Source organism: Anolis sagrei, chromosome 10 (assembly GCF_037176765.1).
Source record: "Anolis sagrei isolate rAnoSag1 chromosome 10, rAnoSag1.mat, whole genome shotgun sequence".
Taxonomy (NCBI): domain Eukaryota; kingdom Metazoa; phylum Chordata; class Lepidosauria; order Squamata; family Dactyloidae; genus Anolis; species Anolis sagrei.
The window spans coordinates 7675664-7819842 of record NC_090030.1 but is presented as its reverse complement, the minus strand read 5'-3'; the positions used below and the strand labels follow the sequence as shown (position 1 = coordinate 7819842).

Sequence of the window (144179 nt, the reverse complement as noted above, 5' to 3'; positions counted from 1 at the left end):
ACCCTCATATGTATTTTGTGGTTGATATTCCTTGGCTTTGGAAACTGGGCACCATTCAGTGTTCTTTTGTGTACAAGACAGAGATTTAGTTCAAGAATCATTCCACTGCTGGGATTTTTTACAAAGCTGTAGCCCATAAAATCCCCGGGTTATCTCCCTTGAGCATCAACACATACACACACCTTGGATATTACCTGGTGAGTATCTCAGCTAAGCTTGTTGAGATGCTCACCAGGAATCCATCTATTGGAAAGCTATAGTTAATACAGGAAAGAGAGATGAAAAGAAACCTTCATATTCAGCCAAATAGTTTGAAGCAAGGTGTCAGACTCCTGCTGAGGTGAGGGTCGAATTGGTTTTTACTTTCAACGCCACGGATAACATTCCATCGGCACACAGGTAATTTTGCAGTCTGACCCGTGTATCTGTCAAGATACCTAACTGAAAGCTACATCTTGAGAAAATAAAAATAATTCCCCCCATTGTCAAGCCGTCTTTCATTCTGGCTTTTTCTTAGCAAATCGTCCCCATCTCCACACAAGCGCACACATCTTTCCTTCTTTTTACCCATTACTTTCAGGTAGCTTCTTCTCCCCACTCGATATCCTTCGGCTTGTATTTTTTTCTGTGAGCTCAAAGGGAACCCTCTCCCGTCCCCACCATTGCCTTCAAATTGTAATGGGTGCAAAATGCCAGCTGGAATTGTATTTGTGTTTGACCCATGTCAGTGATATGTCAGGCATTTCTTGTCTCAAGGTGGAACATATTTCTTCGGTGGCAAGTAAATTCCTTTTCAGAAGGGAAATGTTAAAGGCAAAAACCAACAAATAGAAACATTCACCATGGAACATAAGAAGAGTAATGCTGGATCAGACCTAAGGCCTGCCACAGATGCAGGCAAAACGTCAGGAGAGAATGCTTCTAAAACAGGGGTCCTCAAACTAAGGCTCGGGGGCCGGATACGGCCCTCCCAGGTCATTTACCCGGTCCTCGCTCAGGGTCAACCTAAGTCTGAAATGACTTGAAAGTAGGCTTGGGCGGTTTCGTTCATTAATTTCGTAATTCGTTATTAATTCGTATTTAAATTAGCTTACGATCCAACATTGAGCCATGCAGGAATAGTGTGAGGAGTAATTAGGAATCGAAACAATTTTTCCAATTTTCGTAATTATTTCGTAATTATTTTCGTAATATAATATAATAATATATAATATATAATACAATATATTATAATAATATTATAATAATATAATATAATAATATATAATATAATATATATAATATAATATAATAATTTATAATATAATATTATAATAAAATGATATAATATATAATAATATAATATAATAATATTATAATAACATAATATAATAATATATAATAATTTATAATATAATAATATATAATATAATAATATTATAATAATATAATATAATAATATATAATATAATATATATAATATAATATATTATAATAATATAATATACTATAATATAATATAATATAATAATATATAATAATATATAATATAATAATATTAATATAATATAATATAATATAATATATAACAATATAATATAATATAATATAGTTGTTGTTTGTTTTCTCACACCAACAGTCAACAACAGAGGGAGAGGGAAGCTTCAGAAGTTCCCCCTGTCCCATTTGGAGGTTTTCTTAGCATATTGGGCAATTGTGTCCGTTATTAACGAATCAATTCGAAATTTACGAAATTTCGTAAATTTCGAAATTTTTTAAAGAAAAAATTCAGAATTCTTTAAAAAACGAAACGCAATGGACCCCCTAAAAACGAAACAAGTTTAGAAACAAATTTTTCCGTTGTTACCCAAGCCTACTTGAAAGCACACAACAACATCATCAACAATCTCATCAGCCAAAAGCAGGCCCACACTTCCCACTGAAATACTAATACGTTTATATTTCTTAAAATTGTTCATTTAATTATTGTATTGTTTTAAAGTGTCTTTTGCACTAGAAATAAGATATGTGCAGTCTGCACAGGAATTCCTTCATGGTTTTTTTTTTCAAATTATAATCTAGCCCTCCAACAGTTTGAGGGACTGTGATCTGGTCCTCTATTTAAAATGTTTGAGGACCCCTGTTCTAGAACATGGCCATACAGCCTGAAAAACCTACAACCCACAGACCTAAGACCTTTTTGTTCCAGTATTCTGTTCACACATTGGCCTATAGCTGTGTTTCTCAACTTTCCTAATGCCGCGACCCCTTAGTACAGTTTCTCATTTCGTGGTGACCCCCAACCATAAAATTATTTTTGTTGCTACTTCACAACACAGTGGCACAGTAGGTTAAACCGCTGAGCTGCTAAACTTGCTGACCAAAAGGTCGGTGGTTTGAATCCAGGGAGCGGCGTGAGCTTCCGCTGTCAGCCCCAGCTTCTGCTAACCTAGCAGTTCAAAAACATGCAAATGTGAGTAGATCAATAGGTACCGCTGCGACGGGAAGGTAAGGGTGCTCCATGCAGTCATGCTGGCCACATGACCTTGGAGGTGTCTACGGACAACACCAGCTCTTCGGCTTTGAAATGGAGATGAGCACCACACCCCAGAGTCAGACATGACTGGACTTAAGTCCTTTCTTCATCGTATAAGAATATACATATAAAGTGAGTCCATACTCATGCTGGCCACATGACCTTGGAGGTGTCTACGGACAACACCGGCTCTTCGGCTTTGAAATGGAGATGAGCACCACACCCCAGAGTCAGATATGACTGGACTTAAGTCCTTTCTTCATCGTATAAGAATATACATATAAAGTGAGTCCATATTCATGCTGGCCACATGAACTTGGAGGTGTCTACAGACAACACAAGCTCTTCGGCTTTGAAATGGAGATGAGCACCAACCCCCAGAGTCAGACACGGCTGGACTTAATGTCAAAGGAAAACCTTTACCATTACCTAACCCTAACCCTATAGCTAGGATAGAGTAGCTTTAAGTGTACTAAAGAAGCACAAGCTTATATGGTGATGGTGGTGATAAGAGAACAGAGTTGTGTGCTGTTGGAGATGAAGCTGCAAAGAGACTAAAGGATACCTGCCACAGATGCAGGCAAAACGTCAGGAGAGAATGCTTCTAGAACATGGCCATACAGCCCCAAAAACCTACAACAACCCGCAGACCTAAAGCCTTTTTGTTCCAGTATTCTGTTCACACATTGGCCTGTTGCAGTATTTCTCAACCTTCCCAATGCCGCAACCCCTTAAGACAGTTCCTCATATTGGGGTAACCTCCAACCATAACATTATTTTCATTGTTACTTCATAACTGTCATTTTCCTACTGTTATGAATCATATTGTAAATATCTGACATGCAGGATGTATTTTCATTCCCTGGACCAAATTTGGCACAAATACACACCCAAATTTGAATACTGGTGGGGGTGGGGTTAATTTTGTCATTTGGGAGTTGAAGTTGCTTGGATTTAAAGTTCACCTACAATAAAAGAGCATTCTGAACTCCACCAATGATGGATTTGAACCAAATTTGGTACACTGAACTCCCATGACCAACAGAAAATATTGGAAGGGTTTTGTGGGCATTGACCTTGAGTTTTGGAGTTGTAGTTGACCTACATCCAGAAAGTATGGTGGACTCAAACAATGATGGATCTGGACCAAACTTGGCATGAATACTAAATATGTCCAAATGTGAACAGTGTGGGGTTTGGGGAAAATAGATCTTAAAATTTGGGGGTTGTATTTGCTGGGATTTATAGTTCACCTACTATCAAAGAGCATTCTGAATTCCACCAATGATGGATTTGAACCAAATTTGGTACACAGAACACCAACAGAAAATACTGGAAGGGTCTGGTGGGCATTGACCTTGAGTTTTGGAGTTGTAGTTGATCTAAATCCAGCGAGTATGGTGGACTCAGACAATTACGGATCTGGACCAAACTTGGCACAAATACTCAATATGGTCAAATGTGAACGCTGGTGGAATTTGGAGAAAACAGACTTGACATTTGGGAGTTGTAGTTGCTGGGATTTATAGTTCACCTAAAATCAAAGAGCATTCTGAAGTCCAAACCACAGACCACTTATTACAATGCAACCTGAGCCCTGCCACATGCACAATGGAGGACCTTCTGAGAGCAACACTAGAGGCACTCCAAGTGGCCAGCTTCTGGTCAAGGGAAATCTAGTATAATGCCAAGTTTTTAACTTTACGGTTTTTTAAAATGCATTATATTTTCTTCTCAATTTTCTTCTGACAGGTTAAATAAATAAATATGGGATATGAAAGGACCAAGGCAGCCCATCCTCCGTTTGGATATCAGCCAGCATGCCATTGACATTTGGGAGATGTAGTTGCTGGGATTTATAGTTCACCTACAATCAAAGAGTATTCTGAACTCCACCAATTACATCAAGTAATAGCTTCCCAAGGATCGTAAATCTCAGTCTATTAAAAAAAATGTTGGTTTCCTTTCCTCTTAGTCCTTAAAAAGATGAATGGAAAGGCCAGACGGGAAGAATGGCACGTGACCTGGAGGAATCTCTTTTGCAATCCCTTGGTGAAAGAGTAGCTCGTTTAACACTAATACCTGAGATTTAAAGATCTGAAATTGAAAAGAGGTCACATAAGTGATGACAGATTTCTGGTAGAACAGTTTTGATAATTAATTCATCAGGATGGTGCCTGGTTGGATGTGACAGTGGGGTTGGAGAACGGGATTGAACGAAGTGGGATGTTGTAAAGGAGCAGCAGAATTACAATGCCGTGGAGGGCATTTAGGGCAGGAGGTCGTAGAAAATCTAATTAGGAAGCATCAGAAAGTGGTAATTTAACACAGAGAAGCCGTTTTCCACAGAAAAACACAATGGATTATTTAATCTATCTGTAATAGGAGTGTTAATTAGACATATTAAGATACCTTTGAGTCTGAAACAAAAAAATAATTGCTCAACCCAAAAGAAAGCTGTCCAGGAAACAAACAAATAGCCAGTGGCAAAGTCCGGTTGCTCATTCCAAAAAAGTAGATTCATTGAAGCAGAGGGAACCTGGTAGTGTTGTACATTCAGGGTAAACCTTGACTTGTTTCATGTCCCAGCTTTCATTGGGGGCCCCCGATCCATTTTGTGGGAGCCTCCTGAAATTGGGAGAGCAGATATCTGGGGTGCCGAAAGTTCGGTTTAATATTGACCCATTATATGGGGGTCTTCCCAGGCTCCCCATCCCATCATTTTAGACATTTAAGCTGTTTCTACTCTAGAGGAGAAGTGCTCAGCTGCAGGCCGGCACCTGCTTTAAGGAGGCTTCTTACCTGCTGTTTCTTGCTCTAGAGGAAGCACTCATGTGGAGGCACTAGAAGGCGCATGTGCTTTCTGGGTCTTCACACTAAACATGCTGTGCAGGTACAACTGCACCAGGAGCAGGCATGTAGCCAGGGGGGGGGGCTCGGGGGGCTTCAGCCCCCCCCCCCCCCGAAATTTTCATGGTGGTTCGCAAAAAGGCCTTACTGGTGCATTATTTAAACTGTTATGTTTATTCATATCATGATCTGATCACCATACTCAATATATTCCATATGCATGGGGGTATTGGGGTAATGATACAAAAGGTTTGCTAGGCTAGACCCTCTTTCACTCAGACTCAACCCCCCCCCCGAAACTCAGCCCCCCCCCCGAAACCCCCCCTGAAAAAAATTCAGCCCCCCTCCCCCCCCCCGAAACGAAATCCTGGCTACAGGCCTGACCAGGAGCTCCAATTTTGTTTGCTTTGCATTGAATGTTTGTTATAGTCCTAAGTTTCAGGGACTCTGCAGATAGGAGGCTTCTTTTGGCTGCAATCATAGGGCAACCCACCTGTCAATTATCGTTAGGTTCCCTGGTCCCGACCCTTTTTGAATTTTGGAGGGAATAGGAGCCTTTTTCAGTCAGTTCTCACAGAGAAGCCTTTCGCACAGGACATAAAACCAAGAGCTCCTGTAGAAAGCTTCATCTTCTACAGCTTGGCCGGGGTTATACAGCCCACAGCTTAGCCGAGGATCATACAGCCTTACAGCTCCTTTGCTGAGGGACTTCAGCCAGCCATCACTGAAACCTGAACTCCTTCTTTTCCCCTGGAAGTCTACAAAGCTCTGCTTGGTAAGGGTCGCTCGCGGAAGCCAGACACAGTTGGTACCGGGTGCAGGGGCTCCACGCCAACAGAGGCAAAGACAGACTGCCCAGATTAGAAGTTAAGGATTTTCCTATTAGTTAGTATACAGTTATGAAGATAGTGCCTGTACCCAGTGAACAAGATTGCAAGAGCCTATAGACTGTTAAGAAAGCCTTAAAGTACCTGTTTGTTTTCATTAATAAAGAACTTTGTTGAACCTTTAAGCAATCTAAAGACTCTGTTTTAAGGAAATCCAAAGGCCTTTAATCTGAGGCAGCCCCGGCGTCCCGTTGGGCACACAGAATTTATGTCCTGTCTGCAGTCTGATGGACAGGCCCAGCGTGCGACAGCACAGACCTCCTGCTTTATAATGTTGTTGTGAAGACACACAACAGTACAATAGAAATAGTTGACCTCCTGGCTGTTCTTGCAATACATTTATGTGTTACATAAGCTGTAGATCAAAATCTCACAATACCACCCCATAATATAAAACAATATTCCCATGGGCCAGATTCTGGCTCTGCTCCCAAATACATTTCTCTCCATCCACATCGTTCAAAGAGTTTACTTACTTATTACTTAGGCAATCCCTCATATTTCGAGGATGATGGTCTTCCAGATGTGGTGTCTTGGTGGTGGGTTTGTAGGTGGCAGTGGAGCCCTATTCTTGATCCGCATGTTCTCCTGCAGTGAGGACATCGGTTTCCAGGTAGTCCCAGACAGGGTTGGTTTGACACACCTTTCTCTTGGCACATTTCTCTCTTTCGCCCTCCATTTGTGCTTCTTCAAATTCTTCAGCACTGCTGGTCACAGCTGACCTCCACTTAGAGTCCTCAAGGTCTAGGGCTTCCCAGTTCTTGGTGTCTATGACAAAGTTTTTGAGGTTGTCTTTGAGCCCATATTTAAATCTTTTTTCCTGCCCTCCAACATTCTATTTTCTATTCTTCATAGCAGAGTAATTGCTTTAGGAGACAGTCATCGGTCATTCAGAAAATGTGGCCGGTCCAGCAGAGTTGATGGCGGAGGAGCATCACTTCAGTGCTGTTGGTCTTTTCTTCTTCTAGCATGCTGATATTTGTCTGCCTGTGTTCCTAAGAGATTTGGAACCTCGGAGCTTAAGATCATCTGGGGAGGTCCTTCTCTCAGCCTCGCCTTTGTCTCAAACACACTTGGCGGGGACGAGGGACAGGGCCTTCTCGGTGTTGGTCTCCCGCCTGTGGAATTTGATCCCCGGGGAAATTAGGTTATCGTCATCCTTCCTCACCTTTAGAAAAAAGGTTAAAATGTGGCTGTGGGACCAGGCCTTCGGGCAATCAGGTTAAGGGACAATTGATAATGTTGACTATGACATGGAAGAGGATTTGGATAAGTTAAGCGGAGTAATCATTAGTAGATGGCTAGCTAAACAGCCACCAGATGGGCAATAGCGAATCAGAGTGTAAGTATACTGTTTTAATCTTTATTTATTAATGTTCATGTTTAATTGTTATATTTGTTATTCTGTATTTTATGATGCGGCATTGAATTATTGCCAATTGTAAGCCGCCCTGAGTCCCCCCAGGGGTTGAGAAGGGCGGGGTAGAAATGTTCGAAATAAATCGATGGAATCATTCCAGGAGTTGCATGTGACGTCTTTAGATAGCCCACGTTTTGCAGGTATGTAGCAGGGTTGGGAGGACAATAGCTTTATAAACAAGCACCTTTGTCCCCCATTCTGTATCATTGCATTTCATTTTTTTCTGCCTTAGTGGAGTATTTTGCATTTGTCTCTGTTGAACTTTATTTTGTTAGTTTTGGCCAATCGTCTCTCTAGTCTGTGAAGATCGTTTTGAATTCTGCTCCTGTCTTCTGGAGTATTAGCTCTCCCTCCCAATTTGGTCCAGTCTGCAAACTTGATGATCATGCCTTCTAATCCATCATCTAACTCAGTAATAAAGATGTTGAACAGGACCAGACTCAAAACGGAACCCTGCTGATGGCACCCCACTCGTCACTTCTTTCCAGGATGAAGAGGAAGCATTTGAGGAGAATCACTCTCTGGGTTCGTTGACTTAACCAATTATAGATCCACCTAACCATAGTTTTGCCTGATTTGGACTAGTTTCCTTGCAAGAAGGTCATGGGGGACCTTGTCGAAAGAAAGCCTTCCTGAAATCCAGGTATGCTCCATCCACGGCCTTCCCTGCAGCTACCCAGCTTGTCACGCTAATATAAACCCTTGCTATGCATATGCAAAGCTGGGGTGAAAATTGCTGGAAGAAACATTAACAACCTCAGATATGCAGATGACACCACTCTGATGGCCGAAAGCGAGGAGGAGCTGAGGAGCCTTCTCATCAAGGTGAAAGAAGAAAGTGCAAAAGCCGGGTTGCAGCTAAACATCAAAAAAACCAAGATTATGGCAACAAGAATGATTGATAACTGGGAAATAGAGGGAGAAAATGTGGAGGCCGTGACAGACTTTGTATTTCTAGGTGCAAAGATGAGTGCAGATGCAGACTGTGGCCAGGAAATCAGAAGACGCTTACTTCTTGGGAGGAGAGCAATGTCCAGTCTCGATAAAATAGTAAAGAGGAGAGACATCACACTGGCAACAAAGATCCATTGCCTAGTCAAAGCTATGGTATTCCCTGTAGTAACCTACGGATGTGAGACCTGGACCTTAGGGAAGGCTGAGCGAAGGAAGCTAGATGCTTTTGAACTGTGGTGTTGGAGGAAAGTTCTGAGAGTGCCTTGGACTGCGAGAAGATCCAACCAGTCCATCCTCCAGGAAAGAAAGCCCGACTGCTCATTGGAGGAAAGGATAGTAGAAGCAAAGTTGAAGTACTTTGGCCACATCATGAGGAGAGAGCAAAGCCTAGAGAAGACAATTATGATGGGGAAAGTGGAAGGCAAAAGGAAGAGCGGCCGACCAAGGGCAAGATGGATGGATGGCATCCTTGAAGTGACTGGCTTGACCTTGAAGGAGCTGGGGGTGGTGACGGCTGACAGGGAGCTCTGGCGTGGGCTGGTCCATGAGGTCACAAAGAGTCGGAGATGACTGAACGAATGAATAACAACAATGCATAGCTACAGGATGTAATAAAACCAAGGCCTTTTGGATAGCGGATATGGTGGCTAAAACTCCATTGGGTTGTATGTCACCCTCCCCCCCTAAGCCCTTTTCCCCCAGACAACACTTTTCGTTTGACACAACTTGCTTAAACACACTGAAGTGTAAAGCAGGGCTTGTAATAGGAGCCCAACGCAGATAAATGACTGTTGCACTCCAAAGTGTGGTTCCAACTACACACCGCCTTCCATTATTTCTTCCTTGGAAAAGGAACATATGGGCCGCTCTCCTCTACAGGACATATTTTGCTCATTGTCAAAATGCAGCTACCTGTGGGAAGGAACACAGCAGCTGTTTGCTATTACATTGCACCGCGGTTTAGAGCCGGAAATGAAAAACACCCTCGGTGGAACACACTAAAGTGGTTCTTGCAGCCCACCGATGGCTCTTTAAAATGAAAGCTTAGCATCTAAAGAATCTGAACCTGTGATGTAATTCTGGAGAGTGTTAGAGAAACTGCATTTAACTTCTGTCTCGAAAGGAGAGGAGGGCAAAGCAGGAGAGAAGCATCAGACTAGTAGGAGTCTGAAGCACATTTCTGAAGTGTGGAAGAGTTCAGAATATGCCTGTCCTCCAGCTTTGAAATCACACTTATTTTGCGACAGAAACTCTCAACAGCAGGGATGAGCCTGCCCTATGGGATGTGCAAGTGATCACGATGAACGTTCCTTCTGCTTTGCTTTCTATTATGGTTTTGTATTATGGATGGCTGATTCGTTTTTCCAATATGCTATATTTATTTTGTGGTTCTACTCTATGCATTGGTTTTGAGATCTTAAAACAGTAGCGATGATTATGATTTAAATTATATAATAATAATAATAATAATAATAATAATAATAATAATATACTTTATTTATGTTCCACTTTATCTCCCAGAGGGGACTCAGAGCGGATTACAGAACATATATATGGCAAACATTCAATGCTGTTATACAATTATCAAGGACAGGCAATACATACACAAAGGTAAAGGCTTCCCATCTTTTTCCATCTCCAGCATCTGGAGGCTGTGCTCAATTCCGGCCACAAGGAGGTGCTGTCGCTTCATCTTCCATACCAAGAAGCTTTGTTGTCCGTAGACGTCCTCCCGATTGAATCATCTGCATTTGTCTAGCTTGCTGTTGACCTTTGCAGCCCGAAAGACAGTTGCACCTGTCAAGTAGGAAATTTAGGTACCACTTTAGCGGGGATGCTCATATGACTGATTTACGGCACCATAAAAATCTCCAGCAGTGTGCAAAAGAATGAGGAAGTACTTGGTGTCACAAGTGGACGGTGAAGTGACAGCTTCCCTGGTGGCCAGAATACCCTCATGAAGCTGGAATGTTAAATAGCCTCTGTGTGTCTGTCTATATATGTTGTATGTCTATGGCATTAAATATTTGCCATGTATATGTGCATTGTAACCTGCCCTGAGTCCTCTGCGGGGTGAGAAGGGTGGAATATAAATAAATAAATAAATAAATAGGTTTCATCTTCTTGCATTGAAGGGTATTGGACTGGATGGCCCTTGTGGTGTCTTCCAGCTCTATGATTCTATGAATTTCTCACCTTTATCTCCATCATGGAAGTGAACGCACAATAGGGATGATTTGTCATTGCTATCACTATATCTTTGTCCTTTCCCATCTTCTTTTCCAGTATCCTCCTTTTCAGCCAACGAAGGAGAAAAGGCAGAACAACCGAAGGCAGTGTTGTCATGGCACTGAACTTTATCACCTTCCTCCTGCCAGATGGCTCATCTACATTTCAAACCAGAGGCTCTTCTCTAAGTAGGCTTGCAGCTGTTGTTATTGCAAGCCTTCAAGTTGCTTCTGACTTATGGCAACCCTAAGGTGAACCTATCATGAGGTTCATCATATTGTCCAAAGGGGCCTCTTCCTCCTCTAAGGCTCAGAGAACGTGACTTGCTCCATGCCACTCAGTGAATTTTGACAGCCAAGTGACGATTTGGAACCCAACCTTCAGAATCTAATGCTCAAACAACTACATAATACCTGTAAATATTGGTGCTCTTGATTGCAGATTTGCCTTCTTCCCATGTCAATGCTGTCTGCATTAATTGCAGCAGCCCCTTTTCTGTGCTGAGATTGACAGTCCTAGATGCCCCAAATATGTTGTTGTTCATTCATTCAATCCCTTCCGACTCTTTGTGACCTCATGGACCAGCCCACGCCAGAGCTCCCTGTCAGCCGTGGCCACTCGCAGCTCCTTCAAAGTCAATCCAGTCACTTCAAGGATGCCATCCATCCATCTTGCCCTTGGTTGGCCCCGCTTCCTTTTTCCTTCCATTTTCCCCCAGCATCATTATCTTCTCTAAGCTCTCCTTTCTTCTCATGATGTGACCAAAATACGTCATCTTTGCTTCTAATAAAGCAGTCGGGCTTTATTTCTTGGAGTATGGACTGGTTGGATCTTCTCATGGTCCAAGGCACTCTCAGAACTTTTCCCCAACACCATTGCTTTTACTATGCAGATCTTCGTTGCCAGCGTGATGTCTCTACTCTTCACTATTTGATTAAGATTGGTCATTGCTCTCCTCCCAAGAAGAAAATGTCTTATGATTTCCTGGCTGCAGTCTGTGTCTGCAGTACTCTTCATACCTAGAAATACAAAGTCTGTCACTGCCTCCACATTTTCTCCCTCTATTTGCCAGTTATCAATCAGTCTGGTTGCTTTTGTGATGTTGAACTGCAACCCAACTTTTGCACTTTCTTCTTTCACCTTGATTAGAAGGCTCCTCAACTCCTCCTTGCTTTTGGCCATCAAAGTGGTATTATTTGCATATCTAAGTTTGTTAATATTTCTTCCAGCCATTTTAACCCCAGCCTTGGATTTGTCAAACCTACTCATCGCATGATGTGTTCTGCATACAAGTTGAATAGGTTGGGGGAGAGTAGTAAGCCCTGCTGCACGCCTTTCCCAATCTTGAACCAGTCTGTTGTTCTGTGGTCAGTTCTTACTGTTGCTACTTGGTCCTTATACAGAGTCCTCAGGAGAGAGAGACAAGGTGATTTGGTATGCCCAGACCACCACAATTTATTATGATCCACACAGTCAAAGGCTTTAGAATAGTCAATAACACAGAAATAGATGTTTTTCTGCAACTCCCTGCCTTTCTCCATTATCCAGCAGATATTGGCAATTTGGTATCTCATTCCTCTGCCTTTTCCAAACCCAGCTTGTACATCTGGCAAATCTTGCCCCAGATATAGATGGTCCAATTTTCAAAAGCTGCGAAAACTGTCATTACCAAACTCTGCATGCAAGATTCAAAAGTATTGCAAGCTGGAGACCAGAGGGTGGTCTTTCCAAATATTTGGAAAATAAAAAATTCTAGATGGAAATGAAAGTAAAAAAAAAAAGTCCGTAAGTATGAACATGTCTCTTCCTCTGCTCTTAGGTGCGATAGTGGTTGTTTTGTAGGTGGGGTATAAGTTAAATAAATAAAAGAGTGCTGAGCTGCAAAACAAAAAAAAGTTAATGAAATAATGCACTAAGATCAGCTGCAGATGAATTAAGAACAATTGCCTATCCTTTTGTACCATCAGCAACTTGTTGTCCAAACCAGACCATACATAAAAGAGAATCATACCTATTTATGAATTAATATGAACTGATAATTTGTCTCTTTAAACTATATACTCTTTAAACTACACTCTGACACTACATTTACAGCCATGGCATCCTTCTATGGGACCCTGGGATTTCTGGATTCATGAGATAGAGAACTCCAGAGCAGTAGTTTTCAACTTGTGGGTCCCCAGGTATTTTGACCTAGAACTCCCAGAAATCCAAACCAGTTTACCAGCTGTTAGGATTTCTGGGAGTTGAAGACCAAAACATCTGGGGACCCACAAGTTGAGAACCACTGCTTTAGTGCGTCACCAAACTAGGATTTAGCTCTCACAGTTAAAGAGGTACCACCTCTTTGGTATCTCTTTAACTTCCAGAGCAGTGTCCTATAGACTCCCTCTGTCCATGCCATTGCATGGTGCCTCAAGAATGGAATGTTGGTGGGCAGGAAAAAAAGATTTAAAGATGGACTCAAAGCCAACCTAAAAACTCTGGCATAGACACTGAGAACTGGGAAGCCCTGGCCCTTGAGCGCTCCAGCTGGAAGTCAGCTGTGACCAGCAGTGCTGCAGAATTTGAAGAGGCACAGATGGAGGGCGAAAGAGAGAAACGTGCCAAGTGAAAGGCACGTCAAGCCAACCCGTACCGGGACCACTTTCCACCGATGCCCTCACTTTGGGAGAACATGCAGATCAAGAATAGGGCTCCACGGTCACCTACAGACCCACTGCCAGCACACCAATCTTGGAACCATTTTCCTTAGTTGCATCCGTTCTTTTGTTACTTTATTACATTTGGGAGCATGTAACAAGAAGGCCTTTCCCAGTACGAAAATCAGCTCGACACAGAAACAAGCGGGAGCGGGTCCCAGCTCCTCCTCTGCTTTTCAGCATCAAAGTTTAATCTTTTTTTACGAATCCCTCAGCAAACGAAAAGTAAAACCTCATTCCCTGAGAACTACTCTAAGAGGTCATCACTCTTCCTTACCTAGAAGTAGGAAGGCTCCTTAAAATGCCTTGGAAAGAGTGTGTGCGGCTGGTGTGGTGCAGCCTGAGGGAGAAAGTGTGCATGCCTGCCTTGCCTTGCCTTGGAAAGTGTGTGTGTAGAGTGCAGGCTCAGAAAGTGTGTGTGCCTGCCAGTACCTACAACTAAACCCCTCCTCTAGAGTAAGAATAAGAAACACTATCTGCTTGTCTCCTTGCCTTGGAAAGAGAGTGGGTGTGTGGTTACAGGCCCAGAAAGCACACAAAGCTGCAGGCCCAGAAAGTGCACACACCTGCCCATACCTGCAGCTGAGTACCTCCTCTAGAGTAAGAAACACAACTTGCTTGTTTGCCTCCTTGCCATGGAAAAGAGAGTGCATGTATGCTGTTGCACGCTGGGCCTGTGCATAAGACTGTAGACAGGACATAAATTCTGTGTGCCCAACGGGACGCCGGGGCTGCCTCAGATTAAAGGCCTTTGGATTTCCTTAAAACACAGAGTCTTTAGATTGCTTAAAGGTTCAACAATGTTCTTTATTGATGAAAACAAACTGGTACTTTAAAGCTTTCTTAACAGTCTATTGGCTCTTGCAATCTTGTTCACTGGGAACAGGCACTATCTTCATGACTGTAACTAATGGGGAAATCCTTAACTTATAATCTGGGCAGTCTGTCTTTGCCTCTGTTGGCGTGGAGCCCCTGCACCCGGTACCAACTGCTTCTGGCTTTCGCGAGTGACCCTTACCTGGCAGAGCTTTGTAGACTTCCAGGGAAAAAGAACTCAGGTTTCTGTGATGGCTGACTGAAGTCCTTCAGCAAAAGAACTATAGGGCTGTATAACCCAGCCAAGCTGTGGGCTGTATATCTCCCCGGCCAAGCCATAGAACATGAAGCTTTCTACAGGAGCTCTTGGTATTATGTCCTGCATGGAAGGCTTCTCTTTGTGGACTGGCTCAAAATGGCTCCTATTCCCTACAAAACCCAAAAAAGGGGCGGGACCAGGGAACCTAATGATAATTGACAGGTGGCTTGCCCTATGATTGCAGCCAAAAGAAGCCACTATCTGCAGAGTCCCTGAAACTTAGGACTGCAAGAAACATTCAATGCAAAACAAACAAAATTGGAGCTTCTGGTACAGCTGTACCTGCACAAGGTCACTATTATGGCCTCTCATTAACACAGAGGGCAAATTGAGGCTGGAGAGAGAATTCTGGACATCTTGATTTGCAGCTCAAGATTTTTCACCGTCTCTCAGCAGAAAGACGATGTGGTGCGTTGAGTTGCTCTTTATTAAAAAAATGTACAAAACACCTTCAGGAAATGCAGTTTTTCAAACCGTATTCCTCAACATCTTGGCTGCTTCAGAGGTGCCAAAACGTCCTCGCAGCTTCTTCAATGAACAGATGCTTTTGTGCGAAATCAACAAGGAAGGCAAGGTTTTTCTCCACTGTTCTGCAAAGCAGTATTAGCACCATTAAATTCAGCTCATCAGCAGGAAGCTCGACACATTTTTCAAGGTGTGATGTCCAGGTTGTATGATCTTCTCTCTCTGTTTGTAACACTATCTGGATATGTTTCAACCTATATATCTGTGCTCTTCCAATACTTAAACATTGTTTTCTCATTCGTTTTGGGGAGTTCAGGTCGTATTTTGCCCTGGTATGTGGGAGGAAATTAATATCCCACTGTTCCTTTTTGGATTCAAGAATTGTGAAGTGTTATGAAGGAAGCTTAAGTGTTGGTAGGGCTCTCAAGAGCCATTTAGCCCAACTTCACTGCCATACAGGAATATACAACTCTTTGAAAATGCCCATATCTATCTCAGAAGCGGAGTGGGCAGATCCAAAGACAACCTGGCAAAATGGTACTACCTAAAAGAATCCTCCACCTTGTGTGACTGTGGAGCAGAACAGACAACTCCTCATCTGTATGCTTGTCCGCAATGTCCTGCCTTATGTACAGAGGAAGAAATGTTGGAGGCAGAGCAGTATTTTGGCGCCCGCCCCCCCAACCAATCACTGATATATATTTTCTGTTTGTCGAGGGAGTTCTGTGTGCCATATTTGGTTCAATTCCATCATTGGTGGAGTTCAGAATGCTCTTTGATTGTACGTGAACTATACATCCCAGTAACTACAACTCGCATATGTCAAGGTCCATTTCCCCCCAAGAGCGCCTCAAGAGCGCCCCTGGGCAAAATCAACTATACTGCAAATGCTTACTTTGCGTAATGGGTTGGGCCACGCATGGTTGGAGGCTACAGACAATGCATTAGACATTTTTATCAGTATTTTTACTAATTTATGCAATGCTTTTGAAACAAAATAAATAAATCTCTGTTTCAAACAGAGGTTCCCAACCTTTTTTTTTTTTTTTTTTGACCAGGAACAACTTTGACCAGGGATCTTACTTACCTACTTACTTGCTTACTTAGGCGATCCCTCGTTGGCTGAGTAGAATAGTCTTCCAGGACCAGTATTCTGGTGGGTTCATAGATGACTGTGAAGCCCTATTCTTGATCTGGGAATTGGTTTCCAGGTGGAAAGTGGTCCTGGTCGAGGTTGGCTTGATACGCCTTCCCCTTGGCACATTTCTCTCTTTCACCCTCCATTTGTGCCTCTTCAAATTCTGCAGCACTGATGGTCACAGCTGACCTCCAGCTGGAGAGCTCAAGGGCCAGGGCTTCCCAGTTCTCGGGCATTTGGACAATGTGGCCAGTCCAGCGGAGTTGATGGCGGAGGACCATCGCTTCAATGCTGGCGGTCTTTGCTCCTTTCAGCACACTGACGTTTGTCCGCCTGTCTTCCCAAGAGAAGATTACTCAAAAAGGTTACAAATCAATTTTTGGTCAACTTTAGATTCAGCTTGGTTATTTGGGGTGCCGATTCAGAACATTGCATTGGATAGACCACATCAGCTCTAGTTTCTGATACAGAACATATATCATACAGTAGTCGCCACTTGAAAACCATATTTAATAAGCTTTGGCACTGTAAAAGGGTTTTGTGAGACCAATCGCTCTTGTTGCAATACAAAACCTAAATGAACAAAAGGTGCAGCAGATTGACTGCAGAAGGATTCGGTTTCTGGTTGTTGTAGGTATTTCAGGCTACTTAGGCGATCCCTCATTGTCCGAGTAAGATTGTCCTCCAAGAGTGGTATCCAGGCAGTGGGTCAGTAGGCGAATGTAGAGCCCTATTCTTGAACTGCATGTTGTCCCGCAGTGAGGGCATCGGTTTCCAGGTGGAAGGCGGTCCTGGTCGGAGTTGGCTTGACACACCTTCCTCTTGGCACATTTCTACCTTTCGCCCTCAATTCATGCCTCTTCAAATTCCATAACACTGCTGGTCATAGCTGACCTCCAGCTAGAGCACTCAAGGGCCAGGATTTTCCAGTTCTCGGTGTCTATGCCACAGTTTTTAAGGTTGGCTTTGAGCCCATCTTTAAACCTCTTTTCCTGCCCACCAACATTTCATTTCCCATTTTTTAGTTTGGAGTCGAGCAACTGCTTTGGGAGACAGTGATCTTTGAGTATTTGGACAACATGGCCGGTCCAGCGGAGTTGATGGCGGAGGACCATCTCTTCAATGCTGGTGGTCTTTGCTTCTTCCAGCATGCTGACATTTGTCCGCCTGTCTTCCCAAGAGATTTGCCGGATTTTTCAGTATTCACACCATCACATATGTGAAACTTGCATTTGGAGATGTAACAAAGTTTGGTGAGGATTCTCCACCCAGTTATTAAGACTCTTTTGTTTGGTTTTCAAAGGGTTAGGAAAATTGTTGACGTCCGGGCATGCATATATTATAATGTAACCTTGCAACATTATAAATAGCTACAGGGAAATTTAGGCAAATACAATATAAGCGAGCTGATTAGGGTGATTGATGGCTGGCACATTCTATCTTATTCACATTTCTCCTTGTAAATCCCTGTTTGTTTCACAGCCAAGTGAAACGACAGCCAAGAAATCGTGAAGCCTTCTCCAGGGCATTGTTGTTTTCAATGTGGAGAGTGAGGGGCCCCGAGGCTCAGCTGGCTGGTGGGCGAGTAACCGGCTCTGGTTTAACCTTCCTTGTAGCAGAATGGAGAGGGGCCCTTGATCTCCGTTCCCTGTTCTTGTTCCAAATGCCTAACTGCATCTCCCCGGTTCAACCCAGTGTGGGAATTTTGGGCCGCGGTTTGCCAATTTTTCATATCAAAGGCTTCCCTGAGCCTGAATTTCTGCACAAACAGATCTCTCTGTAAGGCGCAGTTGCCATATTGACCTTGGAGCCGAACCACAGAATACAGTTTCCTTTGCAACCTTTTCAACCTGCACATGAGAAGAAGAAGCTGTCATTCCCATTACCCTGCTGTTAATAAACATAGGAACATTCCGTTGCAGGAATCATATATATTAATAGTTCCACATTTTTCTGAATAATAACAAGCTCCAAGAGAATGGCACTAAACATGGGTTTGGTGTAATCTGAGAACAAGCTCCTGGAGATGTACTGACATGCTGGGTTCATTGATAATGTGCAGCCTGATCATAGGCAAGGTGCAAAAGGTGAGTTACAACTTAAACATCCCAACATACAATCCTAGAATCATAGAGTTGGAAAAGACCTCGTCGACCATCCAGTCCAACCCCATTCTGCCAAGAAGCAGGACAATTGCATTCAAAGCACCCCCAACAGATGGCCATCAAGCCTCTCTTTCAAAGAGAGAACCTCCCCCACACTCCGGGGCAGAGAGTTCCACTTCTGAACGGCTCTCACAGTTAGAAAATTCTTCCTCATGTTCAGATGAAGAACAGGGAATGGAGATCAAGGGCCCCTCTCCATTCTCCTACAAGGAAGGTTAAACCAGAGCCGGTTACTCGCCCATTGCGTCCTAGTCTCCAGGGCAGCAGAAAACAAGTTTGCTCTCTCCTCCCTATGACTTCCCCTCACATCTTGATCCAGGGGGTTCCACTGCTGAACAGGTCTCTCACACAGTTAGGAAGTTCTTCCTCATGTTCAGGTGGAATCTCTTTTTTCCCCTGTGGTTTGAAGCCATTGCTCTATTGCATCTTAGGGCCCTTTCACACTGCCCTATATCCTAGAATATCAAGCTAGCAAATCCCACAATATCTGCTTTGAACTGGGTTATCTGTGTCCACGCTCAGATAATGTGGGATTTTCTGCCTTGATAATCTGGGATATAGGGCTGTGTGGAAGGGCCCCAAGTCTCCAGGGCAGCAGAAAACAAGCCTGCTCCCTTCTCCCTATGACTTCCCTTCACCTCTGGATACATGGCCCTCATGTCTCCTTTCTCTCAGCCTTCTCTTCTGCAGGCTAAACATGTCCAGCTTTTTAAGCCGATCCTCATAGGGCTTGTTCTCCAGACCCTTGATCATTTTAGTTGCGCTCCTCTGGACACATACCAGCTTAGCATCAACATCTCCCTTCAATTGTGGTGCCCAGAATTGGACACAGTGTGATTCCAGATATAGTGGTCTGACCAAGGCAGAATAGAGGGAGTGCATGACTTCCCTGGATCTAGACACTAGATACCTTTTGATACAAGCCAAAATCCCATTGGCTTTTAAAGCTGCCACATCACATTGTTGGCTCATGTTTACCTTCCTGTCCATGAGGACTCCAAGATCTTTTTCACACGTCCTGCTGTCGAGCCAGGCATCCTCCCTCATTCTGTCTCTTTGCATTTCCTTTTTTCTGCCTAAGAGGAGCATCTTGCTTTTGTCCCTGCTGAACTTCATTTTGTTAGTTTTGGCCAATCATCTCTCTCATCTGTTAGGATCGTTTTGAATTCTGCTCCTGATTTGTGGAGTATTGGTTCTCCCTCCTAATTTGGTGTCATCTGCAAACCTCATCATGCCTTCTAACGCTTCATCCAAGTCATTAATAAAGATAGTCAACAGGTAGTCAACATCCATCAGGTGTCTGAAGAGACAGACAACACCTATGATGAATGCAAACTTGGCTCTTTGCTTCTGTGATTTTTCTACATGTCTCTCTGATTATATCACATCACCTCCAGCTAAAGATGGGATGTGTTGTATTTTACCTTTTAGTCAAAAGAGTTCTTATCTTTCAGAGAATTGTGCACCATTTGTTTATTTACTTATTTACAGTATTTATATTATACCGTTCTCATCCCACAGGGGACTCAGGGCAGATCACAATGCACATATACATGGCAAATATTCAATGCCATAGACACACAACATATATAGACAGACACAGAGAGGCTATTTTCTTTCCAGCTTCATGAGGGTATTCTTCGAATTCTGGCCACCGGGGGAGCTGTCGCTTCACCATCCACTTGTGTTATGGATGGAGTACTTCCTCATTCTTTTGCATGCTGCTGGAGAGTTTTATGGTGTCATAAATTAGTTAAATTAGCTTCTCTGCATAAATGGTACCTAAATTTCCTACTCGACAGATGCAACTGTCTTTCAGGCTGCAAAGGTCAACAGCAAGCTAGACAAATGGTCAGGAGCTTACTCCGACCCAGGCTGGATTCGAACTCGATCAGTAGTGATTTTAATGCAGCTGACTCCTAACCAGCTGCACCACAACCTGGTCCCTATTACCTATTTATCATTTCCCTAGCAAAGAAGATACATGCTACCATTTGCAAAGCCATCCAGTCTCCAGACCCTTAATCCTCTGCTACCCTTATCTTCCAGTACTCTTACTCTGTTTTATTCCTGCCTCTGTTTTCTTTTCTTTCCATCTCTTTCCTGAGGAAAGACTCTGTGCTTTCATTTGGTCTAAATATAAAGGAATGTGTGCAATGTCAGCAAGAAAAACCAATGATTGTACAAAATGTTCTCCAGATCGTGGACTTCTGTACCATAAGAAATCTGTTAGTTGTTAAGAATTAGGACTTTGGGGGCATGTGGATCCACGGTGCGCCTTTGTAGCGAATACAATTAAGAGCCAAGCAATTCTATGCAGGGATTGAAGGGTGAGAGAAGAAGAAGAAAAAGAAAGCAAAAGGGTGAAGCTCTTTGAAGCAGATTGGTACATTATCTGAATGGTATTTTGCTCACCTTCAGCCACGGTGTCTCAGTTTATGTGCAGAGCAAATGCTTTAAATATTCCTTTCCTGCAACATCTGTGCTCACAACTGGAGGGTCCTTTTCCAACTGCCAACTGTAAAGCCCTGATAACACGAGAGTGTGCCTGGATCAGTGACCCAAAACAAAAGCAACGGTGGATATAAAAAGGGAAGAGCTGAGAGAAGGACAGTTAAGGATTAACCTAGAAGGATGATTTGCTTTCTGTGAAGGAAACAGACACTACACACACCTCTCTTGAGCTCTGAAACAATTGCTGGGGAACAAAATACATAGAATGAAGAATCCTGACCTGGAGACATTATAGCAAGTATAATTTGCTTGCTCCCATTAGGCATGGATAGAGTTGCGTTGGATAACTCGTTGCTCGTAATAATTTCATTAATTACCTTTTGGAAACAATATCAAAGCTTTTTTAAAAAAACAGAACTCCCTTTGCCCTTCCGAAGCCTTTTCTGCCATTTTTGTTACGACTCAGGAGGTGAGTCGGAAATGATTCAGCTTTTCCCTTCTTCTGGTCCCTGGCCTCGGCTCAAGCAACAAAAGCCAGTTTTAAACCAGAGAAGGAAGGAATTTCCTGGCCTCGGCTCAAGCCAGAGAAGCCAGTTTTAAACCAGAGAAGGAAGAAATTTCCTGGCCTCGGCTCAAGCCAGAGAAGCCAGTTTTAAAGCCAGAGAAGCCAGTTTAAAACAGAGAAGGAAGTAATTTCCTGGCCTCAGCTCATGCCAGAGAAGCCAGTTTTAAATTAGAGAAGGAAGGAATTTCTTGGCTTCGGCTCAAGCTAGAGAAGCCAGTTTTAAACCAGAGAAGGAAGGAATTTCCTGGCCTCAGCTCAAGCCAGAGAAGCCGGTTTTAAAGCCAGAGAGGCCAGTTTTAAACCAGAGAAGGAAGGATTTTCCTCCACTTGCTTTTCCCTGCTTCTGGAGTAAAACAAGCAAGGACCACCCATTGAAACAGGAAATAACACTTTCAAACTATTAACGAAAGGATTCGGAAGTCTCAGAAGTTTCAAAAAGTTTTGAATTTTTTTCCCGTGAAAATTGGAATTGACTTTAGAATCAAACCACCAGCACCCACTACATCTGAAATGAGTTTTGAACCATTTTTTTAATCAACCAAGCCTAGCTCCCATTTACATCTGCTTTTGGAACTTGGTGAAAATGCATGCATGTTTCATCTGAAGTTCTGGTGCTATCATTTAAGCAGATAATATTCTCATATGAGGAGAGACTCGTATTAAAGAACAAAATAATCTATTTAGGGAGAATGCAAACCATAGTCAACTGGGCTGTTATCACTAACATGTCTAATTGCTAGCTAACAGAAACATCTGGAGATGGGCATATGGCACCCAAATAATTGTTAATGTAATGTGTAAAAACAGTAAAATTGCAAACTCTGTGTAATAAGAAATTCAATGTGCAGATTTGATCAATGTGAATTTGATATATGTGTGGGAATGAATAGAAGAATGGAAGGATGTATGGATGGAGCCAATAATTTTGGAAACATCGCTAAAATATTAAGGCCTGAAATGACTAACTACCTGCTTGCAGGACTGTAATTAAAAGTTGCTAATGAGAACTGATCATGAGAAGAAAGGAAAGCTTTGAGAAGACAATGATGCTGGGGAAAATGGAAGGAAAAAGGAAGAGGGGCTGACCAAGGGCAAGATGGATGGATGGTATCCTTGAAGTGACTGGCTTGACCTTGAAGAAGCTGGGGGTGGTGATGGCCAACAGGGAGCTCTGGTGTGAGCTGGTCCATGAGGTCACAAAGAGTCCGAAACGACTGAACAAATGAACAAATGCTACAAACGAGAACCGAAAAGTAAACTCTGATAAGAATGGGACAGGGAAAAGAAAAATATTTACAACATTCCTTATATTAAGAAGGAAGTCAACACAAGGCTAATACCAATCAAGAAGAGTCAACATCTGGCCAGGAAACTGAGTTGGAGTCATATTCCAGGATGAACTATGTCCATCATTAATTTACAGCTTTGAGACTACATCAGCAGAATATTCCTATAAAAAGACTCAGTCTAATAATTCTCCAATTGTGATGGACCTGAGGAGTCTGGTTCACCCGCTTCCCTGCTCCATGGGAAGGACAGAGATGGTGAATTCGGAGAGTGTCAGATATGGTATGGGAAAGCATGATTCTATAAACTTTGGGGCTTCTTTCTCAAGGGAAGAAGAAGTCTTGAATTTTGTGCAGGTTCTACTCTATGGAAAACAGAGATCTGATCCTTGGCATTGTTCTTAGGGAAAGAAGTTTTGGAGTTATAGAAGTTTTGGAACTGTGCATTGGCAGGCTGCAGGAAACCACGGTCTGGCTTAACAGGTGCTTCTCCAAGGAGGGAGAAAAGGATATGGTAATAATATTTGGATGCATGTGATGGATGCGTGCACATGTTGTATGAATGTTGAATGAAAATGTAATTCCCCTTTGTCTGTCTGTTAGTCTAATGCAGTGGTTCTCAACCTTCTTAATACCGCTACCCCTTAATACAGTTCTTCGTGTTGTGGTGACCCCCAACCATAACATTATTTTCGTTGCTACTTCATAACTGTAACGTTGCTACTGTTATGAATCGAAATGTAAATATCTGCTATACAGGATGTATTTTCATTTACTGGACCAAATTTGGCAAAAATGCCCAATACGCCTGAATTTGAATACTGGCGGAGTTGGAGAGGGGGGTTGATTTTGTCATTTAGGAGTTGTAATGACTGGGATTTATAGTTAACCTACAATCAAAGAGCATTCCGAACTCCACAATGATGTAATTGAATGGAACTTGCACATAGAACTCCCATGACCAACAGAAAATACTGGAAGGGTTTGGTGGGCACTGACCTTGAGTTTTGGAGTTGTAGTTGATCTACATCCAGAGAGTATGGTGGACTCAAACAATGATGGATCTGGACCAAACTTGGCATGAATACTAAATATGTCCAAATGTGGTGGGATTTGGGGAAAATAGACCTTGAAATTTATGGGTTGTAGTTGCTGGGATTTATAGTTTACCTACAATCAAAGAGCATTCTGGATTCCACCAACGATGGATTTAAACCAAATTTGGTACACAGAACTTCCATTACCAACAGAAAATACTGGAATTGTTTGGTGGGCATTGACCTTGAGTTTTGGAGTTGTAGTTGACCTAAATCCAGAGAGCACTGCAGAACAATGATAGATCTGGATCAAACTATAGACTACTGCAATGCTCTCTACGTGGAGTTGCCTCTAAAGACTGCCCGGAAGGTTCAACTAGTTCAACGGGCGGCAGCCAGATTACTAACAGGAGCGGGGTACAGGGAGCATACTACTCCTCTTCTGCGTCAGCTCCATTGGCTGCCAATTAGCTTCTGAGCACAATTCAAAGTGCTGGTGCTGACCTATAAATCCCTAAACTGCTCCGGCCCAGTTTACCTGTCTGAACGGATTCTCCCCTATGAACCATCAAGGTTGTTAAGATCTTCTGGAGGGGCCCTGCTCTTGGTCCCACAACCCTCGCAATCGTGTTTGGTGGGGATGAGGGACAGGGCCTTCTCGGTGGTGGCCCCTTGGCTCTGGAACTCTCTCTAGTTGGAGATTAGATCTGCCCCTTCCCTCTTGACTTTCAGAAAGCTGGTAAAATCTTGGCTTTGGAATAAAGCATTTGCAGAATGATGATTGAGTCAATCACGGCTGACCACACTGGCAGATGGTGATGAATTTGTGATTTTACTCTGACGACCTGGCTTTTGTAATTGTATGATCTGTATTTTAATGTATTTTTGTATTAATGTATTATGATGCTATTATGTTTCTTCTATATGTGTATGAAATTTCTGCTGTTAGCCGGCCTGAGTCCCTCTTCGGAGGTCGTGAAGACCGGATTATAAAGCTCTAAATAATAAATAAATAAATAAATAAATAAACTTGGCACGAATACTCAATATGGCCAAATGTGAACTCTGGTGGAATTTAGGGGAAATAGACCTTGACATTTGGGAGTAGTAGGTCCTGGGATTTATAGTTTGCCTACAACCAGAGAGCATTCTGAACCCCACCAACAATAGAATTGGGCCAAACTTCCCACAGAGAACCCCCATGACCAAGAGCATGGTCTTTGGCGACCCCTCTGACAACCCCTCACACCCCCCCCCCCCCCAGGGGTCCTGACCCCAAGGTTGAGAAACACTGGTCTAATGTAACTGTAAGTTGTTGTACATCCAATGTAGTTGCATAGAATCTGTATGTCTGTATGTCCAATGTCATTCTTTGTCTAAATGTTTTTCTGTAATCTAATATACCCTCTCACACTGGAAACTGAAATAAAAAGAACCTATGCTTTAAGTTTATTGAAAAGTTATTCATGACACCTGTATTTATTAGTTTGTTTCCACATTTTGGAGAAGCTGGTGGAGCGGATGGCTCTTTGGATTAAAGGTGCTCTGCCTTTAGTGGTGCAAGTTCCTATTGCATCTGATCCCCCGGGCAACATATTGCCCAATTTCTATGATGAGGCACTCTGTGTAACCACATTCATCCTTACGATGCTGTTCATCTGAGCACAATTCCAATATCTGGAATAAAATAAGAGGATGAGAACTCGCCCAAGAAATGTATTTCAGGAGGAAGTATGACAAGAATCTGGTCTATCATACTGATTTGCATTTGCAATTTGCCATGAAAATGCCTCCAAGGATCCTATTACTGTATTAATTCACATCAGATGTGTAAACTCTTCAGAGATTCAATCAGAGCTCAAACTATATGCACGACTCTGTTGCACATGATACTCCATGCAATTGTAATGCCTTTTATATTGATTGACTCATATCTCTGTTCCTTGGAAACAGCGGCTAGCCTCAAAGAGCGGCAGCAGCCACTGGGATGTGATTCCTGCGCAATGAAATGCAGCTTATTCAGCAATCTTGGAATGATTAAGGTAATAAGGGTAATTTATTGCCTAAGTCAAAATAAACCACCACTTGCAAAGAGTAATAAGAATCTGTGGACTCAATGGATATTGAAGGACAGCAAACTACTGTGAAAGACACAAAAACATTTTAGAAAAACTTTAGTAGATTTTTCAGGCTGTATGGCCATGTTCTAGAAGCATTCTCTCCTGACGTTTTGCCTGCATCTGTGGCAAGCATCCTCAGAGGGTGTGAGGTTTGTTGGAAACTAGGAAAATTGTGTTTATATATCTGTGGAAGGTCCAGGGTGGGAGAAAGAACTCTTGTCTGTTGGAGCTAGGTGTGAATGTTTCAATTGGCCACCTTGATTAGCATTTGATGGCCTGGCAGTTTTTAGGTGTGGCTTGTTACTGCCTGGAATAATCCTTTGTTGAGATGCGATTAGATGTTCCTAATTCTTTCATGTCTGGAGTTCCTTTTTTTTTTTGAATGTTGTTCTTTATTTACTGTTATAATTTTTTTTAAATTTATGTTTTCATTTATTTATTATTTGAACTTATATGCCGCCACTCCCCTGGGGCTCGGAGCGGTTTACAAGAACGGCTAAAATTGAACACAATTTAAAACAATTTAAAAACAATCAGAGATCAAAGGCCCGTCGAAATAGGTATGTCTTACATGCCCTGTGGAAAGCTGATAAATCCCGCAAGGCACAGACTTCAGGTGGCAGAGTATTCCAGAGTGATGGTGCCACTGCTGTGAAGGCTCTGCGTCTGGTTGCTGTTAGACGCAAGATCTTGACACTGGGAATTTCCAGTAGATCTTGGTCCTCAGAAGGGAGGGATCTCTGGGGTTGGTAGGGGGTGAGGCGGTCCCTCAGGTACATCGGCCCCAGACCATGCAAGGCCTTAAAGGTGAGTACCATCACTTCGAAAGTGATCCGGTGCTCAATTGGTAACCAATGCAGCTGCAGTAAGATTGGTGTTATGTGGCATCTCATCGGAATTCCCGCAAGAAGCCGAGCAGCTGCGTTTTGTACCAGCTTGAGCTTCTGGATCACCGACAGAGGAAGGCCAATGTAGAGGGCATTACAGTTTTAGTGTTTTTTAATTACTGGTAGCCAGATTTTGCTCATTTTCACGGTTTCTTCCTTTCTGTTGAAATTGTCCACATTCTTGTGGATTTCAATGACTACTATGTCAGGCTACACAGAGAAGCGTATCTGGATTTCAGAAAAGACTTCAACAAGAACCTCCATGACCTTCTGGCAAGGAAACCAGGTAACTGTGGGCTACACAAAACTATGGTTAGGTGGATTTGTAATTAGTTAAGCGAATGAACCCAGAGGGTGATTCTCACCAAGGCTTCCTCTTCATCCTGGAAAGAAGCAACGAGTGGAGTGCCACAAGTAGGGTTCCGTCCCGGGCCCGTTCCTGTTCAGGATCTTTATTAATGACTTAGATGAAGAGTTAGAAGGCATGATTATCGAGTTTGCAGACAACACCAAATTGGGAGGGATAGCCCATCCTCCAAAAGACAGGAGCAGAATTTAAAACGATCTCAACAGATTTAGAGAGATGATTGGCCAAAACTAACAAAATGGAGGGACAAATGCAAGCTACTCCACTTAGGCAGAAAACAATGAAATACAAAAATACAGAATTGGGGACAATGCCTGGTTTGACAGCAGGATGTGTGAAGAAGATCTTGGAGTCCTCATGGACAAGTTAAGCATGAGCCAACAATGTCATGTGGAGGCTAAACAAGCCAATGGGATTTTGGCCTGTATAAATAGGAGTCTAGTGCCTAGATCCAGGGAAATCATGCTATCCCTCTATTCTGCCTTGCTCAGACCACAACTGGAATCACACTGTGTCCAGTTCTGGGCACTGCAATTCAAGGGAGATGTTGACTCTAAGCTGGAATGAGTCCAGAAGAGGGTGACAAAAATGATCAAGAGTCTGGAGAACAAGCCCTATGAGGAGTGGCTTCAAGAGCTGGGCATGTTTAGCTTGCAGAAGAGAAGGCTGAGATGACGGCCATGTATCAAAATGTGAGAGGAAGTCATAGGGAGGAGGGAGCAAGCTTGTTTTGTGCTGTCCTAGAGGCTAGGATGCGGAACAATGGCTTAAAATTGCAGGAAAGTAGATTCCACCTGAATATGAGGAAGAACTTCCTGACTGTGAGAGCTGTTCAGCAGTGGAACTTTCTGCCCCAGAGTGTGATGGAGGCTCCTTCTTTGGAGACTTTTAAGCAGAGGCTGGATGGCCATCTGTCAGGAGGGCACTGAATGTAATTTTCCTGCTTCATGGCAGAATGGGGTTGAATTGGATGGCCCACGAGGTCTATTCCAACTCCTGGATTCTAAGAGTAGCAGCATTGTATTCAATCACAAGGAGCCTGTTTTGGAGAGGATAAACTATAATTGAATGTTTAATTTTTTACATCATTATTTTTTGGGACAGAACACAAATGGGTGTATGTCCTTGTCCTCCTCCCTCTAAACATCAGAAAGTGTACTTAAATGTACTTGTAACTCTAGAGATGTTGTTAAGAGTGCATCTCCAAATATTCCTCACCAGCGTCTATTGCTGATGGTACTTATGCCACTCCTCCAAGTGCTATTATGCGATTTCCACTCACGCCTAAGCAAACTCATACCAATAATGTTTTGTTTATGAATCACATATGTATGTGTGTACGGCTGCATGACAAGACACAGTTGCGTTAGTGCGAGTTATCAGAATTTATCTTTATTCCATACATCTAGACATTTTTTTTAAAAAAAGGTTTGTAAACAGTTTTGAAAAACGTAACTTACAAAACGTGCAAATGCTATATTTCATTTATTGATTTAATGCACAATAATGTTCTGCAGTATTGGAAATGTATCTCTGTGTTAAAATAAGTAAGTTTTAAGATTGCCAAAAATTCCAGTGTTTACTATCCAAGTCTGGCTTCTTTTTTTTGCAGGGGAGGAAGGAGTCTTCCTTTTAAGTGCAATTTAGGAAAAGGTGCTATGACCTCCAAAACACATGTTTACTAGGCCATCAAATATACGATAAGGAGGAGGAATCACATTATCTTTTTCAAAAACCGTGCATTTTCAAGGAAAACAAAGAGCAAAAGATTCAATGACCCAACATAAAATTTAGAAAATAGTTTGTAGATTCTATAAATATTAGCACCCTGTATTTACAATATATTTTATCTCTCTTCCCTCCTTTGTTTAATTCAGATACATGTCCAATAAATTACACAAAATATTCCAAACATGGGTATAACACACATGGGTTGGGAAAAACTGAAATATCAGACCATGTTTAGGTCCTTTTTGGATTTGCTCATTGTGAGAATTTGGTTCATAAAATCTGCCCAACTGCAAAGTATCAGAAATGGGAAATGCTGGCGTTGTAATAATGCTGTGGTCATTATTGCCTTTGGGTCATTTGGGTCATTTCCAACTCAGGCTGACCCAAAGGCAAGCCCATTACAAGACTTCCTTGACAAGATATGCTCAGAAGAGGTGTGCCTTTGCCTTCCTTTGATACAATCCTTTCCAGTGGGTTTCCATCGTTGAGTGTAAATGAGAACCCTATTCTCTCAAGTTTTAGTCCAACACTCAAACCATTACACTATGCTGGTTCCCTTTCAATATATTAAGGTTAGATACACAGGTTCTCTGGAAACTGTTTTAATGGTTTGGTTTTTAAATTACTGATGGCATCTTATCCGCTTCAATGCATTGTGCCAAAAATCTACAAATTCAAAAACATGTTTTTTTCTATCAAATTGGGTAATGATTTTAGTAATGAGACGGTGTGGATCTATACTTTTATTGGTTTTATTTTATGTTAGCAAATATTATTTATGCTAAAAGTTTTAATTCTTCTTTGTTATTGTAGGCATCGAATTGTGCCGTTTGTAAACCGCACTGAGTCGCCCTCGGACTGAGAAAGGCTGTATATAAATATGGTTAATAAATAAATAATTATTATTATGTTACCATTTTGACTTTATGTGCTAGACATATTTTTAATCTAAACACAGGAGTTGGGAAAATAGATTAGATAGGTATATAGTAAAGATAAAGGTTTCCCCTTGTCATTAAGTCTAGTTGTGCCCGACTCTGGAGGGTGGTGCTTCTCTCCATTTCTAAGCCGAAGAGCTGGCATTGTCCTTAGACACCTCCAAGGTCATGTGGCCAGCAGGACTGCATGGAGAGCTACTACCTTCCCGCCGGAGCGGTACCTATTGATCTCTTCACAGTTGCATGTTTTCAGACTGCTAGGTTAACAGAAGCTGGGGCTAACAACAGGAGCTCACCCTGCTCCCTGGATTTGAACTGCCAACCTTTCGGTCAGCAAGTTCAGCAGTTCAGCGGTTTAACCTGCCATGCCACCAGGGAACTAGATAGGTATATACTTAACTGTTTATTTGGGACTAGGAATAAATTCCTACTGAGCGGGAGATAAAATGACTTTTAATTTACCACAGCTGTTGCGGTGTTTGAAAGAGTCATCAGTCATAGGGGAGGTAGGTCAACATTGAAGAACAAGCCCTAAACCATGCTCTAGGAAATTAGTGTGACAAATGTATGGAAATGAACGACTCTAGGGGTCTTGTCATACCACCCCAGGAGGAATATTTCATTTCCATGCATTTGAATTTATGTGGTCTCTCAAGTTGCCTGTTGACTTACGATAACCTCATTTCATACTGTTTTCTTATGCAAGGAAGACCTAAGAATTGATTTTTTCCCCCCAGTTCCTGCTTACAGCAGGTAACCGTTAAGGGTCTCTCACCCAAAACTAACCACAGCAGACAACACAACCTTAAATAAGGTGCTTTGTATCTAATACTGCTGTTGTGCAAATAGGCTGGCCACAACCTTTGTTGAAGTGGAATTACGAATCTCCTTTTCTTTAAGCCAGATTCAGAATTCCATTAAAGTACAACCAACTCAGTAGGTAACACAAGAATTTTTGGGCAACTGGTTTTAATATACATATATTACTTACTGCAAAAGGCATTAGATAAACAGTGGTTCAGAAAATGTCAGTAGACTGCATGCAGAACATTGTATACTTCCCATACTTGTGTGTGCGTGCCCTACAGCCAAATGCAATAACATCGTCTGCTGCATATTGGAGTGGTTGTGAAAACTCTGGCGAAGGAAATTGAACAAGTGATAGACAGCTTGTTCCTGGTTTACCTGAGTTTTGATCGAATATGAAATTTCCTCTCGCCTACCAAACCTTTTTGGCGCAGTGAATGCCTTACTAACATGCCTTCTGTAAACTTACTAGTGACTGTAAAGGTTGGAAGATATATATATATATTTGTGCATCTAAGTGTCTCTCGTTCACAACGGCAGAAAAGCACAATTCCTTCCTTAGGAACGACACACACACAAACACAGCAATCGAGAGAGAGAGAGAGAAAGAGTCAATTAGTGAGTGAGTGAATGACAGAGACAGAGGTAGTAAAACAAATTTACAGTGCAGTATTTTTACATCGGCAGAATCAGTTTGAAAGACTTTGGGCTTGTCTGAAAGCAACCTGTGCCAAATGACCAAAGAAGAATGAGAAATGATGCACTAGGGCAGGCGTGGGCAAACTTTGGCCCTCCAGGTGTTTTGGACTACAACTCCCACAATTCCTAACAGCCGGTAGGGAGTTGGAGTCCAAAACATCTGGAGGGCCGAATAGGCTTGGTTCATCCAAAAAGAACTCGTTTTGGATGTTGGGGGTGCTCGATTCTATATTCACTTCATTTTAAAATAAAATTCAAAACTTTCCAAAACTTCGGAATAGCTTCGTTAATGGCACTGGCACTGGGGAAACTTCAGGAGCTCCTCCACTCAGGCTACTCCTGACCGAGGGGCTTTTCCACTCCAGGCCTCAAGTTTGATACCCACTTCCAACTGCTTTGCCTCAATGCTATGCAATCCTGGGAGCTGTAGCTTTGCATCATTTTTGAGCCTCCTTTTGCCAAAGAGCGCCATGCTACAAACCCCAGGATCCCATAATCCTGAGCTGTGGCATGGCTGCAACTAAACCAGGCCTGGGCAAACTTTGGCCCCTCTAGGTGTTTTGGACTTCAACTCCCATCATTCCTAACAGCCTGAAGCCCGGCAGCGGGAGCCAAGTGGCACTTGAGGGGCGCATCACCTACTCCTCCTCCTTCTCTGCATTAACAGCCGAGGCAGGCCTGGAGTGGAAGAGCTCCTCGGTCAGGCTGAAGCTTGGCACCCGGAGGAGGAGGCTATGCGGCCCGGCCATTTTGGCTAATGAGCAGCCAGGCAGTGTGGGAAATGTAGTTTAACAGCAGGGCCCTTTGCAATCTTTACCATTGGGGGCCTGCCCTTCATAAACTACAACAATGGCTGTGCTTAGTCACGTCCACCTCATCCCTCCCTTGCATCGCCTGGGGAGGGGAAGCATGAGGTTTTAAAACTGTTAGGTTTTGCAAAAGTTGCTTAATGGTTGTGAAAATTAAAATAACCTTGGGAGACATCTGAACATTATGGAATATTTACCGGGGGGGGGGGGGGGGGAGGAAGGTAAGTGGTTCAAATTCAGAATTGCCCCTCCCACATTTTTACTGCATGGTTCAAAACTGCTTCGGAAGCCCAAAGTCAGTAGATTTTTACGACTTTTAGGTTTTTCCGAACCAAACCTATCCAACTCTAGGGCCGAAGCTTGCCCACGCCTGCTCTAGAGCCACCTTTCCCAATATTAGTGGATATGGCACCATTTTTGTGCTGTTAGTATTTGAGCGCACCACCTGCGTCATCGGCATATGGGTTGTCAGAGCTTTTTTAAGGACAGTTGGCCCTCTGTATCCACAGGTTCTGAATCCATGGATTCAACCATGCTTTAGTTTTGCCAAAAAGCAAAATTTGATTTTGACACGTGTTGAGGAGCACTATGCTTTTGTGAAGACACCCTTGCTGTTACCTTCCACCGTTTTACAGTTCCACAGGTTTTCTCTGTATGCTATGCTACTTATTCATTACACCGTTGTATATAATGGGACTTCAGCATCCATGGATGTTGGTATCTATTGGGGATCCTGCAACCAAATCCCAGCAGATACCTTGAGATAATATATATTTACTGATTACCGTCGTAGTAGTAAGATTATGTCTCTGGACGCTTAAACAAACACAAGGGGACTTGGGAACCTTCAAAATACATAAGATTTCTTTCCTCAAAATAGCCATATAAAGTTTTTTTTATAAGTGCATACTTTGAAAATACATCTTTAAATATAGTTAAAAACATATTCTGCAAATGATATGGTTTAACTTTGGTACAATCCTATGCTGTTGTTTTTATTTTAGCAGTGATAAGCTATATATCTTTATACAGTGTGGCTATAGATTTGTGATAAAAGTTTAATACGTAGTCGAATCCATCATGTTTGAAACTTGAGATAAGATTCCAAGGAAATGGATGGGGTCTATACAGTATTTTCTCAAGTTCAAAACAAAAGGTATATTTGAAAGCGTGGAATGTGAACTTATATTTGAATTCATAAATACGCTATTTTTTTAATTTCATGTCAAAACAATACTACAGAGGGACTTCTGCCATGGATTTGATCCGTGACGTTGGTCAGTTTCGTATCATGGATTAATGTAAATTCATGTACACTTTTCTTTAGGCACAGATTTGCTGTGTATCCCCCAAAGAAAATATGGGAAACTGCACAAAAATACAGTAATCTGTGCCTTAGTTACCAACTTAAAAACTAAGGTAGTCAAGAGAGAGGCTTATATTTTAACACTGCTTACAGTGTCTTAAAACTTGGTTAGAACCAATCATTTTTTTCCTCCTGAACAAATAATATTTGTAAAAATATGTATTTATTGTTCTTGTTCCCTGGAATCCACTTGGATTTCATTTCCAAGCAGGGTTGCTCCTTCAGACATTCTTCATATTGTCTCCATGAATAGTAAATAAAAACCTTCCCAGTTCTTTGGCATGGAATGGAAGCCATGAATTCACACCGCTGTGATTGTTCCGTTGTGGCGGGAACGCGACCTTTCCAAAGTAACTCGTCTGTTATCTGGAATAGAAAAACAGAAGGAAACAACAGGGCGACTTTTTAAAAACATGCACATTGCAGTGAAGAGGTTCTGAAGCGGTCCTGAAAATAATTTCAAAGGAATATATAAATAAATTATTAGGAGGATGGATCAGAGAAATCTCAGAATGCAGCTGCCAGGCGGAGTTCAAGAGTTCTGCAATCAGCAATAAATTGCTTTCCTGGGGTGATAAAAGCACTGGAAGAATTCCACAGCACTCTCCCCTTGGAAATAGCAGGTGACAACAAAAATGCTTGGGAAAGTCTCACTCTGTAAGGAAACTTCTAAGCTTTGGTGTTCCAAGGAGGCGGCAGAAGGCCACCCTTTTTGATGTGGGGAGGAATTCATGGATGTCGTTGTACATTAGAAACTGAGGATACACATAGCATTTCCTTCACCTCATCACCTAAATCCAGCAACCAGCTCATACTACAAGAAAATAAGACAATTTCGTCGAAACAAATAAACTAACCCTAGTCTGGATGAAGAATAGTAAAGGTCAAGAATTCCTCTTGGCATTAAGTCTAGTTGTATCTGACTCTGGGAGGTGGTGCTCATCTCCATTTCTAAGCTGAAGAGCTGGTGTTGTCCGTAGATGCCTCCAAGGTCATATGGCTGGCATGACTGCGTGGAGCTCTGTTACCTTCGTACCAGAGTGGTACCTACTGATCTACTCACATTTGCATGCTTTCAAACTGTTAGGTTGGCAGAAGCTGGGACTAACAGCGGGAGCTTACCCCACTTTCTGAATTCGAACCACCAAGCTTTTGGTCAGCAAGTTCAGCAGTTCTGCGGTTTAACCCGCTGCATCACCAGGGGCTCCAGATGAAGAATATTAGCATTATTATTAGGAGTATCAGTATGTCTTATTCCACGAGATGAAGAACCAATATTCAGAAATGGGGCTACAAAGTGGAGTCCACAACATGTGAGTGTGGAGAAGAGCAAACCACAGACCACCTACTACAATGCAGCCTGGGCCCTGCCACATGCACAAGGGAGGACATTCTCACAGCAACACCAGAGGCACTCCCAGTTGCCAGTTCCTGGTCAAAGGACATCTAGTATAATGCCAAGTTTTTAACTTTGTTTGTGTTTTGAAATACATTATAACTGTATCCCCAACTCACTTCTGACATGATAAATAAAAATAAATTCCATTATAGCAATAATTGCATTGAATAATGACATTAAATAAATAATTGTAAAGAAGGGAGGCGGGAGCGGAAGACACATACATTTCAAACAAATCCACACTGTTTCATCACATGTTTTACCAAGTTGTTGGATGAGAATAAATGCCAGTTGACTCCTTTGATACTGCTTAATATAGATGTGTTACAGATACAGCAGACAGCAGCAATTCAGACAGGAATGAAATATAAATATTGAGAAAGGTGTTGAATATTGGGCTTCTCCCTCTACCTTTGCATAAACAAGACTTCAAGAAGTGTTCTTGTTATGCATAGCAACAGGTCCAACCACTTCTAGAAAGACCATCATTGTGATGCGTTTGGTAGAAGTGAAGTCAATTCCTGTTGGTGTAGGACATTCCACATTTTGGAATGGAATTATACAAATATGAACCAATTGACGTAATCCTGGAAGTGTAAACTGTGGTATCATTGGTGACCAGTTCTTGGTGAGACAGAATCATTTTTTGTTTTCATAGGCCAGAAAACACTGAACTGTTCTGTAGGAAAATTCCTAGAAGATGAATTGATAGCACAGGGTGTATTGTGCCTCATACACAGTTTTAACGGAGAGACTAGTTCAGCGTGCATGTTTCCAGGATGTTTTCTCTATGCAATGGCAGTTTTTAAAAAGTGAGAAAAAGAAATTAATGCAACGCCGGGAACAATGCCGATGCATTTTAATTGTAAAACCTACTTAGAGCTCATTTTGATATTGTAATAAAATGTGCCAAAATAGAAATGCAATGAATATATTACTTCCAATATGCAAATGCATCATAACTGCCTTCATTCATTTGCAAGCTTTGTCAGGGATGACTTTTCTTGTAACAGCTACAAGACATCAATATTCAAGGATGTAGTTCTAACTTAGTGCATGTCTTCAAGGGGGGGAAAATTCTCTACATTTAACTGCTCCTTTGTGATAGATACAATTTCCAGAATTCTCACTCTTTAGGCCATTATGTTGCCGTAACATTTTAATCTACAGGATGCTTTCCATATCACAGTATCGTATATACTCAAGTGTAAGCTGACCCAAATATAAGCCGAGGCACCTAATTTTACCACAAAGAACAGGGAAAATGTATTGACTCGAGTATAAGTCGAGGGTGGGAAATGCAGCAGCTACGAGTCAATTTCAAAATAAAAATAGATACCAATAAAATTACATTAATTGAGGCATCTATAGGTTAAATGCTTTTGAATATTTACATAAAACTGTCATTTAAGATAAGACTGTCCAACTCTGATTCAACCATTATTCTAATCCTCTTTAATGTAAATGTGCTTACGTATTCTTCCAATAATAGTAAAGAGAGTAAAAAGATAAATGTAATAATAATAGAGTAAAAAATGTAAATGCAATAACAGTAATAATATAGTAAAATAAATGTAATAATAATAGAGTAAAATAATGTTGATGTAATATTAAAAATAATAAGAGTAAAATAATAAAACTATTAACAATAAATAGAGTGAAATAATAAATTTAATAATAATAATAAAGTAAAATAATAAATGTAATAATAATAATAAATAGAGTAAAAGAATAAAAGTAATAAATAATTGAGTAAATAATGTTGATGTAATATTAAAAATAATAAGAGTAAAATAATAAAATTACTAACAATAAATAGAGTGAAATAATAAATGTAATAACAATAATAGATTAAAATAATGTAAATGTAATAATAATAATAATGATAATGATAATAATAATAGAGTAAAATAATAAATGCAATAAAAATAATAGTAGTAACAGAGTAAAATAATAAATAACCTTGACTCGAGTATAAGCCAAAGGGGGATTTTTCAGCCTAAAAATAGGCTGAAAAACTCAGCTTATACTCGAGTATATACAGTAATTTTACAAAAATATTCCCTAAATGGATACACAGGCAAGGATACAATCATATACTTCCAAAAGATGCCAGTGCTTCCTCCACAATCAATAGTTTTATAATTTGTATGGATTCTAGTTAGAGCTGTCATTATTATCCCATGACAACAGTGCTTCCAATTCTGTGGTTCTCATTGCTGGTGGCTTTTTAAATAGTTGCTGATTTTGTATGGAGGAGGCAATCACAAGTTCCCGCGCTGGGTGATATCAATTTTAGGGATGGCGCTGATAAGAAACTCACAACTTGATGTTGGCCACAGTCTACTGGGCTTTGATGTTTTCAACAAAGATTGCTATTATCAGTCTCCAGCCTTAAAAAGCTAAAGGATATTCCCTGGAGACTTGACAACATTTGGATTTCTCATGCCTTTAAATGAAATGGGGAATTGCACTGACCAAAACTGGCCATCCAATACTAAAATTCCTTTTTGTTTTGCTTTCTATATTCATTTTACATTATTTATATCTGCATTTCCTATGGAGGCATGTACACACAGATAGTTTGTGCTTAAGGTAGTATCAGAGTGGCTTATGGTCCCATTCCCTTCAAAATAATTGATAGAATGATGTGTCCATAGACTATTGGTTTCATTTTATTTCATAGCTGTAGAAAACAAAGAGTTTTCGAATGCTGTCACAACAGAAAACCTACACCTAAAGACCTGAATGTAAACAAGAAGCACATCAGATAAGGAGCTGATGCCTCTTTAAAGGTAAAGACGCTCTGCAAAAGCTTCACCTTATGAGAGTAATTTTGGTTCAGAGACAATGGCGAGAATCCCCTTTAAAGGCATTTCTGTGGCCTATACCTTTGGGAGACAGTGAAAGCATTTGCATCAAATATTTATTTGTTTCTTCATTTAAAATTCTGGTCACTAGAAAAGTCTAATGAGATAGCATCTAGTTTTTATGAGAGACCCATGGGATATTATTCATACATTTCTGGGTAACTTCAGTACAATATAAAAACACAGCAGACAAGAGATACACACGTGTCGTAAAGCCCTTATTAAGGAACTGAAATAGCTTGAAACAAGAGGGGAAAAAACAAAAACACCAGAAGTCTTAATGGCATAAGTATAGTGGAGTCTTGTTATTATTAAAAGAGATGAAACAGAAGAATTGCTATCTGACTTTGGTCTGTGAATCCTAGAGGATTTAGTCCCTAGATTTATCATACAATATTGCTGGTGCTTATGCTTAGATGAGGGATCCGTTTGCATAATAAGAGAAGTCCCCAGCAGACTGAAAGTCAAAACCAAGGTCGCAACAACATCTGTTATAGAATTGCAATATGCTGATGACAATGTAGTCTGTGCGCATTCAGAAGAAGACCTACAAGCCACTCTAAAGACCTTTGCAGAAGCATATTCGAAGCTCGGCCTCTCATTAAACATCAAGAAAACCAAAGTGCTCTTCCAGCAGTCACCAGTCAATCCCTCTCCAATGCCAGAAATACAGCTTAATGGTGTAATGTTAGAAAATGTTGACCATTTCTGCTACCTTGGCAACCACCTCCCCACAAAATCAACATTGACACCGAAATACAACATTGCCTGAGCTCTGCAAGTGCAGCATTTTTATTAATGAGGAAGTGTATTTGAGAACCGGGACATCCGTAGGGAGACCAAGGTGCTTGTTTCTTAAGCTATTGTCCTCCCAACCCTGCTACAGATGTCACACTCAACTCTTAGAATGATTCCATCAGTATTGCATCCAAAAAATCGTACAAATCTCTTGGGAAGACTGGCAGAAAAATGTCAGTGTGATGAAAAAACAAAGACCATCAGCACTGAAGCGATGCTCCTACACCATCAACTCCACTGGACTGGCCATGTTTTCTGAATGCGCGATCACCATATATCCCAAAGCAGTTACTATATCCCCAACTCCAGAACGGCAAAGGTAACATTGGTGGACAGGAGAAGAGATTTAAAGATGGGGTTAAAGCCAACCTTAATAACTGTGGCATAGACAAAGAGAACTGGGAAGCCCTGGCCCTTGAGTGCTCTAAGTGGAAGTGAGCTATGACCAAAACTGGGCGACTTGGAAGGCGCTGAACAGACTGCGTTCTGGCACCACGAGATGCAGAGTCAACCTTAAGAAATGGGGCTACAAAGTGGAATCCACAACATGCGAGTGTGGAGAAGAGCAAACCACTGACCACCTGCTGCAATGCAACCTGAGCCCTGCCACATGCACAATGGAGACCTCCTTGTGGCAACACCAGAGGCACTCCAAGTGGCCAGATACTGGTCAAAGGACATTTAATGAAATAGCAAGCTTGCAAACTTTGTGTTTTGTCTGTTTGTTTATTTGTTTTGTTTAAAATGTAATACAACTGTCTGGTTCCTCCTGACACAATAAATAAATAAATAAATAAATAAATAAATGAATAAAGACAGACAGACAGACAGACAGACAGAAAGAAAGAAAGAAAGAAAGAAAGAAAGAAAGATTTTGCAGATTTGAAAGAGGAATGAATGGAGGGTGAAAGGGAGAAACATGTCAAGAGGAAGGCATGTCAAGCCAGCCCTGAAAGGGTTCCACAGCCACCTACGAACCCACTGCCAAGACACCAGACTTGGAGGACCATCATCCTCGGGCTACGAGGGATCTCCTAAGTAAAGTAAGAGAAGTCCAGTGACATTTCTCTCCATGGAGAAAGGAGTCTGTGTGCTTTTGCAGAGAACAGAATCAACTGCATTTCTCTCTGTTAAGAAAGGAAACAGAATCCTTTCTCCGAGAAAATACAGCTGGACTTCTGTCGCTTCTCTCTGAAGAGGAAAAAGACAAATCCCTTCCTTGGAGTGTATGACTTCACTCATCAGATTTAGAACCTGGGAAGGAAGCTGTTTTTGGAAGCTCAATGTGAGCAATCTGGTCTCCTGCTGCCTTCACTTTCATTCACAGAGATCTTCAAGTAAAACTGAAAATATGTAACTCGCAGATTGCAGTTATAACATTCTAACAAGCACTTTTGCTTAGCAAGCTGAAAAGAACCATAACTGAGTGGATAGGATATATGAATCCAATGAAATAGGATTATAAAGTACCTGATTCACTGCAACTATGTTCCCATCTTGCTTTAAGAAGTATTCCTTTTGTAAAGCTTGCAGTCAGACCAAGTATTGATATGGAGATTTCCGTCCCTACATTGTCTTCTTGGCCATTAGAGAGCTTGCAACAATTATATGATTCATTAGAACAGTAAAGTTCCAATTGGAAAACTTTGGACAAGTAATTTGTTCCTGCCGAGTATCTGACTGATCTCTAAACCAGCAGACGAAGAATCCATAATTAAAAAGAACATTGTGAAAAGGGTCTGACAGTTTTCAGGAAATTGCTGAAATTTCTTATGAATCCAAAGCAATTAACTAATTATCTGTTCTTTCGCTGTTTTCTCCTTACCGATAGGGAAAGTCTGAACAGAAAGTTTTATCATAAGTTTGTTTTCCTTCATTCAAAACTTCATATATTATTTTAGCTTTGTAGGGAAGAGTGCCCACAGTCAGACCTGGGAGTGAGTCTTTCTGGTGAGTCTTAAAAGTATTATCTTTGGGATCAGAACGTATTGGAAGGCGAAGAATCCATATTCCATTCTTTAGGACTAGGAACCACTTTTGTCACTACTTTCTTTGCATTTGCAGATTAGATCAATACAAGAGTACCAAAATTGTATCTTGCTGATTTATTCCATTTCTAAGACTGCAAGGTTGAAAAAAGATTTCTAAATGCATTCATCTTATGGTATCAAAGCACTGGCATTTTTTTGGTTTGGACTAATTAGATTTTATTTATTTATTTATTTATTTATTTATTTATTTATTGTATTTGTATACCGCCTTTCTCAGCCATCAGGCAACTCAAGGCGGTTTACAGGGCAACAATTCGATGCTCACATATCATAAATACAATTTAAAAACATTAATATAGAATATAAAACCACAACAAAATCAATAAAACATAAGTCATTAGTGTCTCCTTTTTAAAACATTGTCCAGCAAAATTCTGTAAAATTATTTCTAAAGGCACAACAGTTTGTATTGATACCTCCTAAAATGTAGATTATATTAGTTGTGATCCATTTCTTTGGAAAGTCAAAAACATAAACTTCCAACATGCAGTCTAGGAGTGCAGCTACATGTAGAATAAATGCAATTTGACATCTATCTATCTATCTATCTATCTATCTATCTATCTATCTATGTCATCAGCTTCTAAAGTTACTACTTGTTATGCTAGTTGAGTTGCTGTGAGTTTTCCGGGCAGTATGGCCATGTTCCAGAAGCATTCTCTCCTGATGTTTCACCCACATCTGTGGTAGGATTCCTCAGAGGTTGTGAGGTCTGTTGGAAGTTAAGCAAGTGGGGTTTATACAGTATATCTGTGGAGTGTTCAGAGTGGGAGAAAGAACTCCTGTTTGTTGGAGGCATGTATGAATGTTGTAATTGGCCAGCTTGATTAGCACTGAATGGTCTTGCAGCTTCAAAGCCTTGCTGCTCCCTGCCTGGGGGAATCCAATTGCCTGGAGGTGGCCAACTGCAACATTTACACCGTCCTCCAAAAGACAAAGAGTTCTTTCTCTTCCCTTGGACATTCCACATATATATATAAACCCCATTTGCCTAATTTCCAACAGACCTCACAACCTCTGAGGATGCCTGCCATAGATGTGGGTGAAGTGTCAGAACATGGCCATGCAGCCTGGAAAACTCACAGCAACACAGTGATTCCAGCCGTGCAAAGCCTTCGACAACACATTGTTATGCTAGTGCTTTTGTTGTTGTTGTAACCTAGCCCGTAGAAAAACCAAAAAAAGGGGAAGTCTTCATCAGCAAAACACAGTTGCCAGGAGAGAACATATTGTGAAGCTAGATGAATGGATCTCTTAAAAACAAACAAACTGGTATCAGATCCAATTGATGCTTCTGTCTTTTGCCCTGGCGAATTCTAGCTGTGCCACTTTATCTTTCTTGAAAATCAACCCCACAGAGATTAGATTACAGCAATCTAACCAAAAAGGATGGGATTAATGAAAGAACCTATCAATCCACATTCAACCATCCTTGTGAACCTTTGCTGGCTGTTGTACACTAATGTGGATGTTTTGTTTAGATTTATTATAGAATTTTGTTTGATTACGTGTAGTTTAATTCATTGATGTCAGATTTAATTTATTGATGTTAGGTCTTAATTTGATGTTAGGCTTTAATGTTACTTTTATATGTGGGGGTTTTCTGGGATTTTTGTTAGACTTGTGGGTTTTCTACTGTTATGTTGGAATCCGCCCTGAGTCACCTCAGGGAGACAGGGTGGCATACAAATAAATTATTATTCTTATTATTCTTATCAGAAACACAACAAGGTGAGTCCACAGCAAACAAGATCACTCTGCTGGCTGTTGTATTGGATCACAAGCGTCTAGGACTGTGTGATGTATCGGCTAATAATGTGTGCAGATCCCAGTCAGGAGTTCTTTTGCAGCTGGCAGATGGTAATTTTGTCAGCGCCGACTGTGTTTGAGTGCAGGCCAAGGTCTTTAGGCACTGCACCCAGTGTGCCGATAACCACTGGTACCAGAGTCTTTGCAGTTCGATCTTTAAATCCTCATATCATGCCAGCTTTTCCAGTTGTTTCTCTTCAATCCTGCTGTCGCCTGGGATTGCAACATCGATGATCCATACTTTGTTTTTTAACACGATTGTGAGGTCAGGAGTCTTGTGCTCCAAAACTCTGTCAGTCTGAATTTGGAAGTCCCAGAGTAGTTCATTTTCTGTAACTTTTTCCGGCTTGTGATACCCACCAGTTCTTTGTTGCAGGCAGATGGTATTTGTGGCACAAGTTCCCATGAATCATCTGAGTAACGGTGTTATGCCTCTGCTTGTAGTCTGTCTGTGCGATCTTCTTGCAGCAGCTGAGGGTGTGATCTAAAATGCCTTATTATTATTATTATTATTATTATTATTATTATTATTATTTAAAACACAACAAGATGAGTCCACAGCAGACAAGATCACTCTGCTGGCTGATGATGATGATGATTACTATTATTATTATTATTATTATTAGCAGTAGTAGTAGTAGTAGTAGTAGTACTGATAGTAGCATTAGTATTACCCTTGGTGGATTCTGTATTGGATGAAAGATTGGACCTAAATAATAGACTTAAGTATGAAATATTGGTGAATGAAAAAAGGACTCTCAATTTTGCATTAAGGGCATTTGGTTTCTGAAATAACACTGTAGCCAGAACCACCACCACCACCACCATCACTCTTTATTAATCTGCCCATTCCTCTTGAACTGGGACTCAAGATGGCTCTAAAGACTATTCACAGTTCAGAGGGTCTTCTAGGTGGTAGAGTGAATGATATGCTTTTGTTTCCCTAGAATCAATAGTTTATATTAGTGCCATATCTAAGAATAATTCTCAAGTCCAAATGTGAGAATTTGCCAGCTTTGAAGCCTAAATCTAGGCATGGTGACTTTGAAGTTCCTATTGCATGGATAACAATGTCTTGTGTATTGCATAGTTCATGCTTTGCTGTGAACCGCTTTTCGTTTATCCATATTCAAATTGTCCAATAGATTCATTTTACTATTCCAAGCAGCTGCATATCATAAATATATTTTCTTTACATGGCTTGTCCTTTGAAAGAAGATCCTAACCCAGGTTAATTTTATTTTGTTCGTAAAGAACAAGCTTTTGGAATGGTTATTTTTTAAAATCCATATTTACTTTCCTCAGAAATGCCACCACTTGGAGGAAGCCTATTTGAAATGACTGAAAGCACTTTCATTTCCATGCCTACAGCCATGGGAAAAAATTATTCTGAAACAGTACCACATGCCTGCCTCAAGAGTAACAAGACAAATCAATCTCTTTTCTCTCTTCCTCCAAGGGTAATTGGACTTTAAAATCGCACAGGAATATAGTCCTCCTTGCCAACACAAACAGAGCCATACGCAGTCATTCTTCGCAGCTGAGGCTATATTGAAAAGGACAGTACAGAAGGGATAATGAAAATGCTGCTATGTTGATGTGGACTCCCTCAAAACAAGCTTTTAGAATAAACTAACTACAATTCCCACCTCATTCTGTTGCCTAGGGGAATTCCATAGTTTTATAACTTACTCCCATCTTTTACATGACATCCTTTCAGATATTTAAAGGTGGCTTTTCTTTCACCTATTTTCCCTTCAAGTCATTCCTCATGAACTTGATTTGCACAGCTTCTATTATCTTGGTTGCTCTTCTCTGGACACCTTCCAAGTCGCCAAAAGCTTTCCTATCTTGGGAAGTCAGACTTGGCCATGGTAGTCCACATTCTGGTTACATCCTGAATACACTACCGCAATGTCTACATGGGGCTGCCTTTGAAGACTGCTCAGAAGCTACAAATGGTCCATTGGTGGCAGCCAGATTGTTCACTAGAGCGGCGTAAAGGAAGCACACAACCTCTTTGTTACGTCAGCTGCCAATCTGCTAGCGAGCACAATTCAAAGTGCTGGCTTTAGCCTATAAAGTCCTAAATGGTTCTGGCCCAGCTTATTTATCTGAACGTGTCCCTCTCTATGAAGCACCAAAGAGTTTAAGATCATCTGGGAAGACCCTGCCCTTGGTCCCGCCTTCTCTTGCAGGAGCGATTGGCGGAGACGATAGGGCCTTCTCAGTGGGGGCACCTCAGTTGTAGAACTCCCTCCCTAGCTATGTTAGATCAGCCCCCTCCCTTCTGACCTTCCACAAGAGTGAAAACGTGGCTTTGTGACCAAACTTTTAGAATACATGTGCAATAGACAGACTTGGAACAATGTGCAATGATCATTGGAACTGTCCTGATTATGCTTGTGGATTACATATTTAACTCTGAATTTAAATAGTTAAATAAGAGTGTCACTATACTTCCCATTACATTCCTAAACTATCTCCCACTCTATCACAAACCACTTATTTGGCTTTGGTATCCTTTAAAAATGCTATATACCCATGTTGAATTTTTAGTGTACTGTAAGAACTTTAAGGAAGGGAAATGCTATCATATATGTGACTCATTTCCAAGAGCGGGTAAATTACAGAAGCTAGAGGAGGAGTTCCTGGCACTCAGCCCTTTACTTGTCCTGTTTGATTTACAACAAATACGAAACCCATGTCCTAATGTTATTTGAGTCAGAATAATTAAGCTGATCATGTCTGGGAGTACTGGAAGAAAAATAATGGGGTCGCTGAAGCATTTACGTTCTAATGGGAATCTGAGTTCATTCAGATATCAAATCTAGGAATTGTTCTACACCTGAATGCACAGTCCCATAGAGCAAATTTACATTAAACGTTTAGTGGAACAACCGCAGAACCATACTTCAAAGGATTCAGATCCTTCCCCACGCCCAACCTAAATAGTTTTCTGTTTTTCTCCAACTTCTATTTCTGTGTCATTTTTACTGAATATGCTAACTTTGTTCATAGACATACAAACACTAGGAGGATGTTTCTTGCATTGCGCAGCAATACTGATTAGTTTTATCATTTCTTGGAAATGGAGAGCAGAAGGTAGCACACAACTGTGGTTTATTGAGATGTTTAGTTGGAGGAAGCAGTTTTTCGGAATGCTTCCTTCTCATATCAAAAACAAAAATATGAGGTGTTAAATGTGATGGGATGTGAGATGTAAATGCTGAGACCGATGTTTCATAGAAACTTGGCTGCGGTACTATTTGGAATAATAAACATCATAAGGAGGTGGGAGTTATTTGAGATGATAAATTTTATAAAGATGTGCCTTGCATATAATTTCCTCTTTCAAAAGATAGTTGTTTATTCATTCAGTTGCTTCCAACTCTTCGTGACCTGATGGACCAACCAACGGCAGAGCTCCCTGTCAGCCGTGGCCACCTCCAGTTCCTTCAAAGTCAAACCAGTCACTTCAAGGATAACATCTATCTTGCCCTTGGTCGGCCCCTCTTCCGTTTTCCTTGCATTTTCCCCAACATCATTCTCTTCTCCAAGCTTTCCTGACTTCTCATGATGTGGCCAAAGTACTTCATATTTGCCTCGAATATCCTTCCCTCCAGTGAGTAGTCGGGCATTATTTCCTGGAGTATGGACTGGTTGGATCTTCTCGAAGTCCAAGGCACTCTCAGAATTTTCCTCCAACATCACAGTTCAAAAGCATCTATCTTCCTCTACTCAGCCTTCCTTATGGTCCATCTCTCATCACCATAGATTACTACAGGCAATACCATTGCTTTGACTATGTGGACCTTCATTGCCAGAGTGATGTATCTTTCAAAAGATGGAGAAAGAAATAAGATGATGAGCAATCTTGAACTTGATCATAATTAAAAGGGAGGAGTTTGTCACTAAAAGAATAGTAGTTGGTACTTGGGGTGGTGGTGGTGGGGATCATGTAATGCTATAATTTATGATTGGGAACTGGCCAAAGAAGAATATGGCTAAAATACAAACCTTGGGCTTTAGGAAAGCTGATTTAATTGAGCTTAGGAAATTCTGCGAAGAATCCTACGGCTACAGATGCTACATTTCACCAATCTCAGGATCTCCAGTTCCTACTATCAGTTTCAGCTATAATCTCCCTAGTATTTTGAATTTACATTAGCCATTTAGAAGGGCTTCCTTCATGGCAACAAGAGTGGAATGAAAGACAATTTTGGATTTTGTTGTTGTTTATTTGTTCAGTCACTTCTGACTCTTTGTGACCTCCTGGACCAGCCCACGCCAGTGCTCACTGTGGCCATCACCACCCCCAGCTCCTTCAGAGTCAAGCCAGTCACTTCAAGGATACCATCCATCCATCTAGCCCTTGGTTGGCCCCTCTCCCCTTTTCCTTCCATTTTCCCCAGCATCATTGTCTTCTCTAAGCTTTCCTGTCTTCTCATTACATGGCCAAAGTACTTCATCGTTGCTTCTAATAGCCTTCCCTCCAATGAGCAGTCGGGCTTTATTTCTGAAGTATAGACTGTTTGGATCTTCTCGTGGTATAAGTCACTCTCAGAACTTTCCTCCAACACTACAGTTCAAAACTGTCTATCTTCCTTCGCTCAGCCTTCCCTGTGGTCCAGCTCTCACATCCGTAGGTGACTACAGAGAATACCATTGCTTTAACTATGTGGATCTCGGTTGCCAGTGTGATGTCTCTACTCTTCACTATTTTATCGAGATTGGTCATTGCTCTCCTCCCAAGAAGTAAACATCTTCTGAATTTGGATTTATATAGCTCAAATAAAAATTCTGCCATTAAGTCACCATTTTCTCACCTGGACACACTTTCCGTTAAATAAATAAATTTCCTTCTACTGTACCTTCCTTCACTAATGATATAGAACAGTTGCTGAGCTGGCAAGAAATGTGTTTATGTCCAGTTAGATTGCCATCATTTTACAATTCAATCTGATTTCTCTCCCTCTCCCTCTCTCTCCCTCATTTTTAAAATAAAAGTAAGTCGCAGGAGACCAGCACCAGCTCATGCTTGAAGGCATTCCCTGACATCGGCTTTCACTTTACACTTCAGCTGAAAGTATGGGATTTGACAAAACACACAGAAAGCTACAAGAGAAGGCTCCTCCTATCCAAAAGTGCCTGTCAGGAGTCAATACTGATTCTTTCACAAGGCTGCAATAATAGGTTTTTTTAAAGCGGGGAGGTGAAAGTACAAGCTAGGTCTTCCAGCGATTCCTTACAATATTTTATTAAAGATGGGTGGAAAATGTGTTTGCCTCAGCAGGACATCTAATCACTTTTAGCAGCTGGCAGTTTAAATATCAGAAGTTAGTCATCCATGCACAAATATTTTTATTCTTTGTATACTGTGTACAAAAAGCACTGCTTTCAAAAGGATTTTGATGGTTGGAAAAGATGGGTCTTTTCTACTAAAGAGAGGCACCTTCGTTGGTATAATGGGAGCTGGGTTGCGCTCTTCTGGGATTTTCTACTACCATTTCAGTGAAACTGGCTGGAGCACTTTTTCCCCAGCCTATAATTACTGACAGTCTCTGTCAAAAGGAAATAACCTTCCCCCAATATCCCTGCAATAGCCTTCTTCTTGTATTTTTAATGCCTTTGAACAAATAAAAAAAAATAAAATACTGGCAACTTTGCAGAAGCCTGGAGTCTACATATAAAATGAAATATTTAAAATAATACAATATAGCTACCCTATCCATAATTATTATTTTTAGAATAAAATATCTCCATTTTTTATTCATGATTAGGCTAACATTTGCAGTTCTGCTGCTTGCAATATTTAAATGGAACTGAATATGCTATGAGAAAACGGAAGATGGCATCTTTCTTATGTGAGCGGTCGGTGCAAGGAACCATCATTAGTGCTTGCCCATCATCTAACATTAAAAAGCAAATCATGTCTGAGCCTCACTCGATCGCCCTGTTGCTTACCTGAACTCCTCCTACTGTGTGTTCTTCCTGGGAAATAATAAATACTGCATGTGCTTTCAGTTATAAATTATTTGTGAAGGATTGTGAGTTACAAAAAAGAGCTACTCTTCATGGTACAAGACCAAACAAATAAAGATCTGGAAGACAAAACGAATGTTTCAAGTCATGATATGAATGAACATGTATTATGAGATTCCTCTCTTTTGGTGGAATGATGACTATATTTTAGCTAGCTTGCTGCTGATTCAGAAGGCTTCCTGCACATGGTTAAAAGACACCGCCATCATCTCAGTAAAGGAGCAGCAAACCTTACAGGAAATGGTAAATTCTGTTCATTTCTGACACACACATTAACTTTAGTGAGATGTTGGGGTAGTCAATTGTAAACATTGGCAGGGCATTGTTTTGTAGTTGGAACAAAGACAATCTATACTAGTCTTCACTCATGTAATTTTCATATTTCCATCTTTATCAGTTTAGTTTACACTCAGAACTCCTGCAATGAATAGTAGAAGTAATGCAAAAGTCTGAGCTAGTTTGATTTCAATGCCTGGTATTTTCCTTTGTTTGGGATGGATTTTTTTTTTTTAAAAAAAATCAAGATCATTACAAGAATAAGGGAACATAAATATGGATGTATTTGTGATCTCTGAATGATTACTAGTCCAAATTTGTTTGCCAATACATGCAAAAAAATTAGGTAAGTTCCAAATGACTCACTGTAAATTTCTGGATTAATTGTATGCATTTTGAAAAATAATATCTATACCTATTCCACAGAAGTGAAACAGCTTTCTATGAGAAACACTTGAATGTATCTCATTCCATTACATTCTTTAATGGGTTTTCTGTGGGGTTAGCTGCATGTGCTCTCTAAATATTGTGCCTGTGTGTATAGCAAAGAGGGTGTGGTGGTTCTTCTAAAGAGATGGAAGCAGCTGTGAAACCCATGAAAGTGTTTGCAAAACTGGGGATAGGAGTTGGTGGCACTGTTTTAGCTCTTATCATCTCCAAGCTTGGGGAACTTTTGAGAATTAACTATGGATAAATAAGTGATTTTATTAAAATTTTAATAAAATACTATATTATCTCTATTTATGGTGGTTGCTGTTTTAGTGGGTACATTTTAAAATTGCTTAAATTCTATTTACATCACATTTTCTGTGTCTTAATGACACAAATTTTGGAATATTTCCTAAATTTGCATTATCCTTTAAGATGTCTTAGCTCTCGGTACCAGGTGTGGGGTAGAGTAAAGGCAGAGAAGGTATGTATAGGTATCTCCCACTCGCATTTCATATCAGTAGTGTTTGCAATTTGTAATATGTTTCTTTGATGGTTTCCCTTTATTACCATCACAATTCAGTTTGTAGGTAACTAAAACCAAGCAGAGGCTGCTCAGATACATTCTAGGGCACAATGCCCTCTAACGGAACTTTGTGTTCCGTGTCTTTCTGTATCAAAGCACCTTCAAATTGGTAAATGTACTTCCAAGTGCCTAGGCAAGAGAGCTGGAGAAAACTGAATGGCACTTTCAAATCCCTTGATGTCAAAGTGTCCAGCTTTCTGACACCAGAATCTCATACAAAGCACACTGTCACTAATGTGAGGGACTTTTGGACTAGGCAGTGCTAGGCTTGCTGCCTCTGTCAATTAACGTCAGAATCTTTTGACCGCCTGTAAGCAAGTTTTGCATTCTGAGAAGTTGGCACAACATTTCTTTTTTATCCTTCAGAATTCTGAGCTACAGTTGTGTTTACTGTCTAATTTCATTTTATTTAAGTCACAGATGATTAGAGAATCATAGAGCTGGAAGAGACCACAAGGCTCATCTAGTCTAACCCCTTCCATGCAGGAAAAGCACAAAGTACTCCTGACAGATGGCCATCCAGCCTCTGCTTTAAAATCTCCAAAGAAGGAGCCTCCACCACACTCCAAGGCAAGGGAGTTCCAATGCTGAACAACTCTAACAGTCAAGAAGTTCTTCCTAAAGTTCAAGAAGAATCTCCTTTCTTGCAATTTGAACCCATGGCTCTATTGAGTCCTTGTTCTCAGGTCAGTGGAAAATAAGCCTGATCCTTCTTCTTTACGACATCTTTTCACATACAGTAGTGTCTCACCTATCCATCATAAACGGGCTGGCAGAATGTTGCACAAGCGAAAATGTTGGATAATAAGGAGGGATTGAGGGAAAGCCTATTAAATGTCGAATTACATCATGATTTTACAAATCAAGCACCAAAACATCATGTTTTACAACAAATCGACAGAAAAAGTAGTTCAATACATGGTATCATTGTGTAGTAACTACTGTATTTACAAATTTAGCACCAAAACATAGCAATATATTGAAACAGCTGTGGATCTGAGAGAAAGGCAGACTATGTTGGATAATACAGAACGTTGGATGAGGAAAGGTTGGATAAGCGAAACTCTACTGTATTTATACATGGTTATCATGTCTCCTCTCAGCCTTCCCTTTTGCAGGCTAAATATACCCAGCTCTTTAAACAAACTGAAACATGTTAGTGCTTAGAACTGGCAAAAATGTCCTTTTTAAAACCCCTTGCCATGCAGGAAAACACAATTAAAGAACTTCCTGTCCTTAAATTCCCATTCACAGAAGCTGAGTAGTGAAGAATATTCATGGGTGGCCATATCTGTTACTAACGTATTGCAGTCTTTTGTCATGAATGTTGATACTGACTATTATTACTTCTATGGTCTGAAAATAAATCCTTAGATCTTCTAAACAAGAGGATAGTGTGAGGTTTTGTGTTTTTTTTTAATAGAATTAAACCTTACTTGGATGAACTAAACAAGAGTCTTAAGCATCTTGAAAATCCCAATTGTCCAGCCTTCCTTGAGTAATGGTGGTCTCTGTCAAAAATCCTCATAAACTTTATTGGGCTGCAGCTCAGTAAGTGATATTTATTCATACAGATATTTCAAAATGTCAAATATCATGAAAAATCACAAAAATGTGAAAACTCATCCATATTCCATAAACATTAAAATTACAGAATCCGTGGCTCTGACAGCTGTAAGAAAATTTTACCCTTGGGTATAGTTTATTTTCTACATTTATATGTGGCGTATGCATGCATATATATGTAAAGTCACATTTATATTTTGCCAAATATGATCTAATAGGGCAAAAAAGCTGATTTTAGGTATATATCAATAGGAAAGGATGCTGAGCTAGCATTTCCTGCTTCGGAATACAGCTGACTACACTTCATGTTTCCACTGGCAAATTATATTTGACATTTAATTTAAAAACCAAGTTACTTTAATCTAAAGCTTTAGTATAACAAAAGTGATAAAGCAGCAAAGCTATCCCTAGGACTAAAATAATTCTCTTTTTAGTTCAGATAATTTTAGTTACAAGTAATTGCAAATGCAATTTAGAATTCATTACTTCAGATGGTTAATTACACCCGAACAGCTGCTGTTGCAAATGATGCGGAAGCAAAACAATACAATAATTTCCATCGAAAAGTGTTAGATATTAAACAAGCAAGACACAATACAAAGGATCTTGTGCATTTAAACCAAAGTCAAAAATGTATGTTTTGTGTCCTGGGCTTTACGCTTCCATAGGTTCCGCAATGAGACCGCAATGGCCATCCAGTTTAACTCCTTTCCATGAAATAAAATGCAATCAAAGCATTCCTGACAGATGGCCATCCGTTCATAGCTTAAAAACCTCCAGCCAATGAGACTTCACCACTTCAGTGTCTATCTGATCTCTAGTTCTCTTATCCAGAGGGTCCTTTACAGCTTAAAATGTTGTTTAAGCTCTCTTAAGAGAGCTTAAACAACATTTTAAGCTGTAAAGGACCCTCTGGATAAGATAACTAAAGATCAGAAAGACACTGAAGTATTATAATCGTTCGGAGATTAAATGGACCACTGGGATTTGTTTCAAGTATTACAGTGTTATTTTAGCATTCACACTGCATACCTCAAGAACTAAACCTGGAGTACCTCTTGCAAGCTAGCTCGAGCACTGCAGACAGCCAAGAAGGCCCTGCTCTCAGTCCCACCCCCATTTCAAGCACAGCTGGTGGGAAAGAGAGAGGGCCTTTTCCGTGGTTGCCCCCCTCCCACACACATCTGGAATTCCCTCCCTAAAGAAATAAAAATGCCCCCTCCCTCTCTCCCTCAACAACTGAAGACTTACTTTTGCTCACTGGTTGAGAACTATTATTGGATCTGAGTTCTGTTCGTCCATGTTAGCCCAGTTACCAATACTTGACACACAACCAAACCACCTAACTTTGTGAACTTCAGCTGGCTTTTGTAAATCAATGTGGATGTTTTATGTTCAGATTTTATGTCATTATATATATTTTTGTTTGATTACATCTTGTTAATTTAGTGATGTTAGGTTCTAATGTTGTTTTCATACGTGTGGTTTTTCTGGGATTATTTTGTTGGTACTTGTTTGTTCTATGGTGGCACTGAATGTTTGCCTTTGCATGTTGGAATTTGCCCTGAGTGCCCTTGGGGAGATAGGGTAGAATATAAATAATAATAATAATAATAATAATAATTATTATTATTATTATTATTTACACAAAAACATAGTATGTCAGAGCAAAAGAGATGTATAAGCTGGATTTTGTTGTTGTTGTTATACTGTTATTCTCTCCAAATGATAGGTAACATGTTACAGTATCGTTTTTGGAACAGAGATTCACATTTAAGGACGTCTAATAGTAGTATTTCAAAAGGAATGTATGGAGGAGAGATGGAGATGCTTCCTTTCAATCCTGACACTGCCATGCGACAACAAAGCAAGGCAACTCAAAACCAAACAACCTACATTGGAGCATATGCACCACAAAGCAGGTCTAATTGCTGCTTTCCCATAATACAACTAGATATTTTGCAAGTATAAAAGCCAAAAACACTTTGAAACGGTTATGTTTTTATTGTTGTTTGATTTTGTTCAAGATTATAGAAGTGTAAGAAATCATCTTCACGGCAAAAGGTTTTTGCAAAACATTGTATGATGCCTTTAAAATACTTTGCTAGAAAAGACCTTTAACCCCATTACATTTTTTCAATTCAAGTTTTCCACTTTGGAGAAGTGATTTTCCTATTTTAATTCAGAAGAAGGTTCAGAAGGTTTGTTAAATGAACCAAACAACTTTATAAACATAGTGTCACATAAATATGATGGCCATGTAAAAATGCTCCCACAGACATCAACAGGTCAGTCTACAACCAATGAGCATACAGTCTGAAATGTTTCTGTTCACCGCGTATCTACCCACAACCAGGCAGTGCCTGGAGACATTTAGCCTGGGCAGTCCTTACTGTAGTGTATGAAGGATCTTAACAACTGTGAGAAAGAGCAAGATAGAAATAAAATGGTGCACATACAGTCTGACAGAAAGGCTTCTTTTGCCACATACACTCAAATCAGCATACTGATCTACCATTTTCATTAGGGCTTTCCCATGCACTGCATTTAAAAGGCAGTTGTTGCTATGCTTCCTACATTGGACATTGACAGGTATACAAACTGTTCATTTAGGCTGATGTCTCAGGCCATGTCTACACTGGCTCTATACGTTGCATTGGATCAAAACTTGAACCCAGATGTCCAGTTGATGCCTAAGGACCTCCAGTCCTTAACCCTGTTTACACCCGAATTGCGCAGTCAGGGAACTCTCCAGACCTTGCTGGGCAACTGGGTTGTTGTGAGTTTTCTGGGCTGCATGGCCATGTTCCAGACACATTCTCTCCTGACGTTTTGCCTGCATCTATGGCAGGCATCCTCAGAGGTTGTGAGTCTGTTGGAAACTAGGAAAATTAGGTTTATATATCTGTGAAATGTCCAGTTTTTCCAATTCGTGTGAGCAATCCTGAGCAACCTTGTACTTTGGGGTGAGGGTGAGTAGCCCCAGTTCACTGTCCATACAGGCCAGTGCCACCATCCTCTTTTCTCTGTGCTTGCTGACACAGGGAAAAGAAGAGAAATCTGGCATGTGCTGCCCTCTGATCATTGAAACTCTGGAGATACCAGCAAAGCATGACCAAGGAGAAGGAGGGGAATGCTAGCAAAGGTACCCAGTGATGGCCAGGAACTATCCCAGAATTTAGTGTCCATCTGGCAGTGCACCAAGTTATTAGACTACTACGATTTTTTGGAAAGTGAAACAAATGAGTTTTGATATATTTGGTCTGAAGATCTTTTGATCACTATTCTATGTAGTTTATATTTTAATACCTTGCATATTCCCCACTGACTACTCTTAGAAGCACCTTGTATATGAACACTCAGGGGTGAAATTATTAGGCTCACTCATGCCTTTCAGTGCGGACGTTCCTGAAATGAAAGTGCCTTGGCATTAGGAGAATGAAATTTTGTTTACAACAGAGTTAAAATACCATATTTGGTTGAAACTGCTATTCATTTTCTATTTTCAACTGCCAACGATTTAACACGAGTCAAGCTGATAATGTTTAAAAGGTTTCTATCTACCAATATCATACAGACTGCTCACTAGGCTTATTATAGATAACGTACTTTCATAAAAGATTTCCACACAATGGTGAGTTAACGCCAACATTAAAAAAAGAAGAAGCTTCAGTTACAAAAAACTGCAGCAGGGGAATTTGAGCTAGTATCATTTAAAGAATTTTGAGGATCAGAATAGTACATGTAAGATTAGCTTTCATTTTTTGGACATTTATGCTCAAACCAAAGGTCGAAATACACCCCCCCCCCCCTCCAAACACTAGATTTTGGGAAGCTAAGCAGCTTCCTCCCTAATTGGTGCCTGATGGCAGACTGCCAATGAAAAGTGGGTACTATAGGTTATATTTCACAGGAAAGAATTGGGGAAAAGCACCTCTAAATATTTCTTCCCTAAGAAAAGTCTATAAAATTCATGGAGGTCATCATAAGTTGACAAGCAACTTGAAATAATAAACCCACTCCATCTTCATTCAATATGAATTCCTTTCAAATACATAAACATAGCTATCATGCCACCTCTTAATCTTGTTTTCTTCAGGCTAAACATACCCAGCTTCCTAAGCCCATTCTAATAGGATGTATCTTCCATATTTTTACCATTTTGATGTCCCTTCTCTAGCTTGGCAATATTCTCCCTGAATTGTACTATCTAGAATTCAACACACTATTCCATGTGAGGTCTGATCAAAGAGAAATAGAGTGGTACTGTTATTCCCTTCAATCTAGATCAGGGGTCCTCAAACCTTTTCAACAGAGGGCCAGGTCACAGTGCCTCAAACTGTCGGAGGGCTGGATTATAATTAAAAACAAACATGAATGATTTCCTATGCACACTGCACATATCTTATTTGTAGTGCAAAAAACACTAAAAACAATATAATAATTAAAATGAAGAACAATTTTAACAAATATAAACTTAATATTTCAATGGGAAGTGTGGGCCTACTTTTGGCTGATGAGATAGGGTTGTTGTTGTTGTTGTGTGCTTTCAAGTCGTTTCAGACTTAGGTTGACCCTGAGCGAGGACCGGGTAAATGACCTTGGAGGGCTGTATCCAGCCCTTGGGCCTTAGTTTGACGACCCCTGATCTAGATGATCTAGACTCCTTTCTGAAGGCAAACTGTTTCTTAAACAGCAACAAAAAGTAAACTACATGGTTCAGATATGTGGATGACACCTTTGCCATTTGGACACATGGAGAAGAAGAACTAAATAAGTTCCTGGACCACCTCAACAGTATCCACCAAAATATACAATTTACCATGGAAAAAGAAAATGAAGGAAAACTGCCACTTTTAGATGTCCAAGTCATCTGCAAACCCAATCAAAAATTGGGCCACACAGTTTACAGAAAACCTACACACAGAGAGAGATACCTACATAGAAACTCCAACCATCACCCAAATAAAAAAAGAATCACAATTAAAGCATTGGTAGACCGTGCAAAAAGAATCTGCGAATCGCATCTCCTCCAAGATGAACAGAACCCCCTAAACCAGGCTCTGCAGGCCAATGGAGACTCCACCACAGACATCAGAAGAGCTGCAGGACCAAGAACAAGCCACAAAGGAAAAGACAAAGATCTACCCAGAGGAATAGTGTTCTTACCATACATTAAGGAAATCACGGTCTGCATAGGGAAGCTGATGAAGAAACACAACATACAAACAATCTACAGACACCAAAAGTGCAACAAATGCTTCGTTCAGCAAAGGACAAGAGGGATGCTCTCAAATCTGCAGGAGTCTACCATATACCATGCAGTTGTGGACAAGTCTACATAGGGACCCCCAAATGCAGCATTGCCCAAACACGAATCAAGAAATATGAAAGGCACTGCAGACCGATTTAACCAGAGAAGTCAGTCAGAGCAGAACACTGGAGGAACCAACCTGGATACAGCATATTATTGGGAATACAGAAATGTTGGACCACTCTAACAACCACCATGTCAGACTACACAGAGAAGCCACTGAAATCCACAAGTACATGGACCATTTCAACAGAAAGGAGGAAACTCACAACAATCCACTGTTTTTGTATTCATGCATGCCCGGAGTTTGACCAAATGATCCTTGTGGTCCCTTTCCAACCCTATGATTCTATTATTAAAATATGTGATGTTACAGCTCACATTTTTCATCTGCTTTTACTTCACTCCCTGAATTGATGACAGGGCAAATGACTGAGATTGTTGTTGGGTCATGCACTGAACTGAGTACCTTTTTTATCTGTTTCTCTCTCATCTGTCACTGTAGCTTTCTAAGTTATTCATATCCATTGGCTGGTTAGGGGAGCTAAAGGTAAGCATACTGCTTTGCACTTTTGAGAATAGGGATGAGTTCCATAATCCAATCAAGTTTCAAATAAATAACCTTAAGAGTGTTCCTATATTCCTAAGCATACACGATGCCTTCAATTTTAATTAGTGTTTTATTTGTGGAGAGGGGAGGTGAAATTTGTGGCTATTAATTCTGTACTGAACATATATCAATATAAAAGTGGTAGCGGTTCTGTCCTCACCAAAACAACAGTAAGGGAGGAAGGAAAGAGGGAGAGATACTCCCATAGATGGATTCCACTAAAATTCGTATTATTTCCACAACATTCTTCCATTATTCATCTGCCAGTAAAGTATCTACTCACATTATCTCAGTTTGAATGTCTATTTTTATGAGACTGAGGGTCATTTTTGTATTTTATTGCTGAGTTCTTAAAGTTTTCTTCCCCCCCTTCTTCTAAAGGATGTTTTTCTTCTCTCAAAACTGGGCCACATGCCTCTAAGGAGAAAGTAGTGCATTATTTCATTCCCACCTTTCTTCTTTTTTGGCATCTGTGAGGCCTGCTATGCCCAGAAGTGCTTCCACTCAAGTTGGACCATCAAATCAATTATCACAGCAGTCTACTTTCTAAATATGAATGGCAATGAATGACAACAGGCAAAGCAAACTTTCAGCTTTGATTTGTCATTGGTAATGACATTTTTTTGTGTGTATCTGCGTGCAAATTGCATGTGTGTATGTTTCCCAGAGGCTGGTAATTTGGCAAACTCTTCCCCCTGCTGTCTGCAGCTGCACTGTGTCAGATGCAGAGATTAAAAGCAAAAACAGAAGTTTCACCTTTCCAGAGCCACAGTTACAAGAACAACAAAATATGGTAGAAAGATCCATTATTGCTGTGTGGCATGTCCTGCTTACTTACTCTTTGGATTACTTTGTCCTTGAGGAAACACTGCAGTACTACAACACCACTCACTGGTTCTACTCGGTATTATTTCCTCTTACAATATTGGGGGAATAATAATATTTTTCCCCATTTGCTGATGTATTGTTTAACACAGTCACATGAAGTAGTTACTTCAAGAAACTTCACTTCACAACATAATCTACCTGGGCAATAATCTCGGTTGCAAAGAAGTAGTGAAAGCAGTGATGAATATTCATGGGCTGGAAGTAAGAAGAAGGGCACTCTAGAATTATAGAGGCTATTTCAGGCTCAGTAGGATGCGGCTGGAGTTGCCCTGAAACCAATGGTGTATCCTGGATCTCACCCTCAGGTTCAGAGGTCTGAACAAAGGTAGGAAGAGGATGCCCTTCCCAAGGATGATATTGAGTGCTGTGGAGACCCAACATACATGATAATCATGGAGTCATCAATGGATGCTGGCAAGATTGGAAATCCCTGCCTCTTCTCTCATTGGTCCTTGCCCTTCTGCTGTTTCTTCTTATCAAGCCTCAGAAGAGATGAAAAAGCCTGAGGTTGGAGGAGTCTTCTGACTCTGACAACCTCATCAGACGGACAGTTTTTTCCTCTTTGGGACACTTTAGCTCTAGTTCAATGACAGGGAGGCACACATGCCAACACACTTATACTTCTGGTTGTTATTTCTGTCACCACATCGTTGAACTGGAGAGCAATCATGGCAAAAGGGGTAAGCTCTGAACACAGAGGAGCAATCGTGTTCAGAGCTCTAACTGCATGGTAGATCCGTAGTACCAGCGTGTGGGAAGGGAACCGTCACACTCTCCCCCCCCCCCATTTTGGCACATGATGGAGGGGCCTTCTGAGAGCAGTGGTCTCTTGAGAGAGAAAGCCTATCCTTGGATGGGGCATCTCAGAAAGTGGATTACAATTACACTGCTCTTGCGAGGGAAAGCCCATCCTTGGATGGGGCATGTTAGAAAGTGTATTAAAATTGCACTGCACTGAAAACCAGAGGCACCTTTTATTTCCCAGTTGGAGATATCACAGCCTCCAATCCTTTTTCTCTTGAGTCACAAGTGTTCTCTGCCAAAAAGACATGTGTGAACGGCAGGAAGGCAGAAAACTATGGGGGAAAGAGACAAGAAGAAAACACATGTGATGGGAAGACCTAAATCAGAGGTCCCCAAACTAAGGCCCGGGGGCCGAATACGGCCCTCCAAGGTCAGTTACCCGGCCCTCGCTCAGGGTCAATCTAAGTCTAATGACTTGAAAGCACACAATAACAACAACAATCCTATCTCATCAGCCAAAAGCAGGTCCACACTTCCCATTGAAATACTAATACGTTTATATTTGTTAAAATTGTTCTTCAATTTAATTATTGTATTGCTTTTAAGTGTTTTTTGCACTACAAATACTATATGTGCAGTGTGCACATGAATTCACTCATCTTTTTTTTTCAAATTATAATCTGGCCCTCCAACAGTTTGAGAGACTGTGACCTGGCCCTCTGTTTAAAAAGTTTGTGCACCCCTGACCTAAATCAATACTTGATGAAGGGCTATCTAAAAGGTACATTTGCCTATGAAATAGATAGACCACCATGGATCTCATGGTCCATGTGATAAGGTGGTGAGAGGGCTGATTTACAGATTTCTTGGAGTTCTTTGATCTCAAGGCAGGAGGGTCTTGTAAGAACTGTTTGATGGGTTAATGAACCGAGGAAGCCGGAGGTGGAGAAGACATGGGAGTCTGCCCATGTCGAAGGAAGTGATACCAAGACTGAAGGAGCTGGCATTGAAACAAACTGTACTGTTGTCATGGACACTGAGGCCATTCATAGAGGCTCAGGAGCTGATGGGGATGGTCTGATCGACTCCTTCAGTCTCAAAGGACCATGATTGCTAAGGGGCATCTCGTATAGGACCCTGTTATGGCAGGCATGAGGGGGAAAATTATGGCAATGCTTGTCCACGTACACCACATAATCCTCACTTGGGTACAGGAGGCAGATGAAGTGGTCATCCTTATCTGGGATTTTTCTCCTGCAATCAAGGCAATTCTCTAAGAATGTGGTCAATGACATCATGAAGGCTTGCAGTACCATAATCAAGATAGAATTGAAGGCACAGGAAGGATGTCAAAAACAAAAACAAACAGGAACAGGACTCTTGGAGATTGGGCAGGCTTACAATCCAGATCTCTAGAGCTCCAGAATCTTCTGACAGTGCTCAGTGCAGGTGCAGGATAACCCATTTGTATGATTCACAGAGACCACGAAGAAGAATCTAACTTCCTTGTGCTTTCTGTAGATAGAACTTTACCATTTGTAATATTTTCATACCTAGAGATAAGCAGAAGAAATCACCTGCACTGGCTCTAAAGCAAATCTCCATTTCCTTGAGAAGGCTAAAATGAAGAAAAAACTTGTGTTCATAGATATTAATAGACATATTTAACCTGTTTTTGTGCTTTTTTCATCTTCATTTAGTACTTGGTTTGCATAGGCTCAAGTATTGATTTTTATGTTTAAAATAACAATACGACTGCATCATGGTTATATTGAGTTCATTAACACAAGCTGCAAAATGAGAAAAAGCTCTCTCTCACACCATTTTGGAATGATTCCAAATACACATATATTTGGATAACAACTATAAGGGCTTATAATACTGATATTATTCATATAATATGAATTAAGAAAGTGACTCCCTTAAATCTGATCAAGACTCCTCAAGAAAGGTTTGCTAACTGACTGGACAGCTGGAAGGAACTGGGAACAAGGGAGCATTGGGAGAAGGAATGATATTGAGTGCAAGCCTTGCAGAAGAGTGACCTCTGGCGGAGAGATGTATAATTGGACTGTATTTACAGTTTAGCTTTTCTTACACACAAATATATATATACATATAGGCACAGTCACATTTTCTATACTTTTTTGACATTTTTGTTGTGTTAAGTATTTTTTTTCTTCTTTCTCTCCTCCCCCCTTTGATAAGCAAGAATCTATATTTTTTCCCTTTTGAGCTTCATAACATTCTATATAGTTTTCTAATTTGCCATCTATATACTTTCTTTTTTTGTTTATCTACTATTATATTGGTTTACCAGGAATATTATTTCATTTCCAAACTATAAAGGGAAAAAACCTCAGAGAAAGTTTGACGGTGCTGCAGGATAACTGAAAGAGATAACTTTAAGATCTCGCAATTTACTTTACAATGTGTAGTCTGATTTGTATAAAGCAGTGGTTCCCAATGTGTTTTTTTGTCCAGGGACCACTTGACTAGGGAACACTCTCCAACATTAGTACCAAAAGGGTTCAAATCTGTTTTTGGTCAACTTTAGATTTGGTTTGGTTATTTGAGGTGCCGATTCAGATAATTACATTGGATACACCACATCAGCTCTAGTTTCTGATACAGAACATATGCCATCCAGTATTCATCATCTGTTCCCTCACAGAAAACCATATTTAATAATCTTTAACTGATGTGGTAGTAGTAATCTTTGGTGGGTAGCCAGCCTCTCCCCTCCTGACATCCCTGTTGCCTCAGCACTATAATGTTTTGCTAGACCAGTTGCTCTAGTTGCCGCATGGTTTCAAGGCAATGGTATAGCAATGGTGAGGCCGTGGACCATATCTTTGTTTTTGTGGACCATTGGTGGTCCACGGATCACAGGCTGGGAACCACTGGTATAAAGAAATGGATAATGTTATCAAATACAAGATATACTTGCATGCTACAGTATAATAAGGACCTTTGGACCATAATAAAAATGTTGAGATTATCAAATAAGAGAATGTTGATTCTAGCAGGATATACAGATGGCATGGGTATCTCTGGTACAAGAGAACTTAAGTAAAAACACATTTTTATAAAGTCTTTTATGTTACAGTAAGTTGTAGCAGGACCAAGTGTGTGTCTGTTGAAGAAAAACCTTATGATAGTAATTATTATGTGCAGCTGGTAATGTAGGTCACCCAGCAATCTTGGACCACACCTGATAGGGTATAACTGTATGGGTTTTTAGAACACAGTTCTGGAGAGCTTTTTCTCTGAGGAGATCTATGCTAAAAAGACTCTGCTCTGAGGAGCAGGTTGGAGAGAAGCTGTTATGCTGCTCTAAAGGAGGCTATGGTGGAATAGCTGTTTGTTCAAGGTTTATGCTTTGCTTTCTCATTTGACTTAATATGAAGATGTCTTATTTTGTGTTAATTACAAAGACTATGTAAGTTTCTTGCACTGTTTGTTTTTTGTATGAAACATTGCAAGTTTGTATTTCACCTCTGCTATTAAGAGTAAAGATTTTCTGTTAATTTCTACTCTTGTCTGTGTGTCTTGTGCATGGGATGTGGCTATGATCTGCTTGCTGCACAACATTTTATACCTATAGTCTCACTGTTCCTCTTCGTTGTCTGTCTAGTTAGAAGACAGAGTTAGAACCAATATTGATAGGTTGATAAAGAAGGGCTGGAAAAACGCAGAGTAACAGATTATAGTAGCATGTCTTGTCTACAGTAAGCAATGCAAATAAAGCTTTAACTGGGAAAGAATGGGATTCTATTCTCATTGATCCAACTGCAGATATGTGTGCACTGCTTCAAGCATAGTAAACAGCAACTGCTTCCAGAATTTCTTAATGAACATCCATGAATAGATGAAAAAGAGAGAAATGGGGGAAGCAAATAACCTTGCCTCACCAGTTCCCTCCTTGCAACATGTTTAAAAATATAAGCTTAGGAGAGTTGGCCACCAAAGTGGAAATCAAAAGAAAAGTGGAGGGAGGTGAAAGAAAAGAAATCCTGGATATATTTGGAAATAAGCTTTCAAGTTGTCTCTAGAAGCTTCAACATTCTTGTTTACTGATGAAAGGCTTACCTGACCTCCTTGTTTCATTTCAAACATTCACATTGTTATATCTGAATAAAAGGTTTTTGCTGAGATATGTTGAACTGCTCTTCATTTTATGTGTGTGTTTTATTCTGGCATAGAAACCTATCCCTGTTATTTTCATGTTATTTCTGCTTCTACTACCAAAATTTTCTGTTGATGGAGAAAGGCCCAAATACATACTTTGTTAAGTGAAAGACCCATTCCTTTTGTTCATATTTTCATAAGGCAAGTAAGTTTGAAATGTGTTGTTGAAGGCTTTCATGGCCAGAATCACTGGGTTGCTCTGAGTTTTCTGGGCTGTCTGGCCATGACAGAAAACAATCTGGGTCAGCTAACACCTCCCAACAAAGGATTTCCCCAGGCAGGAAGCAGCCAGGCTTTGAAGTTGAAAGGCCATTCAATGCTAATCAAGCTGGCCAGTTGCAACATTCACACCTACTTCAAACAGACAAGAGTTCTTTCTCCCACCCTAGACATTATCCCACAGATATATAAACCCCACTTTCCTAGTTTCCAACAGATCTCACAACCTCTGAGGACGCCTGCCATAGATGTGGGTAAAACATCTGGAGAGAATGTTTCTGGAACATGGCCATACAGCCTGGAAAACTCACAGCAACCGAGATGAGAGTTCTTTCTCCCACCCTGGACATTCCACAGATATGTAAACCCCACTAGCCTAGTTTCCAACAGAACTCACAACCTCTGAGGATGCCTACCATAGATGTGGGTGAAACGTCAGGAGAGAATGCTTCTGGAACATGGCCAGACAGCCCAGAAAACTCACAGCAACCCAAGTTTGAAATATAAAGGAGATCTTTCTTCTCTGCTTATTTTAAGCTAAAACAAAGTTAACACTAGTTCCTCAAATATTTTAAACTGAAATTGTTGGACCTCACATTCAAATGTTGCAAGACACATGCGTCACAATAGTTGGGATAAAGAATAGAAGTATTAGATGTATAAATGCAGAGTTAGATATTAAACAAACATGTACATCACAAGTATGTTTTGAGTAGTAAAAAAGAGGAAAGATGTAACAACACATAGTAACAAGTTAGTTCCAATATTTCTAAAGTGGCGCATTTCTGAAAAGGCAGTAGCTAGTACTGTTTCTAGAAATTTAGCTGAATAGAAAAAGACTGAGCAGGCCAAAACACTTAAAAGTTAAGAGTAAAGGACAGCTAATGAAGCAGGAAAATGATTAAAACGATATTAGAGAGAATATTTTTTGGAACTGGCCATGTTTTATATCTCATGGCCTCAGGCGAGGATAAAAGGTGTTGGAAAAATGGCAATATAGTTATGGATGACATTCAAAAAAAGTTATGGACGCCATTCCCTTTAGCAGTTTCCATTGCGATCGGATCCCTGCAGCACCGTTAAAGGAACAGTCATGCCAAAACCTTGGTATTTTTATTGAATTATTAAACTGTTGCCTTTAAAGGAAACAGAGTCACAGAAAGGTTGGATTTTTCAGGCCCTACCCACTGACATTAGTATTTACATAAACACATAAGGACTTTGAAGATTTCACTGCCAATCTCTTTCAAAGTGTACTTAGTGCAGATGTGTATTTGTTCACACCAAGTTCATTAAAATGCATTGCCACAATCAGCATATGACTATTTAGGTGATATTTTTTATGTTTTTCCAGGCTGAGCAGGAAAGTGATTTGTTCAAGGATGTTTAATTCTAATACATTTGCATATCAAGGGTGACTAGGTTCAATTTCATGAACCAAGACCTAGAAACAGCTTTACAATTGGAACACAAGTTGGAGACAACTGTATTGTTTATCGTTGAATACATCAGGTTGGCTAAACATGGGCTATACCTGTACCTCATGCTCCTGGACTATGAAAAGCACAAGCTTTTAAAATATAAGGAGTAATAAGTGACATTTACAATACATTATGGTAGGATCAATAGTACAACCTTCTATCAGAATTTATTCTGCAAGGGTAATCAGGAGGATTTGTGGAGATCATTTGCGAAAATACCAGATGGTATAAAAGGATTAGACAAATAAGGAAGCTAAGGGAAACATATTTCCTCGTCTCGGCACATAGAATTCTCCTTCATATAGGAGTAGTCTGTCTTACTTATCAGAAGGCATTCTAGGGACTGCCATTTTCACAAATGCAAGTATGATGAATGCACTTTCATCTCTCAGCAATGCAGTACTAATGACAATCTTCTAAAACAATCACATTTGTTGACCGGTTAAGATTTTGAAAGGTTACATAAAGGGCAAATGCACTGACTCATTTAAGGATGATTGTTAAAATCCCATGTGCTTTTATATTAACAGAAGTTCAAAAAGTAAGAATTATGATCTTCTCTATTTCAGCTATGCTTAGTGAAAAGCCCAACTTCCTTGTGTGTTGGGTGATGATAATAATAATCACAATAATCAATAATAATATGTGATGATGATGATGATGATATAATTCTTGTTCATTTGCAGTTCGAGAATTATATTATTATTATTATTATTATTACTATTATTATTATGAACTGCAAAGGCTCTGGCATAAACCAGTACAGGTGGTTCCAGTGGTCATCAGCACACTGGGTGCCATGCCAAAAGATCTCAGCCGGCATTTGGAAACAATCAGCATTGACAAAATCACAATCTGTCAACTGCAAAAGGCCACCTTACTTGGATCTGTGCGCATCATTCGAAAATACATCACAGTCCTAGACGCTTGGGAAGTGTTCGACTTGTGATTTTGTGATACAAAATCCAGCATATATATAGCATTTGCTGTGACATACTGTGCTTTTGTGTCAGTAAAATAATAATAATAATATAATCCTTTATTTATATCCTGCTTTTCTCCCTAATGGGACCTAAAGCAACTCACAACAATGCAATACAAATCAAAGCACATTTAACATAAAATATAAGACAAAATTACACAGAGCCTATTAACATCCAGAAATAGGATATAAATAAATATTAAGCATCAAAAACATTTTAAACCAATTACAATTATTGTGGAGACTCATCAATTAAATAGTATATTTCACTAAGCTCAGTGTAAATTAACCTTGCTGTCATTAACAATTGAATTTATTCATCAAAACCTTGCTTGAACAGGTTCCTGAAAGATGGAAGGGGCAGTTTTCATCTCAATGGGGAGGGAGTTCCAAAGAGCTGGGGTGGCTACTGAGAAGGCCCTCTCTCTCATTGAAGCCAACTGTATTTGTGATGGCAACGAGAGGAGGTCTCTGGAAGATCATAATGATTGGGTGGGTTGGTAATGTGGTCACTGTTATATAGGTAAAAGTAAAGGTTCCCCCTTGACATTAAGTCTAGTTGTGTTCGACTTTGGGGGTTGGTGCTCATCTCCATTTCTAAGCCGAAGAGCCAGCATTGTCCATAGACATCTCCAAGGTCATGTAAGTAGCATGACTGCACGGAGCGCCATTACCTTCGCACCGGAGTGTTACCTATTGATCTACTCATATTTGCATGTTTTCTAACTGCTAGGTTGGCAGAAGCTGGCGCTAACAACGGGAGCTCAGGCTGCTCCCCGGATTCAAACCTGCAACCTTTTAATGAGCAAGTTCAGCAGCTCAGCGGGTTAACCCACTGCGCCACCGGGGGGTCCATTGTAATATAGAATGCATTTAATATGTATTTTATAGAAATATGTTTAAACTATGTTTAAATATGTGTGTTTATAGAATTCTTGCAATGTTTGTATGTTTTGACTGTGCTGTGACTATTCTTGAGCACCAATGAGAGTTGGGTAAGAAATATAAAAATAATACAAGCAGAGGCACAACACCGTTGCTCAGATGATTCATTGGAACTTGTGCCACAAATACCATCTATCTGCGACAAAGAACTGGTGGGATCACAAGCCAGAAAAAGTTACAAAGAACGAACACGTCAAGCTACTCTGGGACTTGCGGATTCAGACAGAGTTTTGGAGCATAATACTCCTGACCTCACAATCATGTTAAAAAACAAAGTATGGATTGTCAATGTTGCAATCCCAGGTGACAGCAGGATTGAAGAGAAACAACTGGAAAAGCTGACACGATGTGAGGATTTAAAGATGGAACTGCAAAGTCTCTGGCACAAGCCAGTAAAGGGGGTCCTAGTGGTTATCGGCACACTGGGTGCAGTGCCTAAAGACCTTGGCCTGTACTTAAACACAATCGGCATTGACAAAATTATCATCTACCAGCTGCAGATGGCCACCTTACTGGGATCTGCACGCATTATTTGCAAATACATCACACAGTCCTAGACACTTGGGAAGTGTCCAACATGTGATCCATTACAACAGCCAGCAGAGTGATCTTGTCTGCTGTGGACGCATCTTGTTGTGTTTCAAATAATAATAATAATAATAATAATAATAATAATAATAATAATAATAATAATAATTGAAAAGAAAACATAATTATTTTAGTACTTAATCTATCAGAGGAAGCAAAAGTTGATTCCCTACCTCAAGAATATGATTTAGGCCAAAGCAAAATATGAGTGGATAAAGCAATACTCTTCTAATGCTGCTAGTGAAATCATGGAATACTGCACTCTCAAGATCTCAAGAAATAATTTCTAAAACAAAATCAGGGCTAGAATCATGTCAAGTGTGAAAAAAATAAAAAACCTAATCTGTTTTGAATTGCATGGGTATTATAACCAGACCAAGGCAGCTGTAACACATCTATAGATATAAATCTCCTAATACATAAACTAAAATGATTCCACATCTTCACTCCAGCCAAGCATTTTAACCCCAAGGAAGTTTACATATCACTCCCCTTAACCTTTCAAAAGCACTGAAATTCAAGCTATCTTCATTTTTCCTTCCTAATCCCACACTAGTGCCTTCAGACCGACCATGTTCTCAAACTAATTCCTCCTTTGGCTACAAGTCAATGCTTTCTTAAACATCTCAGATGAAGATATTTGTCAAAATAGGACATCAAACATGACTCACTTGTGCAAGTATGGAATATCCAGTGAGATAGATAGATAGATAGATAGATAGATAGGGCTGTTATTGCAGTGCTTCACAATTTTTGTTACTTTTTTAAAAAGAAGAGTAATTTAAAATAGATAATATCATTAGACTGATGAAAATGATATTCCAGAAACAGTGGAGTGTTGATTTAGTTACATGTATGGTTGCATCAAACAAGAAGGAAACCTGTTGTGTCTGTGTTGTTTGGCTGATCTTTTTACATTATAGATACAAGTTGTAATACTTATATCTACAATTATAACAGTTACACATGACAATCTGTGGGTGTATATATACATGCCCTGTAAACCTGAGCCTAAAGGTACTTTAATTAAAAGCCACAGAAGTGTTCTCCAAACATATTCTCTACGTTTTGACACCAAAAATGGAACATATAACCCATTCCCTGAAAAAAAAAAGCTATGAAAACGTCCTACCTGGAGTTCTTGGCATTCGCTTCCTGCGGTCCCTGAATGCTGCCCCAGATTGCAGCGCCTCAAGAAGATTATCCATCACGCCTGTCTCGTCGCCCTCTGTGAATAGCAGAGGAAATAAAATTAATCTCTTTGCAATTAAGGTTATAACAGAGGAAAATATGGAACACAAAAAGGGGGTCACATTTACATAAAACCACTAAATTAAAGACATATATTGTACAGTAATGAAAGCTGTCACTTTCCTGAGATACCACTGACTAGGCTCCTTATGAAGTCCAATTCAGTGAAATGGATGCCTACCTCACTTCTATTCTCTTGATTTTTAAAGCCCTGTCCTGTTGATTATTGATGATGTGCTCCATATGCAAATACACCACTTCTCATCAGTAACTGCCATTACATTCCTGAGGTATTATTGCAAAATTCCCAAGCAAGAGGCTAGTAAGCATTCATAGTAGATGAAGCATACATTAAGGTATTTGAAAGCACATAATCAGGAACACTGGGAGAAGGGAGTTGACTTAGATTGGATCTACACACTGCCCTACAATCCAGATTATCAAAGCAGATAATCCACATTATCTGCTTTGAACTGGATTATATGAGTCTACACTGCCATATCATCCAATTCAAAGCAGATAATCTGGATTTTATATCACAGTGCAAATCCAGCCTTAGGGAGACATCAAGGTGATCCTATCCTGGGTTTCTCTCAGCATGATTTGTTCAGAGGCTGATAGATTCAAACCCAAGTATCCAGAGCTGTAGTCCAATCCTCAAACCACTACACCATGCTGGATCTCTAGGTTATCTAATCATAAGTCCCAATAACAGGAAAGGTTTCATTATCATTTGATGCAGTTAGATCTATGCATTGTTTTAGTGGGAGAAATAAAACTAGTATCTTTTCAGTCACCAATTACAGAGATCGCCAACCAGGTTACTAATTGGAGCACCATACAAGGAGAGAATTACTCCCATTTTATGGTAGACTCCACTGGCTGGTCCGCTTCCAGGTGAAATGCAAAGTGCTGGTCATTACCTACAAAGCCCTATACAGCTCAGGACCAGACTATTTGAAAAACCGCATCTCTGCGTACAAACCAGCATGAGCACTGCTGTCTGCGGAGAAGGCCCTGTTCTCGGTCCCACCACCATCTCAAGCACAACTAGTAGGAACGAGAGATGGGGCCTTCTTTGTGGCTGCTCCCTGCCTCTGGAACTCCCTCCCTAAAGAACTAAAAATGCCCCCTTCTCTCCTTTCCTTTAAAAAGCTTTTAAAGACCCATCTGTGTAACCGAGCCTATGGAGAGGAGGAAGATTAGTATCTTTCATACTTATTCTTGCCTGACATTGGATACTTCCTTAGTCTGCTGACGCGATATATTATACTGTGCTTTCAATGTATACTGCTTTAATTGTGTTGCCCTCTTGTACTCATTATGTGTATTTAGTTTAATCCTTGACTTCTGTCTGTTTACAAGTTATATTGAGTTATTTGATTTCATGTTTTGCTTTGATTGTTGTTTATCTTTTTACTGCCATTGAATGCTTGACATTTTTGTTATTTCTGTAAACAGTCCTGAATCCCTGCAGGGAGAGAGGCCAGGTTATAAATAAAGATTATTATTATTATTATTATTATTCATAAAAATAAGAGATATCCATGCAGTCAACAATGGGCTAAAATAAACCATGCAAGCTACACAGATGACTGTTTTGCTACAGAGAAATAGGCATTCTAACGAAGCTAGGGCATACATTCCAAATCTGAAGGATTGTGTATGCAAATTGAAGATAATGTTGACTAACACATTCAGTAGAAGCTGGGGACTGTTAAACAGTTATGACAGAATTATACTTATCGTGTATACTACAATAGAACTGCTAACAATCAAGAGATGCTAAACATGAATAGATATGAACTTATTAAATGACTTATAATTTTACTGGGATACTGATGTGCTTTCAGAAGTGATATCACTGACACCATTATGGATGTCAGCTGCCTATTAATGAACTCCACTCTATTATCCTCATCTGTGTTAAGGGAATGTTAATATACTTTTCAAAAACAATTAATTTAACATTAATTGTGACTGAGGCACTCATTCTTCCCCTTCATTCTTGTATCAGTAGTTAACAGGTATTTTAATTGCTGTAGTAACAGGAGCTAATGAAGACTGAAACCATTTCCGATTAAATAATATTGGCATTAAAATTGCTATCGTAGATCCTAAAAGAGATCGTGCCGTTAGTGGGGTTTTTTTCATGTTATTTAGATGCATAAAATGTAAGATTATTTCACATATGTTAAAAAAGCCCCAATATAATAAAAAGAAAACTCCACAACTTTACAACTTCTACAATTAATGGATTAAGAAAATTAAACCTAAACTCTTCCTAGATGTGAAGATGACTAAACAGAGCTTGCTGTATTCTGGGCATACTACAAGATGATGTTATTAGTTGGAAAAAAAGATAAATGTCTAGGAAAGTGGAGTGCAGTAGGAAAACAGGAAGAATGCACTACAATTGGCCATGAATTTGCAATACCTGAATACCAGGTGCTTGGAGAATTGTCATAATTAATAACTACAAATAGCAACAAAAAGAAAATATCGCCTTGAGGTATTTTCAAAGATACTGCAAAAATAACCACCTGAAGCCTAACCCTGCTAAGACACAAGTGTGTGCTTTCCACCTATGCAACCGTGAAGCCAATAGGAAATTGAAAGTTACCTGGGAAGGCCAAGAGATCAAACACTGTTTCCATCCTAAATGTCTCGGTGTCACCTTAGATGGAACACTAACATTTAGGAAACACTTCATGAACACCAAGAACAAAGTAGCTGCATGCAATAATATCCTGCAGAAACTTACTGGCAGCGCATGGGGTGCAAACCCAAAATTAATAAGAACATCATCCTTAGCCTTGTCTTAATCAACTGCTGAGTATGCCTGCCCTGTTTGGCACAAGTCTTCCCATGTGAAGCACGTAAAGACAGCATTGAATGAAGCATGCAGAATAATCACAGGATGTCTCAAACCTAAACCTGTTGATAGACTCTACAAGCTAGCTGGCATTGCCCCTTCCTGATATGTGATGGGAAGTTGCTGCTAAATGTGAGAGAAATAAGGTTGAAAACTGTGAAAGTCATCCACTACATGGCTACCAGCCTCCTCCCAGTAGACTCAAATCAAGGAAAAGCTGTATGAAAACCACTACTCCTCTTAAAGTCCCCCCAGCAACAGCAAGAGTATCCCTCTGGGCAGCTAAACCAGGAAATCCTAAATGGATGACCCCCCCCCCCCCCAATGAGAGTCTGCCTCCAGGGGCAAACCAAGAATGGGCAACTTGGAAGTCCTTGAACAGACTCAGAAGTGGAGTGGGAAGATCAAGACAACCTGGCAAAAATGGCACTACTTAAAAGAATATTCCTCCACCTTGTGTGACTGTAGAGCAGAACAAACAACTCCACATCTACATGCTTGTCCACAATCCCCTGCCTCATGCACAGAGAAGAATTGTTTAAATCTACAGTCAATGCAGTCGCAGTTGTCCGTTTTTGGTCTAAAATTATTTAGCTGCTTGTGCTCCCTCTATTTTATCAGATTTATACTTATTTATGCAATGCTTTTGACAGAAATTAAAAATAGGTATTTCAAATACAATCTATCAACAAAAGCTTATTTCTGAACATGAGTGTTCTACTCCATTTCCTCCACAAATTAATAGCTTGTTGCTAAATTAGGTTCCAGCAGGGTAATATAATACAGTCCCTATCAGCAAGAGAGCAGATGTCATGAGTCTCATCTTATTGGGGGGGGGGGGGGGGGGATTTGCCACTGTCAGCAAATCTAAATGGATCTAAAAATCTGACAAAACCACATTTCAGTATTATTTTGATTTTTTTAGTTAAAACCTAGATAGGTATCTAAAAGAGGGTCTCTGTGCTCCCTTTTGCACACACAAATACACAACAGATGGTGCTTCTTTAAGGTGAGATGGTAAGAATGGTCAAGATAGGAGTCTACCAAGACATGAGACTTAGGGTGGCAGGAAGGCATGTAATAGCTACACAACCTAACTTTGCATAATAGTGTCCTCTTATGTTACAGGACTCAGGAATAAACACAGATGTGCACACTAAAATTGACAAAATTTAGAAATACTAAAAATGCAGGAGGCAATGCTTTGCTGAAGGCAGTAAAGTAACAAAAACTACAATGGTAGAGTGATGTAGGGGTACATATGCCTTTACTCATTTTCAAAGACATTAAGCTAGATACTTAAACATATCACTAACCCTTCTGCCAATATTATATTATGAGTACAGAATGAACCTTCATGAAGATAATAATAATAATAAATGGTCACTGAGCAATCACTTCAATGAGTACTACTTTTATTTTAAAGTGCATCTAATGACTTGAAATCCTGATCAGCAATACTATCTCAGTTCACCTTAATTGTATCATTTGTTCTGGTATCTTACTAATATACCTTGGCATCTTATATGTCAAGAGATAAATACTATTATTTGTTTTGCTAGCAGTACATTTCATCACATTCCCTTTCACTGGGTAGAAGAGACCAGCTTCAGTTGCACACTTAGCTTGTTATGCGTTCTATAATTGTAACTGATTAAGCTCTCTCTGCCTAACAACCGAACTGAAATGGTCACAGAAGGGAAAACAGCAAACTGCAGGATGAAGTAATTTCTCACTCGGTTTAATTCATATTTGCATCATCTCATTTCTCAAGCTTTGCGAAAGGGATGGAAGATAAAACATCGACAAATTATGTAGAATAAAGTAATGAATAAATAAATCCCCAGATATGAGGGGCCTTCTGATTCAGTCTTCCCCCTTCTTCTTCCTGTCCCTTCCACTAAATGCCCTCATACACAGTATATGTACAGTCATGGGTTCAGCATTATAGAATTTTAGAGCTGGAAGAGACGATCCATAAGGACCAGCCCAAGCAAACCCACGGCCATGCAGCAACACATAATTAAAGCACTCACAACAGATAGCCACCCAGCCTCTGAAACAAATACTCCAAGGCAGGATGTTTTTCCTAATGTTCTGGTGGAATAGCTTTCCCTGCAATTTGAATCCATTGCTCAGCAAAAAATAAGCCTATCCCCTCCTCAATATGACATTTTCCCCAATATTTAATCAGGACTTTTACGTCCTCGCAGCCCTCTTTTCTCTAAGCTAAACATAATCAGCTCCTTAACTGCTTCTCCTAAGGCTTGGGTTCAAACACTGAACTTGCTAAGTTTCCAAGATCAAATGTAATCTGGTGCCTTTAGGATTTTAAGCCTAAACTAGTGCAAATAATATTTTACCTTTATTCATGTCAATTAGCTGCTTCTTCTTCTGTTGCCGCTCCAGCTTTTCACGTTCAGCCTTCTCTTTTGCAAGCTTGGCTCGCTTAGTCTTTTCTTCCATCTCTCTTCTTTTGTTGTTTTCCTTCAGCGCCTCCTGGATTAGAAATGAAAAACATGGGTTTTCCTCCATTATGAATGCACAGTAAATCGAGGATATCTTGCATCTGTACAGACCTGGCTTGTATGTTTAGTTGCCAGAATTAAAAAGCACATTACCTTTGAAAGTGTCATGAAATATATGATGTATGGTTTGAATGGAATTGTATGAAATGTGTATGAAAGGGACCTAATTGGGCTGAAGACATTGAGGCCTGGAAAACAACTACACTCGGGAATTGTAATTAAAAGTTGCTGAACAGCTGTCATTGACAAGAACTGTGACAATGATTAACTGTTGAATTTTTGGGGGGAAACAACACGTTTACATTTGAAGACAATAGCTCTTTAGGTTAAGGAAATGTTTATAAGGTTCCTTACATTAAGAAGGAAGTCAACACAAGGATTACATTTGCCAAAAACAATTCACCAATCTACTGATTTTTAAGAATTATTTTAAGTTTTAACTGTAACATTTTTTCAAATAAGACAAACCACAAGAGAGGGTTCTGGGAATTGTATTTGCTGGGTGTGTCCATTCTCAGCCAATCGGAGCATGGACACAACCAGGCTTTTTATTGGCTGAGAAATAGACAAGAGAGTAAAATTTTCAACTCCCATCATGCTCTGAGAGAGACTTTTCAACACCCATCAACATCTACTAACTGGGTATCCAGGATGTTTCAGGCTGGAAAAAAACATCTATCATTCATTTACAACTTTGGAACAACATCAGCAAAGAAATATTGCTACAGAAGAGACCTTATAACAATCCAAAAATTGTGACAGGCAACTGTGCTGTTCACCCACCATGCTCTGCTCCTTGGAAAGGGGCGAGATGGTGTACCGTGCGAATGTCAGATCTCCAATGGAACACAGTCTGGTCACTTGCCTCCTTTTCTCAAAGAAAAAGCAAGGAGTGCAATTTTGGAGGTACTATTCTTAGGGGGAAAGGATGCATTTTAGACATTTTGAAATTATTGGAAAAGTGGCAGATTTGCAAGGAAGCAGAGATGTTCTTCTCCAGGAGGCAGTGGGAGAAATGGTGATGTATGCATGGGGATGAATAAATTTGTATGGGTAATGTGAATGCTGAGTAAAAATGTAACTCCCATTTGCCTGTTTGTTAGCCAATGTATATTGTTTGTGAATTCAATGTAGTTACATAGAATCTGTATGTACAATGTTGTTCTGTGTGTAAAAGTGTAAAAATTCTGATACCCTTTATTTTACTGAAAAATTAGAATAAAAAGAATCTGTGCTTTAAGGTTATTGAAAAGTTATTCATGACAAAAGTACCACGTAAATAACTTTCTTCTTGAGGCAGAGTGAAGAAAGAAAAAGATAGAACAGTCATCTGCATCTTTCAGTTGATACCCTTTTGATATACAAACCATCCAGAATAGCAACTCTGGGTAATTTTATGTCTATTATAAAATTACTATTGGATTAAACTAGAAAACTTTGAGGAATCTATCAAGTATTAAAAAAACACCTGCAAAATATAGTTCTGTGCTCACTCAACTTGGCTGTTTCTTCATCACACTGTAAATTCACAATTACATACAGGGAAAATTGGAGCAGTTTCAAGAAAACTCACAAAAACTGAGTAAACTCATAATGTGATCCACCAGAGAGTGGTGCATGAGTTTGCAAGGCAGATTTGATTGTTTCCAAATACTTGTAAATTGCTTAGATCTCAAGATTTCAATATAGTGTTATAATTGTTGCAACCCCATCACAAGAATCTAGATTTTTATATTGCCCTTGCCTTTTTGTTTAAAAAATCCTTCCACTTCAAGACAAGAATTCATGATGCAGAACAGATACAATGAAATAAATAAATCAGATATTCAAAATTGAAGGCAGAAATATGTATACAATATTGTCCAGTAACCTGAACACACAAAATACTGGGGGAATCCATTGTAGTGACTTTTCTTAATAGTTATACATGATAGTAGCAAAGTGTATGGTAAAATGTATGCAGCACAGTTATTTTAAGACATGAACATAAAAATGTACAGATAATGTGAGATAGTGCTTTCTCTCAACTTACCAAGAATAGGATCCTGAATGTACTTAGATCGCCAAAGAATTCCTCACTGCTCACGGCTTTTGGGTCAAAACAGAAGTAGTCCCCCAAACAGTCATATAATTTAGTCATGTTGTTGTGCATGTTTGATAATTTTTCGTACTGCTCTCTGGAACTCTTTGCAAAGCTGTAATCTTCATGTTAAAGAACTATGAGTTTAAATAAGGAGCAGTTCAGCATAAAAAACCATAAAGCTAGTTTTATCACTTAGACGCAATCCATCTACAATGTCACTAATCCTTAAGTTAACTGCTTTCTTTTTATTTAAAACATGGTTTCGGATTTTTAAATGCTTCAGAACCAGCAAAATTCGATACTACTCCTTGCAAAACTCTTGCTTATGACTCGATGGTAATTTCAAGCAGAACAGAGTTTGCTATTATCTATGGTTTCCTGTTTCACAGTAAGTTCAGGAAAAAAAATTCCTCTGTGGATATGGAGTTAGTACTGTATAATAGAGGTGTGCAGTTCACCCAAAAGACATCCCATTTCAGAGTCCATTGTTGACTGACACCTCATTCTGTTTACCAGGAAGTTACTAGAATGGGGAGGGGTATTGCCGTTTTCATTTGGCAAAGATTCAGCCCATTGGCTACAATGGGAAAGTTGGAAGGCTCAATCCTCAGTTATTTTAAGGCCTATCTCCATGAAACCTACCTCAGTTTGAGACCCCATTTACAACTGCAGGCCTGTCAAGTTCAAAACAATTCACCAATCTATTGATTTTTAAGAATTATTTTAAGTTTTAACCATAACATTTCTAAAAATAAGAAAAACCGCAAGAGAGGGTTCTGGGAATTGTATTTGCTGGGTGTGTCCATTCTCAGCCAATCAGAGCATGGACACAACCAGGCTTTTTATTGGCTGAGAAATAGACAGAGAGTAAAATTTTCAACTCCCATCATGCTCTGAGAGGAGGCTTTTCAATACCCGTCCTATCCAAGTGTTGTAGGGAAAGCAAGTTCCCAGCAGGGCTCTCTCTGGAGAAGGAGCCTGGGAAACTTTCCCAAAAATACACTGCTGCTGGGGAGGGAGAAAAATTATTTATTTATTTATTTATTTAGAACAGCGGAGAGTTCCTGGGCAGGACGGCCAAGAGCTGGGGGTTAATTTTGCTGTTTTATCTGGTATTCTATGGGTCTTCTCACCTCCGCAGAGGGACTCAGGCCAGTTCACAACAACAGTATCACTGACAATGGTTTAAAAACTTCACATCCCATAATACACTAAAACATTAAAATACTAAAATACAATCACATAATTACATTGGCCAAGTCGTCAAAATAAAATCGTAGTTCTTCACCATCCGTTCGTGTAGTCACGGGTTATTGACTCACTTATCAAATGCCAGTTTCCAGAGCCAAGTTTTCACCTGTTTTCTAAAAGTCAGGAGAGAAGAGGCAGTTCTAATCTCCAGTGGGAGGGAGTTCCAGAGCTGAGGGGCCACAACCGAGAAGGCCCTGTCCCTCGTCCCCTGCTTCAGGTATATTGCAGATTTAACCCCTTCCTATCCAGGAACTGGATAAATCCAGCTCCCTTAATCCATTTTGCCGGGCTTTCTGACTCCCTCCTTCCCATTCTGTTTTTGGAGATTACATAAAATGGCCCACCGAATACTACAAATCATTTTTGTTCAAACTGATTAGGTACCAAACTTACTGTATAGACAACGTAGGAGTTCTTCATGTCAACTGACTTCACATATTCCATCACAAACAAATGGGGCAAAAAATGGGGAATTTTGTGACAGTAAAGGCTTAATAATTCAACATTAGCATTAACAACATAAAGCCTCCATTAAAATAATAGAGCACAAGTACTGCATTAAAACTGATATTCCTTGTTCTGAATATATATTTTTTACTTGTTATGGGTGCAATTAATCAAAGGTATATGCCAGTTTAACAAAGGATATGGACATCTTCTCAACAAATTTATCATGTGGATCTTCTGTTTTCGGAAACTTCTTAATATCACTTTCCAAACGCTCTATCTGCTGTTTCATAGAATCAAGGCTGCTCTTAAGAATCTGAGCTGAAACTGAAGGGAAAAAAATGTCAAGTGAAAAACTATGGGAAAGAAAATCATTGTCAGAGATAGTCGTCATAATGGCAGTTTGGATAGCGCCATTAAAATGTGATCCCATTTTTCTGAATTAATGCTCACAAAAGGTCTACGCTTCAAAAAATATGTGAGAATGTACAGCATAATATATGAAATTATCTTGCTTAATGGGGGGATGTCACAATTTTATTCCAACAGTAGTTGGAATTAATCTACTTTCTCTTTGAATGTATTGAAAGAAATACTAATATTTCATTCCTTTATATCAAATTTTTTGGATTAATCACAAACTAAGATTCAAATGATTCTAACTTAATAATACATATAGTTAGTCATGTAAATAATTTAAAGACAGGATACAGAAGAGATGAGTTTTAACTGGCTCTGTTGTAGTATCCCAAACTGTATGATCATGCCCATAGAAACGACTTCTCTTTACAATTTCAACATTTTCCTCATTTTATAACCAAGGCTGATGTAAGGCTGCATGTAGATTTATTTATCCTGCCTCCATGGATTTCAGTGTATTTTCTTAGAGAATTAATATTCAGAGATGCCAGTTCCTTACTTAGAATTATAGCCTACAGCATTTGGTATTTGTTGGCAGTCTCCAAATACACTTACTACCCAGGCCTGACCCTTCTTATCTTCCAAGTTATCAGCCTTACTAAAATGTTTAGTTAGGCTGATAAATCAAAATCACTGGCGCCTGCAATAAGGGGAAAGGGCGATGTAATGGTCTGAGCTTCAACTCTGCCAGATGTAAACAACAGAAAAGAACTAGGCTTAAAGGTGAGAATTTAATTGGTAGCCTCCCAGTTTGTAAACAATGTAAGCTGGACATGTATATGCCACAAGAACACAATTCAGATCATTGGAATAAGCCAGCAGAAATCCACAGTCTATTGCATCTTTTAAACATCCTTCAGTACTGAAAATATTTTATGCCTTTGTGTTTTTGTTTTGTTTTTGTTTGTTTGTTTTTTTGGCGTGTCAGGAGCAACTTGAGAAACTGCAAGTTGCTCCTGGTGTGAGAGAATTGACCACCTGCAAGGACATTGCCCAGGGGACGCCCTGATGTTTTGAAGTTACCATCCTTGTGGGAGGCTTCTCTCATGTCCCCGCATGTCTTTTGTAACACAGTTAAGCTCCCATGGGTAGAAATCTACATTTGACATTAAAGCATGTGGGTGGTTGTGGCTGGGTATCGTTTTCAAGATGTTTTCAAATTATGGAAACTCTTAAGCCAATCTATCATGAGATTTTCTTGGCAAGATTGGACCAAATGGGAGCTCCCTCTGATACTGAGAGACTCCGACCTGCCCAAGGCCACCCAGTAGGTTTTTGTGGTTGTGCAGGGATGCAAACTCTAGTCTCGAGCTTTCTCATAGTATATGCTACTATATTTACTCAAGTATAAGCTGACCTGAATATAAGCCGAGACACCTAATTTTACCACAAAAAACCCTGGGAAAATGTACTGACTCGAGTATAAGCCGAGGGTGAGAAATACAGCAGCTACTGGTAAATTTCAAAATAAAAATAGATACCAATAAAATTACATTAATTGAGACATCAGTAGGTTAAATGTTTTTGAATATTTACATAAAACTGTCATTTAAGATAAGACTGCCCAATTCTGATTAAACCATTATTCCAACCTTCTTCAATGTAAATGTGCTTGCGTATCCTTCCAATCTTAATAAAGTGAGTAAAATAATAAATGTAATAAGAAATAGAGCAAAATAATAAATGAAATAACTAGAGCAGAATAAAAAATGTAATAAAATAATAAAAAATATATAGTAAAATAATGTGAATGTAATAATAATAGTAATAATAATAATAATAATAATAATAATACATGAATAAAATAATAAATGTAATAATAATAATAATAATAATAATAATAACAACAGAGTAAAATGATAAATAACTTTGACTTGAGTATAAGCCAAGGAGGGCTTTTTCAGCCTAAAAAGTGGGTTGAAAAACGCAGCTTATACCCAAGTATATATGGTCATTCTTATCACTGTCATCATGCCATGTACCTTTGCTTGCACTTTCCACATGCTGAAGCTCATCTGGAAATTTTAAGATGTCCCGATATTTTTCTTCACAAATGGCAGCCAAGAATTGTAAGAGTGTCATTTTTTGATCTGATGATTTTGTATCTCTAATCTGTCATTGGAAAGAAATGGAGAGGGGGAGATATGCACTATTTTTAGAAATATTCCCTCCAAAAAAACATTTGCAAAACACGACACTGGATCAGCTGCCGGATACAGATTACTTGCATTTCAAGATAAATGGCATTATTGGTGTTTGCAATTTAGTAAGAGACCCAATTTTTTGTTGTCAATATTGGGAAAAGAGAGCAGCGAGGAGACACAAAGACTGTGAAGCAAAGAGAGAGTTTTACAGTTTTTATTTTGAAAAATGAAATGAATTAAAAGGAAAGAGAGAGAGAGAACAAAAGTCTGCTCCAGCATGCTTGTGGGGGGTATAACTAACTGTCGAATTAATGCAGTTTAACTGCAATAACTCAATGCTATGTAATTTCAAATTCTTTAGCCTTCTCTTCAAAAGGGTGCTGGTGTGTCACCAAACTACAGATACCAGAATGCCATTGAACTGAGTCATAATAAAGTGGTGCCAAACTGCATTAATTCTACAGTGTAGAACCCAAACTGGGCTTGTGATGACAGCGGCTTTCCTAAGTGGACACTCTCCAGAGGCTTCTAGTTCCTGTTTTCATAATAAGGAGTGAAGGCCAACCCATGTTTTTAGGAGGTTTTGTCCAACTCCACGCGAAAAAGTAACAGACAGAAGAATGGTAATTTGCCCACAAAGCATTATTTGCAGATATCTCTCCTCCAAGAAATGTCATAATATAGGCACAAGAAACTCACAGTAACGTTAAAGATCTTTGGAACATGAATTCGGTTAAGCTTTGGAAGATCACTATGATAAAACAATGAATGCTTCTAAACATCGGGCTTACCTTGCACAGAAAACTAAGATTGAAGCCCAATGACTGGGCATTTCTTGAGCCAGAATTCATATAGTTCCCTATCAACAACATCAGTTCCAACAGCTTGCTAAAGCTTTCACTCTTCTTCACCTCCTCGCAGGCCATCGTCACTGCCATAATGCCCGGCCTGATATTATTTATGTGTTCTTCAAAGGTTAGCTTGAAAAGGATGCCATTCAGGCGAGGTCGCAACGCTTTAACTGAGCTCATCTGAAAGAAAAGGCAAAGCTTGGGGATCATGCGGAAAAGCATTTTCTATGAAACAGAACAAAGTAACTTCTATTAGTTGTAGCAAACCTTACATTCCCCTGCACCAAAATACAGGGATATAGTTGGCAAGGTTTAGAAAAAACTTAAGACCTGGCTTTTAATGCAGGCATTTGGTGAATAGGCAACTACAAAATGAGACTTTAACAGCTTGAATAATGTACAATGGGTTTTGGAAAACGATTATGGTTGTGAGATCATGACTCGGTGTTTTAGATGGTTTTAATCTGTTTGATTGATATTATTTTAATTGCTTATATGTTTAGATTGTTTATATTTTGATGAGATGTATTTTATTGTTTATCTGTGCGGCAATTAAATTTTTGCCAGATGTGTAAGCCGCCTTGAGACCCCTCTGGGGTCGAGAAAGGTGGAGTAGAAATGAAGTAAATAAATAAGGTATTTTTGCAGCTATTAATTTAAGTATTATTTATTTATTTATTTATTTATTATTTACTTCACTTGTATACCGCTCTTCTCAGCCATCAGGCAACTCAGAGCGGTTAACAACCAGTATCAACAATACAATACAAAATCATTAATCATTTAAAACAGTAATATCCATTAATTAACATCAGAACATCAATACAACAATACAGGAAAACAACAATCCATCACGTCTCATCAATAGAATCAGCATCCAGTCTCGTTGTCCATTAATCCATATTCCAAGTAGATGGTTTTAATAGTCAGTGAGTGGATAATGTGCACCTTTTGTAGTCACTTGATGGAAATCAACTACACAAACTACAAATGTTTATTAAATAACTACTATAGTCATATCTATTTTGCACATTGTATTCATGTTTTGCAACATAAAGCTAGGCAATAACAATCTCACACTTCAAATCAGTTTTCATTTTTGTTATTTAACAAACTTTGCAACATTTGGGGCTATTGTACAACACTAGCATCAATGTAACTGCATTTCTTTTAGCTTGCAGCTGCCTTTGCCACTTTATAGAAAGATATGACTCAGTGGGTTAAACTGCTGAGCTGCTGAACTTGCTGACTGAGAGGGCGGCAGTTCGAATCCACAGGACAGGTTGAGCTCCCGCTATTAGCCGAGCTCCTGCCAACCTAAGCTGTTTGAAAACATGCAAGTGTGAGTAAATCAATAGGTACCACTTTGATGGGAAGGTAACACCGCCTCATGCACTCAAGCTAACCACATGACCTTGGAAGTGTCTATGGACAACGCTGGCTCTTCTGCTTAGAAATTGAGATTAACACGAACCCCCAGAGTTGGACACAACGAGATTTAATGTCGGGGAAACCTTTATCTTTACATGATTATTATATGTTCTTGTTTCAAAATAATATAATTATATGAAGCCTATCACTTATTTATATTTGTAGATGTATATAAATATAGATAGATAAATCCTATCTTGAAACACCAGAAATAATTTTAGTCAAATAACATCAGGGGATTTTTTGAATTCTGAAACATAGGACAGTATAATGTGGCATCAAAGGGTGATAGCTTCCTTTTGGCAACCATCATTAACCACATCTTCCTCACATTAGATGCAAAATTTCATTTGACAGCAGGATATAACTCCAAAACTGTGTTTAATCTAATATAAAATTCATCTCAATGCTTCATCTATATGAAAATGCGATGCTCCGATCTTCACAGGCGAGAAATGCTAAGCTAATTAGTCTATTATAATAAATAACCTAATTGCAAAGTGTGACTTTTCAAAATGAATTTTAAACATCTAATTCCTGACCTTGATTAGTTTCAATGAGTATATTGATTATCTAATTAAAACTTTATATTAATAATTAACTTAGCTAATTTGTATATGCAAATAGATATGTACTTTCTGAAAAGAAAAAAAAAACTTCAAAGACAGTCCTTCAATCATCCTTACTTACTTCTTAACCTGTTCTTGTGATCACGAGTAACAAGACTGTTAAACATATCATTGTAACCTCACTAATGAAAATCCCCATAAACATTTTTTTTGGTCGTGTCAGGAGTGACTTGAGAAACTGCAAGTCGCTTCTGGTGTGAGAGAATTGGCCGTCTGCAAGGACGCAGCCCAGGGGATGCCCGGATGATTTTTGATGTTTTTATCATCCTTGTGGGAGGCTTCTCTCATATCCCCGTATGAGGAGCTGGAGCTGAGAGAGGGAGCTCATCCGCCTCTCCCCAGATTCGAACCTGCGACCTGTCAGTCTTCAGTCCTGCCGGCACAGGGGTTTAACCCACTGCACCACCGGGTGCCTCATAAACTGTTAAAGAAACTTGGTAAAGCAATCCCTAAGTTGGACACTGAAGCGGAACTGCAGAATGACATTATAATACAGAACATACCACAACTCCAAACTGTTCTGGCTCACAAAGGTCTTCGTATTCACTCTTCAAGTCGGCTAAGGCACTGAGCTCCTTCTGTTCAGGGAGGTTTTTAACTAAATTCTAGTATGAAAAAACAAACAAACCAGAAATCAGAATGACTATCATATTTTCTGTTTTGTCGAAGGCTTTAATGGCTGAAATTACTAGGTTGCTGTGAGTTTTCCGGGCTATATGGCAATGTTCCAGAAGCATTCTCTCCTGACGTAATTTCCAAAAGACCTCTCAACCTCTGAGGATGCCTGCCACATCTATTCCAGGCAGGAAATAATCAGGGACATCTAACACCTCCCAACAAAGGGTTCCCCCAGGCAGGAAGCAGCCAGGATTTGAAGTTGCAAGGCCATTCAGTGCTAATCAAGTGCCCCAAACAAACAGTTCTTTCTCCCACTCTGGACATTTCACATATATATAAACCCCATTTGCCTAGTTTACAACAGACCTCACAACCTCTGAGAATGCCTGCCATAGATGTGGGAAAAACATCAGGAGAGAATGCTCCTGGAGCATGGCCATTCTGCCCGGAAAACTCACAGCAATCAAGTGATTAAACAGGTTCCTCATAAGCATCAGCTAAATTTACAAATATTAGAACAACTAGTTTTGAATACTGTAGTAAGTTGCTCTGCTAACTTACCTGAATCAATGCTTCACTTAGTTTTTCTTCATCTACTTCTATAATAATGTTTTTAATTTCATCGTAAGGCATGCGGAAAGACCCCAAGAAAATGGCTGAAAAAGACACCATAACAACACATTGAGAAAATATCGTCAAGATAATAAGGACAATAGAGAAACAGCTCATTTGAAATTCAGAGTATTTCATTCATTGACATTCTTTACAGAGTAAAACCACAGAACTAGATATAGAATGTAGGCTGACTAAGCACAACAAACAGCGTAATGAACTATTTGCAACAAATAAATAGGAAACAAGCTTTGTGCAAAGCAAAATAATGTATATGTTACGTACACAAATTCTGTGCTGTCTTCCCATCCAAAACCCTCAACTCTTTAGCTCTCTTCTTAGGCATGGCTATCTTCTTTTCTTCTGTACCCTCAACCGCTTTTTTAGCTGTAAAAAAAAAAAGCACTTTAAAAGTATATAGATATTTAACAGATGCAATGTTTGTACATTGAGACTGAATTTCCACTGTCTTTGTAGCATCAAGTCTCAAAATTCAGATGGTATGCTACTTGGATCTATAATTTGCCCTTCAAAGTGCTGTGCAGAGAAATTATATAAAAGTGACAATAGTAAGACACCACTGCTAGATATGAAAAATACAGTGAGCCAATTACCCTTCATCTGTGTAGCGAACGTGAGTGCCAATTTTGCAAAAAGATCTTGACTTGCAAATTTTTCTTCTTTAGCTTTTAGCCAAAAACAGTTTTCTGATATTTCTTGTGGTTCAACCTGAAAACATAATAAAGACAGTTACTTAGGTACCTACAGGGACTATGCAGGCTGCTAATTTTAACAAAATGGCAATTCTAATGATCGGCACAATCCAAAATCAAGCAGAAGCGCATTTTCAAAAGCAAGAAGTAAAACATGGAAATCTGAAAACAACATTTCTAATCTTCCTCGGCAAATCAGAAAATAGGTATGAGAATGCAGGGTTTTTTGTTCTCTAAATCAATAAAACATGGTAATGTGTTGTCAAAGGCTTTAATGGCCTGAAAAACTGGGTTGCTGTGAGCTTTCCTGGATCTATGGCCATGTTCCAGAAGCATTCTGTCCTGATGTTTTGCCAACATATATGGCAGACATTCTCAGAGGTGTGAGGTCTATTGTAAAGTTTATATATAAACCTTACTTGCATAGTTTCCTACTCACAGCAACCCAAAGCATAGTAAATATTGATGTACTTAATTAATGCCTTCTTTTCTCTCTAGAAACCTCAAGGATGCAAAATGCTGGTAGCTGATACATGGATTCTGCTCAACATATGCTGTCCAACAAATTCTTTATGTGCCTTGCAGATAATTTCCAATTTCAAAACAAAGAAGAAGGCAAAAGTGGATCAGAAATCAAAAGCCTGATCCTAGCTCACTTCCCCAACTGTTGGAGAAGTGACAACTAAAACTAAAATGATCAAGGGTCTGGAGAACAAGCCCTATGAGGAGCAGCTTAAAGAGTTGGATATATTTAGCCTGAAGAAGAGAAGGCTGAGAGGAGACATGATAACCATGAATAAGTATGTGAGAGGAAGTCATAGGGAGGAGGGAGCAAGCTTGTTTTCTGCTGCCCTGCAGACTAGGACGCAATGGAGCAATGGTTTCAAACTACAAGAAAGGAGATTCCATCTGAACATTAGGAAGAACTTCCTGACTGTGATAGAATCATAGAATCATAGAATCAAAGAGTTGGAAGAGACCTCATGGGCCATCCAGTCCAACCCCCTGCCAAGAAGCAGGAATATTGCATTCAAATCACCCCTGACAAATGGCCATCCAGCCTCTGCTTAAAAGCTTCCAAAGAAGGAGCCTCCACCACACTCCGGGGCAGAGAGTTCCACTGCTGAACGGCTCTCACAGTCAGGAAGTTCTTCCTAATGTTCAGATGGAATCTCCTCTCTTGTAGTTTGAAGCCATTGTTCCGCGTCCTAGACTCCAAGGAAGCAGAAAACAAGCTTGCTCCCTCCTCCCTGTGGCTTCCTCTCACATATTTATACATGGCTATCATATCACCTCTCAGCCTTCTCTTCTTCAGGCTAAACATGCCCAGTTCCCTAAGCCGCTCCTCATAGGGCTTGTTCTCCAGACCCTTGATCATTTTAGTTGCCCTCCTCTGGACACATTCCAGCTTGTCAATATCTCTCTTGAATTGTGGTGCCCAGAATTGGACACAATATTCCAGATGTGGTCTAACCAAAGCAGAATAGAGGGGTAGCATTACTTCCTTAGATCTAGACACTATGCTCCTATTGATGCAGGCCAAAATCCCATTGGCTTTTTTTGCCGCCACATCACATTGTTGGCTCATGTTTAACTTGTTGTCCACGAGGACTCCAAGATCTTTTTCACACGTACTGCTCTCGAGCCAGGCATTGTCCCCCATTCTGATAGCTGTTCAGCAGTGGAACTCTCTGCCCCAGAGTGTGGTGGAGGCTTTTAAACAAAGGCCATCTGTTGGGGGTGCTTTGAATGCAGTTTTCCTGCTTCTTGGCAGGGGCTTGGATGTCCCATGAGGTCTTTTCCAACTCTATGATTCTATGACCATGTAGTGCTAGAATTCAAAATTGTGGGACAAATAAAAGAAAAGTACAAGGAGTGTGACCGAAAGGTCCTTGCAGCTTTTTTCAACTTTGTGATTAAATGAAGCTGACAAATGTTACCACACATGTCAAAACCTCAAATAATGTACATAAAAAACTTCTTAAAGTCATTCAAGAGGTTAGCATACTGACAGGTTATTATTACAAGGGCTAGTATGACAATTAATTAACACTGGCTAACACATATTTTCGTGACTCAAATGTTATCTCTGTTTCTGGGTATAGTTGACCTGCTGATTCCAAAATTAGCACCGCTTTTCCCTTATCAGCTCTAGTTTTTGAGATCCAGACAATATGCCATCTATAAGTCTTCATCTATTGGCTCATTAAAAAAAACATGATAACTATATCTAAGACTGTCTGATTCAGTTCCTTATATTTTTCTTTCCCTTTCACTCTGTCAATAAGCCTCCATTTCGAATCCCAATTCTCCTTAATATATCCATTGGTATATTTTATTGTCCTTTCAGTGATATAATCTTGTATCATATAATCTGATAGTCATACCATGTTTTAATTTCCCATTTCCTTGCTCTTTTTCTATTCGAAAGCTACAATTTTCATGATTGATCAAATAAAATAATAATCAGAGCAAAGGTATAACTGTTCCCAGGGGAAGGAGGAAGAGGAAAAGGGGAAATGGATATGTTTAAGTAGTATATAAGTATAGAAATGTAATTGTTATAATTTGTCTGCATAACCAAATAAAAACATTATTTTAAATACAAAAATAACCATATCTAAGAAACTAGAGCTGATGTGGTCTAGTCAATGCAATGTTCTGTATCAGCCCAAAAACCAAAACAAAACCTTTTTTGTTTTGGTCGGGCTGTGTAATAAGTACCAACATTTTCACATTCAAACGAAAATTGTGCTACTCTTGTCTTTTAAGATCAGGATTTTTTCAAAAAGCGAATTAGATGTCACAATGAAATACCTTTGTCCAATTTATTCTCTTCATAGACACTTCAGGACTGTATTTTTTCTTAGGCGTCATTCCAAAAGGCAGCTGTGGCACAGTTCCTAAAGAAGGGGGGCCACCAAATGGAGGCGGTGGTGGCGGAATACCTCCAGGCATGGGAGGCGGTGGTGGTATGGCCCCCCCAGGCAAAGGAGGAGGCGGTGGTGGTGGCGGTGGCAAACCACCAGGCAATGGTGGCGGTGGAGGCGGTGGTGGGCAAGGGGTTGCACCACCAGGAAGAGGGGGTGGCGGCGGAGGAGGAGGGATGCCTCCTGGAGGTAAGCCACTCGAACACGAAGGAGCCTAAAAAAAAAAAATCTGTTTTAGATATGAGAGCACAACCCACACAACAGACAGAAGAAGCTGGCAAATTTGCATTCTGATCACAATATGAGAAATATTACATTTTGGATATTTTATTTATTTATAGTGTCAGGAGCAAATTGAGAAAACTTGACATTATGTTAAATTTCCTTTGACCAGAAGCTGGCCACTTCAAGTGCCTCTAGTGTGGCTGTGAGGAGGTCCACCATTGTGCATGTGGTGGGGCTCAGACTGCATTGTAGTAGGTGGCCTGTGGTTTGCTCTTCTCCACACTCACATGCCTTCTACTCCAATTTGGTGCCCCAATTCTTAAGGTTTGCTCTGCATATTGTGGTGCTAAAGGGCAGCCTGTTCAGTGCCTTCCAGCTTGCCCAGGAAGGAGTTTCTCATCCTGTCTCAGCTCCTGATTAAGGTGCTGGGTTTAACCTGCCACTTTTGGATTCTCACTTGCTGAGGTGTACCTGCAAGTATCTCTGTAGATCTTAGGAAGCTATTACTTTATTTCAGACATTGGCATGCTGGCTGATATCCAAACAGAGGATTGGATGGAGATGTCACTGTTTTTGATCCTTTCATTATTGGTTGCTACTTCCTGGCAGATGTCAGGTCGTGCAATACTGGCTAAACAGTATAATTTCTCCAGTGGTGTAGGGTGCAGACATCCTGTGATAATGTGGCATGTCTCATTAAGAGCCACATCCACTGATGTGGCTTGACACAAAAGTATGCCGGTTAGTGAAATTACGCCCTTAATGACTGAACATTGCTCCATAAATCCTTGACTGGAATATACTTGACACTGGGATTTGCTCTAACTCTGACATTTACAAAGATTTTGTACTTCACAAAGCAAATCCATAGATTAGTGTCTGTGTTTCTCTCTTTTGTTGTTGATATGGTCAGTGAACTAATCAAAAAGAAGATCTATATATCTACTGATCTATATTACTGATAGATAATGTGATTATTCCTAATCATTTTATATTGGCATCAGCCGTTTGATCAGATGTTTGACATTACATTGAGGAGCACTAAATTCTATATGCAAATTTTTGTTACACATGAATATAGATCAAGAGAATTAATGACATTTGAAGACAAGAAAAAAATTTCATTAACTAAATACATCCCAGAGCTTTAGGATATTTTTATCTCTGAGATATTCATAGAACTTCTAAAAATAAAGTCAGTTGGCTGAAACAGAATTATCACCATAATTCCCATACTTAAATATTCACTGCCTCAGAAAATCCATCTTTTAAATGAGGTTAACAGCACAGGCAGAAAAATTAAGGTGAAAATCTGGCTTCTGGATAAGGTTTGTAATAAATTTCATTTTTACTGGCACATATATGTACCAATATAAACTTTCAGGCACACGGTGAAAACCTCTCAGGCCTGGACAGCAGTGCCACATCAGCATGACCCCCTTACAATAAAAAGTGGCACTACTCCCATAAAAAGCTATAAACTGGAAATGTACTCCTCAGGGCTCAGAATAAGTCCTACTTCTCTGGCAGACTAACAAATGTATGTGTTGTTGAAGGCTTTCATGGCCGGAATCACTGGGTTGCTTTGAGTTTTCCAGGCTGTATGCTTCAGAAGCATTCTCTCCTGATGTTTCACCTACATCTAGGGCAGGCATCATCAGAGGATGTGAGATCTGTTGGAAACTAGGCAATTGAAGTTTATATAACTATGGAATAATGTCCAGGATGGGAGAAAGAACTCTTGTCTGTTTGAGGCAACTGTGAATGTTGCAATTGATGACCTTGATTAGCATTTAATGGCCTTGCAGCTTGAAAGCCTGGCTGCAAGACTTGTATACTATGCAGGTGTGAACAAGTCTATATAGGGACTACCTAACAAATGACTGCCTTTCCAACATTTATGTTTAAGGTAACCCTTGAAATACTAGAGACTATTGATGCAAGAACTATAAACAAATTATACCGGAAGCTTTACATCCTTCATCATGCTTACCATCCTATTAACGTGAAATCTTAACTAACCACTGTGGAAATAAAAAATCCACTTATTAATTTCCAATAGCATTTGAGAGCTTAATATAGCCAAGAAAAATGTCACCCTAACTACCAGCACCTTATGCACAAAATATTCCTAGATTGGAAGACAGATCTTATAATAGTGTTTTGGTATAGATAAATCAAGTACCAATAGCTTATTTACATTAGGTAATTTTTACACTTGGTAATCAGCAGAGCCAACAGCTCCAGAGGAACTAGCTAGTAACTACTGATCTCTGAAATGCTTGCAAAACCAATATTCTACACTGTAACCAAACAGCTTCTTATTTAAATTAAGGTTATTGACTTGTTAGATAACTGAACTGTGTTGCAAAGTTATTTTGTTTTCGTTTTATATAATGGCTGTGTGTTTGAAATAAGGTAATTCATTATGTAAGGTAACTACATTGCTTCTTCATTTTGTAGGCTGCCATCACAAATTTGGCAGTAAATGAAGACAAAGGGCCCGTCATCTGTCTCAGCTTGAAGCACATTTTGACACAGTATATAGCTGAACTCCTTCCATTACCTGGGATTGTAGCCGCTGAATTTCAGCTTCAAGTTCTTTGATCCTCTCTTCTCGTTTTTGAAGCTCACCTTGTGCCTCTTGTCGAGCTGCAAACTCTTCATCAAACTGCAATGATCACCAATACAGACACATTTGTCCAAACAATATCAAACTTACTGAGCATTCAATTTTTTGCTTATTTACTGTATTTTTACCCTGATATAGGAACACAAAAGCAAGGGTGTAATTCAGAGTGAGAAAAGTAACAGGAACATGTTTGGCTTCCTAGATCAGTAAATAAGGAGGAGGAGGGAAACAACACCATATCATATTCACACTTGTTCATTGTGATAGTCATCTGGAATCAGATGTCTTCATACTGAAGTTAACTATCACACATGTAAGACTCGCTATCTTATACATTTTGATTACACTTTACAGCACATTTTAAGATATTATATACTTATACCCAAACTGTCAGAGAATATACTCAAGGCACTACTTTTATTAATGTAATATAATAACTGCATTAAATCTTAAGAGTATCTGGTCTACAGATTTGAAAACACCAGTGCTCAGAATAACTGGGCTTACCTTTTTGGAAAATTCTGTAGCTTTTTGCTCACTTTCTTCTACTTTTGCTTTGTCCACACAGCTATCTGAAATTATAAGGGCAAACTTGATTTTGCAAAGCAGATACATATGAAATTATATTGCCTTTAGTAACAATCCCCCTTAAGTTTGAGAGACAAGAGCCCACAGAAAACAGTAGTATTTCCAGGTACAGCAGAAATTCAGAAATCTGAAATGCAATGTAATCATAGCAATGATAATAATAATAATAATAATAATAATGATAATGATAATAATAATAAAACTTTATTTATATATATCACCCTATCTTCCTTAGGGGACTCAGAGCGGTTTCCACATATGCAAAATAATACAAACATACAATATAAAACAGAGACATAGGCATAAACTGTTAACACAACATATACATTAAAATCAATTTAAAACCAGCAATTCAATGTCTTCTGAGTAAAAGTCGTTTTAAATTGGGTCATCCAAGAATTATTTCATAGGCTAGTCACACTCGTGATGAATGGACAATAATTTTATTTTAAATGAATATATTAAAAATAATTACTAAGATTTAGAGAGATCTTGTACTAAGATACACATACCTATAAGATGAGTGAAATCTACATCCAACCGCCCTCTACATTTGAAGTCAGGATCCATACCACTACAATGCAAGACTATTTGAGAAACACATTCTTCTATTATCTTGTAATACTGAGGGCTAGAACAAAAAAAGAGGATTATTTTTATTAATATAGTAACTATTAAAAATAATCATTTAGAGGGGGAGGATTGTTCTTACAGGCATACAACAAATGATTTTTTAAAATCTGAACTTGATCCATCTATGTTAACAGATTTCTGCAAGCCAAACAGAATATGAGCAAATTGTATTATACTGAGAGGCAAAATGGCAAAATGAAAGGCTGCATCTTTCACACCCTTGTTATGTCAACACCAAATTCAAAACAGAAAAAAAATATATATACTTACCGAACATAGTAATCATTTCTGATGAGTAGAAAATGTTGCAAAATGGATAGGAAGTAGCTTTCAGATGATGTTTCTTTCAGCATGTTGTATAGAAGGTGGTAAACTTCATTCACATCAGTACAAGGAATGTCAAGGAAATGACAAAAAGTTCCGCAAGAATAGATTACATTTGCAGTGACCAGGATTCAAGGCATCCTGAAATCTGTGGGTCATGCAAATGAGGAAGACAGACATCTATTGTTTCCAACACTTTGCAAATAATTTTAATTTAAAAACCCTATCTGTACCCTACAGGCCTACACTGAAGAAGATAAATCCGTTTCAGTAACACTGTGCAACATGATTTTTGTTCCTGGGTTATAAATGCCATTTCCTAATTGGTTATATCATAAAAATATGGGAAAAGTTCATTAAACTGCAAAAACTTTGTTTTTGGGGGGACATCCCACTGCACATTTTGTTCTAATTTTTCAATGAATATCTCCCAGAGGTTCAACCAATTCAAGGTCGGCGGTTCGAATCCACAAGACGGGGTGAGCTCCCATTGGTCAGTTCCAGCTTCTCATGCGGGAACATGAGAGAAGCCTCCCACAGGATGTCCAGGCGCCCCCTGGGCAATGTCTCTGCAGATGGCCAATTCTCTCACACCAGAAGCAACTTGAAATTTCTCAAGTTGCTTCTGACACAATAAAAAAAATCATCTAGTTTGAGGCAGCCACAAACTGGAATAGAACAATTACTTTCAAAGAAAGGACTGCACAATAAAACAGGAAATAAGTTTCAAACCAGGAACAGATTTTTTTTCCAATTTTGTTACGTAGTGAAATCTGTGTTCAGCTTAGAAAGTTACTATAAAAATGGTTCATCACCGCTCCAAACCATCTGAGAGTATATTAAGCAATGTTGTTAATAAAAGTTATTTGTAATCAATAATATCTTCATGTGTGCTTTGATTATTTAAAGCAAATCTATTGAATATTTGGTGCTCTAATTTTCTTATCCTTTACTGATTCTTTATGTAAACTCTTTTAGAAACGGACACTGACTTAAAACGGTCTGTTTATCATCGCCATTTTTTCTTAAGTGAAAACATTTCACTTTTTAAAAGGATATTCCATTTCAACTTTGATGTCATTGAAACGATGGGCCAATTCAAGTAAATCTTCGTCTTTGTTTTCATCAAACACTTTCAGCTGAATATCAAGTTCTTCATTCTCCTTCTCCTTCAGATCCTAATATTTCACAAAATACATGGAACCATGTGACTCAACGCATTTATTCAAATGATCTCTGTTATACTTAATAATACAACTAAATATAAAGACACAGTTGAAAGTTGTATGCTGAGTTTCACAGTAGATGTTGCAGGCACCAAATACCCTGGTTATGAGTAGAAGCCCATCCAACACAGCACGATACATGATTCTATTCTATTTGTATGTAAGACAAAGAGACATTATGACAAAACGCAGCACGTTCATCCACTTATTCTATAGGCATTAATCATTATTCTAGACTTGATCTAGGACAGTGTTTCTCAACCTGGGAGTCAGGACCCCTGGAGGGGTCATGAGGAGGTATTAGAGGGCTCACCAAAGACCGTAAGAAAACATAGTATTTTCTGTTGGTCATAGGGGTTCCGTGTGAGAATTCTGGCCCAATTCGATCGTTGGTGGAGTTCAGAATGTTCTTTGATTATAGGTGAACTATCAATCCCAGCAACTACAACTCCCAAATGTCAAGGTCTATTCTCCACAAACTCCACCACTGTTCACATTTGGGCATATTGAGTATTCATGCCAAGTTTGGTCCAGATCCATCACAGTGCTCTCTGGATGTGGGTGAACTACAACTTCAAAACTCAAGGTCAGTACCCACCAAACACTTCCAGCATTTTCTGTTGGTCATGGGAGTTCTGTATGCCAAGTTTGGTTCAATTTCATCGTTGGTGGAGTTCAGAATATTCTTTGATTGTAGGTTTACTATAAATCCCAGCAACTACAAGTCCCAAATGACAAAATCAGTCCCTCCCCAACCCCACCAGTATTCGAATTTGGGCTTATTGGGTATTTCTGCCCAATTTGGTCCAGTGAATGAAAATACATCCTGCATATCAGATATTTACATTACGATTCATAACAGTAGCAAAATTACAGTTATGAATGTAGTAAACAAAATAATGTTATGGTTGGGGGTCATCACGACATGAGGATCTGTATTAAGGGGCAGCGGTATTAGGAAGGTTGAGAAACACTGATCTATTAGGATTCATGTAACTCTTGACACAAACTCTTTCTTACCATGGCTTATTAATTCATTTGATATATTCAAGCACAACAGTCCCAAGTATGGCGTATTGAGAATTCTGTTTCAATTGTTGTTTCTACTTTGCTATGACAACCGTGAAGTTCAATTCCAGGGTGTGTGCCCAATAAAGGAATTTGCCTTGTTTATGTTTCTCACAAGGAAATTCAAATGTAATATTATAAAAAGTTATCTCTTATTATAGAATTGGCACACATTCACCACATTCACATGATTAATTCTCCTTATAATTAATCAGTATGCGTGTGCTTTTGTCAAGAACACAAGAGCACCTCATGCATTAGCAAGCCACATACCAAATGGTATTTAAAGTGATATTCAAATATTTTAAAAGAGAAGGTTGGCTAAAGCAAATTCATTCCGAAGCCTAAAGTGAAGAATTATCTGTGCTTATGTCATCCTCCTTATTGCACATAACTTTGATCTACATGACATGAGCCAACAATGTCACTTGGCAGCTAAACAAGCCAATGTGATTTTGGCCTGCATAAATAGGAGTCAAGTGTCTAGATAAGGGAAGTCATGCTACCCCTCTATTCTGCCTTGGTCAGACCACAACTGGGATCACACTGGGTCCAAATCTGGGCAACCGCAATTTAAGGGAGATGTTGACAAGCTGGAAAGTGTCCAGAGGAGGGTGACTCAAAGGATCAAGGGTCTGGAGAACAAGCTCTATGAGGAGTGTCTTAAAAAGCTAGGCATATTTAGCCTGCAGAAGAAAAGGCTGAGAGGACACAGGTTGAGGGCCATGTATAAATATGTGAGGGGAAATCATAGGGAGGGGGGAAGCAAGCTTGTTTTCTGCTTCCCTGGAGACTAGAACGTAGAACGCAATGGAACAATGGCTTCAAACTACAGGAAAGAAAGGAGATTCCACCTGAACATTAGGAAGAAGTTCCTAACTGTGAGAGTTGTTCAAAAGTGGAACTCTCTGCCCTTGAGTGTGGTGGAGGCTCCTTCTTTGGAGGCTTTAAAAGAGAGGCTGGATGGCCATCTGTTGGGGGTGCTCTGAATGTGATTTTCCTGTTTCTTAGCAGAATGGGGTTCGACTAGATGGCCCACAAGGTCTCCTTCATCTCAAGGATTCTATACTGATTAATCCTAGAAGATTGTTTCACGTATAAATTTAGAACTGTAATTTTGCTTTCATAGATACACTAATAAAAATTAAAATCATCATCCATCTATACTCATAAGAAAATAACATATATGTCCTTCCACCATTCTTCAGCATCGCTGAGATATACAAATGTATATATTAAGTTCTAAAATGATTTTGGCCATGTCATGCAGCCACACTCCTCCATCACATAAAGAAGGCATGTTTAAATATGAAATAATTTAAACATATTAAAACCACATGCATCATTGTTTTGTTTTTGGTTTTTTTTTTTAAGAGTAAATAAAAATCCAAACTTCTACAGCATGCCACACTAGAGATTGTTGGGATTAATATATCACCTTGATGTTTCTTTTACTATGCTCCCTTTTATCTCGTAGCTTTCAAAAGACATTCCATAATCACAAATGAGGACATTCAAAGATGGGAATAGGAGAAGTAGAGATGGCCAGGTGCCTACAACAGAAACGTCAGGAACGTGGAGCCCACAATTAGCCACATAGAAGCCACTGGACTGAATCATGATTAACGGATTTGCAAGTCACACATTTCAACTACAGAAAGACCTGTGAGTTATTTAATCATGCACGTAGCATTACAAATCGTATTTTCTTCTTGTCAAGTAAAAATTAGAAACAAATATTTTCAAAGGAAAGTAAACATTTTCACACACCATGCAAAAAAAAAATCACCCACTTTACTGAAAATAACAGTAAAATTTAAAAATAAGCATATAAGGAACATGTTGTATAGAGCTTTGGGAGCAATATGGATGCTTAACTAGAGAGCTGGCTCTGTCCCAAAACAATGCTATCATGGATTGGATTGATTAATGTTCTGTTTTATTCAATAGTTATTTCAACTGGTCTATCTTCGTGCTTTCAAATTCATTTATAAAAACATGGATCCTTAATTATACCAATTGCAAAGAAATAATTTGGATTATTAATCTGCCATGATGAAATTTATATAACCCATGTCTATTGTGGGTTTTTAAAAAAATAGTATTGTATCTTGTTAAGGTATACAAAAAACGGATCAATACCAAGCTTGAAGTATGTATGTATGTATGTATGTGTGTGTGTGTATCTATCTATCTCTGTTAAGGGGGGGAAAAAACTCATGCCGGTGATCATTATATGCAAGTGCCAATTAAGGCCAGCAACTATGGGCCACAGGCGGTCGGGTATAACTAGGTGTGCTTTGAAATACAAGGTGCTCTCTCCCTTGCTCACTCTCTGGGGTGGTGAGAATTGGAGAAGGCATGCTCTCTGCATTTATGTGATGCATACAAGGACTATGTAGGTTTTGTTATTCTGAGAGATTTAGTTTTGATGCAATGCCATAAGCTTATGTTCTTGACTCTGCTGGAAAAGAGTAAATGTATGTTTCCTCTTTCTGTGTGAAGCTACTGTGTCTTTGTCGGGTTATATTCCACATAAACTGCAACATATTATCTACCCTTTAAAAATGGAGTTTTATGCAGTATACAACATTTCCTCCTGTTATGCTGTTAAAGACACTAGATGATTTCACTTTCCAAATCAGCTATATTATTTGTCATTCATTTTTTTATTGAATGCTCTGCCTTCCTCTTTACACAGGATCCAAGGCAGCTTATCAATAAATTTTAAAAACAGGGTACAATACCTCAGTCACACACAAATATGGGTAATGCAATTTCTATACTTAAATATGACTGTCACGTACTCTTCTCCATACAGTTCTGGCTTATTGTTACTTAATATCTGTTGGAAATAGCAACCTTCTCAAGCCACCAGTATTTTTTTGTATATAATTGCTTACTGTATTGTATGTGTGTATTGGTTTGCAATTTTACCTCACCTCTTTGTTGTGGGAGGGGCTGCAGACCAAGTGATCAGGTCTGGACATGTTCAGGACTAAGACTTCATTTTTATTTTGTAGAAGCTATTAGACTCTTAGAGAGATTAGAAGCCATCTGTATGCTTATAGAAGTCAGCTTGTGTTTGCTTTAGAAGACTGCAGGAACAGTACAGTTTAGACTTCAGTAAGATGTATTCTTAAAGACTCCACTGAACTATAGACTATTGTTTTGAAGATGCTCTACTTAAAACTACTTAAAATCCTATTGTAACTGGATCAATAAGAAAAGTGCCTATATGCTGTATACATGAAGTTCTGTGAGTAAACCAACTTAGTTACTTTTGAAAAACACTGTTTATTTTGTTTCTTGATTTAAAGGCAAATATATTTTAAAGGAGAGTAGATGTTTTTGGACAACTAAAGGAACATTTCTGAAACTCTGCTGAATATGTATATGTATTTTTGTGCATTGGCATGTCTTTGTCCCTAGCAGTTCAAAGACATACCTAGGTACATCAGTTTAACAGCTGAGACCTAGTTGCCTTGCATAAATGTTCACGAACCTCACTTTTCAAAAGGTTGTGACTTCTAACAAGGTTGTGACCAGTGGTTTTTCCAAAAAAGGTTATGAATCCCATTTCCCAAATGGTTATGGAGATTCACATTTTGCAAAACTATCTTCAATTTTGCTAACTGATAATCCCAGAGCAGCAAGGTTGCTCCCATTTTGCAATTTTTTAATAAAAAAAACAAACCCATTTCTATCAGCAGATGTTTTTAATGTTTCTAAATTTTGTTCCCTTTGCGAGTGATTAAAAATTATAAAGTCACACTTGGCCACAGCATAACAAGACTCGTATAAGAATTATGAGACGAGAAATCACAGGGTTCGTGCATTAGTAATTCTCCTGCAAATAACTTACTGGCAGTATTTTCTTTAACCCACAGCGCAGAAATTCGTTCCTCAAGTGTATCCTAAAATCAAGATCTTCAGGAGAAGTGACAAAGGCGTTTATGAGCTGCATGCAGGCTACCTGTAATCAGAAATTATGGTAAAAATAGCTTATGAGATTTAGTGTTCCAAATGCACAAGAGCAATAAACACAGCTTTCTAAATAAAGAAATGCACTAAAATCTACTTTACAAAACCTCAAGTGGTATATAACGCTATTTTGCCAATAATGGATCCCACTTAGGTCTGACCTCAGAGAAGCATGAATCAAAACACTGATGCTGGAGCAACCATACTGCTGGTAGCCAATGAGATTATTAAGACAGACCAAAAGAGGGAGGAGAAAGAAACAAGGTCTTTTTAAAAAGCTGTGTAGCAAACAACATTGGCAATAACTGCTCACAATATAAAGATGGCAAGATGTATATTGCCATCTCCAAGTATCACCTTTTATTTGGTTTTTTTACACTACTGCAAGTTCTACATGAAAATCTATGTCTGGACATCCAGGAAGAAAGCAGAGCTTGCTTTTCAATATGAAATGTATAACACTTGCAAAGTCTTCAAATCCCATCAACAGCTACGGCATTATAGCTGTTCTTTCCTGAATGACTCTTTATTAGGTTGCATTTAGGACTTGATTGAACAGATCAAAATATATGTCCAGTGAGTTATTAATAGAGAGAGAAGATGCTATTTATTTTGATTGTTTATGCCAGAAAAACATTTTACTCAATTGTTGGGACTAATAAAGAGAATGTTTCTGACAGAAACGACTTAATGAATCTTCCAATCAGTACAGTAGTAAGAGATTATAAAATCCAAGAAAGGGCTTTAAAGAGGATTTACTGTGTTATCAGTGTAACTGATTGTAACACATGAGTAGCATCTGTAATACTCTCTATAATGGTACTAATATTATTGTATACATTCATGGAGGTTTTGAGGCCAAAAGTATAGATTCTGACACTTCAGTAAGTGCAACTTGTACATAAGGAGGCCCCGGGGCACAATGGGTAAAATCTTTGTGCCGGCAGAACTGCTGACCAAAAGGTCGGTGGTTCGAATCTGGGGAGCGGGGTGAGCTCCCATCTGTCAGTACCAGCTTCTCATGCAGGGACATGAGAGAAGCTTCCCACAGGATGGTAAAACATCCGTGGGTCCCCTGGGCAATGTCTTTGCAGATGACTAATTCTCTCACACCAGAAGCAACTTGCAGTTTCTGAAGTCGCTCCCGACACACACACACACACAAAAACTTGTACATAGAACATGTTCATTTTGGGCACCTAGACTTCCAATCTCTGATCCTGTCTTGACCATACTTTTTGCAGCGTTCTGTTACATTGTGTTTACTGAAGCCCACAACTGTTTTCTAATTATTCAAATACAGAATTCCAAGAATCTCACCTGTAACTGTAAAGCGTCATGGTTCTCAAGACCCTCCACAATATTAGTGAACCGTTCACCATTATTCCTCTCAGCTGCAGTTGTTATAGCTGCTAAAATTTTGTCCAGGCTACAACACAAACATATTTATTTTGTAGAATCATAACAGTTGAAGAGATCCCAAGGGCCATCTAGTCCAACCTCAAAGCATCTCTAACAGATGGCCATCTAGCCTCTATTTAAAATTGTCCAGCAGAAATTCTAGGGCAGTATATTCCGCTGTCAAACAGTTCCAACAATCAGGAAGTACTTCCTAATGTTTAAGTTGAATTTCTTTAGCTCTAGCTTGAATCTACTGCTCCATGTCCTACTCTCTAAAGCAGGCATGGGCAAACTTTGGCTCTCCAGGTGTTTTGGACTTCAGCTCCCACTGGCTTGTAGGAATTGTGGGAGTTGAAGTCCAAAACATCTGGAGGGGCAAAAGTTGGCCATGCCTGATCTAGGTGATGTAGAAAAAAGTTGTTCTTTTAAGTGACAGTTTCATGTATTTTCAGGTTTGTAACTCTTACTACTAAAAAGTTGTCAACACTTACATATTTTCTTCTCCAACAATGCAAATGGCAGAAAGTATTTTTACTGTTTCTGTCATCATATTTGGTTGTTTTGGATCAATTGCTCTGGCAAGTAAAAAAAGGCTTCTTTCATCTCCCAGAATTCTTTGCAGTCCATACTAAAAGAAAAAGAGAGGTTTACACACATAAACATCTCTCTCAAATGAGGATATCCACAACTTGAAAGACATTCATTTTAACATGTCTACAGTTTAAAATGTTATAATCATATTATAATATTTGCATACACTATCTTTAGACATATTAAAAAGGTGATATCAATAATATAGAATTCAAAGACATGACCAAGTTTGTCTGGAATATTAGTAAGGAAAGGGAAGGTACTAAAGGATCCCCTTGTATACTGATAAAGAATGTAGTTTCACATACACGGCAAACATTCAATGCCGTTAAACAGACAGGACAGACAACAGATAGAGGTATTATGTTGGCATTTTCCCAACTCCAACGTCCTGGAGGTTGTGCTCACAGGAGGGTGCTGTTGCTCTATCCTATATGACAAAGAGCGCTTGATCACAGACTTCCTCCTTTGATTTTCTGGTATTTCCTTTATGGTTCCGTAAAATACCTTCCTGCTTAAACGGTGACTAATTTCTCTACTCACAGCTGTTTCCAAACTGCTTAGATGGACAGTAAGCTGGGCTGATGGTCGGGTGCTCACCCTGACCCAGGCTTCGAACTGCTAACCTTTCAATTGGTAAGATCTATTGCTTCTGGTGATTAACCAGCTGTGCTAAAGCCCGGCCCTTGTTTACTATGGCTCATAGTCCAATTCTGGCATTCATCATATTTTACACAAGGAAATAACATATTTCAAATTAGCTTCTCACTTCTGATAGGAGCAATAATTACAAAAAATAAGCAAATATCATCAACAATATACAAAGTATTCATTCCGCAGTTGCTATAATTTCTCTTTTTAAACAATCATTTATGACTAGATAAGCTGAAGTTTCCCTACTGATGGTAAAAGCAAAGTGAACTGAAATTCTCACCTTATTATTCATAAATGCTTTGAGGCACTGTATTAGTTTATGCTGGTTCTTCTTGTCAATATTTTCTTGCCTATAACAGAGAGATAGTATTTACAACAGATATTACATCAGTATCCTTTGGCTTTCATTTAATCTCTTTGAATTCTCATACTCACTGTTTCTTATCCAACAGTTTTTCAAGAACATCCAAAAGAAGCCCGAGTCCTTCATGTCCAAAATTGTTAACCCAACTGTAGAAAAATATAAGTAAAGGAGTTAATTTATGCATTGTTACAAAAGCTCCAAGATCTCCAGTTAATGCTTCTAACATGGATGAATCTCCAATTAATGTTTCTAACATGCATTCATCTGATAAACTCCACAAGTGTTCAGTTTCCACAGCTGTTACTCCCCTTACTTGCTAAATAGCCATTACCTTTGGCATTTGTATAAACCAGGGGTCCTCAAACTAAGGCACGAGGGCCAGATACAGCCCTTCAAGGTCATTTACCTGGTCCTCACTAAGGGTCAACCTAAGTCTGAAATGACTTGAAAGCACACAACAACAACAATCCTATCTAATCAGCCAGAAGCAGGCCCACACATTAAAATACTAATAAGTTTATATTTATTAAAATTGTTCTTCATTTTAATTATTGTATTGTTTTTAAGTGGGGGTTTTTTGCACTAAAAATAAGGTATGTGCAGAGTCCATAGGAATTCTTTCATGGTTTTTTTTTTTCATATTATAATCTGACCCTCCAACAATTTGAGGGACTGTGACCTGGCCCTCTATTTAAAAAGTTTGAGGACCCCTGGTATAAACAAACAAACAAAAGGTCCATCAAGAAATAGCAACCAAACGTGCAAAGAGTAATCAACATATGCCAGCCTCTGATAAATGTGTGCTTTTTTTATTTTGCTTTGGAAAATGTGTATCTAACCCACAGTCAGTAGATGGCTCTCCAGAGTCATCTACTTTTCAACCTGCCATTTAAGAAGCACTGCAGAACATGCAGATACAAGGATTTGTCAGACTATGAACTAAGAAACAAGGTAGCTGGGAAAGTAGTAAACAGATCTCCCTCACATTTCAGAAACATTAACTGTGGGTTTTGTATCTGGAATAATAAACCAAAAAGCACAGAAAGAACAGGGACTTCTATGCAGTTGCACAGCACATCATTTTTCAACATAGATGCCAAGTGTGAGATTTGGTTCAAGAACCATAAAGATGTGGCTTTGGCAAATATGAATATAACCTATTCTGAACACCTCTTAAGTCTTCATTCAAAAACCCAAACCCACACTCATAGAGCTATGTCCTTCAAACATGTCCTAACAAAAAAAAAAAAAAAAAAAAACCCTAGTAAACACTTTACATTATACAGCACATGCTGATTTACTAATCATTTCCTCTAATTTCTTTGGATAATAATTTGTAATAAGTACCTGACTGGATTGCTTGTTAAAGAGACTCTCAGCGATTCCAAGCAGTTGAGAAGTTTTTCATCTGAAATACCAGACCGCAGTTCATGGACATATTCTTGGGAGGACAGAGTACACTCGTGCTTACTATTTTTCAGGCCTCCCTTAATAGAAGATGAAACAAACATGTTACAGTCTTAAAGCAGACAAACATAATAGAGTTCTTTAGACATATTAGTATTAAAGGCTGTTTCTTCATATTCTCAAGTTTCGTTGTTCTGGAATGGCATCGTAAGTGATGTGAAGACATAATCGTTCTGCAATCATGATGCTAACATCATACTTCTTTCCCCAAAGTCCTTTGTTTCTTACATATTCACTTCTCCTGCCAACACAATCAATATAAATTGAGAACTAAAAACCATTGCAAACATTTCTTTTAGAAGGACCATCATGTTCAGTATAAGATGAATTCCAGATATTGAGTACCAGTAGAGATGAGTATCATTGAACAAAGTGCTACAGAAAGAAGAGGATGAATGCATCATCTTGGAAGAAAAAGAAGACTTAAGGGACATAAAATGTGAACATTTTTTATTAAAGCATACGCTCTGAAAGTAAACAAACCGCAGTAGCATATCACGTCAATCTGTCTCTTGACAAACAAATAAATTTATACATTTTAAGTTGTACCGTATATACTCGAGTATAAGACAACCCAAATGTAAGCCGAGGCACTTAATTTTACCACAAAAAACTGGGAAAATGTACTGATTCGAATATAAGAAAATAGCACATTTCCTAAAAGAACCAGGAAAATAAGATTCTGACTGTAAATAGAAGGTCTGCTGATGTTCTCTCCTTTTTGCCTTGTCTTTTATTCATGTAGAATATTGAAATGGTCATATGACTGGTCAAATAAATAAATTATTATTAATAATATTATTATTGACTCGAGTAGAAGCCGAGGGTGGAAATGCAGCAGCTAATGGTAATGGTAAATTTCAAAATAAAAATATAATATACCAATAAAATTACATTAATTGAGGGATCAGTAGATTAAATGTGTTTGAATATTTACATAAAACTGTAATTTAAAATAAAACTGTCAAACTCTGATTACACCATTATTTTAACCTTCTTCAGTGTAAATGTGCTTACATATCCTTCCAATAATAATAAAGTAAAATAATAAATGTAATAAAGGTAATAATAGAGTAAAATAATAAGTGTAATAACAATAAATAGAGTAAAATAACAAATGTAATAATAATAAAGTAAAATAATACATGTAATAAAAACAATAACAGAGTAAAATAATAAGTAACTTTGTCTTGGGTAAAAGCAGAGGGAGGCTTTATCAGCCTAAAAAAGGGCTGAAAAACCTGGCTTATACTTGAGTATATACAGTATATTACAGATCTATGAGCACTTAAAACACAATCCTATTGGCATTATAATTTCCAAGAACTAAATTAATTAAATGGTTGGTTGTGGTGTTAATTTTTGCTGTTCTTGTCAACCCTGCCCCCCGCCCCCCCCAATAATTGGGGCCCTCAAGTATTTACAAAAAGCAGTTTATGGGAGACATCATACTCTATAACTTGAACATCTATTAGTATCTTAAATTAACTGATTTAATACTTGTATATATTTTAAACTCATTTTAATATTTATCTTTTGTATGTTGTTAGTATTGCTGCTTTATAAGTGGGGAGAATTTTGAGTTTCAGTGCTGAGAAAAAAAGTAAATTAAAATAAATATAATCATAATCACAATCGTCATACCACAATCCGAACGCACAGTTAAGGCATTTGAAGCTTTATCTATTTTTATAAAAATTAAATAACAATGTATTATTAGTAGTAGTAGTTGCAGTATTTATATTCTGCTTTTTCTCTTAAACCCTAAAACATATAAACATTAAAATAGAATTGATTACAGGAGTTAATATAGTAAAAACTAATAAAACTATTTAAAAAACCTACAGGAGTTAATATAGTTAACACTAAACGAAATTAAAAAAAATCTTAAACTATACATTTGCCGCATCATTTTAACAAAGCCATGCAAGAGGACAATATGCAGCAATAGCCAAGAACCCCAACATTTTCTGATTGTTAAATCGTGCACTTGTGAACTACATTGATACTTACCGGAACTCTACTTCCAATAATCTGCATGCAGTGAACAACCGAAGGTAGTGATAGCAAAAAAATAAAGAAAAGAATAAAATGAGTAGGCTGAAGCATTCCACACAACTAGTCAAGCGTTTAGTAGTTAGTGACTGTTATAAAGATACTAATCATGACATAGAAAATATTCATGAAACCATCCCTGCAAGCTGTAAAAGCAGCAATTTCAAAGTACATTTTAGTTTTATGCATCCTGAACATTTCATTACAGAAAATGAACACTTATTTAATTAGAGATATGTCGTATATTAGTGCATACAATGGAAGAATCAAAAAGTTCATTAGGCATACATTTTAATACTGCAGTCCAAATTAGGAATTCTTTTAATGGATTGATGTGTATTTACCTACTGTTATAAAAATGTTAATTCAGGCGGTATTGTACATTAAGTAAGTCAAATGTGGGCTGCTGCCAGGAATCTAGATGGATCACACCGATGCAGTATGTGGGTGTGAAAGATTGACTGCAGGCACAGTAACTTCTCCCTGCAAAGATCTGGGGGACCTGAAACAAAATGGCTAGCAGACATTCAGTCTTCAGGATAGCGCTAGTGATCATGCTACCCCTTCCATTTAATTCTTTGTCAAATCAGATAGGAATCACATTTCCTACTATAGTCATTTCCTTCCTAGATCTGTATAGGCTAAAGGAGAAGAGGGGTAAAAGATGGTAAAATGGTCCCTCTAAATCAGAGGCCACCAGAAAACATATATTTCTGATGCTTAGTAAACCCTTTGGCAGAGAAGGCTGAAGATCTCTCTGCCTGTCTTTCTCCTTTTTTGGAAACCGACAGTGAATCCTCCTACCAAAAGCCCTCCTCCACTGTGATTGGCTGACCTCTTAGCCAAGGGGAGGGCTGCTTCTGAAACTTCAGGGGAGGGGAGAGCAGACGTGTTTGCGCATGGCAGCGTGGTGCGCGTGGACAGGCGAAGGAGAGCATGCAGAACTGGAGGGAGGCTTGTGTCAGTGAGTCCCTTCAAGGCATGGGGGTTCTGCATGGGAAATTTGACCCAATTCTATCACTGGTGGGGTTCAGTATGCTCTTTCATTGTAGGTGAATATAAATCCTAGCAACTACAACTCTCAAATGTCAAGGTCTATTTTCCCCCAAACCCCAGCAGAGCTCACATTTGGGCATATTGTGTATCATGCCGAGTTTGGTCCAGATCCATCATTGTTTGAGTCCACAGTGTTCATTGGATGTAGGTGAACTACAACTCCAAAACTCAAGGTCAATGCCCACCAAACCCTTCCAGTATTTTCTGTTAGTCATGGGAGTTCTGTGTGCCAAGTTTAGTTCAACTCCATCATTGGTGGAGTTAAGAATGCTCTTTGATTGTAGGTTAACTGTAAATCCCAGCAACTACAACTCCCAAATGACAAAATCAACCCCCCTTCCCACAACCCCACCACTATTCAAATTTGGGCATATCGAGTATTTGTGCCAAATTTTGTCCAGTGAATGAAAATATATCCTGCATATCAGATATTTACATTATGATTAATAAAAGTAGCAAAATTAAATTTACAAAATAGAAACAAAAATAATTTTATGGGAGGGAGGTCACCACAACAGGAGGAACTGTATTAAGGGGTCACGGCATTAGGAAGGTTGAGAAAAACTGCTCTAGAGGTTTCTCACATGCCCAGCTAAGGCAGAAAAGAACCCATGTGTGAGTCAGAGACAACAACAAACCACCAACAGCTTTATCGTTATAAATACATTTTTCAGGCAACCAAAGAGAAGAGCAGATACATGGACATGACTGCATAGTCAATACAAAAATAATGTAGACTACCTAATTGGAAGCATAAATAGAGCTCTGCAAAAGCAAGACTAGAAACCGATCATGACACAGGCTATGAACTAGTAGCATCCAAAAGTTAGTACAGTCAGTCCTCGATAGTTGCAAAGGATGAGAGCACAGGAAAGCCATAGAAGTGGAAAATCTGTTAATATTCTTTTCAGTAATGTGTTTATTGTTGCAATATAAGTACAGTAAGTATTGTTTTAGATTAGCCTTACCAAGAATATTTCTAAACCCAGATTAAACATTATAACATTAGTTCAGCCTATAATCCTGTATTTTATTTTTGTAACACCATGAATTGCATGGCTACATTACACTAAACAAGAACTCTCAATGGTTAAGAAGCATACATTAAAACTGTGTGGCTTGTTTTAAAAGGAGACAATTGTGGCATTTAAGAGACAAATAGTGAAACATGCTATTACAATGAATGCTGTTTTGTGTGTTTAATTTGTGCTAAGTGTTACATCATTGTATGTTTATAGCTATGTCTATTTATAGCTCCTTTGCACATTCTTTTCCTTCTGCTCCAAATTTATAAACAAGTTGGTCAAACACAAATATAATCTCATTTTCTACTCCATTTTAATGCAAGACATGATTATTTATGTACTGTTATCTGTATTTTGCACTCTGACTTAGTTATGCAGATAGATTGTATTTCTGCCTTTAGGTTGAATAATAGTTCTAAATACGCAAGTTTGTATTTCCCAAAGCACTTTACTACAAACAATAACTTATGTACAAAACTGGGTAAAGATGTGTTAGAATTTCAAAGTAAAACCTGTGTATTATCTAATTTTACTGGAATTAGCCTAGTGGTAATTTCATTTATCGTATCAAACATATTTATGCCCTTGGGTACCAAAGCAAATTAAAAACATGCAGCTCGCCTGTTTTGATAGTGCTACAATGCGCAGCATAAGATGACACTGAACAGCAGATTGTAAAGGAATGGCATGAAAGCAAAAGGAACAAATCAATTAGAAATTAACTTCAGGTGTTTTCCCGAAACCGCTGGATGCTGTGTATCCAGTGTAGTGGAAACTGCTGGAAACTAAAAGCGTTAATATTAGATTAAAGCAAAAACATTAACATTTTATTCATGGAAGTAATATTACAAAGTAGTGTCAATTTTTGTTCCTAAAGATGTTTTAACAAATGCTCTGCACTGTCAAGAATCAAGTCTGTTTCTTTTTCTGTTACTGCAATAGCAAATATATACTCTATATCCATTAGAAAAGAATTTCAACATTGTAGCATTTCACCTAAAAATATCTCTGTATGAGTTCTCACAGTGCTGTTAGAAGTGCACACCCTGCGAGTAAACAATGCTTTTATTTTAGCAAAGACATTGAAAGAGTAACATTTCTAGTTTTAGAGCTTGATTTATTGTGTCATTCCAAAACCTAAAATGTAACTCACTTACGAACCAAGACTCTGAAGTGCACAGTTGTTTTTTCTAGAAAGGGAAGTTTGAGACTAAAAGACAACACCTCAATATGTGGGACTACCCTACTGAAATGATACAACACTATCAATGTTGCATTTATTGATAATAATTTATTAATCAGGATTTTAAAAACAGCTAAATTAAAAAAAAATCTCCATAGCAGTATTTTGAAGCAAGAGGAAATTGAATGAAGTATGAGTAATAGAACTGTTATTGGAATGAATGTATTTCAAAGGTAAACTGAATAAAGAGATGTGAGAATATGATCTGTGATCCCAGCCTTATTAACAATAGTACTGAACCTAGAACAAAAACAAGTGTCAAAAGTGATCTATGAATTCTTATGTTTTTTCTAAGAGTAGCTATCAATTATTTTCAAATTACTACTATTAATGAAAACCTTCAACTATTATTCTTGCTCAACATATTTAGGATGCTTGATTGCTTTATAGTAAAGAAAGAAATATGTTTAGGATTACCAAACAGTTGTGAGAAATGTAACACATTCTAATTAAGGCTTAAACTGATTGCTAAGTCATTTTGAAGGATTTTATGGGGAAACAATATTTTAAAACATTTCTGGGAGGATAATGTGAAACGGAAATCTTAAGGGTTGCTTTGAATTTTCCAGGCTGTATGGCCATGTTCCCAAAGCATTCCTTCCTGATATTTCGCCCACACCTATGGCAGGCATCCTCAGAGGTTGTGAGGTCTGTTGGAAACTAGGCAAGTTGGGTTTATATATCTGTGGATTGTCCAGGGTAGGAGAAAGAACTCTTGTCTGTTTGAGGCAAATGTTAATGTTGCAACTGGGCACCTTGATTATCACTGAATGGCCTTGCATCTTCAAAGCCTGGCTGCTTCCTGCCTTGTTTACTAGCCCTGAAATCTTAAGATTTGAGTTTAGAACTGATTTGAGTTTGGAACTGAGGGCTGGATGAAGGGAAAATTCTACTTACAGATTTGGCAGTTGCGGAAATGTACTGGACAACCATCTCGCGTTTTGTGGTCAAGTCTTTATTCCGTAAAGGAGTCTTGCGTTCTTCATTCAGGTTCATGTCTTCCTGTAAAACAGAATGGTTATAACAGTACTAAGACTGGATTATTATTTCATAGTTTATTTAACCTGCATGCCCACACACACACTAAGAAGGCTTTACATTCAAGGACAGAGCAACTACAGACATGCTATTCCACATTATTATCCCAGATTATATAGTTTGCAAGAGCGGCGTCAATGCACATCTCATTTATAGTCAAAACACGCCTATGCAAAGCTGGACAACAGAATGACATACTCATATGGGGAAAGAATATGGATAAGCAGGTTGAATATCCCTTATCCAGAATTCTGAAATCCAAAATACTCCACATGTGTAGCTGAGTCAATGGTTCAATGTATACAACTTTGTTTCCTGGACAAAGTGATTAAAACATTGTATAAATTTACCTTCAGTGTATGTACTGGTATATAAGTTGTAAAAGAAACATAAATGAAAGACATGTTTACACTTGGAGCCCATCTCTTAAGTATGTCTAATACAAATACAGTCATTAAAAAATCTAGGGGAAAGTGGGGAGTCTGAAATCCAAACTTCTTGCAGAACCAAGTAACAAGAATAAGGGCTACCCACGTTGTATCATTTTATTGTCCAAATTATCCAATTTTGCTTCAGTTGTAAAGGAAAACTACATGTCCCCATCTATAGTACTACCTTTCTATTGTGGTGGGATTTTGTGCTGCTGTGTGGCAAGAAGCTATGCCGACAGAAGATCAGATTTTTGCTGAGTAGCCATACTAAATGAGTTAAACAGTTACTAAACAGTTCAAGTGGAGAGAGGGGAGGCTAGTGGAGGATTTCCAAGAGACAAGACAGTGGGAGCAGAGCTAACACTTGTTATCATCACACAGTAACATCCCTTTGCATATTGATCTAGACTAACAACAGCTATTTCTTTGAATGTTTTCTTATGGCACTTTTTATTCTGAGCTACGGATGCACATTACTGATAGATTTGAGCAGATAATACAAACAGGATAATCACGTTATTAAGGGCCTATTTATACAAAAGTGGTTGAAGAGAACAAATGTCCTTGCATTGCATAACCTAACTGATGCATGTAGAAATATTTAAATCTCTATTCCAAGTACAGACATGTAAACTAGCCCAGAATAATAATCCATGCATCTGACAATGAAGACTTCAATCAAAGAAAATGCATGCCATAATAAACTGTCAGTGTTTAAGCTGCAGTACGATTATATTTTGTATACTGACATTTCTATGAGGAAGTGACTGACAAAAATATGCTTACTCACTCGAAGACTGGCACTTTGTAAAGTCTCAAAAGGAGAGAAAGGAGAACTACAACTGTTCTTCTAATGCTTAAAGTTGGAATACATAGTAGTGTCCATGGGGAAGCAATTGAAGGTAACCTACATCTGTCAAAGGTAGCCATTGAAGATAGCCCCCAGTGGTGCAATGGGTTAAACCCTTGTGTTGGCAGGACTGCTGACCAAAAGATCGGCGGTACGAATCTGGGGAGCAGGGTGAGCTCCCATCTGTCAGCTCCAGCCTCCCATGCGGGGACATGAAAGAAGCCTTCCACAGGATGGTACATATCTGGATGTACCCTGGACAACATCCTTGCAGACGGCCAATTCTTTCACACCAGAAGCAACTTGCAGTTTCTCAAGTCACTCCTGACACGAAAACAAATCTGCCAAAAATTATGTAAGAAGCAATTGTAAAATAGGATGTTAATGCATTAAGAGACTTCCACCATCCATCCACTGATTCACCCATTAAACTTTGGCCACTAAGAATATAAAAAGTCCTCAGAGAAGCCATTTTGGCACCTCTATTTCATATGATTTCCAAGCCTCTCTCTAAGACAAGTAAAGGTAAGTTTATGGAGGTGTGTTCACACATTAACTGAGTTGTAGGGACCCCAAGGACCATCCAGTCCAATTATCATCTTTGATTATTCAACCTTCATTAATATTTTTATTCAGAAAGGAACAACTCATATCTATGAAAGCACTGGGAAATCTTAAAGAAGTCTCACTTTTCACATTGCTTATAACACAAGAAACTATTGAGCAAAACCCTTACCATCATTTTTTCGAACAGGTCCATAACTTCTTTTTCTGATAAATTCATTGAGCGCTCATCAAACAGTGGCTGAGCTACTGGCAGTTCATTTATAGATGTTTGTGCGTCAATGGGGTGCTGAATCAAAAGCTTCTCCTTTTTGACACCTGATTTCCTAAAACTGGTTATTCTGTCACGCTACAAAAAGAAACATTTTTTTTTCTGTAAATGCTGGTGTGGAAGAAAAACACATGCATTCATCATTAAACATGCTAACATGCTGGTAACCATGCCAGAGAGATTTCAAACCATAACAGTTCTGAGATTGCGCTAAAAATACAATTTGTTCATCTAACAATGTGTTGGTTCCAATTGAAAATGCTTTCTTTTTCTACCAATATAAAACTTACACAATACAAGTCTTTAAATCCAGTGGAATGTTGTAAAAAATAATACCCAAAAATTTAAGCAAATTATATGGTGCCTAGAATCAGAATAATGTATACTTATCTTATGTTCTGAAACCCCTAATTCTACACCACTAAACTAACATTTTGCGCAAAGGAAATATTAACTCTGCATGTTATATAAACTGAATAAACTGCTTTGTTTGCTAATTTTGTATTGGTACTCATCATGAGAAACAGTGGGACTTCACTGAAAACATTTGATATATTTAATTCATTTCTATATGATTAAATAAACTAAATCTTTGAAGACAATCTTTTCAGGATGCTCAGTTTTGCATCCAATATAAGATTCCATCTGTAAAATGTTAACAGAATCACAGTGTACATGTATGCATAATAACTTTATGGAAACATCCAGTTCTCAATAGACTCACAAATGGAGGTTACTTCAATAGGATTTATCCAAAAGGTCAAGTTCATGTGTTCCAGAATCATGAGGTCTTATATCAAAGCACCTTAAAACCACACCACTCTTTTTAGTACTCATCATGCAACAGGTTAGCTGTTAAACTGCTTCAAAACAAACCATTTACAAGCTTAATAGGCAAGAGTTACAGGTAACATTAAGAAGTGCAATACTGGAGATATTCACCCTCTTCAGAACACATGCATGCAAGTTAGTACAAAAAAAGAAAAAGAAAAAGAAAAGAATAATCTCTATTCTGTTTGTTTGTATTCTGCATAAAAAGGTCAGGAGGAAAAACAGGAACACTGGATGCATATCTGAACATTATTCCATTAAGAACGTTATCCTATGTTAATAACAGCACTGAAAGTAAACTATGGTTCCAATTTGAGTGTTGATTGTAACACCCATAATCCCTAACAAAGTACCATGCAGCCTGGGCTGCTGGAAGCTGTACTCAGTATCATCTAGGAGCCTATGCTTGAGAACCATTTCCTTATAGAAAATTAGAGATTATTGAATGAAGCACTTAATACTCTTTGCATTTTGCTTTGCAGAGTTACTCTTATGCAGGGCAAGCAGCATGCACTACAAAAAAGAACAGAAACCCAGAGCATGAAACTCTTACCACATCATCTGCCAAAGTTTTAATCTGAAGGTTCTATTCAAATCAAAAGAAATGAAAAAGAATGGGTTAACCCCTTTTAAAAATAGCATTAAATTTCTTCTATTGGAGTTTCAAAATAATTGTTTATTTCACTAAAAGAAGTGTATTTTTCCCTCATATACCAAGCATTTAATATCAGCATTACAATTTTTCTCCCTCACTATGTATCATCCCTATAATTCATCACATCATCTTTAATATATTTCCACCACTTCACTTTCTATATATTGCTCTTAGCAAGGAAATTGAGATCTGCATAAACAAAAAAACCAAAAACTTTGAGTTAGGAGAAAAAAACAAAAAGATCTGCATAAACAAAAAAACCAAAAACTTTGAGTTAGAAGAAATAAACAAAAAAGGAAATTTAATACACATTTATATTTTCTCATATTTTGTAATATGTTTATTATTTAATATATAATGTACATATTATAATTAAATATATATATATACCACAATCTACATAAAAACACATAAATATAATACAATACAGTAAGGAGACAAAATATACAAACTTACTAACTCTCTAGAAGGAAAACCGATTGTTCTTCCTTTACCAAACCAAATCATTCTGACATCCAAACTGCTTCCCAATCTTATCTTCCCCAAATCCTATCTGACTTCCCAAAGATAATTAAAAGTCAACGCCTTTTAACTGAGTCGCCTTTGGCTGAGAAAGGAGGTATAAAAATACAATAAATAAATAAATAAATAAATAAATAATGCAACAGGTCACAATACCAAGCAGCCTCAGCCTCAATGTTAGGTGAAATCTATTGCCATGCCTTTTGGCAACAAAAAAGCCTCCCACAGACCAAACCACCACAAGGCAGCCGATTTAATGTAGTTTCTGCAAAAACATCTAGATAACAAGACAGCTCCACAATACACAAAATAGAGTACCACTTCACAGATGTCTTTCCACCAGACATCTGTGATTGTTGTGTAACCAACAGCAATTTCACAAGATTTTTTTTTTTGGCCTCAAGCTGCAGTGACGGAAAGACATGGAACTATGAAAACACTAAGCATGTGTCAAATTGCTAGGAATTATGCTAAGAGAAGAGGTGACACTATTTTGGATAATGTTAATGCCTTTAAAAAAAATCAGTAGGCTTCCAATGACTTTAGCAGCTGCATACCAGGGAGATAATCAGCATGTTTTTAATATTTCTGGAAAGTTTACATCTATAACCAAGATTCAGTTATCAAAAGCAACAAGGTCTACTAAACAAAGAGCAAAGGATTTACCTAACAGAAGCAGGTAGGAACTTGAAAACTGACCCAAACAATGTTCCTTTTCTCCAAAATACCATCAATGCAGCCAACAAAATAATGATATTTGAACTAGAATAATGCTCTAATAAAGTGCACATTATTAGTTAAGAAATCAGAAGGCTAAGTATTTAGAAGGGCAGCTATAAAGGGACCAAATGCCAAGAAGTATACATCTCTGAATACTAAAGCCAGCCTCATCCATGCCATGATATTTATTGCTTCTATATGTGGAGATTGTTTCCAAAAGGTACCAAAACAAACAAACAAAAATGAGTTATAGGTGGCAGCACATTGTTAGCTAAGAGTAGAACATATATCAAAATGCATCACATCATTTCAGTACGGGGTTTGGAAAAATACTGCAAAAGAATGCAGTATCCTCCTGTAAAATGTGTCTGGATGGATGCTGTCCCTTTTGAAGACAAGCTCCGCCTATGAAAGCTGGAGAGTGAAGAAAGCTGACAAGGAAAGGACCAGCTCTTTTGAAATGTTGTGCTGGGGGAGAAATCTGCAGGAACCAAATGGGTCTAAGAATAAATCAGTCTCCATTTGAGAAAAAGCAGAGTACAAATAAACATTGGAAGAGGAGGAAGTAGTAGTAGTTTGAATATGCTTTGAAAATGCATCAGATATGTTTGATTGTTTTAACTGTGAATCTTTTGATACTATTCATATTTAATTCTGTTTTAGTATTTGTATATTTGTATATTTCAAATGCTGTGCTAATGTTTTTATGTTAAGATGCTTTGAGTTCCCTTCAAGGGAGATAAATATCAAAATAAAAACACAGAACAACTAATCACCCTTGACATTAAGTCCAGTCATGTCCAACTCTGAGGGCTGGTGATCCTCTCCATCTCAAAGCCAAAGAGCTGGTGATTTTCATAGACACTTCCAAGGTCATGTGGCCAGCATGACTCCATGGAGAGCTATTACCTTCCCGCAGAAGTGGTACCTATTGATCTACTCACATTTGCATGTTTACAAACTGCTAAGTTGGCAGAAGCTGGGCCTAACAGCAGCAACATTTGGTGGGGAAGAGAGACAGGGCCTTCTCTGTGGTGGCCCCTCGGCTGTGGTACTCCCTCCATAATGATATAAGATCTGTCCCATCCTTCCTGACCTTCCAGAACAAACTCAAATCCTGGCTGTGGGATCAAGAGTTTGCAGAATAGACTGATTTATTGGTGAAGATAAGGTTTTAGTGGACCTCAATGTACTGATTTGGATGACGATTTGAACCGGCAAACTGTTTTAATGTATATTTATAACGTTTTAACAAACGCTAATTGTATTTTTATGTTATGTTATTATATTGTGTTGACATCGAATCGTTGTCTGTTGGAAGCCATCCTGAGTCCCTCTTCGGAGGTTGAAAAGGACGGGTATAAATGTTCTAAATAAAAAATAAATAAATACTCACATTTGCATGTTTTCAAATTGTTGGGTTGGAAGAAGCTGGGGCTAACAGTTGGAACTCACCTCACTCCCTGGGTTCAAACTGCCAACCTTTCGGTCAGCAAGAAACTACACTTAAAAAGAGCCTTAAAACCTGGCTCTTCCGCTGTGCCTTTGGCGAGTAGGTGCACAACATGACACTATTGTTCCGCTCAACACTTCTGTCACTGGAGTATACACCCCCCAAATGGGAAGTTTAGTTTTACAATCCTTTGTGTCTTTATGAGCTCCCTGCAAATAACGTGTTCCTATTTTTATCTCATTAGATTTTTAACATTTTATTCTGTACATGTGGCCCACCCAGTTACTGTGACTGTGTTTATTGTAATGTTATTTTGTTACTGTATTCATATGTTTTTTTTTCCTTATGTAATTTTGATGATGTTGCTTGTTGTTTATGTTTTGGTTTTATTTTGCTGTAATGTGTTGTTCGGGCTTGGCCCCATGTAAGCTGCTCTGAGTCCCCATTGGGGATATGGTGGCAGGGTATAAATAAAGATTATTATTATTATTATTATTATTATTATTATTAAGTTCAGCAGCTCAACAGTTTAACCCACTGAGCCACTGGGAGCTCCCTCTAAAACTGTGGTTCTCATCCTGTGGGTCCCCAGATGTTTACCTTCAACTCCCAGAAATCCTAAGAGCTGGTAAACTGACTGGGATTTCTGGGAGTTGTAGGCCAAAACACCTGGGGATTCACAGGTTGAGAACCACTGATCTAAAAGGTTATGTTCTCTCCTTTCGCCCCTGCCATTATCACAGGCTCGTCTTGTAAGAATAAGGGAGAGAGCCTTCTCCTCTGTGGCCCCTTGACTCTGGAACTCATTGCCCAGTGAGATTAGGAAGGCCCTCACCTTAGAAATTTTCAAGAGAGATCTCAAAACCTGTTTTTTTTTATGCACTTTTGGAGAGGAGCCATATTATCATACACAGTACGGAGCCTCCGGGGGTGCAGCGGGTTAAACCCCTGTGCCAGCAGGACTGAAGACCGACAGGTCGCAGGTTCGAATCCGGGGAGAAGCGGATGAGCTCCCTCTAACAGCTCCAGCTCCACATGCGGGGACATGAGAGAAGCCTCCCACAAGGATGATAAAAACATCAAATCATCCGGACGTCCCCTGGGCAACGTCCTTGCAGACAGCCAATTCTCTCACACCAAAAGCAATTTGCAGTTTCTCAAGCCACTCCTGACACGACAAAAAACAATCATACAGAGTTGCTCCTCCTCAACAGTTTTTGTCCCCAGAGTATATTTCCCCACCTGTATGAAGGTCTATATTTATGACCTTGTTCTTTTATGAGTTTCTCCCCCACAAACAATCTGCTCCATCCCTATCTCATCCTGATTTTAGTATTTTAGTTTTATTTTGCACATGCGGCCCACTCATTGTTATGTTATTTTTTTTATTGTGTATGAGTTTGCTTAATCGTCTTTGTACTCATACCTTGTATGTATTTTACTGTGTTGTTATTTATTTTATTTATTTATTTGGTAGTTTTGTATACCGGTCTTCTCACCTCGATTCGAAGGACTCGGGCCGGTTTCCAACATCAGTATTACAGACCGTTATTAAAACATCATATTTCTAAATCACACTAAAACATTAAGACATTGAAACAATTAAAATGGCAAAAATAAAATCATATGATTACAGTGCTCAGTCGTCATCAAAGTCATTATTTGTCATCATCCATCCATATCACAGGATCATGGCTCAAAAGTTGAATGCCAGTCCCCGAAGCCAGGTTTTCACCTGTTTCCTGACCGTTAAGATCGAAGGGGCAGTTCTGATCTCCAGTGGGAGTTCCAGAGTCGAGGGCCACCACCGAGAAGGCCCTGTCTCTCGTCCCTGTGAGGCCGGTGGGATCGAGAGCAGGGCCTCTCCAGACAATCTTAGTAATCTTGATGGCTCATAGGGGAGGATACGTTGGGACAGGTAAATCGACCTTATTGTGTTTTAGTTTTACTTTATTGTAATATGCTGTGGGGCTTGGCCTCAAGTAAGCTGCCCCGAGTCCCCATTGGGGAGATGGTGGCGGGGTATTAAATAAAGTTTATTATTATTATTTATAATATTAGCAATGTTAGCAATTTGCCAAATTGATTAGCATTGAGAAGCCTCGCGACAGCAAGGCCTGGCTGTTGCTGCCTGGAGGCGTGCTTGTTTGGGAGGTGTTTACAGGCACTTGGTTGTTTGCTGTCTGGAATTCCCTGGTTTCTAAGTGGCGTTCTTTAGGTTGAATGAGATATTGAGATATTGCTTGGGAAACTATTGCCAAATGTGCTAAAGCAGGATGTCCCAAAGTTTTGGCAGTTTAGTAAACTTTTCCCATGTTTTGAAGACAGAACCAATTAGGAAATGACACTGACAACCCAGGAACAGCTTCATATAGTGTTGTTGTTGTTGTTTCTCTACACAAAGGAGCCTGGCTGCAGTGCCTGAGCCCTGAGTTTGCAATGTGTTTGTTCAATACGTAATCCCCTTGGAAGGAAGGGAGAGAGAGAGAGAGAGAGAGAGGACAGGCCTCCCTGGCTGGGCCCTTGCCCCTCCGTCCCTGGCCGAGGCCTACACGGCTTCCCTTACTCCCTCACTCACCAGCTTGGGCTTGTTCTTGTTCTCGTCCTCCGGGCCCGAGGCGCCGCCCCGCTTGGGGTTCATCTTCCCCAGCCCTTCCTCGGCTCCCTGGCTCTCCATGCCGGCCTTCCCCGCTTTAATCCCCGCCCCTCATCAGCGCTTCTTGAGGGACGCCGCCGCCGCCTCAGGCCGCCGCCTCAATCCTGTCAGCTCGCTGAATGAGCTGCGCATGCGCGACGGAGGTGGCTGTGTTGTTTCTCTTGAGGAAAGAGCGACGCGCATGCGTGCCAGGTTTGGCAGGAAGAAGCTCGGCTGCCCTGAGTTTAGATTGAGAGTGAAGGGGGAAATAAGGAACCTGTGCGCATGCGTAGTAAGGAATCCGGCAGGGCTTGAGTCAAAGCTTGGGAATTGGGGACCACTGCGCATGCGTATCGAGAATGAGGCGGAATGAAGAACCTGTGCGCATGCGTAGTAGAGATCTGGCAGGGCTGGAGTCAAAACTTAAGAGGGTAATGAAGAACCTTTACGCATGCGTAGTAGGGATCGGCTGGGCTTGAGTCAAAGTTTGGGAATGGGGGACCAGTGCGCATGCACATCGGGAATGAGGCGGAATGAAGAACCTGTGCGCATGCGTAGAAGAGATCCAGCCGGGATGAAGTTTAAGAGGGAAATGTGCGCATGCGTAGGAAGGATCCGGCAGGGATTGAGTCAAAGCTTGAGAATGAGGGGAATGGGGAACCTGTACGCATGCGTAGTAAGGATCCGGCAGGGATTGAGTCAGTTTGGGAATAGGGGACCAGTGCGCATGCGTATCAAGAATGAGGAGGAATGAATAACCTGTACGCATGCGTAGTAGAGATCCGGCCGGAATGGAGTCAAAGCTTCAGAGGGGAATGTGCGCATGCGTAGTAGGGATCCGGCAGGGATTGAGTCAAAGCTTGAGGGGAATGAGGAACCTGTGCGCATGCGTATCGAGAATGAGGAGGAATTTGTGCGCATGCGTACGAAGGATCCAGCAGGGATTAAGCCAGCAGGCTATCTTGAGAAGGAGGAAACTCTGTGCATGCGTAGTAGCGATCCAGCAGGGATGAAGTCATCACGAAGCCTTGCGACTAACATGAGAATGAGGAACCTGCGCGCATGCGTATTGAGAATGAGGTAAAGGAGGAACCTGAGCGCATGCGTAGTAGGGATCCGGCGGGGCTGAAGTTAGCACAGCTTTGAGACTGAGAAGGAGGAATCTCTGCGCATGCGTAGTAGAGATCAAGCCATCCTGAGGGGGGATGAAGAGACCGGAAGCGGCTGAGAGAGAAAGAGCTTTAGCAGGAAAAAGTGCCCGGATGACAGGAAGCCGGAAATCACAGGAAAGCAGTGGATTAAGGAAAAGGAGGGTGAGAGAGAGAGACACAGAGAGATGCCAGCTGCCAAGAAATGTGGATTTGTGGTATTTCCAGGGAATCTAGAAAGAAGGCTGTGCCCCTGCTCTTCTAACTTTGGAGACTCATAGATTTCACCATAAGATTTCCTGTTTTCCTCCTTCTGCCTTGTTCCTCTTCCTGTTGAAACAAACCAATGCTAATTTATGGGAAACAGAGGACTTCCTTCCTTTGTGTCCTTTAGTTCAGGCAGAATGGAATTCACAGGTTTCATATTTTAATATATATTTCTCATGTATGCAAAAACAACAACAAAACTTTGTAGATGCAGGCGAAATGTCAGGAGAGAATGCTTCTAGAACATGGCCATACAGCCTGAAAAACCTACAATGACCCAAAACTTTATTTATATCTTGCTCCATCTTCCCGTGCGGACTCGGGACGACTCATAGACATAAAAAGGCAAACATTCAATGCTTTGTACAGTAATAAATAGTATGATTTAACTGAAAAAAAGTAAAGGCAAAGGTTTTCCCCCTGACATTAAGTTTAATCCTGTCCAACTCTGGGTTTCGTTGCTCATCTCCATTTCTAAGCTGAAGAGTTGGCATTATCCATAGATCCATAGTTCATGTGGCCAGCATGAGTGTATGTTAGTGTCATTACCTTATCGCCGGAGCACTGCCTATTACCTCTGAGGATGCTTGCCATAGATGCAGGCGAAATGTCAGAAGAAAATGCCTTTAGAACATGGCCATATAGCCCGAAAAAACATACAACCCAGATCTACTCACATTTGCATGTTTTCAAACTGCTAGGTTGGCAGAAGCTGGGGCTAACAGCAGGAGCTCATACCACTCCCTGATTTCGAACATGCTACCTTTCGGTCAAAATGTTCAGCAACTCAGTAGATTAACCCACTGCTGGAATACAATTTAAATAGTATAAAACAAATAGTTATATAGCAATAAAAGCACCAGTTGATTCCTCTCACCCAGGGCTTCTCAAACCTTTTTAGCTGCTGAACACTTTGACGCAAAAGGTTCTCATGGAGCCTCAAGAAATGTTAATATATGTTATTATATATATATATATATATATATATATATATTTGGTGTGTGTGTGTGTGTACCAGGATTGTGGCGCAGCTGGCTGAGTGTCAGCTGCATTAAGATCACTCTGACCAAAAGGTCATGAGTTCGAAGCCAGCCCGGGTTGGAGTGGGTTTCCAACCAATTGTGTAGCCTGTTGTCGACCTTTGCAACCCGAAAGACAGTTGCATCTGTCAAGTAGGAAAATTAGGTACCACCTTAAAGTGTGGGGAGGCTAAGTTAACTAATTTATAAGGCCATAAAAAAGACTCCAGCAAAGCACTCCAGCAAAAAAGCATGCGGGGAATGCGGAAGTACTTCATCAGTGTCGCAGATGGACGATGAAAGCAACAGCTCCCCTGTCAGCCAGAAAAAGTTAAATAGCCTCTGTGTATGTCTGTATATGTTGTAAGTCAAATTGGCATTGAATGTTTGCCATATATGTGTACACTGTAATCCGCCCTGAGTCCCCTGCAGGGTGAGAAGGGCGGAATATAAATACTGTAAACATATATATATCTCAGGGTAAACTTTCTGGCCAACATAAACTTAACAGTTTTTCAGTGGAAGCGGCCATTCAGTCCAACCTCCTTCTACCATGCAAGAAAAGAACAAAGTACAAATCCATCTTGTCTTCTTCCTGTATCATCAGTTGGGAGGCCCCTTCCCCCTCTGGCAGCAACTGCTGTTCTGGCCAGAGTGAAGACAAAGGGGAGCAGAAGACAGTTCCATCTTGCCTTTACTAATAATATAATATAGTATATTGCATATACATATAATATTTATAATATTATAATGTAATACAGTGTAATATTAGTAATAATACAATTGTATATACATATAATATTTATAATATTATAATGTAATACAATGTAATATTAGTAATAATAATACAATAATATAATTATATATTTACATTACATGTAATATCACTAATAATATTACAATATAATGTTATAGTGCAATATAGTAATACTAGCTGTACCCGCCACACGTTGCTGTGGCCAGCCTTCCCTCCCTCTTTCTCTCCTCCTTTCTTTCTCTCCTTCCTTCTTTCCCTCTTTCCTTCGTTCCCTTTTTTTCTTTCATTCCCTCCTTCCTTCCTTCTCTTCCCTTCCTTTCCCCCTCCCTTTTCTTCCCTTCTCTACTTTCTCTCCTTTCTTCCTTTTCTACCTATTCTTGGACTGCAACTCCCAGCAGTCCTCCTGATCAATCTATCTACCTAACGATCTATCTCTGTCTAATCTATCTATCTGGATGATTGCTGGGAGTTGCAGTCCAGGAATAGGAAATTGGAAATATGCAGGGATGGGGATGGTCTCAAAGAAATACAAGAAGAAGAAAGCTTGCATCTTGGAATTTGGATCATCCTCCTCTCCTAAAGGGCCTGGTCTAGGGCATGCTGGGAGCTGTAGTCCGGAAGAGAGTGTGGACATGCTATTGTGTGTTTTGTTTGCCGGGGGAGTTGTTATTGCGCATGCGCTGTAGCATCTTTTTGCTTTTTTGGCTTTTTAAGCCCCTTCTGCTTTGTTTTTCAGTGTTTTTATGAGTGATCGTCACTCGTTGGCCTGATAGGTATACTGTGTCCAAATTTGGTGTCAATTCGTCCAGTGGTTTTTGAGTTATGTTAATCCCACAAACAAACATTAGATTTTTATTTATATAGATATAATACTGATATTGTACTATGCTAATAATATAATATATTGTATGAAAATATATCTTGTAAGCCGCTCTGAATCCCCTTCGGGTTGAGAAGGGTGGCATATAAATGCTGTAAATAAATAAATAATAAATAAATAAGTACCCCCAACAGATGGCCATCCAGTCTTTGTAATAATAACAATAGTAATAATAATAGGCGCAACCCCAGAGGCCTTTCAGTTGAACTGTTTTCTGCCATGCAAGAAAAACACAATCAGAACATTGCCAACAGGTAGCCATCTAGCCTTTGTAACAATAATAGTAGTAATCATAATAGGAGCAACCCCAAGGGACATCCAGTCCAACCCCCTTCTGTCATGCAGGAAAAATACAATTAAAGCTCGTCCTGAGTGGAGGGAGGGAAATAGGGCTTTGGAAGCAAGGAAGGCATTTTATTTGTTATTTGTCATGTCAGGACAACCAGTCAAATTATATTACATTTCTAACAGAACAAAGCAAACAAACAGACAAAATACAAAATTTGTGAGTTTGGTAGTTGATTAAATGTCCTTTGACCAGTATCAGGCCACTTGGAGTGATTCTGGTGTTGCCGCAAGGAGGTCCTCCATTGTGCATGTGGCAGGGCTCAGGTTGCATTGCAGCAGGTGGTCAGTGGTTTGCTCTTCTCCACACTCGCATGTTGAGGATTCCACTTTGTAGCCCCATTTCTTAAGATTGGCTCTGCATCTCGTGGTGCCAGAGTGCAGTCTGTTCAGCGCCTTCCAAGTCGCCCAGTCCTCCTCTGTGTGCCCAGGGGGGAGTCTCTCATCTGGTATCAGCCATTGGTTGAGGTTCTGGGTTTGAGCCTGCCACTTTTGGACTCTCGCTTGCTGAGGTGTTCCAGCGAATGTCTCTGTAGATCTTAGAAAACTATTTCTTGATTTAAGTTGTTGACGTGCTGGCTGATACCCAAACAGGATGAGCTGGAGATGTCTCTGCCTTGGTCCTTTCACTATTGGCTGCTCCTTCCCGGTGGATGTCAGGTGGTGCAATACCGGCTAAGCAGTGTACACTGCTTAGCCGGTATTGCAAGGAAGGCAAGGGGGAAAGGATCTGGGAAGTAAGAGAGGTGAGGAAAAAAGGCTTTGAGCTGAGGGAAAGGAACAGGAAAGAGGGGAGAAAGCTTGGTGGTGGAGGATAGCACAGAACTACTCAGAATGCTTTGTGGAGCCTCAAGGGCTCTGCAGAGCACTCTTTGAGAACTGCTGCTCTAACCACTCTGTTAAAAAAAAATATACCACAACCCTTCATATAACAGCACATTATGAATTCTGTGATCTCCTTAAATTAAAATATCTAAACTCTATTGAGACTAAGCAGCCTTTCTATCTCTCCTCTTTCCTTTGTTTTTCCTTCTTTTTCTCTTCTTCCTGTTTTCTCTTTTGCTTTTTTCTATGTATGCTTTTTAATGTATTTGGAAAAGTGCAAAGATGATATATATTCTACAAGATTTGACATGCTGCTTGTAGTTGCACACTGCCATCTAGTGCTTTATATGGTGAGTGACAACTGGCTTCTTCCCATGTAAATTTGTCTGTAAATTAGATAGGCATCATGATATTATTATTACGGTATTTAATATAATGCACATCCTTTTTGGCTAAATTACCTTGTCAACATTAGGGCATACATTATTTTCGCTTTATAGGGTAATCTTAGTTCTGAGCCAGAGCAAAAGGGGAAGCTGCTTCAGGAGCACCTGAAGCTTCTGTTTGAAGGATGTCACTTGTGATGTACTTCTCAGCAGTAGTTTTCCTTCGAGCAGTCTAATGCTGTGCATCCTTTTGCAAGTACAGAGCACACTTGCCTCAAGCTCCTGAGCATTGGCACTGGAAAAGAGGAGGCGGGGAGAGCAGCATAGGCACAGAAATGATCTTGTGTCATACTTCCCCTCTGAGGACTTCATCCCATGGTTCCTCTCCAAGTGTTACTATATACTTAAAACATGGAGCCAATCAAACGACCCAGAATCATTCTGTGGGTTCCCTGTTTGAGTCTATTTTTAAGTAGAAATACGTGGATTTTGAAGACATTTAGGAATCGACTCCAGATGTCTCCTTGTACATAGAGATGGTTTAAAATGGTGAAATTTAGGTGTGATGGGAATGGTTGTCATTTCCAGTGTTCTTTCTGCTTCATAGAATCATAGAATCCAAGAGTTGGAAGAGACCTCATGGGCCATCCAATCCAACCCCTTGCCAAGAAGCAGGATATTGCATTCAAATCACCCCTGACAGATGGCCACCCAGCCTCTGTTTAAAAGCTTCCAAAGAAGGAGCCTCCATCACACTCCAGGGCAGAGAGTTCCACAGCTGAACGGCTCTCACAGTCAGGAAGTTCTTCCTCATGTTCAAATGGAATCTCCTTTCTTGTAGTTTGAAGCCATTGTTCCATTGCGTCCTAGTCTCCAGGGAAGCAGAAAACAAGCTTGTTCCCTCCTCCCTGTGGCTTCCTCTCACATATTTATACATGGCTATCATATCTCCTCTCAGCCTTCTCTTCTTCAGGCTAAACATGCCCAGCCCCTTAAGCCGCTCCTCATAGGGCTTGTTCTCCAGACCCTTGATCATTTTAGCCATCCTCCTCTGGACACATTCCAGCTTGTCAATATCTCTCTTGAATTGTGGTGCCCAGAATTGGACACAATATTCCAGGTGTGACCGCATTTGTTTCTACGTGTTTGCAGACCACTTCCTTAACAATCTTTTCCAGAATCTTGCCTGGTATCGACGTGAGGCTGACCGGACGGTAGTTGTTTGGGTCATCCTTTTTTCCCTTCTTGAAGATTAGGACCACATTGGCCCTCCTCCAGTCTGCTGGAACTTCTCCCGTTCTCCAAGAACTCTCAAATATGATTGCCAATGACCTTTTCCGGTTGGTGGTCTTTAAATGTGCCCCAAAGATGTAGTTATCGCCATTACTGTAAGGACAGTGGACAGAGTGGTAAATAGTTATATTAATTTTATTTTTTTATTAACGAGTGTTTGCAATGCTGAAATAAAAGTACTTCTGGATGGTGTGATTTTAATACTGAATGTAATGCTTTTAAATGCTTGATATGTATTAATTTTAATGTAATTTATTTTAAGTTTAATGTTTTGTATGTGTTTTAAGGCATTGAACAATTGCCTATATGTAAGCCGCCTTGAGTCCCCTTTGGGGTAGAGAAAGGCGGGGTATGATTAGGGTAAATAAATAAATATAATAATAATTGAAGTTCTCTTTTTAAAAAAAAACAAAAGAGGGAGAAACTGGGAGGAGCTTGCACTCTTCCATGTGATGCCAAAGCAAACGGATGATTTACTTGTGTGATGAGGATAAATAGGTTCACCGGATCATTTGGAGATAACGCAACATAAAACGCTATGCTAATAAGACCATGTCCCCCAATCCCCTCCCCCCCCCCCCCCCAATGTGGGTTGAAGTTGTGATACATAGCATCATGCCACTCACCTTTTGTCCAAAGGTCAGGAAGAACAGCCACTTCTCTGTAGTCAGTTTACACACAAACTTGGTGCTGAATTCCCTTTCTTGTATGGCATACACCAGTCAGGATTCAAGCTTGCTTCCTGTCATTCTACAACATATTTACCGCAAATATCTATAGCATTTCATTGTTTTGTTTCATTTGTCCACAAAATATTTAGCACTTTGACTATAGTAAAGGTAAAGCTTTTCCCCTGAGATTAAGTCCAGTCGTGTCCAACTCTGGAGGTTGGTGCTCATGTCCATTTCTAAGCCGAAGAGCCGGTGTTGTCCGTAGACACCTCCAAGGTCATGTGGCCGGCATAACTGTATGGAGCAATCTACTCACATTTGCATGTTTTCGAACTGCTAGGTTGGCAGAAGCTGGGGCTAACATCAGGAGCTCACGCCACTCCCTGGATTTGAACCTGCGACCTTTCAAACAGCAAGCTCAGCACTTTAACCCACCGGGGGCTCCATTGACTTTCAAAATATCGCTACTGCTAGCTTTTAAACTTTGTTTTCCCTTTAGTTTTAGTTTTGGACTTCAGTGATTGAGAGTACCGGTCATCTATTAAAGTCCTAATAAAATAATTAAAGAAAGAAAAGATGTCATAGCTTCTGTAATTAAATCATTATAGAACCTGTTTTCCAAAATTCACATTTTTGCACCTAATTAGTTCTTAATGTAAACTGATTTCCTTTTGGAATGTGAAAGGTATGTATCAAGTGGTATGGCATCAGAAGTTCAATAAGTGCAAACAACACATGCCCGGTTTAGCTTTTCCTTCTTGAAACCTCATGAGGATTTTGTTTTACATCAGTACACATCTGAAGTACATAATTGTAAATTAAAATTACCAATTACATACATTTAGAGTAATTACAAAATTATATGTAATTATATTAATTATGCTGACAACACAGATCTAAAGAAGTGTGTGTGTGTGTGTGGGGGGGGGGGGGAACTATCATTCCTAGAAAGTGAAAAAGAAGGACGAAAAATAACAAAGATTTGATATTGAGGCAGCTGTCATCCTGACTGTGTTTTGTCACTCTTTCATGTGAAGTATGAAAAGCATATGCACCTGAGATGTCAAACAATACCTGCTTTTGAAAATGGCAGTTTTTGGAAGTTAGTGTACCAAGAGTAATTCACTTAAGGACCACAGCATCAATGGACTTATAGTGCTGACTTACTTTGGTGTGGTTCACATTGGGTGAAGTGCAGAAAACCAGTGGTTGCTGCCCAAAAGCTAGCAAGAGTGCACACTGCAATGGCATCAAGGCCCTCAAATGATGGTGAGTGGGATGCACTATAGGCCAGGCATGAAGTGGTACCAAGACATGGCAGAGAGGAAAATCAGTGGCCAGGGACTTCATCGCACACTATTTCTCCACCCCCAACTTTCCCAAACAGTCCTAAAACAGTTCCTAATGAAGGATCACTGAACCCATCAAACAACACAAACAGACTTCCACCTATTGGCCTGCGAAGTTTCATTGGAACTGTTTTAGAAGTGTTTAGAAAGGGAAGGGGAAAGAGATAAATCATCTTCTGAGCTCATGATTCACGTGGAAGTGGGAGACATCAGGGGATCTGTCAAATTTGCCCAGGTTGAATTGTCTCAATGACATGGAGGAAGGGTCGTTCCTATGGGCGGTCTCCTACTGAGCATTGACATTTCTCTCCCAAAAACCTGCTTTATGAGCCTAGCATGGTAATTTCTTTTAAATAAAGTAAACATTAGGAATACTGCAATTTCAAGATATCACCACATTGCTTTTCCAGACATTTCTTTGTTGTTTATTCGTTCAATCGCTTCCAACTCTTTGTGACCAGCCCAGAGCTCCCTGTCAACCGTGGCCACCCCCAGTTCCTTCAAGGTAAAGCCAGTCACTTCAAGGATGCCATCCATCCACCTTGCCCTTGGTTGGCCCCTCTTCCTTTTTCCTTTCATTTTCCCCATCATTTTTTTCTTCTCCAAGCTTTCCTGTCTTCTCAGGATGTGGCCAAAGTACTTCATCTTTGTCTCTAATATCCTTCCCTCCAATGAGCAGTTGAGCTTTATTTCCTGAAGTATGGACTGGTTGGATCTTCTTGTGGTCCAAGGCATTCTCAGAATTTTCCTTCAAAAGTGTCTGTTTTCCTTCGCTTAGCCTTCCTTATGGTCTAGCTCTCACATTTGTAGGTTGCTACAGGGAATACCATTACTTTAACTATGTGGATCTTCATTGCCAGTGTGATCTCTCTACTCTTAACTATTTTATCGAGATTGATCATTGCTCTCCTCCCAAGAAGTAAATGTCTTCTGATTTCCTGGCTGCAGTCTGTGTCTGCAGTAATGTTTGCACCTAGAAATACAAAGTCTGTCACTGTCTCCATGTTTTCTCCCTCTATTTGCCAGTTATCAATCAGTCTGGTTGCCATACATCCGTCATTTCTACTTCACTGTAATCTTGACTTTCAAAATAGTGTTACTGCTAGCTTTTAAACTTTGTTTTCCCTTTAGTTTTAGTGCCTAGTAGGTTTTAGACTTCAGTGATTGAGAGCAAGGAGATTGGGAGAGAAAGGAGAGGAGCCCAAATAAGGTGTCTGCCTGAGGAATGATGCCTTCTATCTCTTCTATGGATGGTTCGCTCATCCAGTGCAAACCATGTGTTGCAGTCAACAATACATCCAAAGTATTGTCCAAAGAGAGACGAAGAGCAGCCAAGAGGGAGAGAAGGCGAGGATATGATCCTTAAATAACCTTGGTTCTGCCATCTGCCTCCCTGCATTGGGGTACTGAGCTTTTACTTAGGCAATCCCTCATAGATCAAGGATGATCACCTTCCTGATATAGTGTCTTGGTGGTGGGTTCATAGGTGGCTGTGGAGCGCTATTCTTCCGCATGTTCTCCCGCAGTGAGGACATTGGTTTCCAGAAAGAAGGCAGTTCCGGTCAGGGTTGACTTGACGTGCCTTTCTCTTGGCACGTTTCTCCCTTTCGCCCTCCATTCGTTCCTCTTTGAATTCTGCAGCACTGTCGGTCACTGCTGGCCTCCAGTTAGAGCACTCAAGGGCCAGGGCTTCCCAGTTCTCAGTGTCTATGCCAGAATTTTTAAGGCTGGCTTTGAGCCCATCTTTACATCTCTTTTCCTATCTACCAACATTCCTTTTTCTGTTCTTGAGTTCAGAGTAGAGTAACTGCTTTGGGAGACGGTGGTCGGGCATTTGGACAACGTGGCCAGTCCAGTGGAGTTGATGGCGGAGGACCATCGCTTCAATGCTGGTGGTCTTTGCTTCTTCCAGCACGCTGACATTTGTCCGCTTGTCTTCCCAAGAGATTTGCAGGATTTTTCGGAGGCAATGCTGATGGAATCGTTCCAGGAGTTGCATATGACGTCTGTAGACAGTCCACGTTTCGCAGGCGTATAGCAGGGTTGGGAGAACAATGGCTTTATAAACAAGCATCTTGGTATCTCTATGGATGTCCCGGTCCTCAAACACTCTCTGCTGAGCACCAGGATGCCTTTAGAAGAGGCCAGCAAACGACTTCCTTCCTGCGCCATTGCCCTGGTCAGAAGGAAATTGAGTAATGTTCTGCTATGTTTCTTGAGTGGATAGGAAGAGACTTTTTTTTTCCTGGCGCCGCTTACAACATTCAGATGAGTTTCCAAAGTTGCAAAAAAGCTTTTAAAAGTTAAAAATTGAAACTATAACAATAAATAACTGATTTAACTATTTAGTTGAGATGACATTGAAAATATAACTGCATTTTAAAATTACCTTTCCAGGCTCTGATTATTCTATTACCTTCTCCTTTTCTCCGTATTTGCCTCTTCTCTCTTGACATTTTGCTATTTTGTGTTCATTTCTTATCATGACTTATTACCGTGGCATGATTCAAGGCAACCCAAATTAAGCTGACAAAACACATAGGAAATTAAAAACAACTTGGGTCTCAGCTTGTTATATAATGAATTTCCAATTAAAAATTGAATAAGCTCAAGCAAATAGAAACAAAAGGCATAATGAAACCTGCCCTGCTTTCTTGAAATAGAGCATTAGTTTTCAGAAAGTATCTCGTCTCCAGGGGATTTTGAATTTCTCTCCCAAAAGTTTGAACTTTTTTTATATAACAGATCTTTGTGGTTAATAAAACAACTCCCAGAGCACTAAACTCCTGTTCCAATGCACAATTGCCAAAAGAATGGATTTTAATGGAATCCAATAATACTAAAAATTAAGCCTTCAACATCTGTTGCAGGCTCATATTCTCAGGGAATATGTTTCGCAATTATAATCAATAAAAGTAGGATAAAAGTGATTTATATCAATGTATTTTGTTTAGCATTTTGCTTAGCATATTGCTGCACGCATCAACAATATTTTCTAGCCCCCAACAAATACATTTTATATCCACTAAAGTTACTAGATTTTTAATATAATTTACGGTTCCGACACTTTCTACAGGAGCTTTCATCTTTGAAAAGTTGACTCATCTTTAAGTATATACAGGCAATTTTTTGCTGCTGCCGTTAAGGTTTACTAGAGTATCACATGGGGATACTTGTGAGTATGAATGTGAACAAATCTGTGATTCCCATCAAATCTGGTGATTATGTCATACTGAGACAGGACCCCAAGAATTCTCCAAGCCTCTCAAGATATTGTCTCCAACACAAGATCAAGGACTCTTCTACACTGGCATTATGGCCCAAACTCACCCTGAGTTTACTCTTGGCTCTCCCCACAATGTTTCTCCACTTCTGGTGTTGCAGGTTAGCCCCACATTAGGACAATTTAGGGGACTCTCTGGCGTTTATGTGAAACTCTGAAGTAACCATGTGGCTTAGGGACAATATGGGCAGCATGTTAATATATTTGAAAGGGTGTCCCATTGAAGAAGGTGCAAGCTAGTTTGCTGCCGCTTTGGGGACGCTAGAGATGATCACTGTTGCACTGAGGCCGTGGAACACCTTTTCACGCAGTACCACACAGAGTCCAGTAGTAACTATGTATCTACAGAAGTTTATTTACAAAAGCATGTGCAAAAGCGAAAAAGGAGCATTTCACAAAAAGCAGTAGGAAAGGTGCTATGAGACAGCAATAGCCCATAAATACAAGAGATCAATAGTCCAAAAAAGCAAGGTACATGAAATCCAGGAAGCCAATAACATAGGTATACATCCATAAGAATGAAAACAGGAACTTTTCCAATACAAAGCTCTTTCAGGAATATAGGCAAACACAGGAGACTTGAAACCTGAACTTGAGAGCTGAAACAGGAACTTCCTTCTATGGCAACGTTGTCTGCTCTGGAGACACCAAATAAACATCACTTAATTTAAGTTCAGGCTCGTCCAAGAAGCCATGAAGTCAAGCCTTTGAGACCTGGCTTTCAAGGACTTCTCACAAAGTCTTTCTGAATGTGTAATTACTCTATCCTTCACTCCCTCCATGCAGAGGCCTAATCTGATATCATGGAAAAACTCCCTATCTGCATTATCTACATCTGAAGGCCGGTTCCCAAGAGCAACAGGCTTTTCTCTGGTTGCTAAGGAACTGACATTAGAATGCCAAACATCATCTGAAACTGTCAGTACTTCTCTCTGATCTAAGGCCTGCAATTCACTCTTATCACACACAGACTCATCAGTGGGAAACCCAGTATCTCCCTCATCCTCTGTGGAATCCCCAGCATCTTGGTGCTGAGCCCCAGCAATCATATTGAAAGATTTCCCCATCGTAGAACACTTCAGTCTCTTCAAGAATGGAGAAGCATGGAGCTTGTCATATTCCGGGATTGAAAAGAGCCAGAAGTGTCCTGAAAGAAGGAAGTCTGTACATGGGCCAGCCATGGTGTTCAGAGCTCCTACCTCTTATCACACTTTACTCCCATGTTTACAACTGAAAAAAAGGTGGGATGGGAACCATCAAAGATTCCCATCCTATTTCATTGCTCAACCATCAGCAGTCACTTGTATCATATGGGGTTTGGGCAGAAAAATATTATCTGATGGAAATAAATGGTTTGAACCTGGATCACTGTTGCTTGTATCATATGGGGTTTGGGACACAACAATTTCATCCCATGGAAAGAATTGATTTTAAATTAGAGACAGTCTCCTTTAATGTAAGGGGCTTTGGGCAGGGCAAGGAATCTTTTGATTTTTGGATATTGTTGTTTATCCTGATTTTAAAAAATACTGACTTTCTGATTAATGTACGATGCATGTATTGCCAAGTTTCCACCTGTGAGTGTGATGGGGAGGCAGAACTCGAAATAGGACTGCTGACGATATAAGAGGGGTGAAATCATGATCTGTCAACTGCAAAAGGCCACCTGACTTGGATCTGTATGCATCATTCGAAAATACATCACACAGTCGTAGATGCTTGGGAAGTGTTCGACTTGTGATTTTGTGATACGAAATCCAGCATAGAGATCTTGTTTGCTGTGGGCATACTGTGTTTTTGTGTCAGTAAAATAATAATAATAATAATAATAATAATAATAATAATAATAACTTTATTCTTATATACCACCTCCATCTCCCCGAAGGGACTCGAGGCGGCTTACATGATGGGGACCAAGGCCACTATAAACAAGGTTGCAAAGTAACACAATTGAAACAAATAACAATCAGCTATATTAAAAAATAAAACCAATAAAACATATCCAAACAACAAACAACCAAGAGCAACACAGAAGTGGAAGTCTGGTGGAGTCTCCTTCTCTCGAAGTTTGTCAGCAAAGGCTGGATGGACATCTGTCGGGGGTTCTATGATTGTATGTTTCTGCATGACAGAATGGGATTCAATTGAATGGTCCTTGTCTTCTCTTCCAACTCTGTTATTCTAATATAATTATTCATATGTATTGTCAAAGGCTTTTATGGCCAGAATCACTGGGTTGCTGTGAGTTTTCTGGGCCGTATGGCTGTGTTCCAGAAGCATTCTCTCCTGATGCATTCTCTCCACATCTATGGCAGGCAAGAGTTCTTTATCACACCATGGACATTATTTCACAGATATATAAACCCTACTTGCCTAGTTTCCAACAGATCTCTCAACCCCTAAGGATAGTTGTCATAGATGTGGGCAAAATGTCAGGAGGGATTGCTTCTGGAACATGGCTATACAGCCCAGAAAACTCACAGCAACCCAATTATTCATATGATTTGTATTTGACATATTTTGGTATTTTTTCATAAGCAGTAAAGTAAAATCAAAATGATGATAGAAGAACCCTCCTGATGTTTTGCCAACATCTATGTACTATTACTATTGTACTACATGACCGATTATTGTTGTCAAATGGGCTGAATATATACAAACGATTGAGACTCAGGCAACTGGCAAAAAAAATCAAAGAATTAATGCTTAAAATAAAAATTAAAGTAAATCAATTTTTATAGTACAGTAAAATCAGATTTTATAATACAGTAAAGAGGTGTTAGCTTAAGCTAAGCTTGTCTTTGTCTTAATTTGTTTTTAATTGTGGTATTTTAATAGTAATATCAAGTCAATACAGGGTTTTTGGTATGGTATAGCGTACCAAAAACCTATTTTTAATAGTAATTTTCAAGCAACAAGAAACTATAAAGAATCTACTGTATGTGTTTACATTTTGCCAGTAGAGGTCGCAGTTTGTTCACATTTGAAACTGGTTTGCAAATTCTCAAATTCCAACAAAGAGTAGGAACTGCATCTGTGCTCATCTCCTCCTGGTATGTAAATCTTTTCTTCTTTTTTCATATAACTTCTCCTTATTGATTTACAATTTTGTAGTCTTTAAATATCACCTTCATCTTTATTTTAGCTTTACGCTTGTCAGGAAGAATGATCTAATTAGAAACAAAGGGTTTTTAACACACAATTCTATCTTTGGATTAGGGAGAAGAACCAGCACCACTCTGATAGGTTGATTCATTTCTGTATCTGCTGTCTTCACTGTCCAGTTTCTATAACTATATAGAAATGGGAAATATAATGCCATGGACAATTCTAACTTTAGTATTCAACTATATATGTTTACACTTCAGGATCTTGCCTAGTTCATTCATAGCTGTTCTAGGGCATATCTAAACTGACCACTTAGGTTCGTGTGATCAGTCTTATGATCACTTCGCACACCAACACAGGGCTGATCCACATTAACTCAATTGCCTTTCAATGCTTGGCTACAATGTTTTAAGTTGAGGATCCAATTATTTGGGCCTGAAGCTACCTACAGGACTTTTGGTTGGGTTCCACCATCAATTCAGCATATTGTGTCTTGGAGATCCTCAGCATGGAACACGTTTGTCTATCCTCTTGTTGAAGAAGCAAGTTTGTCTTCCCAAGTTTTGTTTCATCTTTAGTGTGTACTAACACTACATTTTCATGATCCTAGATTCCTGCTCCCCTGTGGACATCTATAGCAGGCATACTCAGAGGTTGTGAGATCCGCTGGAAACATGTGAGGATGTGTGCTATAGAACTGGGTGAAGTATCAGGAGAGAATTCTTCTGGAACATGGCCATACAGTCCAAAAAACTCACAGCAACCCAAAGCATAGCCTTGTGTCCTCCAGCACCACAGCAACATAGCTGTGAGCTTTTTGGACAGTATGACCATGTTCCAGAAGAATTCTACCCAGATCTATAGCAGTCATCCTCACAGGTTTCCAACAGATCTCACAACCTCTGAGTATGCCTGCCATAGAAGTGGGCAAAACGTCAGGAGAGAATGTTTCTGGAACATGGCCATACAGCCTGGAAAACTCACAGCAATACAGTGATTCCAGCCATGAATGCCTTCAACAAGGTTATGCTTTGCCATGCCATAGTGTGGAGTACATTCTTTGAGGCCTTTTGGACCATCACTTCACTTCAGCTTGAACCTGTAAGGGATTCAAACTAGGCATCCATTTCTTCTGAACTGGGGTTGTTTTTATAGCCACTTGCCATACAACACATGGGACATTAGAGGTCTTCTTCATCCAAGAGGTACATGCATCCTCTCAAGTTCAGATTGCTTTGTACTTCACTAAAGCTGTCTTCTGTTGGTTGGAAGGTGTTTTGGACAAGATGACAAGTCATGATCTGCAGCCATAGTTTACTGGGATAGCCTGTACACATCTTGTGACTTTTGAGGCTGATCTGGGTTTTTTACTCTCATATATAAAATTCTTTGACTAGGATTATCCTGTGTTTAACTTCCAGGAAGTGGCTAGGCAGGGAGCAAAGCAATTATTGGATTTCCACCAGGGATGAGGAGATAGTCTAGGGTGGACATCTGGTTTCAGTTGGACCCACACCCAGTTGCTCCTTTCAGGTCAAATTAAGCTAAATTTAAAATAGGTCAAATAAAGAGGCCCATAATAATAATAATAATAATAATAATAATAATAATAATAATAATATACTTTATAATATAATATATACTTTATTTATATTCTGCTCTATCTCCCCAAGGGGACTCAGAACACATATACAGCAAACATGCAATGCTTTTATATAATTAACAAGTCCCTCTTTTCCCCCAAATGTTATCACTTCTAACATTTGCCCCCCACCCCACCCCAAAAATGACCTTTAGCCCCTCTTCTTCTTCCTCAAGCTATATCAGTTCCCATATGAATCCTGGATAAAGAAGCCCCCCAAAACCCATCCAAATTTTCCCCCTATCTCTCTCTCCTTCTTCCTTCTGAAGCTTTATCGGTTCTCCTATGCATCCAGGGCAAGGAAGCCCCCCAAAACCAACCCCAAATGAACTCTCAATCTCTCTCTTCCCCCTGTTCTCATATCCCCCCCCCTCAAAAAAACCCACCCCAAAATGAGCCCCAATCTCTCTCTTCTTCTTCTTCCTGAAGCGTTATCAATTCCCATGTGCATCCTGGACAAGGAAGCCCCTCGAAACCCACCCCAAAATTTCCCCAATCTCTCTCTCTCTCTCTATGCCATCTAACAAGATGTATCAGTTGCCATATGTATCCTGGGCAAGGAAGCACCCCCGAAAACACACCACAAACGAACTCTCAATATCTCTTTTCCACCCAAATATTATCAGTTCTCACATTCGCTCCCAAAACCCACCCCAAAATGACCCCCACCTTTCTGTGTCTGGTGCTGTTATTCCATGGTTGTTAATCAAATGCAAAATAAAGCAAGTGATTGCAGTGCAGAACTATGTGCAGAACTATACACAAGCGCTTGGAGATACTGCAAACAGGAGACTGGGTGTACAGTGAAAGAGAATGGCCAAGAGGTGGCAATGCACTCTTTGTGAACTGATGCCAATCCCATTTCAATGAGGGTTTCATTATTCAGAGAAGGTGTATGCAGTGGTGTTTAACAGAAATGTTAGTAGCACCTGCTTGTCCCTATTTATAAGAGAAGAATAGAGATCCAAAATGCACCCCCCCCCCCCAAAAAAAAAAAGCCAAATTGAAAGTGCATTGCTATTTATTGTTTTGGCTGACAAGCCTAAAAAGCTAATTTGGAAGTTTCATCTGGTGGAAAATATTGGAATAATTTCCAGAACAGACGACATAAAATATATTTTAAGGTGGTCTACTCCACCTGCAGGACTGCAGATATTTGAGACTACAGTATCTGTCCTGTCCAATAGGTTAGGTCAGTGTAGATGGTGGAAGTTATTACAACAACATATAGGTGATGTTCTGTTATGAAAGGGTAGGGTAGGAGTCCTCCAACTTTCGAAGCAGAAGGGTTTCCCCAGACTATCGGTAGGAGGACTATAGTTTGGGAAAAAATGAATAAATTCCTATGCACGGTGCACATATCTCATTTGTAGTGCAATATATATGAAAGGACAATGCAATATTTAAAGTGAATAGATAGATAGATAGATAGATATGCTGGCAGGTACAGCATATATATATATATATATATATATATATATATATATACACACATATACATATATACATATATATATATATATATATATATATATATATATATAATGAAAGGACAATGCAATATTTAAAGTGAATATTATGATTCTATATATATAAGCTGTACCTGCCACAAGGTGCTGCGGCCAACCTTCCCTCCCTCTTTCTCTTCTTTCTTTCTCTCCTTTCGTCCCTCTCTTTCCTTCCTTTCTTCCCCTTTTTTCTTTCCTTCTCTCCTCTCCTTCTTCTCTTCCTCTTCCCTTCCTCCCCCCTTTTTCTTTCCCTTTCTCTTTCTCCCCTTTCTTCCTTCCCTACCTATTCTTGGACTGCAGCTCCCAGCAGTCCTCCTGATCTATCTATCAACCTATCTATCTATCTCTATATTATTTATCTATCTGGACAATTTCTGGGAGTTGCAGTCCAGGAATAGGAAATTGGAAATATGCAGGGATTGGGATGCTCTCAGAGAAATCAAAGGAGAAGAAACTTGCAGCATGGAAGCAGTGCATTTGGATCCTCCTCCTCTCCTAAAGGGCCTGGCCTAGGGGATGCCGGAAGAGAGTGTGGATATGCTATTGTGTGTTTTGTTTGCCAGGGGAGTTGTTTTTGCACATGCGCTGTAGCGTCTTTCGGCTTTTTAAGTTCCTTCCACTGTGTTTTTCAGTGTTTTTATGAGTTGGTCTGATAGGTGTATTGTGTCCAAATTTGGTGTCAATTCATCCAGTGGGTTTTGAGTTATGTTAATCCCACAAATGAACATTACATTTTTATTTATATAGATTTATTATGGTCAATGACCATCTATCAAAGTCCATCTATTGCATCTGTGTTATTCACCAAAGGCTGGATCCCAAAACCACATTTTCACTCTCTTTTTGAAGCAGGAGGGAAAGGGCTGATCAAGTATTGCTGGGGAGGGAGTTCCACAGCCGAGGGGCCACAACTGAAAAGGCCCTGTGTCTCATTCCCACCAATCGTGCCAGTGAAGGGGGTGGGACTGGGAGCAGGGCCTCTCCGGACAATCTTAATCCAAAATGGTTAATGGGGGAGTTTGTACTGGACTCTGACGTGGTGCTGGGACAAAAGGTGTCCCAAGGCTGGAGTGCAACAGTTGGTGTCTTTTAAGAGAGAAAAAGAAGCATATAAATAATAATAATAATAATAATTATTATTATTATTATTATTATTATTATTAGGGATCCCCCGGTGGTGCAGTTAGTTAAACCACTGAACTGCTGAGCTTGTTGACTGAAAGGTCGCAGTTTCGAATCTGGGGAGTGGCGTGAGCTTCTGCTGTCAGTCCCAGCTTCTGCCAACCTAGCAGTTCGAAAACATGCAAATGTGAGTAGATCAATAGGTACCGCTCTGGTGGGAAGGTAACGACACTCCATGCAGTCATGCCAGCCAAATGACCTTGGAGGTGTCTACGGACAACGTGGACTCTTCAGCCTAGAAATGGAGATGAGCACCAACCCCCAGAGTTGGACATGACTGGACTTCATGTCAGGGGAAAACCTTTACCTTTGTTGTTGTTATTGTTATTATTAGAAACACAACAAGATGAGTCCACAGCAGACACTCTGCTGGCTGTTGTATTGGATCATACGTCGAACACTTCCCAAGTGTCTAGGACTGTGTAATTATTATTATTATTATTATTATTATTATTATTATTATTATTATTAGAAACACAACAAGATGAGTCCACAGCAGACACTCTGCTAGCTGTTGTATTGGATCACATGCCGGACACTTCCCAAGTGTCTAGGACTGTGTAATGTATCGGCAAATAATGCATGCAGATCCCAGTAAGGTGGCCTTCTGCAGCTGGCAGCTGGTAATCTTGTCAGCGCCGATTGTGTTTAAGTGCAGGCCAAGGTCTTGAGGCACTGCACTCAGTGTGCCGATCACCACTGGGACCACCTTGACAGGCTTGTGCCAGAGTCTTTGCAGTTCGATCTTTAAATTCTCGTATCATGTCAGCTTTTCCAGTTGTTTCTCATTGTTGTTGTTGTTATTATTATTATTATTATTATTATTATTATTATTATTACAACAACAACAACAGCCCATAAATTAAACTCTTACCACTTGAAAGGATGGGTTATAGAGTTTCAAACAATTACTACTAGATGCATCTGCAAGTAAATCCCAAAGAATGAATTCTACAAATACCCTTGTTAGTGGGATGCAATGAATTGACAAAAGGAAATGATCGCCATTCAGGTGCGGAGTGAAGAGTAACTCCCAATTTTTCCTTTCTTTATTGTGGTGACTGTCTGTCTGTCTATTGTTTAGCTCTAAAATTAACCTCAAGGCAACCTATTTCATTTTTAATTTTTGCCTTAAAGCTGCAGTGGATATGCATTTCAGTATGACCTCATGTCGGTGACATTTGAGAAAGACTGACATTGGGAAGTGATTCTCCGGCAACACCCCCCCCCCCCCCCCCCAAAGGAAGTGTAATTTTAAAGATTATGTTCTTTTGTTGGAAGACAATAGTACTGTTACCATGGTGCACTTATTCCTTTAATTTCATGTAAATTTAAATTTTATGATGTTTGCTTCCCCAAGATTATATAATCCTTTTTTATTGAAAAGAATCACAATTATGCAAATGATGATATCCAAGGAGACAAGTCTCAATTAAATGTGAAAGACAGGCTGTTACCATAAGACATTTATTCACACTGAACAAAACAGGGCTTGCTTTAAAATAAACCTCTCCCCCCCCCCCTCCAAAAAGAGAAAGAAATCAATTTGGCAGAGTCTTTAAAGGGAGACATTTTGCTCAGACAATAGTTTGCAGTTTCGATATATTAATGGAATTAGATTTTAATGCCCTGTGCTCCGAAACATTGGTCTTTCTTAAATAAAATGGAATGAAGCAAGGCAATTTTAGTCTACGATAGTGAAATGTAGTGATGACAGCAGTCCTAGATCACATCAGTTCTCCCTATTGAGCCTCCCCAACCTCAGTCTTTCTACAGGAGAAGCTAAGGAGAAGCAGTTCAAATCATCGTACCTGGCTGCAGCCAATGCAATGTGCAGCAGCTAGATTGCTTGTAAGACGTGTTGAAGAAACTAAACTTGCAATTATTCCACGCTGGAATTATTCCATCTGCAATATATAGAATTACAGAATCAAATGGTGGCAAGTTCTTGGTGGTACGGGCATACCAAATCACCTTGTCTCTCTCCTGAGGAATCTGTATAATGGCCAAGAAGCAACAGTAAGACCATGGAACAACAGAGTGGTTCAAGATTAGGAAAGGTGTATGGCAGGGTTGTATACTCTCCCCCAACCTATTCAATTTGTATGCAGAACACATCATGCGATGTGCGAATCTTGAGGAATGCAAGGCTGGGGTTAAAATTGCTGGAAGAAACATTAACGACCTTAGATATGTAGATGACACCACTGATAGCAGAAAGCGAGGAGGAGCTGAGGAGCCTTCTAATCAAGGTGAAAGAAGAAAGCGCAAAAGCTGGGTTGCAGCTAAACATCAGATTATGGCAACAAGAATGATTGATAACTGGCAAATAGAGGGAGAAAATGTGGAGGCAGTGCCAGACTTTGTGTTTCTAGGTGCAAATATTACTGCAGACGCAGACTGCAGCCAGAAAATCAGAAGATGTTTCCTTCTTGGGAGGAGAGCAATGTCCAATCTCGATAAAATAGTGAAGAGTAGAGACATCACATTGGCAACGAAGATCTGCATAGTAAAATCAATGGTATTCCCCATAGTCATCTACGGATGTGAGATCTGGACCATAGGGAAGACTGAGCGAAAGAAGATAGATGCTTTTTTTTTTAAGTGCATTTTTCAAGCCTAACAGTGTTAGAGGGGGAATAATCTGGCTTATAGGAAAGTGGGAAATTGGATAGAATGTAAGAGAGAAGTGGGTGGGGTGGGTGGAAGACAGGGGAGGGGTAGGAAGAAAGATGCTTTTGAACTGTGGTGCTGGAGGAAAGTTCTGAGAGTGCCTTGGACCACCAGAAGATCCAACCAGTCCATACTTAGGAAATAAAGCCCGACTGCTCATTGGAGGGAAGGACATGAGAGGCATAGATGAAGTATTTTGGCCACATAATGAGAAGACAGGAAAGCTTAGAGAAGACAATTATTTTGGGGAAAATGGAAGGAAAAAGGAAGAGGGGCCGACCAAGGGCAAGATGGATGGATGGCATCCTTGAAGTGACTGGCTTGACCTTGAAGGAGCTGGAAGTGGTGATGGCCGAGAGGGAGCTCTGGCGTGGGCTGGTCCATGAGGTCACAAAGAGTCAGAAGCGACTGAACGAATGAACAACAACAGGAAGAGTTATAGAGTTAAAATGGTCTGCAAAAATATTCAACTACAGCACACTTGAAACATAGCTATGCAAATTCTGCCCAAAATCCTCAATTGCAGTGGTCCCCAACATTTTTTTGACCAGGGCCAACTTGACCAGGGCCCAATTTGAGCAAGACCCACTTTGACCAGGGACCACTTGAATGGGGATGTCATATATCATGTCCCACAGTTGATGGTGGTTGGTGGTGACAGACCTAGCAGTTGGTGATGGAAGGATTAATGTAAGTCTTAGTTCTAAAGGGCTGAGTAATCTGTAAATAGGTAAAGGCAATTAAGGGTAGAGACATGCAAGGGGTAGGTTGAAGCTGGGTGTTACTGGAGCTAACCTTGGGGCTGATCTTTGGGAGAAGAGTATTCGTCTTATCTTAGTGGTAGATGCTGCTGGTTTCCCCCCAGGTTTCTGGATTTTTGGTGTCTTGGCCTGTCTTTTGAAACCCTGGAACCTTGAATCTTTGGACTGGCTTTTGACTACAGTGTAGACTTTTGATCCCTGGACTTTGGTCACTGAACTCTCGGCATTTGAACACTGGACTGGACCTTTTGACTACGGTGTAGCGTTTGCTATCTTTATGTTTCATATTCTGTGGTTGAGTGCTATCTTTATGTTTTATATTTTGGTCTATTAAAACAGCCAGAAAGTAAGTGCTGCTTTAATTAAACTTGATACAAACTGGGTGTTTGTTTGATTCACCTCTGCCTGAATACCGGCAGAGCCTTGGCATCGTGACAGGGGACCACTTGACCAGGGACCACTTTGACCAGGGACCACTCTTCAACATTAGTACCAAAATGAGTGGGGCTGGTTAGCTCTGCGGAAAGGAGAGGAAATAAATAAAATAAATAAAGAGGAAGGAAGTTTGCGGACTGGATTTTCGTTCTCGTAGCCCACTGCTGGTCCGCAGCCCACAAGTTGAGAACCACTACTCTCTTGTAAGAGAATCACCACACTACAAGACAGGCTATTAGGCATGTGCAAATCTTTTTGGAAGAGTTGGAAATTGGAAGAAAATCTGAAGTTTTGTAATTCAGAAGCCATATCTAAAGCATTTGCGTGGCCCACACCAAATATTTTAGAATTGAAACTTACTCCATACTTTTTCGTTTTAGTGCAAGGAAGCAAAACCATTTGGCCAAAAAGTCTTTTCTCTCTCTGGAATTAATGAAGTTTTGTCTCGGCATTAGGAGCAGTCGCCTGCTTTTCATGAGCACGTGGCACTCCATGCCTCCTTACCTTGGAAAGTGTGCATATGTGGTGTGCAGGCCCAGAAAGTATGCACATCTGCCTGCAGCCAAGTGCCTCCTCTAGAGTAAGAAACAGGTCAGAAGCATCCTTCAAGTGCATGCCTGCCTATTTATTATTTATTTATTATTTATTTCGGTTGCTTTTACCCTGCCCTTCTCACCCCGGGGGGGGGGGGGGGGGACTCAGGGCAGCTTACAAAAGCAAGGCACAATTCGATGCCCGCATCACATACAGCAAAAGACAATAACATCAGTTAACAAAACAGCATTCTGGCAATAACAACAGTTAACAGAAAACAATAATTAGTATAGGCAAAAGCAACCATAAAAGCAATAAAAACCAATACAAACCTCATTGACGGTCAGCGTTTCACAATCTCATAGTTCAAATTCCCATTCCACAATTGTCAGTCCTTTCAGTCCTATCCATCTGGCTGTCCATGTCTAATTGTCAGATTGCCCGAAGGCCTGGTCCCACAACCACGTCTTTACCTTCCTCCTGAAGGAGAGGAGGGATGTTGATGCCCTAATTTTCCCCGGGAATGAGTTCCACAGGTGAGGGGCCACCACTGAGAAGGCCCTGCTCCTCGGCCCCACCAGTCTCACTTGTGATAGCGGTGGGGTTGAGAGCAGGGCCTCCCCGGATGATCTCAAATTCCGGGGTGGGACGTAGAGAGAGATACGTTTGGACAGATACGCTGCCTACAGCTGAATGCCTCTCCTCTAGAGTAGAAACAGTTTAAATGCCTAAAACGACAGGAAGGGGAGGCAGTGGGAAACCCCCTCCCCATAATGGGCTGATAGAAAATGGATCTTTCAGTACCTCAGAGCAAAAACAGATATCTGCCCTCCCGATTTTAGGAGGGTCACAATAAATACATTGGGTCCCCCAACAAAAGCCAGGACACAAAAAAAAAAAAACCCAAATGCATAACACTAGTGGAAACCCACTAAAACTCTCTTGGACTTGGAGGAAAACTCCATGATAGGGTCACTGTAAGAACATAAGAAACCAGAAACAATGTTATGGCATGCACATTGACAATTCCTGACATCTAGGACTTTTGCTTTCCAGTCCAGTTATCCAATATTTGGTTCTTTGGGGTCTTGCTCTTCTTGTTCTTATAAAAACACTTAAAAAGTTTGGATCAAATGTTTCCTGTCTCGCTGCCCTTAAGGAATAGTCACCCTGTTTTGGATGGTTTGTCTGAGACAGGTGGATTGTCTGAGACAGACACAAAATGAATAGCAAAACTTCTTGTATTTGATAGGAATACATCCCGTGACCTTCCATTACACTACAGGTTAAGACAATACTGAAAAATCAATGGCTCATTTTCTCCCTTTTGCACTGTGATTTGAAATTTGCCAAGATAAAGGATGACAGTCTTAAAGGCAGGAGTTCCCACAGAATATCCATATTATGTTACCAAAGGCACAAAGGATCCTTCTTTGGCGTAATCATCAGATAGCCATTCATCTCAATTCCGTCAATAAAAAATCAGATCCAACTCTGTTTATATGCT

The 144179-nt window shown here is 39.6% G+C and overlaps 1 protein-coding gene across 3 annotated transcripts; it reads right to left on the bottom strand.

Moving 5' to 3' along the window:
* Positions 1-33129: 33129 nt before the first annotated feature.
* On the bottom strand, positions 33130-118856 carry DIAPH2 (diaphanous related formin 2). Of its 3 annotated transcripts, XM_067471516.1 has the most exons (28): positions 118550-118856; positions 113175-113207; positions 111692-111868; positions 109534-109638; positions 105271-105291; positions 103138-103277; positions 101862-101936; positions 101707-101776; positions 100673-100809; positions 100101-100209; positions 98662-98772; positions 93562-93680; positions 92449-92565; positions 92058-92176; positions 91465-91529; positions 90892-90996; positions 87988-88314; positions 85072-85186; positions 84743-84844; positions 84407-84501; positions 83731-83832; positions 81108-81347; positions 80155-80284; positions 77956-78079; positions 76004-76169; positions 73807-73942; positions 68450-68545; positions 33130-33892 (listed from the first exon to the last, which is right to left on the bottom strand). In XM_067471516.1, exons 1-28 carry the CDS (start codon positions 118646-118648, stop codon positions 33828-33830), a joined length of 3300 nt encoding a protein of 1099 aa, XP_067327617.1. In that variant the 5' UTR covers positions 118649-118856; the 3' UTR covers positions 33130-33827. The 3 variants fall into 3 exon arrangements, with proteins under 3 accessions (XP_067327617.1, XP_067327618.1, XP_067327619.1); XM_067471517.1 differs by lacking the exon at positions 105271-105291; XM_067471518.1 differs by lacking the exon at positions 113175-113207.
* Positions 118857-144179: the final 25323 nt, after the last annotated feature.

Bases quoted from the DNA above. Each gene is read 5' to 3' on its own strand.
- DIAPH2 (XM_067471516.1), bottom strand. From the start codon at position 118,648: ATGGAGAGCCAGGGAGCCGAGGAAGGGCTGGGGAAGATGAACCCCAAG. The intron at 83,833-84,406 runs GTAAGTTAGCAG...TTTTCATACTAG, and splicing joins TAAGTGAAGCATTGATTCAG to AATTTAGTTAAAAACCTCCC. The intron at 73,943-76,003 runs GTAAGTTGAGAG...TTTCTAATCCAG, and splicing joins CATTCAGGATCCTATTCTTG to GAGGCGCTGAAGGAAAACAA.